This window comes from Brachycentrus maculatus, unplaced genomic scaffold (assembly GCF_059751285.1).
Source record: "Brachycentrus maculatus isolate JH-2025_06_01 unplaced genomic scaffold, ASM5975128v1 h1tg000116l, whole genome shotgun sequence".
NCBI classification, from domain to species: domain Eukaryota; kingdom Metazoa; phylum Arthropoda; class Insecta; order Trichoptera; family Brachycentridae; genus Brachycentrus; species Brachycentrus maculatus.
In genome coordinates this window covers 95,303-239,481 of record NW_028280869.1, presented here as the reverse complement: position 1 = coordinate 239,481, position 144,179 = coordinate 95,303, and the positions used below count along the sequence as shown (strand labels likewise).

At 35.1% G+C, this 144,179-nt stretch overlaps 1 protein-coding gene across 1 annotated transcript; it reads left to right on the top strand.

The window, feature by feature from the left end:
* Positions 1-60,339: 60,339 nt before the first annotated feature.
* Positions 60,340-129,131, top strand: Tis11 (Tis11 zinc finger protein). The gene is made up of 2 exons (XM_088259347.1): positions 60,340-60,907; positions 121,689-129,131. The coding sequence occupies exons 1-2, from the start codon at positions 60,848-60,850 to the stop codon at positions 122,304-122,306; spliced, it is 678 nt and encodes a 225-aa protein (XP_088115473.1). The 5' UTR covers positions 60,340-60,847; the 3' UTR covers positions 122,307-129,131.
* The last annotated feature ends 15,048 nt before the right edge of the window (positions 129,132-144,179 follow it).

Sequence of the window (144,179 nt, the reverse complement as noted above, 5' to 3'; positions counted from 1 at the left end):
CTCACCTTTACTTCTGACGTCTCACCTGGTCCAGTGTTGTTATGCTAATTTTAGAGAATTGTCATTTTAAAGTATTAATATCTGACATTGTTGTTACTGTTTTCCTGATATTTATATAAAAAAAACAAAAAGAAACGCCCCATACTTACTTATTTGCGCGCAAAAAAACAAATGTCAATATTAATTTCTGTATTATATTTGTCCGCCTCCGTGGTGTAATAGTCAGCACGCTCGGCTACCGTTCCGGAGGTCCCGGGTTCGATTCCCAGGGGTCAAATAAATATAAGTGATTTTTTAACTCTATTATTTATTTATTCAATATTACCCTGGACTGGTACTTGAAGCGGAGAGCTGATCACCTTTCCTTCATGTGTTAACTAACGATCAAGATAACACTGCGTTTATATGATGCAGTGCCCTATGCACCATCAGGGGCATGATGGTTGTGGTGATTTTCTTTCTTCAGCCCGAGGTCTCAACCGTTGAAATTCAGTTCACCGCAGGGGTAGGCAGAGAGAATAGAACGCCATATCACTCTGCATTTGCAAATGTTCTTCGCCTCTTCCACATTCATGCACCTCCTCATCCATACCTATTGATTACTTCGACTCCTGACCTGACCGCTTTCAAGTATTTGACATATCTAATCATTGCCAAGTTTTCCTCGTTCTTCCTCTGCTCCTTTATCCAACTATGTGTTGCATTATATGCTTACCTGACTACGCATACACAAAAATACGCTTGCCCAAGGATATGCGGAAAGGATATAACGCCAAACTATCAAAATATATGTGCATGCATTGGGATTTTGAAGAATGCCACACTCATAGTTATCTTCCTTGGTGATAAAAACTGTAAAGTAAATTATAAAATAAATCTGTATCGATAGTTAAAACGTGAAATTTATTAATGACGCAAAGAAAAATGTGAGATGTCCTAGTCTTGAAGTGTAGGTGTTATTTATCTCCTAAGGAAGTAATATTGGTATTAAGGATAAAGCGGATTCGAGTAGGCAAAAAAAGAAAAATGCAAACGATAGCCATCAATTCAAATTATAAAAACGTTATAAAACGATTTATTAAAAAAAATATATATCTTGACTATTGAATAATATTATACGAGTCAGTCAAATTCGAAAATCGATAAGTCCATAAAAATCTATTAGAAAAAATAGTCCATTTTTACACATATCGCTCACTCCTTTCAACAACGTCATAAATCAAAAAACTTAGTTTTTCAGGAGATCGTTTTTAAAGTTTAAAGCTATAATACTATGTAATAAAAAAAATATCAAGCCCCTTATTGAACTTTTTGCTGTACAAAATATCTTTTTAGGTAAAACCTAAAGGTTTTTTCTCCATTTGAAAAATGTTTAGTATATTTAAAAAAAAATAAAAAAATAAGTACCTAATACCTTTTATTCAAAATGCAAAAACAACACATTCTGCCCTGTAGCGGGTAAATATTAAGTTAAAAATATGCCGTTTTCGCTGGGGTATAGTAAATTTTCTGAGCATTCCGAAAACATGCCCAACTGAAAATTGACAAGCTTTGATATATGACGTTGTTGAAAGGAGTAAGCGATATGTAGTAAATATACTAATAGTCGATATACTTTTTATTCCGACAATTATTCTGACTTCAGACCTGACCACATTCAAGTATTTGAATTTCATAATCATGCTAAATTTTTATCGGTATTCCTCGATGTAAAATATAATAATAGTAAATGGGGAAATTTTGAAACAGGTAGATAATTTCGTATATTTTGGAAGTATGTTTTCTAGGGATGGAAAGAATAATAATCATATAGAAAGGGCAGTGACTGCTGGGAACAGAGTGAATGATTGACTGGAATAAGTTATAGCAAATAAAACCCTATTAGCGAAAGCTTAACTGGCTATTCACAATGCAGTCCTGGTTCCAACCTGGTAAATACTATTTCTATAAATCTATGTGTCCGCCTCCGTAGTGTAATGGTCAGCACGCTCGGCTACCGTTCTAGAGGTCCCGGGTTCGATTCCCAAGGGGGGTAAAATAAATATAAGTGATTTTTTCACTGTAATATTTATTCAATAATACCATGGACTGGTACATGAAGCGGAGGGCTGATCTGATCACCTTTCCTTCATGTGTAAACGATCAAGATAACACTGCGTTAATATGACACAGTGCCCAATGCACCATTGGGGTGCGGATAAGGGTTTTATTATTATTATATGAAAAATCTATTGTGACACGTGTTTCACTCACTACGTCTCTCAAGGACACAAATCTATACTTTAGACTTAGCTTCACATACGGTGTTTGAAAATGATGCGGAATGCATCGAAACTCGTGTCACAATAGATTTTAAGAAATAGTGGTAATTACCAAGCAAATCTGTAATTATTATTATTATTGCATATTTGCGATATGCATAAAGTTGTTTTTTCAAAACTACGGAAATGGAGGTGTTCGCTGTTGAAGTTAACCGATGTTTATAATAAATATTAATTATTTGTATGACCTAGACAACGGCTCTCATATAGATACCTACATATGTACTAGTTAGCACGAGTGCCTAGCGTATAAATAATGATTAATCTCTTTTAAACGAGACTTATTACTATCGATATTAATTATAAATTTAAATAAAATAACAAACCTTGGGCCATTGGTGAAATGCACTGATGAAAAAATCTTATACGTTGTTTATCGATTTTTTATAATATCATTATTTTAATAAAACTGCGTCGTGGATTGGTTCCGCTATATATTTCCTAAGTACAATTCAAGCTCTTTGCACTTACTAACCCGGAACACTTAAATAACGCTTGTTTTCTAGAACCAAGTCAAACTCATTTTAACATACATAATTAGCAAATCCAAAATCATGGTTTTTGAAAGAGATGAATGTAGATCTGAGTGTGAAATATTGGTAAATGGGGAGATTTTGGAACAGGTAGATGATTTCGTATATTTGGGTAGTATGTTTTCTAGGGATGGAAAGATTGATAAAGACATAGAAAGGAGAGTGAATGCTGGGAACAGAGTAAATGGTGCACTAAAATCAGTTTTAGCAAATAAAATCTATCAGCGAAAGCTAAACTGGCAGTACACAATGGAGTTCTGGTTCCAACCCTTATGTATGGAATCGAAGCATGGAGTTGGCAAAAGAAGGATGAAAGCAGACTGAATGCAGTCGAAATGCGATCCTTCAGACGAATGTGTGGCAAAACGATGTTTGATAGATGTTCGAATGATGAAATAAGGAAATAATGTAAGGCTGAGATAAGCATTATCGATAAAATGACAAAGAAAGATGTGTTGAGATGGTTTGGACATGTGGAACGTATGAGTGGAGAAAGAACGGTTAAACAAATTTATGAGGCGAATGTAGTTGGAAAAAGAAGCAGAGGACGACCGAAGAAAACTTGGTACAATCAGATATGTCAGATACTTGAAAGCAGCCGTGTCAAGAACAAGTATTTGGACACACTCAAAATGTTGCAGACATCTATTTAGTTTTTTTTCACATATATTCTATTTGACCAGTGAACGGGTTTCATGGTTATCGACATTATCAGATTTAATATCTCAACATAGTGACACGTGTATAGAGTGATCACCTAAACCAGCCTATGGTTTTAAGTCCTGTAAATACACAGACTTCAGAATTCTTCTTTTTGAGATGTACAAATGTAATTTTACTATTTCTATGGTGTATCAGGAAAATACGGCAAGTAGGTAATTAGTATGGTTTAGGCAAGTATCCATAGTGTGTCCGCCTCCATAGTGTAATGGTCAGCACGCTCGGCTACCATTCTGGAGGTCCCGGATTCGATTCCCAGGGGGGGTCAAATAAATATAAGTGATTTATTCAATATTACCCTGGACTGGCACCTGAAGCGGAGGGCTGGTCACCTTTCCTTCATGTGTTAACGACCAAGATAACACTGCGTTTATATGCAGTGCCCTATGCACCATTAGAGTGCGGATAAGGGTTTGAAGATGAAATAGGTAAGTATTAGCATTTTCATACTAAAGAGGCGATACCACAGATCATTGGTCGCATGTTTATTAATTGTGTTTGATTGTCCTTGGCAGTTGAGGTGTCGGTCGGTTCTTCCTGATCCTGATGCAAGTATAGAGGCGCAGGGTGAACGCTCGCGCCGCACAAAGCCTGGCGCGCGGCCAAGGTTAGCGAGCCGCCATGTGTGTACGAGCGTACGTACTGCGCACCGACTGCTGACTCCTGCGCTCCGGGTACATTCTAGATACGCGGACACTCACTGCACTGTGCAATTTGTCACGCAGATGAAGGAACTGGCATGCAAACGATGAAAGACTCAAAATCCGCGATGCATCACCAATTATCTGGGCGCCGCCTTCCCGGACTACTTGCCAAGAGTTGGAAAGATGCCGAATCCAGTAGCAGATCAACCATCATTTGGCCAACTTGTCCGAACAAAGAAAAAATGACGAATATAGAGGCAACCTAAATACAAAAGAATCTTCACATTTTTGACATATCGCTCACTCCTTTCAACAACGTCATATATATTTTTTAAAAAACTTGTTTTTTTTAGCAGATCGTTTTTAAAGTTTAAACATATAATAAAATGTATTAAAAATAAATCGTAGTCATACAGGAGAAAATGACTAAGTGCATATTTTACAAAAACATGATCATTGACTGTTTGATATCTTTCTAGCTTAAAATTGCCCTGAAAAAAATCCCAAAGGATTTTAAACTTGGAAGTATAGTATATTGACTGCATTAATATTTATTTTCTTACCAAGCGAAAGTGACTTAAATGGCCCTCCTGAACATTTTACGTTTTGTTAGTTGGTCATTTTCTCCTGTACGACTACGAAATATCAAACCACTTATTGAAAATTTTACTGTGCAACAGATCTTTTTAGGTAAAACCTAAATGTTTTTTTTTCATTTATTAAATATTTAGTATACTTAAAAAAATAATAAAATGAAAAAATGCCTTTTCTTCAAAATGCAAAAACAACACTTTCTGCCCTGTAGCGGGTAAATATTAAGTTTAAAATATGCCGCTTTTGTTGGGATATAGTACATTTTCTGGACATTCCGAAAATACGCAAAACTGAAAATTTACGATTTTTGATAAATGACGTTGTTGAAAAGAGTGAGCGATTGTATGCGCGTGTGAGGTTAATGGAAACATCCCTCTGCCTGGCCAACCTCAAGGTAGACGATCCCCGAGCAGTCCACCAAAGAGATGGATTGACAGCTGGGAATTGACATCGCAGGAGTCTAATCACTCTCTGACATAGTAGAGAAGGCCAAGAACAGCAAAAAAGACTCGACATGATTAAATCATGGTGAGATTTCTTGAATCGTCGGGTATGTATGAGGAGATGCATGAATGTAGAAGAGGCAAAGAATGTTTGCAAAGACAGAGTGATGTGGCGTTCGATTCTCTCTGCCTACCCCTGCGGGGAAGCGGCGTGATGGTTAGTTAGTTAGTTAGTTAGAGATTTCTTGAATGTTTTTTGTTTTTTTTTTAAATTTTATAAACTTTACTGTGAGATTACCAAAATGTTATCTTTAAAAAAATGTTATTAACTGTACGTATGCAGTGCATTGCAGATGAAAAAAAGGGTATTATAAATTTACATTTTAAGAGCTACTTTTCATATCGATTATTGGGTGGTCCAATTTAGTTGATTAGTTTAGGTTTACTTCAGTTAATTTAAATCGATATCGTCTGTAAAAATCACACATACATGTCCAACAAATTCTTTCTAGCGAATGTGTATCAAAATTTAATTATGTATAACATATGTATATGAATTTTCCTGTGTCGGTGGCCGAATGTACGTATACGAGTATTTATATACCTCAATTAATTGTGATTGGGAACAAAAAATTACCAATTACGTTTCAATCTTTCAAGACTATCACATGAAGAAAATGTTTATGGTTTATCATTCATCAACATATGGACGTATCATTATTTTTAGCTATATCTTGGTTCATAAGTAACTACCCAAACCAACTATGTCTTTGCTAACATTCTTCCCCTCTTTCACATTCATTCATCTTTGGATAACCACACCTAAATGAATGTACAATAGTTTAAAAAGAAGCAAAGGAAGACATAGAAAAACTTTTTTTGATCGGGTTCGTAAATACTTGAGATATCTATCAGCTAATTCGTCTGTAATGCACAGCTATTTCAAATACTATGGCTCCATATTGTGCGTTAATTTGCAGGTTTTTCTAACCTTGATGTAAAGTAGGAGACCAAGAAAACTTGGTATGATCAGGTAAGTCAAATTTTTTAAAGCGGCCGGGCACCTAATTCTAGTGATAATTTCTAAAATGATAAAGCTAAACGCATTTGAATTATGAAATTTTGTATCAATTGTTATTATTTTTGTTTATTGTTATTATTAAAAATAATACTTGACACTGGCAGAAACATCCTTTCACTGGGTGAATCTCAAAAAAAAGGAGTCTAAATAATCGGCGGGCATGTAAGAGAAGATGCATGTTTGTATGTTGAAAAGGCGAAGGATATTTGTAAAGATAGAGTAGTGTGGCGTTCTATTCTCTCTGCCTACCCCTATGGGGAAGCAGTGTATGGGTAAATAGTTAATTTATGATAATTTTAATGGTAGGACAGAATACATAATTCGAAGCAATCAGGAAATTGATTTAATTTCTTTGTTCCTTTGTCATAAATAATTTTGGTAAGACTGCGTATATTCTTGACACGTGTAACGACACGTTTGAAATATATAATATTATAAAAGGTACATAATTCTCCCTTTGCCCTTGCGTTATTCATAACTCACAAGATCGTGAAAACATTCGCAGTAAATATAATAATCAATAAATAAGATCGACGCTTCAAAACGAAATGGTGGTAAGCGAATACTTTCTTAAATATTTTTTTTGTTGATATTTCAACACAGATGAAGAAAAATATGAAAGACTAGGCATTTAAAGGACTTACGACCTGTTACACGCTGGTTTGAACGATCACTTTGTACACGTGTAACATTCACTGTAAATGTATGTAAGTGTATTTGACAGAACGTAAGCCCTGTAAATACCCAGATTTTAATATATTTCATTAATTCTTAACTTGTCACTTTGTGGTGATATCTATCCATTTTTCATTAATGTTTTACTTGGTAAAAATCACTATTTTAAAAATCTATCGTGACTTAAATACTCGTACCACCAAGAAATATGTAGCACTATCTCTTAAAATCTATCATAAAGTGTTTGAAAATGATGCGGAATGCATCGAAACACGTGTCATAATAGATTTTAAGAAATAGTGGTGTTTACGAAGTAAAACTTTAATTAATAATTTGATATTTTTCTTCATCTTTATCTTGTAATATCTTTACAAAATTTTGAGTGTGTCCAAATACATGTTCACAAAATCTGGATTATCTCCAATTACAGGAGTTATTTTCATATTATTTTTTGACATCTCATCAAAGATGAAGAAGAATATGGAAGTCTGGGGATTTACGGGGCTGACGACCGTCATAGGCTGGTTTAAGTGATCACTTTACACACGTGTAACATTCACCAATTCTACCCGTTATTGACAACCACTCTTGGAAGTTCTATATATATGAACCAATTTAGAAACCTTGTTCTTGAATCACTAGAACTTCACTAGAGACATCTATTGGTGAGATGTAAAGAAGCTTTTTACTAAGCAGAAACTCTAAAAAGTGTGTAAAGTGATCACTTAAACCAGCCTATGATGGTCGTAAATGCCCAGACTTCCATATTCTTCTTCATCTTCGATGAGATGTCAAAAAATAATTTGTAATATCTTGATGTAAATAACTCCTATGTGGAGGAAAATCTAAAATTTGTGAACAAAAATTTGGACACACGAAATATTATGAATACTTTCTTAGTTTATAAATATTATTTGTGAAAAATCACCATTATATTTTGTATATTCTGATAAATTTTAACATACATACTTCCTAAATAAATGAAATCATCTACATGTTCCATAATTGCTATCGGGGTAAATGGCGCTTATATAGTTTTCGGTTTTTAGTGTCGATATTATAATGAAGGCATGTGTGCGTATATTAGATATTCTCGTACGGGTGACGGAAATGGCCGGGCGGGGACGCGAACGCGGAAAACTCCACGAATAGTCGATCACCTTGAATGCTCAGCTCAAACGCTAACCACAAACGCTTACTAAGCGAACAGGACCTGCCTATACACTCGTAGCACGACGCACTACACACTGCGCTGCGCTGCCGCACAACACCTACTTCATTATGCTCAGCGATTTATATTTCCTCTGTTATAAATGACAAAACAACGGAGTGCTGGTTCCAACCCTAATGCATAGAAGTAAAGCATGTGGAGTTGGCAAAATGACGATGAAAGTAGACCGAATGCAGTCGAAATGCGATCTCTCAGACAAAAAGCTAAAATTAAAACAATTTTATCATTTTTTTTTAAATTCCTTATCCTTACACCCAATGATGCATAGGGCACTGCATCAGTATAAACGTAGTGTTATCTCGATCGTTAACACATGAAGGAAAGGTGATTAGCCCCCCGCTTTAGGTAACCAGTCCAAGGTAATGTTGAATAAATATTAGAGTGAAAAATCAGTTATATTTTTAATTTGACCCAACCCCTGGAAATCGGACCCGGGACCTCTAGAACGGTAGCCGAGCGTGCTGACCATTACACTGTGGAGGTGGACAAAGCGCCTTTTTTAAAAGCTAGAAATAACAAAAATCCACTGAATGATCTACGGTATAAACCCTGTACCTAATAAGCAAGGTAAGTAAAAAATGCAGCTCCCTTCTAAAAAACACTTTTTTTGTTTGTTTTTGTGTCGTGTTTTGAAAGTTTCATCTGGACGCGTGTTGAGAGTTTGAATTTCTATCAATTATGATAGTAGAAATAAAATGTGTACCGGTTGGAGGTAAATGCATAGGTCACAAAGTGGCCAGAATGAGATATGTCAATATCCCAGCCATCTACGTTTCTCTTACATACTTAAAATGTTGACGTAACTCATCTCGAGGAATGGAAACAGCCTCAACACGACTACCTGATTACGCCTTTTACAATACAATAAAGCTGCTACTCTGTTTCAATATAAAAATTTATAATTAAAATACAACTTTGTTTTTAAAATCACTATAAATATTTTATTATAACTTAATTATAATGTCTACCGGTTTCGAAGCTAACCGCTTCTTTATCAAGACTGATTAAGTCAACTTTACAAGTATTAATCAGTCTTGATGAAGAAGCGGTTAGTTTCAAAATCGGTAGACATTATAATTAAGTTACAATAAAATATTTAGAGTGATTTTAAAAACAAGGTTACCTTTTAATTATAAAATAGAAAATCACAAAGTTAGTGCTTCAAATATAATTTACATAAAAATTTATAACTATAAATGTAATATTACTGTATATGTTTAAATGTATATGTGTCTATATCTCAATATAGATGAAGAAGAATATATTATGCAAGTCTGGGTATGTACAGGGCTTACTACCTGTCATAGGTTGGTTAAAGCGTCAATGATATGTAAAAATAAACATGCATACGTTAATATACACACACACACACACACACACACACACACACACACACATACAGTAAACCACCGTATCTAGCTGACTAACTAAACTAAATACTACCCTTTTACACCGGGGTACTAGAAAATTTGGTGCTGGATTTACAAAATTGTATTTATTAAGATTGGCAGTGACAGGGATATTGAAAGCTTTTAAATGTAAATTCACAGTAAAATCGGGATACAATTTTTTTGTTTGTTTCACATCTTCAATAAATTTAACAACTAGTTAAAGAAATTGCTTTGCAAGAGATGGTCTGTCAGGAAGCCTAGATGCTTCTGTATCAGATCTGGGAATGCGGTGGGACAGCTTTCAATATCAATATCACTGGCACTTTAACCAGCCGATGACAGGTAGTAAGCCCTGTACATACCCAGTCTCGCAAAGCTTTATTCTTCTTCATCTAGGTTGAGATGTCAATATAATTATAATATTGATAACAAGAGGCAATGATGAAAACAAAATATAAATTATGTATTTAATAATCAAAAATAAATATGACATGATAAAAGCAATAATTTTATAATAAATTATTAACATAAAGAATACCATATAGGAAGTCAGTATTTTCTAGAACTTCCACTACCAATAAGAAGAAAGGATCCAAGTATTTATATGTACTTCAATTTGATACGATATAAACATTTAATCTTTTTGTATGAGGTGGTATTATTTTAAACGACCTCACAAAAAGAGCTGATGTTGTCAGTACCAGTTTTTATTCACATCCGAACGAAAGTAAAAGTCAGTTAGCTGATCTTTCTCTTTCAAGGAGGTTCTCAAATATTTAAATTAATAATAATTTGATTATTTACAAACTACCCATTCCTGAATCGTTCAGTTTCTTTCGTAATGTTGAAATAGGTTCGAATAAAAAGCTGTGATATTTTGGATATTAAAAGCATTGTTAACTTTGTGGTATGGTTACGTAACACTCTTCTTATCATTAATCGTTCATTTTGTGTAATACCACTTAAAAGTTTAAATTAAAAGTTTAAAATATGTTAAGTGGTATTGCACGAAGTTAACGATGAATGAAAGAGTGTTAATACTATATTTAGGAGGTAAAATGGCATATTGAAAAAATAAATTAAAAAGCCAGTATGTCCTCTATGTATTATTTATAAATTCTAGAGACAACTTAGCGCTTACGAAAAAAAACTGAAATTAACTGTGGCAAATTTAAAAATGCACTTATAATTCACTTTTTATACACTAACCACATAATTTTCAAATGTTGAAATCAAGTACTTATATAACAACTCCGTTGTGTACTGCCGGTTTGGCTTTTGTATATTTTAATTTGCTATAACTGATTTCAGTGCACCATTCACCCCGTTCCCTGCATTCACTCTCCTTTCAATATCATTATCAATCTTTCCATCCCTAGAAAACTAGAAATACGTATAGTACGCATATCCAAGAGCTAGTTTTTTTTTTATAAAGGAGGAAGTGTAGTGAAAAATAGTATATTACATGCAATTAAAATATATTTAAGTAAAAAAATATCGGGAAAGTGTTTTGTTTTATGCATTACATGTTAAATCAAACACAATTGTCACAAAAAATCAATTTTGTGACAATTGTTTCGCCTAGTTATGGAATAATATAAGTTTGAAAATGCCATAACTAGGCGACGCTATTGTCAAAAAATAGATTTTTATGTGTTTTTTAACAATAAAATACAACTTAGTAGACTCAAAAAATCAGTGTTTGATTAAACATTTAATACATAAATTAAAATGGAGTTCTACATTTTAAATGCCAAGCCTATAAATAAAGTGTTTGTCTTTAGAAGCTGTTTCTATTTTATTATATTATTTTAAGAAATTGAATGACTTTGTTTTTTGATCCGCTCATATTTTTATTAAAACCAACTAGTTTTGGCCTGTTGCCCTCTTCAGGGTTTGTTTTTATATATATTTGAAACAAAACATAAAGAGAGAAACGGGTTTTTGCCGAAACTAGTTGGTTTTTAATAAAAATGTGAGTGGAATAAAAAACAAAGTCATTTTATTTCTCCAAATAATATATCATATTAATGATATGTAGTATATAATAATATATATAATATACCATATAATAACAATGATCCACAAAGTTAATGCTTTAAATATTTTTTGAAAAGTTTCTATTGTCTTTGATCCATGACTGGCAGTTTTCCCTCAGCTGTTTTGAACAATAGCGAAACATGTTGAGAGCCGATGGCGCCAGCAGCTCGTTCACTTTCTTTTTCTTCCACCGGTTTTACTTTCTGCGTTCTGTGTATGTAATATTTACGCAACCGAGCAGCGCCTCTTCTCCTCTCCGTTCCGCCTCTCCGTGCCTACTCTTCGTATCCACTTCCTAACTCCGCTTCCTAGCCAGCCGACTACGAGACATTGGAAACAAATGTAGTCGCCTCCAAATTCGAGGCAACCCAGACGTCAAAAAAGGTGGTGTTTAAAAGTCGTTTATTCCATTTTTTTCTCAACTGAAAACAATCAAACAGAGAACTGTGGATTCCCAAGAGGGAGGCCTTTGTTCAATGCAAATAATATGGATCATAATATTGTATTTAGCTTTAAAACATTAATCCTCTCACAATTGCCATCTCAATAGATTCTTCCTTTCCCAGAAAATAAATATAAAAGTGTACGAACCTACATACCCCATTAAGTATCGTTGTCTCCCGTAAATCATTACTGCACATGTTAAAACTATTACCTACATAAATACCTAAAATTGTATGGCGATTAAAGGACCGTCAGTCCATTTAAACTTCACATTCGTTTGAAAATGCCATAACTAGGCAAAATAATTAAACTAGTCACAATATTCTTTTTTATGTGTTTTTTTAATAAATTACAACTTAGTAAACTCAAAAAAATCTCTGTCTGATTTAACAATTAATACATAAAATATTGTACAATATTATTTGAATTGAACAAAGGCTTGTCAAGGAACAATTTCAAGTAAGGTATTTTTATTTTATCGGAAATAGAAGAAAAAATATACTTATAGACGGCAAAATAATTTTTTTTCACCTATTCATCCTTTTAATAGGGTTTTTATTGAGATCTAAGGCGGTTTGTAAGGTATGAATAAAATATTGTACAAACATTTTCCTTTATGAATCGATTGGAGATTGCTGTGTTTGCTTTCAGAGCTTATAATTTCTCCCGGTCCAACGTCTAATGAACTTCATCAATAGATAACGCCGAGGAAATGGTAAAACATAATAAATAAATTATGATAAAAAACAATGTCGTTACAGTTAAAGTCAAAACATCTCGACATTTTTATAAAATTTTAATTATCTCGCAATCGACTCCTTGTCATGGAAAATTCGAAGCTCAGACGTCTTCTTTGTTATTGTTGTTTTTTCGATCTTTTTCTGTTGTTGTGTTTTTGGTTCTTATCTCATACCGTTACTCAGAGGTCACAGTCTAGGTTGGATGTTTCCTTTATTAGTCTTGCTTTTTACTGAGCATCGAGTCTTGATCATAGTCTAAAAAGTTCCTATCTGATTTCTTGTTTTTTTCGTTCAATTTTTCTTATTATATTTTTTGTTCTTGTCTCACACCGGTACTCAAAGGTCATGGTCCACTTTGGATATTTCCTTTATTCGTCTTTCTCATTACTGAGCGTCGTGGTCTTTTGATTAGCGTTTATAGAGTTCCTCTCTGGTTTCTTGTATTTTCGTTCAATTTTTGTTGTTATATTTTTAGTTCTTGTCTCATATCGTTTCTCAAAGGTAACAGTCTACGTTGGATGATTCCTTCATTCGTCTTGCTCATTACTGAGCTCCATGGTCTTTTGATCAGCTTCTACAGAGTTCCTGACTAGTTTCATCACCGTTCAATCCTGGGCATTGTTTAGAGCGATGTGCAATAAGGATTCGATTATATTTCAGACACAGTCGCTCAATCTGTTGGACGTGTTCTTAAAGAAGAAAATAAGAAGGCTTTGAATCTGTAATTTAATTCTAATTTAAATTTATATGAAAAGATGAGTCTTAGTTGGCATCGAAACTGGTTTGGATTCTGGATTATCCTCAAATGAGAAGGCAAACGGTTCCAGGCAAAGGTTAAAAGGGTCGCTTCTCAAACTTGGTACTAGGTTATCGTCAGAGTTCAGAGAGTTTTCCTCTACTTGACTCAGAAGCTGTACAACAAAAAGGTCTTTAACACACAAAGGTCCAATAGATATTTCGGGGCCATTTGGCGTAATAATTTAAACACTGTCCAGCACAATTTACTTTGAATTCGTTCAGGACACTTCAACCAAGGAACATCTCGGAGGTGTTGTGACATTTGATAGAATTTCGATACTGCTATGATGAGTCTAGCTGCTGCATTTGTTATATCGAGGAATAGCATTCATAATACGGATACTGGGACGATATTGTATCATACCAGTTTGTCATCGTCTATAAATTGGCTGTCCCAAGTTATTGAGTACAAATAAACCCTAAATTACTGGCATATTAATTACTATTAGACCCTCATATTTTGTACGCAATTGGTTGATGGAATAATAACAGTTCTCGACCCGCATGGGCAATGAATGTCATTATGGCGGCCCCCGATTACGCCTAGTCGTAAAAAAGTCGATAAGAATATTGTGAGGACAAACTCAAAACCATTAATATAAATAAACGAATATGAGTAAGATGGAAGATGCAAACAATATCCTTACGGCTCTGAAACACTTGAAATTATGATAATTTAATCTCAGCTAGGAGCCCTTGGACTAGAACCAGAGAAAATAGATAATAGATTTGTAAATAACTGTATGGTCAGCAACACAAATGTGCTACAAAGAGCAAGAGCAAGGGCAGTTAAAAGCAAGGATAAGTCTGGAAGATGTTCTATCTGGGCCATGTGCTTCGAGGAGGTATGTACGAGCTTTTGTACCTTATCATAAAGGCAAAATAGAAGGTCGACGAGGTGTGGGCAGAAGACAGATCTCCTGGCTTCGGAATAGACGAGATTGGACGGGGATCAGGCCCGTTTGGGGCTGGCCAAGACAAGGACAATTACTCTCAATTGATAGTCGAAGAAGAAAAAATATGAGCAGAGAAAGTTCGTGGAAAACTTAGCATGACCGAGCATGTCAAATACTTGAAAGTGGTCAGGACAGATGTCGGAATAATTGCCGGGTATGTATGAGGAGATGCATTATTAATGTGGAAGAGGCGAAGATTTTTTGCAAGGCCGATTAGTGTGGCGTTCTATTATCTCTGCGAGTAGCGGCGCGATGGTTGGTCATTTAAAAAAAAATATTTATAGTAATTGTCTGTTTAAAGGTTTTACTGATCTTGATGCGTCAGTATACGTAATAAAAAGTAAATAATGCAATATGTTAAGTGTGTAAATGAGTGACGAGGAGAGTGGTCCGTGGCGAAGAGAGGCGAGTGGAAGGAGGCGGAGGTAAGGTTATTCCGACAGTAAATACGAGTAAGTAGTTACATAATATTTCACTTTCTTTACATTCCGTACCAAGGCTAGAGAAAGCTGACATATTGCAGCATCACAACTTATGCTTTAGCTCTTCGTCACTGCTACGTACGAACCTTTCCACATATTCACACAAAAAGCGTCAAGTAAAATTATATGACAAAAAATATTACGCGGGTTCTCTTCGGGGGTAAGCAGAGAGGGTGGAACGCCACACTCATCTGCCCTACATACACTCCTAGCTTCCTTCACATCCATGCATATTAAATGGCCAAATCAAGATTTGTGACCAAAGATATGGACAAACTCAAAATATTGTTTAATTTTTGGAAGTTAAACTGTGTATAAAATGAAACTACAAATACATCAATCTCAATTTTATTTTCCTTCTAGTTTTTCCATCTAAGAAATGATGATTGTGATACACATTGTAACATATCGTGGGTGTACTGGCAAAAAACGTAAAACTAAAAAAATATGCAATTTTGACTTTAGGATGCAGTATAGTAAAGTTTTCAACGTTCTATGAACTGACAAATACACTAAGTAGTTTAAAAATTCATATTGATGTGGTTTTAAAAGTAAATTCAACTTTAAGTTTAAAAGCTTTAAATAACAGGGATTATTCGAACAGGTATTTTAGATTTAACGTTTTTTGCCAGTATACCCACGATATACAGTATATATACAGTATGTATATATACTGTAGTATGGCAAAGTATATATACAGTATGTATGTGTCCATTGTTCATTTTAGATACTCAGTTTTTTCTGAATCAAAATGATACTTTATTTTTTATGACTTACCGTTTATTGTTAGTATACTTCACGTGGCTATTATGTACCTATTATACTTATTGTAAATAATTATTGTATAGATTTGTGTATTTGGTTTGTTAGCACATGGTCATATGTTAACTATGAAAATAGAAATGTCAGGGAAAGAAAAGTATCTGAGTACAGAGCGGAAATCCGTGTCTGTCACAATACAGAGATTTGGACAGCTTGTTTCATATGGAATTTCCCAGTGAGGAGACTATTTTCACCCCACAGTTTTATAATCATCGCGATATGTGGTATCTTTAATATTGGAGATATTTGTACATACCATCTTTTGTTATTATTACCTACGCGAATTGAGATTGTTTCAGAAAAGATAAATTCTTGGAGGTTCTATATATATATATATGAACCAATTTTGAAACGTTGTTCTTGAATCATTAGAACTTCACTAGAGACATCTATTGGTGAGATGAAAAGAAGCTTTTTATTCAGCACAAACTCTTTTATTAGTATGTGAGATCCGAATCCTGGATTATAATCACATACATGAGAAACACCAGAATATTCTTCATCATCTTTTATGAGATGTCAAAAAATAATATGAAAATGACTCCTATAATTGGAGATAATCCAGATTTTGTGAACAAGTATTTGGACACACTCAAAATGTTGCAAGTAAAACTTAAATTAAAAATGGATAGGTATTACCACAACGTGACTAACGAATCACTTGATGAGACAGTCCTCACCAATTTTATATTTCGGTAGACTGGAGTCTTAAAGCGATAAAATATTCAGTGCTTGAAGTTGAATAAGCGTACAAAGGCAAGTATGATTCTTTTTTATTAGGCATTCGTATAGATTAATTGTTAATTTATTACTAACACTTTCTACTTACGTAATGGAGAACACACCAGCACAGCGAGCAAACAAAAAACTTCGGAATGCATCCATTAAAATTATCATCAACTTTCATTTTACAGTATTATTATACAATATCTCTAGGCTTTTTTACAGATAACAATATCGAACGACTTTTTATTAAACGTTTTATCTGTTCACAATAGTTATAGTACGCTTTCTGGTGGCCTATGAATTGTATGTGATCGATTTCTTTTTTGATTTTTATGGTGACGGTTTAAAAAGAAAATTAAACCACTCATTTATATTATTTTTTGACATCTCATCAAAGATAAAGAAGAATATGAAAGTCTGGGGATTTACATGGCTGACGACCGTTAAAGGCTGGTTTAAGTGATACACACGCGTAACATTCACCAATTCTACCCATTATTGACAACCACACTACTCAAATTCTTGGAAGTTTTATCAATTTTGAAAGATTGTTCTTGAATCACTAGAACTTTACTAGAGACTTCTATTGGTGAAATGAAAATAAGCTTTTTACTGAGCAGAAACTCTTTTATTAGTATGTGAGGTCCGAATCCTGGATTATAATCACATACATGGGAAACGCCAGAAAATATTATTTTCATTTTGATTATTTTAGCTTTGAATTTGACCAGTTAATTTATTTGCAACATTTTGAGTGTGTCCAAATACTTGTTCACAAATCTGGATTTTCTCCAATTATACGAGTTATTTTTCATGAAAAATAACTCCTGTGATTGGAAATAATCCAGATTTGTGAACGAGTATTTGGATACACTCAAAATGTTGCAAATGACTCATTTAGTTTGGAAATGTCGAATTTTTGAAAAAGAAAGATTGAAATTGGAAGCAATGTGTGAAAGAAGGTATGCAGTTGACAAAAATTAACGAGACAGTAGAGCATAAATATCTATCAAATTTTGTGGTGTCTTATTTAGAAAATATGACAAGACGTATAAGACAAATAAATTAGCTTTGTGACAAATCTTGTTTGATATAAGATATTGAATCCATTGCATCCATTCTAGTGTTTTTTAGGGATCAACCTTATTCATTTATTATTTACTATACACATTCATTATTATTTTTAACTAACTAAACTAACTAACCATCACGCCGCTTCCCAGGCAGAGAGAATAGAGCGCCACACCACTCTGTCCTTGCAAACATTCTTCGCCTCTTCCACGTTCATGCATCTCCTCATACATACCCGCCGATTGTTACGACTCCTAACCTGACCACTTTCAAGTATTTGGCATACCTGATCGTGCCATGTTTTTCTCGGTCTTCCTCTGCTTCTTTTCCCGCTAACATTCGCCTCATAAATTTGTTTTACCGTTCTTTCCTCACTCATTCGTTCTACATGTCCAAACCATCTCAACACACCTTTCTTAATTTTATCGATAATGCTTATCTCAGCTTTGCATATTATTTGCTTTGTTTATTATTTTTAAGATATATTAACTGAATATACTATTGTATAAAGCCTTGTACATAATAGACAAGGAGAATTTTCTTATGCAACTAATAAATATCGGAAAAAAAACATCACGTAGCATCAATAAAAATAGTTTTTGCACATGGTGCATTATTCCTTGAGCGTGTTGAAATGTGGGTGCACATTTCTGTGTATCATTCCTCTATTGCAATATCTGCTGCATTATAATTAAGAATTAAACACAATATTTACGTAATTTTTTACTGTACATAATGATTAGTGTACATTTAAAATAAACCAAGCGAGAGTCGAGATTAATAAGATATGAAAATAAAAATACTGCCAAATTATCTAAACAGGTTGCATAAGAAACTAATTTATGCAAATTAATCCATTAACGTATGGTTTTGTTGTTATTTTCTAATGCAACATTGTGGAAGTATTGCGTAGCGGTGCATACCTACTTACTTTTTACGTACATACGAATTTAATAAATAGTTTATGTAGGATAAGCCAGAGTATTGTCGGCAGCCTTAGTTATTGGCACCCCAGATTTAATTTTCTAGATAAATTACTATTAATTTTTAGTGGTAACAATGATTAAATGTTACAAATTAACACGTGGTTACAGCATTTACAACTGATATATGGCTCACTCCTTTCAAGAACGTCATAAATCAAAAATCGTCAATTTTCAGTTGTGCATGTTTTCGGAATACCCAGAAAATGTACTATATCCCGGCAAAAGCGGCATATTTTAAACTTAATATTTACCCGCTACAGGGCAGAAAATGTTGTTTTTGCATTTTGAAGAAAATGTATTGTTTAATTATTTTTATAGATAAACTAAATATTTTTCAAATTGAGAAAAAACCTTCAGGTTTTACCTAAAAAGATCTGTTGCACAGTAAAAAGTTCAATAAGTGGCTTGATATTTATTTTGAATACATTGTGTTATATTTTTAAACTTTAAAATCGTTCTCCTGAAAAATCAAGTATTTTGATTTATGACGCTCTTGAAAGGAGTGAGCGATATGAGGTATTTATTTTGTTGTTATTTGTTTACATTATACGCAGATTTAAAAAAAATTATAATATACTTTTGTTTGTAAAATAAAACCCAACATTGTTTTAAACCACTTGGTACTTTTTTCCAATCGGTTTGGAAACCACATTGCCATCCTCAGGGAAGGATATATACTATATGGTACATAGTACATATCCATCCCTTAAGATGACAAGGTACCAATAATAAAAGTGGTTAAAAACAATGTTGAGTTTTATCTTATAATGTTTATACAATATAAATCATGCCATAAGTATCAGCAAAAAACATCGGGTTTATTTTTTTGATATTTGTTAATATTAAAGGTTTTAAATCATTCTTTGTTGTCAGACATTTTAACAAAATGTTGGTAATGTAATTATAATAAATAAAAAAAACTCACCGAGATTTTCGTCTGCCGTTTTTGAGATGTGACCGTCTCTTCTTCAAGACAATCGCTGCACCAGAGTCCAAAAAACACTGTAATCCACAACCATAGAACTATTCACGCATTTCCACCTACAATATCAATATTTTATTTAGAAATAGTTTTTTTTAGTTGGGAAAAAGACCAAGGAAAATTTGGTATGATCAGGTACGAAAAATACTTGAAAGCGGCCGGGCCAGGAATCGAAACAATCAACGGGGATATATGAGGAGATGCATGAATGTGGAAGAGGCGAATAATGTTTGCAAAGGCAGAGTAGTAAGGAGTTCTATTCTTTCCACCTACCCCTGCGGGGAAGCGGCGTGATGGTTAGCTAGTAAGTTAGTTTAAAATGGTACAATTTCTCAATTCAATTCAATTCAACACCCGGAACTCTTTTAACTAATTACATATCAAGGATTATATGTTTCATTTTATTTTTATATTACTGTGTTCTTTTTTCATTAGCAGTGTATGTTACTGGCATATGAGTAAAGAATCGAAAGAGAAATAGAAAACCCTGAAAAGGATGACACTCAGGGTTGCATAAAATCTTGCCTTACTCGTAAAAGCTTGTGTATGTTGGACTTCATAGCCATTTATAGAAAATAGTGCCAATAGTGAAAATAGTTAGAAAATAATGTCAATTTCGTTTGAAAATGCCAAAACAAGACGAAACAATTGTCACAAAATTTATTTTTATGTGTTTTTTAACAATAAAATAGAATTTAGAAAACTCAAAAAATCAGTGTTTTATTTTAACATTTAATATATAAATTGAAATGGCGTTCTACAAATTAAACAGCAGATCTATAAATAAAATAGCAGGTGCCAATAACTATACTATTTACCCTACCTACATATATTCCTATATTAAACTGGTAAACTATGCATACTCTTTTAATTTTTTGATTCTTACTGACACGTTCTTCGATAGAAGTGACTGTTGCATTTGCCACGTCATAAGTTATAAGTTAAATTACTTTTGAATAATTATGATAATTTAATTATAGACTAAATAATTGAAATAATAAGAACATAAATGCTTATACTAGTTTTTAATTACATGGTAAAGAAATATTTTAATACATTATAATATATACAATAGTATATATATATATATATATATATATATATATATATATATATATATATATATATATATATATATATATATATATATATATATATATATATATATATATATATATATATATATATATATATATATATATATAAATATATACATATATATATATATATATATATATATATATATATATATATATATATATATATATATATATATATATATATATATATATATATATATATATATATATATATATATATATATATGTAAATATATGTATATATATATATATATATATATATATATATATATATATATATATATATATATATATATATATATATATATATATATATATATATTTATATTTGTCCGCCTCCGTAGTGTAATGGTCAGCACGCTCTGCTACCTTTCTGTAGGTCCCGGGTTCGATTCCCAAGGGGGGTAAAATAAATGTAAGTGATATTTTCACTGTTATATTTATTCAATATTACCCTGCACTGGTACCTGAAGCGGAGGGCTGATCACCTTTCCTTCATGCGTAAACGATCAAGATTACACTGCGTTTATATGACGCAGTGCCCTATGCACCGTTGGGGTGCGGATAGGGGTTTTATTATTTATTATTATTAGAATATATATAATAAAATAACAACTATGTAGTTTTTTCCGAATGATTTTGATTTGGAGAATATCCCTAGAAGTGGAAGACATAGTTAAGTGGTTGAAATTTCCCTGGCTACTGAAATTGAAAACAATCCAACTCATTCTATGGAAAAAAGCGAGCATGGATATTCAAGGTCAAGTGTTCAAAAAAGTTATGAAAAAATCAGCAGTGTGGAGACAGGGTAAATGGATAGATACCATATGCGCTAAGCGTCAAGCGCCTCGGTGACCGAGTGAACGCGCGCGAAGAGCTATTACGAATGCAATCAGAAATGTCTTTTTTAAATGATGTTATCACTTCTGGTGAAAATTGGGTGCTGTATTCTACACTACAACTAAAAAGACAATGGTTGTGTAAAGTTCAAATACCAACATCTACTTCTAAGACTGGTCTTACCAGAAAAAAGTGATTTTGTGTGTTTGGTAAGGAATAAATCATCATGAGGTCCTCAAACTTGAACAAGAAATTGATGTTCAACTTTATCGTGAACTATTCGACCGCTTGTCGGTCGAATTAAAAAGTAAAAAATATTTCTCTGGCGAATCGAAAAAAAAGTATATTTGTATATTATTTCGAGGAATAAAAATACTTTGTGTTCTGATCCACTCACATTTTCATTAACCAACTAGTTTCGGCAACAACCTGTTGCCCTCTTCAGGGTTACATTACTTTATCATTTATTCATTTACTCATTTATTACTCAGTAATAAATGAGAAAAATCATTTATTAATCTTCATCATTTATTCATTTACTCATTTATTACTCAGTAATAAATGTAACCCTGAAGAGGGCAACAGGTTGTTGCCGAAACTAGTTGGTTAATAAAAATGTGAGTGGATCAGAACACAAAGTATTTTTATTTCTCGAAATAATATATCAATATGATCCACAAAGTTAATGTTTTCAATATTCAAAACAAAGTATATTTGCCTCATTATAAGGCTCGCTCGCATACAGCAACATAAAAATAAATAGTCTCAAATGGATTTTTTTTAGACATTCATAATACTCTCTGGACATTGCTCCTTCGGACTGTCACTTTTTTTGTTGAATGTAACATTTCTAATAAGGAAAAAATTACATTACCAATGATAATGTGAAAAGGGGTATAACTGAATAATTCGAGTGAAAGTCCAAGATTTTTTTCGACAAATGCTTTGAAACGTTACTAGGAAGATGGAAGAAGTGGGAAAAGAAGCAGAGGAAGACCAAGAAAAACATGGCACGACCAGGTATGCCAAATACTTGAAAGTGGCCAGGTTAGGAGTCGTAACAATCGGCGGGTATGTATGAGGAGATGCATGAACGTGGAAGAGGCGAAGAATGTTTGCAAGGACAGAGTGGTGTGGCGCTCTATTCTCTCTGCCTACCCCTGCGGGGAAGCGGCGTGATGGTTAGTTAGTTAGTTTTATTTGGAAGAAGGTCACAGAGAATAAAGGAAAATATATATTGTAATATGACTTGTAAAATAAAAATATTAAGAATATTTGATTTTTCATATTAAAAACGACATTAATTCCGGGTACCCTAATATTTGTAAAAATAACTATTTTCTTCTTCTAACCCCTATCCGCACCCAATGGTGCATAAAGCACTGCATCGTATTGCTGCAGTGTTATCTCGACCGTTATGTACATGAAGGCAAGGCGATCACTCCTGCGCTTCAGGGACCAGTCCACGGTAAATCAAATAAATATCAGGGAGAAAAAACTGTATAAGTAGTTGTTATTTTACTACCTAAAAATATAACTCTGACAAACCCAGATTTGTGAACAAAGATATGGACACTTTTTAAAATATTGTGAGCTTGAGATTTAAGTTAATATGCCCTTGTAAAATATCCACGCTTAAATGTATTTAAACATCACTTCCTTTTAAATAACTAGACCATTGTTAAATGATAAACTTCCTAATCTGCCCCCATTCTGACGCGAATCCCCTTTCGGCATTTCCTGTTTGTTCTCCGCCAACCCTTTGGCAATCCGGCTGTTTACACTGAACACCCGGACAGGCCTACATATCTGTAAACTTCCCCTAGCGCCAACCTCCATAGGGGCGCGACATTTCATGGTGGTATTATTATTATGGGATCGTTACCATAAGTCAACCAGAGTTGTGTGTGAATAGATATACCCTAGTTACCTATACGCATTATAATAATTGGGGATCAGAACTCCGAACCCATCTCCTTCCTGCTAAATCTATTATTTTACACCATACCCTTTTTTTAATCTCTGAATGTTTTTAATGCTGCTGATTATGCTGACGACGCTGTTCTTCTTGCCGATAGCAAACGAAATCCTGCAAACGTTGCTAACAAAAGTGTATAAAGTGTGCAAGGAAAGTGATTTATTGATGAATGTTAGCAAATCTTTTTGATATTATATATATATATTTATATATATATATATATATATATATATATATATATATATATATATATATATATATATATATATATATATATATATATATATAATATCTATATATATATAAATATATATATATATATATATATATATATATATATATATATATATATATATATATATATATATATATATATATATATATTATATATATATATATATATATTTATAAACAGATATAAATATTAAAAGTGACTTTCTTACCTGAATGGTGTAATACACCAAATTTCGACACCTGTAAAGTATGTTGGACATCACAAGGCTAAAAACCACTGTCCGTCACAATAAATCGAAAAATTTCAAGAATATATTTTTAAAAAAAAACACAATTCCGATGCACTTTATCCGTGTTTAGATTATCAACTGTCAATGTGTGGATACAGAAGGAGAGAGCGAGAGAGGAATGTACATATAGACAACAATAATATATTTTAGGCACGTGTCTTTAAATTTCTATCAGCGGGATTACCAACATTAAAATAAGTGAATCACTCCTGTGATGAAATTTATTGCCACCTTACGAAACTGGCGTTTTTTGAGAAAGCTAATTTTTAAATGAAAATGATGAATATAATCAATTGTTAAAAAAACACAAATGTGATATAATATTTTATAAAACAGTACCTCTGGCTTTCTCCAGTAAGGAGTTATTTTTACATTTATGACATCTCAACATAGATGAAGAAGAATATACAATCTAGGTATTTACAGTGCTTATGACCTGTTATAGGCTGGTTGAGTGATCACTTTACACACGTGCAACAATCACCATTCTACGCCACGACAGCCATCTATGGTTTGATTGGCTCTAGTGAACTCATATGTACAGTGTCATGCGATTAATGATATATGTAGGAGTTCCAAAAATTTGACTAGTGTGGTTGCCAATCATGGATCATGGGGAGAATGGTGAATGCACTTGTGTAAAGTTATCACTTAACCAGCCTTTGATATGTCATAAGCCCTGTAAATACCCAGTTTCCATATTGTTCTTCATGTATAAAATATTAATAATAAAAAATACATTGTATCTCCCACAATTATAAACAAAAAATAATAAGTGTTAGTCCCTCTCCAAGAACAAGAGCTTAGTCTTTTTATTGGAGAGAACAGCGTATTAAATTTTAAGATCTAAAGAAGAAATGTCTAGAAAGTGATTTGATTTTTTTAAAACTCTTGAGACTATATTAAATAAAATAAAAATATTGTTTAAAAATCACAATATTATTAGTGATTTTAAAACATAGTAATATTTTAATTATAAAATGGAAAATCACAAAGTTAGTGCTTCAAATATAAATTATAAAATAAAAATACTATGTGATAAACATTTTGTGTAGTTTTAAGTGTGTGAATAGTGCTATGGTAGTAACAGGTAGTATTGTTTGCATGCTGTGGTAGTGATCGTCCTGATGAAGAGTTGGGTACGTCTCGAAACCGGTAGACATAAAAATCTCGGTTAGTTGTTATACACTAATATTACTAACATTAAAAAAAAATTAAGTAAAAATTACTAACCACAAAGTAAATGTTTTAAATGTTAATAATATAGATAATATACAAGTACTATCTGGAGATGTCAAAAATGTATTGTACTTTATTTAATTTTCAATAAATTGATTAATTTCGTTACCCCTATACAAATTCAATATGCCACACGCCTTTTTCAAGGGTGCGAATACAAACTGCTCACTAAAATTGTACAATGCGCAAATCGCGAAAGGGGGATTCGCTAAGGGATGGTGCTCAATTAGGCCGGGTTCGTGCTGTACCGTGCAATACGGGTCACGCGTCGGCCTGGGGTCGCGTGGTGTCGAGGGGGTCGCGTGACCCCTATGGAAACACTTGTGACGTAAGGGGATGGTTTACTAGTCAACCATAGGGTCTGTGGTCTGTACAAATAGGGCAATATTTCAATTTTAGAATACGGGCAAGATTGACGTTTTCTGGGAACTACCCATCTAGGAAATTATTTTATTTATAGTTTCGGCATTCACTTTGTGGTATGACATAATGAAATTTAAAAGAAAACACTCCCCAAGTGGTAAAAAAACAAGTTTTTTCTTTTTTTTATTTCCAAATTTATTAATTTTTAATTTAAGTTTTGCTTTGTAAATACAACTATTTAATTCTTCAATTTATTGAGACACGTTCAACCTACAAAGTCTCAAAGACACAACTCTAAAATTTAGTCTTAGCTTCACATCGGTGTTTGAAAATGATGCGGAATCCATCGAAACACATGTCACAATAGATTTTAAGAAATATTGGTATTTACCAAGTAAAACTTAAATTAAAAATGGATAAATTTTACAAAAAAATGACTGCCGAATCGATTAATGAAATTGGGAATATATTATTGAAAATGTACCGTAATATGAGTAATACATTGAAAGCTGTCCCAACCGCATTATAGGATCTGATCGGACCTTTTTGCTAGAAAAAAATGCTTTTCAAGAGCAAAGCATTTTCATTCACGTCTTTAAAATTATTGAAAATGTGAAACAAAATTGAATAACTTATTTATTTTTTTTACAAAAATGTTAATAATATTAGTATATAACCACTCACCGAGATTTTTATGTCAACCGGTTTCGAGACGTACCCGTCTCTTCGTCAGGACAATCACTACCACAGCATGCAAACAATACCACCCTTCACCACCATAGCACCATTTACACACTCAAAACTACACATAATGTCTAACACATGCTATTTTTGGTCGACCCGAAGACCAACATGTACTAAAGAGTTCAGCACAGACATGCAAGTGCATGTTTAACCTCGGCGCGTAACGCATATATTAACAATATTACTACGATTTTTGTAAAAAAAAATAAGTAAAAATGACTAACCACAAAGTAAATGCTTTAATATTTATAATATTGAGAATAAAATTGAATAAACTTAGTCAAACCTATTCTCTACATCAAAATTTTAAAATCTGGATTAAACCGATTCATTCATGTATTTATGGTAGGTACTCGTCAATATGAGTCCAGAGAAATCGGCTTGTGACGGAATAATGTAAAGTTTTGGGAAACTTAATGAATTATTGACAAGCGATAATGTCTTGTTGTTCTGTGTCTTGTTCATGTAATGCCAGTCTTGCACAACACCACTCGGGTTATCACATGTAACGAGATTGTGAGACGTCTCGTGTGCCATTTTTTTCGCATATTTTCGTAACTCAATTGAAATATTACCTATTACAGAAATTCATGACGAAACTTTAATTAAACTTTCATCCATTCCATGACCAATTCTGGTGCTTCCTGGTACCTGGATTTTTTTTAGATGGGAGTTGGATTTATTATTTACCTTGCTTATTTTATTATTACAAGGTTTAAAGATCATTAAGATGATTTTTGTTTCTTGTACCTAAAAAAACATTTATTTTATTATGTGTTGAGAACAGGAGGGATAACCTAGTGTGGGCCAATCAGGAACTTCTCAGCATTTGTTCTTTCCTGGGAGAAAACCACGTAAAACTCCTCAGGAGAAGCCAGACTGCTGACTGTCGTCAACAGGCCTTCCGTTCAACTAGAAGAGGATTCGGCTGTTTATGTCCTAGTTGGTTTATGGTGCTAATGTCCTTCACTATTTTTACCATGGCCTGGATGGTGATCTGTTCTCTCCAATTGGACCACACTTGTGCTTTCTTAAGAGTTTCTGGAAGTGGGAATCCTCAGCATCTTGTTGGGACTATTCTAGGCGTTCTATTTTTTCTACCTTACCAGTTACCATACCTCTTTTAACTGGGCATTCTACTATGATTTTCTGCTGTGCGTGTCATGTCAGGTCTCCCTGACGTCGACTATCACTTGAGAGTAGTTGTCCTTATCTTGGGCAGCTCTAAACAACGCCTCGACGGTCCTGATCCCCGTCCATCTCGTATGTTTATAAAGGTGGCGCGAAGCATGGAAAGGCGTATTTTTTAAGGAACTCAAAAATCACTCAGATAAAACGAATATTTCTTTGTGGCAATCAGTAATATTTTATAATATTTGATTATTTCAGCTTGAGGTGAGTAGGCCATTCTAAAGCCTAGCTTCTCGTACAGAAAATTCATTACAGATATGACGAAAAGAGCGGAGTGACCCGAAAAACTAACTAACCATCATGCCACTTCTCCGCAGGGGTAGGCAGATAAAATAGAACGCCACACCAATATGTCTTTGCAAAAAATCTTCGCCTCTTCCACATCATGCGTCTCCTCATACATACATGCCGAATATTTGAAATACTTGATCATGTCAAAAATACTTATTTTATATGCATATATATCACAAATATGTGATCATGTCAAAAATACTTATTTTATATGCATATATATCACAAATATGTGATCATGTCAAAAATACTTATTTTATATGCATATATATCACAAATATGTGATCATGTCAAAAATTCTTATTTTATATGCATATGTATCACAAATATGTGATCATGTCAAAAATACTTATTTTATATATATATCATATCTAAAATATATATCATAACTTCTTGAACAACTCCTATCATATTTTTACTTTATTTTTTCACAGCTATATCAATATACTCGTATTCTTGACGCCACTGTTGCAAATTCTCTAATCTTTTATGTTTTAAATTTGGATGAGTGTTCTTCCCTAAGCACATACAATCTGTATACACCGCGTACTTTATTATGATCACAATCTTCATCGATATGTATACAATGGCCGGCATAGACTTAATATTGGTGTCGCATATCACATATCACAATTGCTTCCACCGTCAAGCTGCTGCAACGTGACTCCGGCCGGCTCGTGTGTTTCATTGCACACCGCTTTGCTTTCAGCCATTACGTATTGTACTGTACGATCACGGAACGAAGCGAGCTTTAAAATATATAATGTCGTTTCATATTCACGTCTCACTGTCGCCATTTTATAAATTCGGTGATTATTGTAGCCTCCAAAATGATTGACGTCAGGATATACTTGTAAATGGCGAGAACCTGCTTCTTGAAAATACGTGACATCTTTAGTAATCTCATCTTTCTGACAAAAACGTCAATCTGCGTATGAGAATTGTGGTGTTTTGTTTGGTCGTTGGGTAGATGCTTGATTGTGAAGCTATCCCTGCGGGTTCGATTCCCGCCAATTACAAAATATATTCAAGAAATATTTGTTTTCAATTGGTCTGGGATGTTTGTAACTGTACGGAGTTAAATTGTGGACCCTCAAGATCAGCACTTTGAACCGATTATAGGCATTCAAAATTTGACTACAGCGCTGCAATGGCGGGAATCGAGCCCACGACGCCCAGTTTCGCAGTCGAGCGTCTACCCAACTACGCCACGGCACCTGTCAAGTGAATTGTTTGCTGACAAATGAAACACAGTTTCTTGCAGTTTCAGCATTCTCTGCATTTTTTGCCACATAACGAAAGCCACTTTTTTCTCGAGCTGAATAAAGAATGCCTTTGTTTTGAAAGTCAGTTCGGATTCAATTATTTTTCAAGGTAATGATTTTTGCTTTTGATTATTTACTATTAAACTAAAACATTTGTTGAATTGGGAATGATTCGACAGATTTTATGTATATAACAGTATCAATTCCTAATATTTTTTGGTCCATCGCTTCCTTGGTGCCTTTTATAAAGATTTCTACACACCTGTCACTTTTTTTGAGTCGGTGGCATTATCTAAAAACGGAAAAGTATTCAATAGGTCTGTCATACTGCCGTGCTTAGCACAGAGGTGGTAACTGACATTTTATGTTTGATGGATTTTGGTTTTTAAAATGGTTCGACCAGGAAATAGTATGGTACTCTGATTCAGAATAAAAAGTTAGATTTATAAATTGTAACAACAATGAATGCCCCATTTTTCCGGTCTGCTTAGAAGATTGAGGTTTTAGATGGTAGGAATGTGTGAGGAATTAACGCAAAACATATATAAGAGGCGAATGTAGTTGGAAACAAAAGCAGAGGAAGATCGAGAAAAACTTGGCATGTTCAAGTATTTAAAATATTTGAAAGTGGTCAGGTCAGGAGTCGGAATAATCGGTGGGTATGTATAAGAAGAACTGTGGAATTCGGAAGAGGCAAAGAATGTTTGCAAATAAATAGTGTGGTGTTTTTTTTATCTCTGCCTGCTTCTGCTGAGAAATGGAATGATGGTTATATCCCAGTCAAGGTTTTATCCTAGGGGCTAAATCCCCTAGAAATACTCATGATATGTTTTTTTATGGAAAAATGTTAGGTTTTTGAAAGTTTTTTGATGAACTTCTTGCACCATTTAAAAAAATCAAAGATTGGCTATTATGATAGCAACTGACATCGACCAGTTCTGTTGTCTCCATTCATATTTGCCTTTTTGGTTGCTAGGCCTGTTGTATCATACTTTTTCTTCTGTTGGTGTTCCTTTGGGTAATGAAGTAGTTAATTTTATGCTTTGGTGGTCTTAAAGTATGACTGATATGTCGCAACCAACTTTACTTGATGGCACGAGATTATACGTTTCTTGATGAGATACATTTCTTTATGCAATAGGATATCAGATACCCCTTCCGTGCTTAGCATGGCAGCATAGTCAATGGCGGAGTGACGTCATAGCTCGGCAGCCAATGGTAGATTCTGCATTAGCGTATCGACCAGTGAAAGTGATAAAAATAAAGATTGGACCAAAGAATTGCTTCCACAACAGATGACTCTCGCTCGGTCGTAAATACTATAAAGTCGTTTGGTTTCGCTAATGTCACGGTCAGGGAACACAATAGATCGGCCGCTTGCCGTAAGAAAACTTTGGTTTTTATATCTGCAGGCATATCGTGGCTTTTTAACATTTCGCTCACTCCTTTCAACAACGTCATATATCAAAAATCGAAAATTTTCAGTTGTGTATGTTTTCGGAATGCCCAGAAAATGTTCTATATTCCAGCAAAAGCGGCATATTTTTAACTTAATATTTACCCGTTACAGAGCAGAAAGTGTTGTTTGTGCATTATGAAGAAAAGGTATTGTTTAATTTTTTTTTTTAAATATACTAAATATTTTTCTAATGAAGCAATCTATTCAGGTTTTACCTAAAAAGATCTGATGCAGAGTAAAAAGTTCCATAAGTGGTTTGAAATTTATTTTTAGTACATTTAATTATATTTTTTAACTTTAAAAACGATCTCCCGAAAAATCTAGTTTTTTGATTTATGACGTTGTTGAAAGGTGTGAGCGAAATGTTAAAAAGCCAACTTCTGCGGGCTAAAGACTAAAGACAGATTTTTTAACTAGATATTAGTATATTATTAGATTAAAACCAATATTTTTAGCTTTTCCACTTTTTTATTTGACCAGCGACCGGGTTTCGTCGTTACCGACATCATCAGACTGGTCGGTAACGACGAAACCCGGTCGCTGGTCAAATAAAAAAGTGGAAAAGCTAAAAATATTGGTTTTAATCTAATAATAAATTAAAAATGCAATTCCATCACGAAGTGTCAGTGGATAATATAAATCTATTAGATATTAGTATTTTTTGTTTAGGACTATAAAATAATTTTTATGTAAGTAATAAGATATGGAATTGAATTACCTCTTAGAATCAACAACATTTTGAGTGTGTCCAAATACTTGTTCACTCCTCACTTCCTTCACATTCATACATCTAGTCATACTTGCCCTCCGATTACGTAGAGCTGATCTTCTTACATCATCTCACCAGAATTAAGCTATTTATTACATTACTCTCATTTACTTACATTACTTACTATATTTTTACTTAAATTTTTTTGTAATTTGAATTTTATTATGTGACACTATCTATGTATTTGTGAATTCATAAATTCATGCCTTTAGAGAGATAGCGAATGTTTTTGCCTAGAATTTTCACTTAAGAATTACAAGAAATTATAGTAACTTTAAATATAAAGAGTAAATCCACTCACGAGTAGGTATAGGCTACAAAACTTATAAAGTTGAAGCCTTCGTAGGACCATTATAAGCGGTGTTGCATAAGCCGTCGCTAGAGTCACTTGGACCTTAGGAAATTTAAAAAAAATGGACCTTAGGTAATTTTAAAAAGAATTTTTAAAAAATTAGGTTATTTAAAAAAAATATTGCAGCCCATCGCCCATTCAAGGCGAAATAAACATTATTATTATTATTTAATTTTGTTGTGATAATGTCTTTTTGGTGTAGTTTATGACGTGAATTTTAAGAAGCGAATTTGTAAAATAACAGAAGAGTGATTATGTAAATTCGGAGTGCAATGTGGTACGGCATGGTATTGTCAAAGGTGTCATGGCAGTTCGATGGGGTATTTACTCCAGTAATTGACGTAGAAAAACAACAACAAAAGTTTAAAACATTGACTTAAAAATCGAAAAATTATCTTATATAAGGTTAAAATTAAAAAGATATCTTATTAACTAATAATAAGTAACAATAAATAAGAATAATAAAAAAAAACAGTATTCTAAATATGATTACTAAATATAAGGACTGTAGAAAAACATTTCTAAGGGCCCAGTATTTGTTATGTCGTAATTTAATTTTTCTAAATCTAATTGACTTTTCTTAAAACACCGTTTTCATATTGAAAAAATGAGTTTTTCTTCGAAATAATTTCGTGGTTCAAAAGTGTTATTGAAAAGTAAGGAGATTATTTTATGCTTTGAATATTGAAAGCATTAACTTTGTGGATCATGTAATATATTATTTTGAGAAATAAAAAGACTTTGTTTTTTGATCCCGTCACATTTTTATTAACAACCGACTAGTTTCAGCAACAACCTGTTCCCCTCTTCAGGGTTTAATTTATGTTAAACCCTGAAGAGGGCAACAGGTTGTTGCCGAAACTATGTAGTTGGTCTTTTTATTTTCTAAATAAAAGATTATTTATTTTGTATTTTTATAAATGTATATTCTAAAAAACAACCAAAAAATATTCAATATATATTAAACCATGTCCGCTCCCTAGGTAGAGCATATGGAGTCCACAAACTGTCTCCATGCTTTTCTGTCGGCTGCCAGCTCCTTTGCATCCTCCCAAGTCAGATCCGTGTCCCGAAGTTCTGACGAGAACATATACTTATTCAATATTTAAAATACATTCTTTAAAAAACGTGTGACCTCTCCGGTGGTCGGCCGGTGATTGAATTATGAGTTTGCGTTGTATCCCTTTAAGCAATGTCTTAAAACTGGTGTCAGTACCTTCGAGAGATAAGCAGATGTGACTCTGTTTTATTTCGTAACGAGGAGTGAAATGAATGCAGACCACGAGTTGTCTTGCGGAATGATTGAAAATTAATCGGCCACACTATATGGAAATCTGGTGGCAGAGCGACAGAGGCTGGAGACGGCGTATGTGGCGCGTATTGTAGTGTAATCTCGCAAACATTCACTATACAGGCATCTTTAAATGTCACCGTATTTAGGTAAACGTGGTCATAACACTTACCATATATCGATACTCCGATAGCTATTCAGAAACCTGTACGATTATATTAAAAGTTAGTTTTTTTTTGGGATTAAAAATTATTGACAATATTCAGTTTTGCTATTAGTATTTTTATTTAATTTAATATGGTTGCAAAAGTTGTTTTTACAATTTTAATTAATTTTCTAGACATTTTTACTTTTACGATCTAAAAATTAATAACGCAGTTCTCTCCAATAAAGAGACTACATAAGCTCTTGTGCTTGGAGAGGGACTTACATTTATTATGTATTGTTTATGTTTGTTGGTAATCAAATTTATTTTTATTACATAAATCCCTCCCTTTTAACTTGACATTGGTAAAAACATTAAATTCTATATATATGTATATATATAAATAAATATATAATATATATATATATATATATATATATATTTTAAATCCCTCCCTTATCAATTTAAAATCGTTATTTCTGTAGTAAAATTGTTTTATTAATAATAATTTATTTTTAATTAATGTTTTCCTTAGTAATTATCACAATTCCTTAAAATCTACTGTGACACGTGTTCGATGCATTCCGCATCATTTTCAAACACCGTATGTGAAGGTAATTCCAAATTTTAGAGTTGGGTCCTTGGGACGTTGAAGGTTGAAGAGGGGGTACGAGCTGTTCCTTATTTTTTAAGTAAAACATTAATTAAAAATGGATAGATTTAAATTAAATTTTAGATAATTTAATTAAAAGCATACAGAACTACGTACATCATAAACTAGTGGCTTCTACAACAGTATACAAAATAACCATAATAATTCTGAATTGATGCCACATAAAATTGTAAAAATTGTTTCAATTTAATGCTAGACCCTTGCAGAGTCCTTGTGTAGCCCCAGGACTCCGCGAAGCACACTAGACTGACAGTACAGAAAACTGAAATGCATAGGTGATGAGTAATGAGTAGTGAAGATACACATAGAATTTGTACTATTTTTTAAGGCACGACGTGTGCCAAGCTTAGCTAATGGTGAAAGTAGACCGTCATCAAGTTATACTCTCTATGCCATCCACGACACCCTCCTGTGTAGTATGACACCTATATCGTCAAGTGTTACGTCTTGTGACCAATAACATGACTTGTGACATAACGTTACTATAGTAAGCAGTGCATACTAATGTATTTTAAAATCGCAGGTGTATGTATAATTGACAGCGAATATTAAAATAGGACGAGCCATTCTGATGGGCGCAGAAAAGAAAGCGGCAAAAAATATTCATTAATTGGTTCGGCAGTCACTTTATGATAATATTAATCCATTTTTAATTGTAATTTTACTTGGTAAAAACCACTATTTAAAAATAGTGGTATATACCAAATAAAACTTCAATTATAAAAAATATATACATTTGAAACAATCGTTTTTATTTATTGTTATTTTTGGTGTTATCCCTATTCGTTTTAAAATTTAAAAATGTCTTTTGTGACACGTGTTTCGATGCACTCAACACCATTGTTACGGTGTTTAACAATGATATTGATAGCATTGTAACACGTGTCACAATCTAGTATAACAATATGTGGAGTTATTAAAAAAATGGTCATTTCATAAATTAAGTGGTATCTGTAAAACCACTATAACTGACCATCCCTAAGTTTCTTTTCGCGGGTAGTCAGAGAGGATAAAACGCCAAATTACTCTGGTAGGTATGAGGAGATGCATACATGTGGGGGAGACTAAGAACGTTTACAGAGACAGAGTGGTGTGGCGTTATTTCCTCTCTGCCTACTCCTTGCGAAAGCGGTGTGATTATTAGTTAACTAGTTTTTTCTACAATAAGATTTTTCATAATGAATGTGTGCAAAATTAATGGCTTTGATATTGATTTATAATTTTTTGTTTAAATTTAACTCTTCAACGTTTGTCTATATGTATGAATATATATATATATATATATATATATATATATATATATATATATGTATATATATATATATTATATATATATATATATATATATATATTTATATATATATATATATATATATATATATATATATATATATATATATATATATATATATATATATATATATATATATATATATATATATATATATATATATATATATATATATGTTAGGTAGATGCTCTACTACGAAACTGGCGTTGCGGGTTCGATTCCCGCCGATTGCAAAAATAAATTCGTGAAATCAAGAAACATTTATTTTCAATTGGTCTGGTTGTTTGTGACGTATTTTTCACATCTACCTTTTCTTTACTAACTATCCTACATACAGACAAGCTTCTGAAAATATAAACACTCCCTCAACTGTTGTACTCGCAGTATACTTATGTATATTATATCGTATATAGTTTTGATGTAAAAAAGTATTTTTTAGATAAACGTTTATTTTCCTTCTATTCACTGATAAGCGCTTCTATAGCGGATGTGATAGGGGACATTATATAATATTATTATATTCGGTGAATACCTCCATTTTAAATTCTTATCTAGCTTGTGTTTACCCACAAAAATGGTTATTTACATTTACGTTTCACATTTCTGTTAGATATTGATGTTACAGTACTAATATTGTGCGTTTGACCTAAATTCTAACTACGCCCGCCTATCCAGAAAAAACGAAACGCATTTTATCCCGTTATTCAATAAAAATAATAATAATTATTATTGATTAGTACAACAGAATAACATGATGTAACACAATGAAAAATTATTACCATTACACAGAGAGGCGTCCTGTCCAGCATCTTGGCCATGCTCCAGCCCAAGAAGACCGAGAAGAAAGCGCAACAATACGGCGGCTCCACTTTCCTGCCTTCAGACTCAGCCGATTTTTATTATTACTATTATTTGTTAACTGAATGCAGTCGAAATGCGATCCCTCAGACGAATGTGTGGCAAAACGATGTTTGATAGATGTTCGAATGATGAAATAAGGAAAGAATGTAAGGCTGAGATAAGCATTATCGATAAAATTAAGAAAGGTGTGTTGAGATGGTTTGGACATGTGGAGCTTATGAGTGAAGAAAGAACGGTTAAACAAATTTATGAGGCGAATGTAGTCGGAAAAAGAAGCAGAGGACGACCGAGGAAAACTTGGCACAATCAGGTATGTCAAATACTTGAAAGCGGCCGGGTCAGGAGTCGTAATAATCGTCGGGTATGTATGAGGAGATGCATGAATGTAGAAGAGGCAAAGAATGTTTGCAAAGACAGAGTGGTGTGGCGTTCGATTCTCTCTGCCTACCCCTGCGGGGAAGCGGCGTGATGGTTAGTTAGTTAGTTAGTTATCTGTTGAAATGAATGAAGAAATGAATATATGGCTTAGTTAGGGATGATTGAAAAGGCCAAGAAAGGTTATTTTTAGGACATGTGGAGCGAATGGATGACTAGAGAATGACTAAGATATTAAATTTGCAAATGCTAATGGGAAACAAAACGAGACCTACAGTAAGAAACTTACAATAAGTAAGCGAGTGTTTTTATCAAGAATTTTCACTCATGAATTACATGAAATTATAATAACTTTAAAGGTAAAGAGTAAACTCAGTCGCAAGTAGGTAAAAGCTATAAAACTTATAAAGTTCTAAGTAGGGCCATGATAAGCTACTATTACTACTTATACTACTACTGCTACTGCCATCATGTCGTTTCCCAGCAGGGGTAGACAGAGAGGATGGAACGGCACACTCTTCTATCCTGACATACACTCCTCGAATCTTTCACATCCATATACATATCTAATAATACATGCCCTCCGATTACGCATACTTTTGACACCAACAGATTTTATGTTTTGATTGATCTGATCGTGCCGAGTCTTTTTCGGCCGTCCACGTTCTGTTTTCCCGCTCACATTCGCCACATATATTTTCTTAGTCATTCTCTAGCCATCCATTCGCTCCACATGTCCATACCACCTTAAGGCACTCTTATTAATCTTTTCAATTATTCCTTGTTCAGCCTTACAACCCTTCCTTATATCTTCGTTTTTAATTCTGTCATACTATAATTTTCCACACATTTGTCGCCATGACAAGCGGTGTTGCAGACGTTTGGTAATAAAAAACAAAACACCTCAGTGCTAAGTAGGGCAGTATTAAGTAGTATACGCATGTATCGTTGGTAGGACAGGAAATACCTAAAAGTGAATTAACAGTGTATTTTACGATGATTTCTATGTATTTATTGCACAGTTTACAGCCCTGAAACTCCATATTCCGAGCCTAGGTCAATAAATTGACAGTGTGAGTGTAATAATAATTTAGAAAGACGACCATAAAACACTTTACAGCTCACAACCCGAGGCGACCAAATGGACAGGCACTTAAATCTCTAAATATGACAATACCATGTGCACATACCCCATGCGGCCGAAGGGCTCATCGCAGGGGTGAGCAACCATTACTCGAAGCAAAAGTTTGTTTTACTTGTGGTGATTGGCAGGAAGAAAGAGAAGAAACTAGAATAGAGAGTGAATAATAATAATGCAAGGCTGACTAATCGGTTATTAAAAAAAATAAACACTTGAATATACCACTTATTGAGTTTTATTTTTATATACGACTTGGTACTTTCGAAAACTTAATATTTAAAAAAGAATATACCACGTAATGAGTTTCATTTTTATATACGACTAGTTTGTAACAAAATATTTAGGGGTATATATATTTGTTTTATACTGGGGGATGTTTTCCTCTATAGCCAGGAAGAAGATACACACACAACATATATGCAGCGGAGGGCTGCAGGGGGCTTGGAGGGGCTTATTAAATTAGACTTGGGCCGGCGAGCCCCTTGTTAAATTTAAAAAAAATCAATATTCTCTTATTAAATCAGTAATCTACTATAAAAAAGTCATTTTGTCACTTTGTCGTTTGATGTTCATTTTGAGTATTTTTTCTTATTTTTAATTATTATGTATTATGGATAGTCAAAACAAAACCAACCTAACCTCCCCCTCCCCCACCCGTTTCGCCCTTCACCTGCGAAGCCCTTGTTAAAATATTGGCAGCCCACCCCTGTATCCCCTGCACACACATATATATATATATATATATATATATATATATATATATATATATATATATATATATATATATATATATATATATATACATATATATTTATATATATATATATATATATATATATATATATATATATATATATATATATACATATATATATATATGTATATATATACATGCTGCCCAAGGAAATGACACGCGGAAATTATTCCAAATAACAAGGAAGATCTGCGGAAAGAATTCGGTAACCCCTGGAGCTGTGAAAAACACAAATGGAGTTACCGAATCTGACGCGGATCGTATAAAGGAAATATGGCGTGATCATTTCCACAGGGTCTTGAATCGCCCTCCTCCTCCAATCATCCTCGATATTCCCACGGAGGCTGCGTCAAGCATTCCGCGGGCGGTCGCCATACCTGATGGTCCACCGACACAGCCAGAAATTATAGCTGCCGTGTCGAAATTGAAAAATGGGACTGCCCCTGGTGTTGATGGTATCCACCCGGAATTCTTGAAATGCAGCGTTACTGGCATTATTGGCCCCTTACACCAATTAATGTCCAGTGTGTGGGAAGAAGAGCGATGCCCTAGAGACTGGGTAAATGGGGAGATTACCGTGTTACATAAGAAGGGTGATCCACTCAACTGTGACAACTACCGCGGCATTACGCTACTCAGCGTACCTGGGAAGGTGCTTGCCCACGTAATCTTGCAGAGAATCCGAGCCCCCATTATGCAGGTGCTCAGAGAAAACCAGGCAGGGTTTCTGCCTGGCAGGTCCTGTGCGGATCAAATCCATAATATTCGCCACATTCTACAGCAGAGCCAGGAATTTAACAGTTCTCTGGCGATGTGTTTTGTAGACTATGAGAAAGCGTTTGATAGTCCGCACAGGCCCACACTCTGGAAAGTACTGGAAGCTTATGGGGTGCCTGCGAAATTAGTGGAGCTAATTAAGTCCCTTCACCTCAATAGTGAATGCCGAATGAGAGTTGACGATGTTGTCACGGATTGGTTTGGGGTCTCTACCGGAGTCAGACAAGGCTGCGTCCTTGCACCGTTTCTCTTCATCATCCTCATGGATTTCATTCTTCGAAAGTCATTACCATCTGACCGAGGTATATCCATCTCCCCCTCCCGGAAACTCTGCGACCTAGAGTACGCAGATGATGCTGTTTTAATTGATGACTCCGTCGAGGGTCTTCAATTGATCGTCGACAGGGTAAATAGGTACTCTACGCACATGGGGCTTACAATAAATGTTGCAAAAACCCATGTGTTGTGCAACAGCTCATGCCTAGATGCCCAACAACCCTTGACGTTGAGTAACCAGCGCATCGAAAGGGTCGAGAGTTTCAAGTACTTGGGAGTGTACGCGACTGAAAATGGCAGCCTTCAAAAGGAACTGGGAGTGCGATTAGGACTCGCTGGGTCCGCATTCAACAGTATGAAGGCTGTCTGGAGATCGGATTTATACTCGGTGAAAACCAAATGCCGCCTATACAATGCCTGCATTGCTCCTGTTCTCTTATACGGCTGTGAAACATGGCACCTTACAAGGGCCCAAAGCAGCCGTGTACTAAGCTTTGAGAACAGGTGTTTGCGGAGAATCTTAGGCGTGCGGTGGTTTGACTTAGTGAGGAATGAAGAGATAAGGCGTAGGACGCAGCAAATCTTGGTCACAACTGTCGTCAAAAAAAGGCGATTCAGTTGGCTTGGCCACGTACTCCGCATGCCTCCTGAGAGCCTTAATCAAGCTTGCCTCTTTTACAAGGCATCAGGTTCGCGCCGCCCAGGACGACCATTGCTGACAATTCGTAGGCAGTTCTCGTCAGAACTTCGCGACGCGGATCTGACTTGGGAGGATGCAAGGGAGCTGGCAGCCGACAGAAAAGCCTGGAGACAGTTTGTGGACTCCATATGCTCCACCTAGGGAGCGGATATGGTTATTATTATTATTATTATATATATATATATATATATATATATATATATATATATATATATATATATATATATATATATATATATATATATATATATATATATATATATATATATATATATATATATATATATATATATATATATATATATATATATATATAATATATATGCGTTGCCCGTGAGCAAACGATTTACTACATCTGCCATGAAAAAAAATCCTGTTATCTGTGGACAAACATCGGTAGACCCAGGTAGATTGGGAGCCATCGCCAGACGTTAGTATCCCAAGACGTCACGAAGTTGTGGATAATGACGTCCCACATGAGGAGCCAATATTTACTCTTGATAACCATCCCAGAAACGTGCTCTCTTTTCTCGGAAACGGTTCGGGCTTGAAGCCCCATGGATAGTTTAAAAAAAATAACAATGGTTTTGCGACGAAAAGTAAAAAATGTCAAGCAGAGCAGATATAATACATTCGCCTTTGTTTTCAAATATGTAATTAAATTTTTAAGCTTAACGCAAATGAGATCTCTCTGCCTACCCCTGCGGCAAAGCGGCGCGATGGTTAGTTAATTCGTACCTCAAGACCCTCATGATGTTACCACGACATAACATCGCCATATATCGCATAAAAATAATAATAAATTCAGATTATTAAAAAGCGCCATTTTTGTAAAATACTACCTCAAGGGCGCTTATGACAATCTAACAACGTACTAGCAGTACACAGTGGAGTCTTGGTTCCATCCCTAATGTATGAAAGTGAAGCATAGAATTATGACAATAAGGTGACAATTTTAAACGGCCTTACCAAAGTAAATATTTAATTTAATTCTTTAATACGTGTTCGTGTAAGATGAAACTCAGAAATCATGCATAAAAATGTGTTCTTTATTATGCTCAAACTTTCACTAACTTCGTTTAAATACTCTGGTTAATATGTTAGTACGAGTGTAATGTCTGTACAGTTCTGAAAAATGTACTTAAAATTTAATCTTCACAGAAAAATGACTTTCATTTTTTGTATAATAGAGTTTTTCGTGGGCAAAAACTCTCTAGTTGTATTTAGAAAATTTATTTTATTGTGCATGTTTTCTGCAAAAAATCTAGGTACATTGTGTTGTATTTATTCCGCATAATTGAATTTTTATTCAAACAGAGTGTTGTACCTTTTTTTACCGTATTACAAAATTAAATTACTACATAATATCAAATCATAATTTAATAATATTCGCTTAAGCACGCTTGTCGTACTGGAGGTCCCAGGTTCGATTCCCAGGGGGGGGCGTATATATATATATATATATATATATATATATATATATATATATATATATATATATATATATATATATATATATAACTATGTACCTACCTATACATTTTATTAAGTACTTACATATAGTACCTACATAAAACAGATCTACCACCAGATGTCGCCTGCGTCGCACTGAATAAAACAAAAGACATCAAATAGAAAAAATATAATATCTTGAACTGTCAGAATCAGATAGATAGATAGAAAAATATTAAAAAGATAAATTAAGAATAAACTTTAATTACAAAGCAACACAATGTTTATTTTATTATTATACACCAACTTTACATATTATTTACACCCAATTTACAGAAGAAAATTATTACCACGTTATATATATATATATATATATATATATATATATATATATATATATATATATATATATATATATATATATATAACTGATTTTTTCACTTTAATATTTATTCAATACTACCCTCAACTGGTACCTGAAGTTGAGGACTTTCAACTATCTAAAAAACATGAAAGTGGTCAGATCAGGAGTCGGAATGATCGGCTGGCATGTATGAGGAGGTCGATCCATGAATGTGGAAGAGACGAATATTTTTTGAAAAAAAACACGGTTGTGCGGCATTGTAATTTCCTTGCCTGCCCTTGCGGAGAAGCGGTGTGATGATAAAATACTACCTCAATCTTCTTCCTTGCTCCATCCCATCTTATCATCTTTGTAGACTATTGGGGTTGGCTCTCCTCGACCTCAGGTTGTAGGTCCTTCTATCATGCTTTCAAATCATGTTGTCTTTCTGCAGCATCCATGGATTCTTTGGTCTTCCTCTAGATGTCTGTCGTGGAAGATCCATGGCGATCGCCTGGTTTACAATATGTTCAGGTTCTCTACGTCCTATGTGCCCATACCATCTCAATTGCCTTACCTTACTATTGATGTAGTTACTCCCAGGCTTCCACGAACTCGTGAACTCTTAATTTTGTCTCTAACTCTAAGGGACTCTCCAGCTGACCATCTAAATCTAAAGTTTAGATGGTTAGCTGGAATGTCTTCGACGAATTGATTAAATATCCGTATTATTGTCTAAAAATACTAAATATACTTTTATGTATTTTTGTGTGCAAAATAAAGCTTTGGCTGTAATGGGTACCAGAATACACATTAGCAGATCGCCACGATAATTAAATTTCCAGGTTTTGCATAAAGAAACCCACTAGACTCATTATCTACGTGGAGAAACTGGTTTTACTGCTTCATTTTCATACAAATGTGGATGTATTTTATATTAAAACTGCGAGTTGTACAATATGGCCAACGACTGCTGATACTTATAATTATTATCAATTCTTTATTTTCTCAACGTAAAATTTAAATATTACGATGACGTGAAATATAATATTGTGTGAGACTTGTTAATTTAAATATATATATATATATATATATATATGTATATATATATATATATATATATATATATATATATATATATATATATATATATATATATATATATATATATATATACATATATATATATATATATACATATATATAAATATATACGTATATATATATATATACATATATATATTTATATATATCTATATATATATATATATATATATATATATATATATATATATATATATATATATATATATATATATATATATATATATATATATATATATATATATATATATATATTTATATTTATATATATATATATATATATATATGTATATATATATATATATATATATATATATATATATATATATATATATATATATATATATATATATATATATATATATATAATTATTTTAACGCCTGTAAAAGAGCTCATTCGATTTTATTAATGAAATCACTAGTTTTGAGAAGTACAGATCAGCTGTCCAAATTAAAAACACAGTAAGGGACATTTTTTTGTAGTAATTTTGCATTTATGGACTAAGTAGACTCTAGTCCAAAAATGCAAAAAAACCTACTACAAAAAAATGTCCCTTACTGTGTTTTAAATTTGGACAGCCGAGATGTTCTCATGAACAGATGTAAATACAAGTTATATCGGAGTTTGTCATTGAATTTAGAAATTCCAACAAAAAAAATGTTCACTGTGCTGATTGCACTGGAGTTATTTTATTGTTTAGTAAACAAGTATTTACTGTATCCTGTTATAATAATCGACTTTAGATGCCACAAATTTATCATTTATTGATTCGGCATTCATTTTGTGGTTCTGATTTTAGTTTTTAAAGTACCTACTACTATTTCTTAAAATCTATTGTGACACGTTAAAATCTATTGTGACATTCAACATCAAACGGGTATTGATGCATCGAAACACGCGTGACAATAAATAGTGTCAATTTTGTTAATGTAAAAATGTAATAAGTAAAATACTCCTTCCTCCCTCTTATAGATCTTTGGACCGGTTTTAGAGTCTCGTCGTGGAGGAAAGTAAAATGAATTTGAAATAGTGCCATATACCAATACGGACCACACATAGCACTTGATGAGTCTCTGTCGATATTTCAAGTTCAGATTGTAATTGAAGAAGAGCATTCTCATTTTATTGTATTTTTTTAACCCTTATCCGCACCCCAATGGTGCACAGGGCACTGCATCATATAAACGCAGTGTTATCTTGATCGCTAACACATGAAGGAAAGTGATCAGCCCTCCGCTTCAGGTACCAGTCCAGGGTGAAAAAATCAGTTATATTTATTTGACCCCCCCCCTCTGGGAATCGAACCCGGCACCTCCAGAACGGTAGCCGAGCATGCTGACCATTACACTACGGAGGCGGAGAATTATTGTATACTGAATGTTTAAAATTGATTGAAGGCTTGCAGAATTGCATCACATGTCCGATGCCGGATAGAGTTGTAAGGAAAACGAAAACGAACGATCTAGAAATGATTCCGCCATTCTAGATGACGTGAATCGAGGAAGAAAGTAGCGAAGCCAACATACTCGCAAGTTACACGTATGAACGCGATCAAAATCACCTATACATCATACGTTATTATAACCGGACCGCGTAATTACAATGTACTCAGCGTGCATCGTTACGACATGACGCGGCGTAATAACTAATAACGAAAAACATTACCAAAACGCTTGAGCCACAATTTATTTAGTTTAAAGTAATAATTATTATTTAACTGTTTAAATATCGGTTTACTTACATACTTTCTTTGGACTAGACTGGTTGCCTACCGATACGGCGAATTGTCGATTTAATTTTCATGGCTGTGTTATTATATCTACATATCGCTCACTCCTTTCAAGAACGTCATAAATCAAAAATCGTCAATTTTGAGTTGTGCATGTTTTCGTAATGCCCAGAAAATGTACTATATCCCAGCAAAAGCGGCATATTTTTAACTTAATATTTACCCGCTACAGGGCAGAAAGTGTTATTTTTGCATTTTGAAGAAAAGGTATTGTTTAATTATTTTTTTAAATATGCTAAATATTTTTCGAATGGAGAAAAAATATTCAGGTTTTACCTCAAAAGATCTGTTGCACAGTAAAAAGTTAAATAAGTGGCTTGATATTTATTTTTAATACATTTTATTTTATGTTTGAACTTTAAAAACGTTCTCCTGAAAAATCAAGTTTTTTGATTTATGACGTTCTTGAAAGGAGTGAGCGATATTACATGCGTGTGTAGGTCTACTCACAACACTATTATGTGGCTGCAAAAGCTTATTTTTTTAACCAAATGAAAAATAGTCCAAACGTATCCTTGTCATATAAGTCGCATGTAAGTTTTACTTAGTAAATTCCACCATTATTGCACATACTTAAAATGTCGTAATTTATTTAATAAAATTTGATCATTATTTAGATAAAAATTAAATACTTTTATTAATTGATTCAGCAGTAACTTTGTGGAATATCTATCCATTTTTAATTAAAGTTTTACTTGGTAAATACCACTATTTCGGAAATAGTGGAGATTCGAAGTAAAATATAATAAAAATGAATAGAAATTAACATAATCACTTAATAAAATTGTTGAATAATTATCTAAATAATGAACAAATTTAATTAATAAATTACAATATTTTAGTGTGTCCAAATACTTGTACACAAATCTGGGTTTCTTCACTTATATAGTTCGGTTATTAACAATATTGAAGTCTTGATTATATTTCAGCCGTTTCCCAGTATATAGAATAATCCGGATAGGATCTTTCATACATTCAAATGAAAGGATGTCTGATTAATAAAAGCTTTTCTAATCCAACGATAGATAGCTCTAGAGAACTCACATGTACAGTGTCATGATATTAATGATATATGTAGGAGTTTAAAAAAATGGATTAAATAGTGTGGTCGTCAATTCATGGGTAGAAAGATGAATGTTGCACGTGTGTAAATTGATCACTTAACCAGCCTATGACAAGCCGATAAATTACACTGCACAGTAAAAAGAGCAAAGTAATATAACCTGAAGGAAGTAGTCTTTGAAATTCAAATTTAATTATAATTTTAATTAAATTGAAAGGAAACTTACTGGATATCCTCATCACAGGAACAAGACAGATCAACAGATCGAGTGTTTGATAATGTCTTAATAAGACGAAACGTGTCACAGATCATATATGTTAATAAAGTAGTAATCATTCAATCTAATAACCGTGTTTAATTTTTGATATATTACCCAACAATTCAATATGGAATTCTACCAACTGTCTGCAGTTACAATAAATCAACAGATCTATTAAGAGAGGAAGAAGAAGAGATTTAAAAAAGATAAGTCTTCAGTTGCGATCGAAACTGATGTAAACTTGAGACACTAACAGTAAAACTAACTAAAACAGGTATAATAATAGTATAAACTAAACAAGACTGAACATTTATTGTGCATAGAATTGCATGTTAATGGTCTTTTAATGACTTAATTCTATAATTCTATGGTAGGCAACCGATTTCTCGCTGTTTTCTTTTGCCAATTGACAAATATTGCAAATTAAACTGGATACACGTTATCAACGTGAATTTAATTGGCCGTGGAAACTCGAGAACCTTCCATGGACACTCTCTATTCTATATCAAGTGGCTTTTAAATCGAAAGGGGGAAAACGGAAAGCGATTGGAAGATGATAGTTCATAGAACAAAATAACAAGTAAGTATGTGTTTATTGTAACAGCAGACAGTTGAAGTCGTATTCAGACATTATCAAATACTTTGATTGTTTGATAATATCTTAATAAGACGAAACACGTCACATATTATCATATACATATATGTAAATAAAAGTAGAATTCAATCCAACACCCTTGTTTAAATTTGGATATATTACCCAAAAATTTAAAATTCCATTTTAATAAACCCTTATCCGCACCCAATGGTGCATAGGGCACTTCATCGTATAAACGCAGTATTATTTTGATCGCTAACACATGAAGAAAAGGTGATCAGCCCTCCGCTTCTGGTACCAGTCCATGGTAATATTCAATATATATTAGAGTGAAAAAATTACTTATATTTTTTGACCCCACTGGGGATCTAACCCGGGGCCTCCAGAACGGTAGCCGAGCGTACTGACCATCACTACGGAGGCGGACAATAAAAAAAAAAAATATATATATATATAATATATATATATATATATATATATATATATATATATATATGTATATATATATATATATATATATATATATATATATATATATATATATATATATATATATATATATATATATATATATATATATATATATATATATATATATATATATATATATATATATATATATATATATATATATAAATCAAATATTAACTGTTAGTTCGCGTGTCAGCTTTCCATTTATTGAAATCATTAATATCCAAAATCCGACAAGAGAAATTACAAATTGGAATACGTAATTCTACCGGAAGCTCGTGAATATCAATTATGATAATTTTATCAATCGCGTATCTATAATATTGCTTTATGATCAAATGACGAACCGCATGCATACATTCAATCAGAACACCTCCGCTGGCGATATTTAACCGAACGGTTGTTATGAGTGTAAGACAACTCCATGCAAAAATAATTATTATGCAAAACTAGTGAATGTGTGAAACACACGCTAAAAATGCATATTAAAAAATAAATATTTATCTCAGGAGTCGTAATAATCGTCGGGTATGTATGAGGAGATGCATGAATGTAGAAGAGGCAAAGAATGTTTGCAAAGACAGAGTGGTGTGGCGTTCGATTCTCTCTGCCTACCCCTGCGAGGAAGCGGCGTGATGGTTAGTTAGTTAGTTTTTATGAATCTCAGTTTGAGATGAAATATCTTTTTTTAAATAGATTTGGCGTTTGACTTGTAGAACTCCATTTTAATTTATGTATGAAATGTTAAATCAAATACTGATTTTTCGAGTCAGCTAAGTTGTATTTTATATTATTTCGAGAAATAAAAATACTTTGTGTTCTGATCCACTCACATTGTGAGTGGATCAGAACACAAAGTATTTTTATTTCTCGAAATAATATATCAAGATGATCCACAAAGTTAATGCTTTCAATATTCAAAACAAGTTGTATTTTATTATTTATTCATTGATTTGGCGTTTAATTTGACATTCGTTTGATAATGCCCTTACAACGCGAAACAATTGTCACAATATAAATTTTTATGTGTTTTTGTTAATAAAATACAACCTTAGTAGACTCAAAAAAAAAATGTGTTTGATTTAAAATTAATACATTGTATTTTATTGTTAAAAAACAGATAAAAATCAATTTTGTGACAGTTGTTTCACCTAGTTATGGCATTTTCAAACGAATGTTTTTTTAACAATAAAATACAACTTAGTTGACGCAAAAATCAGTGTTGATTTAACATTTAATACACAAATGAAATATAAATGGTTTTCATACGGAAAAATATGGTAAAAAGTCTGGTCAACCTAGGGCTTACGACCTGGCATTTGTCGGGTTGTGTTCCCGTGGTTAGTGTCGCGCACTCTTGAGTCAGAGTTTCTGGGCTCAAATCCACTCCACCATAATTTGATACCTATTTTTAATAATAGGACGCTTAGGCTTACAGAAATTATATGAAACTGAAGTATTTTGTAAATAAAAAAAAACATAATGCATTTTTATTTATTAAAATATTTTTTATTAGTTAATTTAAGTGATCTAAAGAAGGAAATAATGCAAGGCTGATATAAGCATAATCGATAAAATTCAAAAAGACGTGTTGCGATGGTTTAGACATGTGGAACGAGTTAGTAAGGAAAGAACGGAAAAACAAATTCATTAAGCGAATTTAGTTGGAATAAAAGAGCAGAGAAAGACCGAGAAAAACGTGGCATGATCAGGTATGTCAAATATTTTAAAGTGGTAATTATTTTTTGACATCTCATCAAAGATGAAGAAGAATATGGAAGTCTGGGCATTTACGGGGATGACGACCGTCATAGGCTGGTTTAAGTGATCACTTTACACACGTGTAACATTCGCCAATTCTACCCATTATTGACAACCACACTACTCAAACTCTTGGAAGTTCTATATAAGATATATATTTAAGTGGTAAGGTCAGAAGTCGAAATATATGTATTTACGAGGTGATGCATGAATGTGGAAGAGGCGAAGAAAGTTTGCAAAGACAGAGTGGTGTAGCGTTCTATTCTCCTGCGGGGAAGCGATGTGATGGTTAGTTAGTTTTAATCCAATAATGTTTTGTATTAATCAAGATAACATCTCATCAATTAAAAACAATGTATGTATGTATGTATGTAAGAAAGCTACGTGGGTATTTTATTAGTTGTTCGATTATTTTTCATATTTCAATTTGAATCAATCTTAACAATTTAACATAATTGATAAAAAAAAGGTACTGTTCTCGTATAATTTTACCAGTGGAACCAAAGAAAAAACAAGAATTTTTAATAAATGTGGTTATTATGCGGAACAAATAATTTGGGTTTATAATATTCACATTTAAAAATAATACATACATTTATTTCGTACGATACATTAACATACATGACCCTAGCCTTTCAAAGTTCATTGGCACAATATTTATATGGTCGTGATTACTGATCAATGAACATTGCCATTACCTTGAATGATAAATTACATACTTTATACACATATCATTACTGGCGCATTATTACTGAAATGGGTGAATGTTATACAAGTGTATAAAATGATCTTCGGCCAGCCGATGACTGGTCGCAAACTCTGTAAATGCTCACAACTACCATATCGATGTTTAAGCACACAAACGTACTAAATATAGAAATAGTATTTTCCTTACGTTTTTGCCAATTCTTCAAGTTTTTCGTTAAAAACATGTTTATTTTAAACATAGTTTTTAATTACATTAGGAATATTTGGCTTGGCTTGGCCATGTACTCCGCATGCCTCCTGAGAGCCTTAATCAAGCTTGACTCTTTTACAAGGCATCAGGTTCGCGCCGCCCAGGACGATCACTGCTGACAATTCGTCGGCAGTTCTCGTCAGAACTTCGGGACGCGGATCTGACTTGGGAGGATGCAAGGGAGCTGGCGGCCGACAGAAAAGCCTGGATACAGTTTGTGGACTCCATATGCTCAACCTAGGGAGCGGATATGGTTAATAATAAGGAATATTTTTATTGTCCTAATAAATGCGGTAAATTTGATTTTTTTATCTTAAAAAAATACGTTTTTCCGTTTAGATAATATCGATACTCGCTTCCAATCAATTGGTTCGGTTCTCTAAGAAATATATGACAATTTTTCTTATTCTAACTTTTTGTCTACACCCAGTGGTGCATAGGGCACTGCACCGTATATAGGGAGTGTTATATTGATCGTTAAATACACAAAGGATAGGTGATCAGCCCTGCGCTTCAAGTACCAAACCAGAGTATGTAATATTAAATTAATATAAGAGTGAAAAATCTCATATATTTATTTTGAATCCCCTGAGAATCGAACTCTGGATCTCTAAAACGGTAGCCAAACGCGCTAACTACTAAACTGCGGAGGCGAATGGAGGATATAATAAATAATGCACTGAAATACAGCGATTGCTTTATTAAGTAACGTCTTCTTCTTTTTTAGACTTCAGTACTAGTACCTATTGGATACAGACCATATATTCTGTAACCTATGATTTTTGTCGAATCCGTGCATTTGCGGAATCCATGCGTTTGTTAGTTCTGACATGTCAGTTCTTTGTAACATCCATACGTTTGCTAGTTTTTACATGTTAGTTCTTTACGTAATCCATGCGTTTGTTAGTTCTGACATGTTAGTTCTTTGCGGAATCCATGCGTTTATTAGTTCAACCATGTTAGTTCATAGTCTAATTAATGCATTTTTTAGTTTTTACATGTCGAATCCATACGTTTGTTACTTTTGACATGTTAGTTTATTGTGGAATCCATGAATTTGTCAGTTATTACATGTTAGTTCTTTGTCGAATCTATATATTTTCTAGTAGACGTTTGGAACTATAACATGGAATTCGCAAATGAAAATACAAACGGAGTTAATAGCTGTTAGAATGCGTTGGCTTAGACCTTATAACGATAAGCGTCCTTTCATATTCGGTTTCCTGTCGTTCATTCAAGTCATTGCATTGGTGCTCAAAGCAGTTCAAGGTACTGCGAGCATTTAATATTAACACCATATCTCAAATACGTCAATCTTCCTCCGCTTCGATTCTCTGGTGGTCCAGGCCTCACGCGCATATGGGAAGAATTGGTAAACAATGGTATTAATAACATCTCGTTGTTCATCTACCATATATCCACAAATTACTCACCTTCATATCACGTCGAGTTTCATGTTTACCGCTCGTCTGAACACGAAATACGTTTACATCGCGTCTATTCGCTTCCGTAACATGACCGATCAGTACCTACCTACTATCCACGCTACTTCAATCAATTCACCAGATAAAGACATTTGCTTTAAATAATTGGCTTGTTTAAAAATGAACATTAAACGATAGTTTTTTTATCTTTATGAATAAAATTATTTTTAAAATTTCAGTGAATGTGATGATTTTTATATTTACTTATTTATTTTTTTACAAAAATGTTAATAAAATTAGTATATAACCACTCACCGTGAGTGGTTATATACTAATTTTATTAATATTTTTGTAAAAAAATAAATAAGTAAAAATGACTAACCACAAAGTAAATGCTTTAAATATTAATAATATTGAGAATATTTTTATATTTATTTATTCTGCTTCATATGTATGGTTTACTAAAATTCATCCGGCTCGAAGAACCAATATTTCGACAAGTACGTCATATATAATAAAGAAATTTTTAGGAGATCGTTTAAAAGTTAAAAAATATAATAAAATGTATTAAAAATAAATATCAAGCCACTTATTGAACTTTTTACTGTGCGGGCATGTATGAGGAGATGCATGAACGTGGAAGAAGCGAAGAATGTTTGCAAACACAGGGTGGTGTGGCGTTCTATTCTCTCTGCCTACCCCGCGGATAATACCCCCTGTAGCGGGTAATAATAAATATAAATATAAGTTCAAAATAAACCGCTTTTGCTGGGATATAGTAAATTTTTTGGGCATTCCGAAAACGTGCACAACTGAAAATTGACGATTTTTTATATATGAGTGAGAGAAGTGTACTATGTATTGAAAAATGGCCAATAAAAAAATATTTAAAAAAATCATTTTTTCTACCAGTTGAATGAATTTCTATTTTTAATTTCAGCGAATGTGATGATTATAATATTTATTTATTCTGCTACATTAACCTTTTAAACGCGTTAACTTTGTTCCTAAGAGACGCCCGTGCGCGGCGGTATTTCGCCGTTTTTTAAATGATTACTTTTATCATGTATTTAGTTAAGAAACGATTTATTTTCCTAAACAAAAACGTTCAATGGGATTCATTGTGCCTTTTTGGTACTCTATAATACACGTGTGTCACATTATTCTTGAAATATATCGTAATATAAACAAATTAGATCGTAACATAAATAAATCAAAGCACGCATCGTGTGTCACTCTTACCCACTGGCGATGCGTAGCGTCGAGAGTGAGACAGATATAGGGCATGATTATGGCGCGGACTAATTACCGACCGCAAGAAAAATCAGGGATCTGTTGTTTTATTTATCCTTGTGATGTTACAAATTATTAGTCAGATATTTCAACAGATGTCATAAGACCGAGGATTGACGTATTATTTTATCCAAAGTTCCACACCATGAAAAAATCCCTCCAAGTTGAACTGAGGTTCGAAACTTGGAGCAAAGTGAAAACACAAACGCTTATGTCAGCCGCGTATGGGGCATGTCTTGTAAAAACACAAACGGTTATGCGAGCCGCGTGGATCCGGTTAAATGTGTTGTTTTTTTAAAGGTTCGAAGCACCTACATTTCATCCGCGACGACTGTGCATGAAACAAATCTCCATTAAAACACACAAAAAAACTTTATGTTTAAGGATAAATTGTTAGATTAGAAATATGAAAATATTTGTTCTACCGTTTCCAGACATTAATTCAATAAAAAAACACTAACGTTTTGCATATTGGAATATGTAATGAATTTCACTTAAACCTTCTGATATAAAATAATAAGATTTAAATTTTGTTTAGTTGGAACTGCATATTATATGATAAAATAACAATATGAGGTGAATATGGTTGGTAATAGAAGCAGCGGAAGACCGATGAAAACATGGCATGATCAAATACATATTTCAAATATTTGAAAATAGTCATGTTAAGGGTAGGAATAATCGGGGGGTATGTATGAAGAGATGCATGAATGTAAAAGAGGCGAAGGTTGATTGCAAAGGTAGAATGATGTGGCATTCTATTCTCTCTGCCTACTCCTGCGGCGCATCGACGTGATGTTTATTTAGTTTTATTTAATAGGTTTATATTATCCACTGACACTTCGTGATGGAATTGCATTTTTAATTTATTATTAGATTAAAACCAATATTTTTAGCTTTTCCACTTTTTTATTTGACCAGCGACCGGGTTTCGTCGTTACCGACACCAGTCTGATGATGTCGGTAACGACGAAACCCGGTCGCTGGTCAAATAAAAAAGTGGAAAAGCTAAAAATATTGGTTTTAATCCAATAATAAATTAGTTTTATTTAAATAACAACTGTATAGTTTTTTCACATTTATTTTATTTGACCAGTGACTGGGTTTCTTCGTTACCGACATCATCAGACTGGTGGGAGGATAGACAAAATTCGCTAGAAAAAATGTCATATGCACAACAAGGCAGGGGTTTAAAACCATGTTAAAAATTTAATTCTTCTGACAAAAGAATTTCAATTGAATGAATTTAAGTAGTGTATTATAATAATGATTACAATAATTGTTTACTTCTTAAATGTGTCCGTACACACCCAGGTGGTATTTGGAAAAGAAATCGCACAATACTAAAGGAAACCTTTATTGGCACCTCGAAATGCACTTCTCAAAAATAATTCAAAATATGCAAGTAGTGCAATTATCGTACGTGCAAAGAATACAAGTCTGAAATGAATATCGATAAAATTAAGAAAGGTGGCAGCAAAGGTTTAAGCATGTGGAGCGAACAAGGACAAAAGAACAGTAAAAAAGATTTACGATGCGAATGTTGTCTGATTTAGACGCAGGGAAAGGTCGATAAAAACATGGACATAAGCAGGAATGCCAAATACTTGAAAGTGGACAACGTTGGCAGTCGTTAAATCGTTTTGCGCAGATAGAATAGCAACTGTCTTCCTTATGAAGAATAAATAAAAAATTATATATTTTATTATTAGATTAAAACCAATATTTTTAGCTTTTCCACTTTTTTATTTGACCAGCGACCGGGTTTCGTCGTTACCGACATCATCAGACCAGTCTGATGATGTTGGTAACGACGAAACCCGGTCGCTGGTCAAATAAAAAAGTGGAAAAGCTAAAAATATTGGTTTTAATCTAATAATAAATTAAAAATGCAATTCCATCACGAAGTGTCAGTGGATAATATAAATCTAATAAAATATTTTTTTTGACATCTCATCAAAGATGAAAAAGAATATGGAAGCCTGAACACAAATTTGAGATGAAAAGGAGCTTCTTATTGAGCAGAAACTCTTTTATAAGTATGTGAGGTCTGAATCCTGGATTATAATCGCTTACATGAGAAACGCCAGATTATTTCATTTTCATTTTCATTATTTTAACTTATAATTTGACCAGTTAATGAATTTATTTATTGATGAGATGTCAAAAACAATTATGTGAAAAATCACTCCTATAATTTGAGATAATCCAGATTTGTGACAAATATATGGACACACTCAAAATGTTGTGATAATAAGTTAATTGCTTTGTTTATGCCATGTCCTTGTTTTCAGACATTGGCGTCCATCGTGGTATTTTTTGGCCAATAACTAGTCACTGAAAAACCTAAACATTAAGATCGGCAAAATTAAAATAAAAAAGCATGTGTGCAATCCATCATGATATAATATGGTATCGAATACAGAGCGGACACACAAAGTGAAAAAATTGACAACAATGAAGACTCTAAAATATCTGGCAAGAGTCTACGAGATAAAATAAGGAGTACCAGGGATAAGAGAAATATGCTAAATCGAAGATGTCGTTAGGTGGGGAAGGCACGAAGAAGACGATGGTATGCGCGTGTGAGTGTGGAGAGTGGAACCATCAAGATTCCCCCACATTACATTGCACGGCCAATCCTAAGGTAGATTAGCATATTTCTTACTTTTTTTACAGATATTTTATGTCCGAATTTCATATAAAGTTGCCAAAAAACATATTGCAATTATTTTTAGTAAACGTTTGGTGAATGTGATTTTTATAAAATGTGAGTTTTTCTTATCGTCGTACATTTTAAGTCCCGTATTAAGGTACAGTGAGACAAGTTTTGGTCCAGGGATATTTTTTTTAAATAGTAGTATAATCTACAATAGTTCTTCTTAGTTTTTTTGTTTACCTAATGTCCTTGGATCAAATCTTCATTGACACAACTCACAAGAGCCTTGAGCTTTTATAATAAGATTACTTCCTGAAATATTAAAAACCAGTTATATAAATTATTGTAGTAGGCATCTAATACACTTTTTAGAAGTGTTATAATGGTGTTCAAACTCCTATCCACCTGTCGGATAGTTCGCTGTTTTAATTTATGACATAATTTACTATTTTAAGAACTGCTTCCTTGTTAAAAAAAACACATTCTTAAATATAATAAAAGAATATATACAAAACGTATTATACGTAACTGAGGCAGTAATCAGACAATTTTCTTTGTTTCTAGACTATAGAGCAGGCTTGGCCAACCTAAATTGCACCCGGGCCTCATCGATGACCTAAAATTTTCCTAAGGGCCGCATACAGAAATTAATAATTAAAAAAAAATTGTTACAACGATTTTCATACTTACTGATTTTTTTGTAAGTATTATAAAAATTTTTAATGCAGAGGTAATGATAAAGTACAATCAGGGTAATTGTGAAAAATCATTACTACAACCAGATGTAAGAAGAAAACACGTGATCACTTTACGTGTGTAAAGTGATCACTTAAACCAGCCTACGACGGTCGTCAGCCCCGTAAATACCCAGAGTTCCATTTTCTTCTTCATCTTTGATTAGTTGTCAAAAAATAATAAAAAAACACGAATTGATCATAATTTTTATACTGCCTCTAATTTGACCAGTGTTATGAATAAAATAACTGGTCAAATTAAAGGCTGAATAAAAATTTAAAATCTGGTTTCCAGGTGTCTGTACGTAAAATAATCTAGTTAGGATCTCGCGTACATGTATGTAAATAAAAGCTACCTCGGTATTAAATTGTACCTAGTGACATCATAAGCAGTAGCGTTTCACTGAAATATGTCATTGTATCTAAATTTCTCTTAAACGGAGAAACAGCTGTCCCGAATTGAATGTAATTCGTGATGGTAATAAAGTAATCCCAGGTTGAGCGCTCAGTAAATACCACAAATCAGCAGGCGAGCGTGGAAATCGTGAAAGCGCTAACGGAAAGACGCTATCCGGAAAATTTCGCCGTCTGAATAATGTGAACCCAAGGAGAACCATCCATTTCTTAGCAAAACCATTTTATTATTTTTTGACATCTCATCAAAGATGAAGAAGAATATGGAAGTCTGGGCATTTACGGGGCTGACGACCGTCATAGGCTGGTTTAAGTGATCACTTTACACACGTGTAACATTCACCAATTCTACCCATTATTGACAACCACACTACTCAAATTCTTGGAAGCTCTATATATATGAACCAATTTTGAAACATTGTTCTTGAATCACTACAACTTCACAAGAGACATCTATGGGTGAGATCAAATATGAAAATACCTCCTGTAATTGGAGATAATCCAGAATTTATGAACAAGTATTTGGACACACTCAAAATGTTGTGAAAACTATTTTAAATTTGCTTGTGTGTATAACCATTCTTTGGACACGTTGCGCTCGGCAATGAGGGTTGACTAGAACGACTAATTCTAATCGGTAGCTTGGAAGGGAAGAGAGGGAGAGGAAGATCCCCACACTATGGGCCGATCAAGTTAAGGTAGCAGCAGGCACCTTGGTGGTTGGAGCGCTACGTGCAGCGCAGACAAGGGATAACTGAAGAAGAGTCATTGCTTCCACAAGGGTCACAACCTTCAGTAATAAGGAATAAGACGGAGAAGAAGAATATACCATATTTTCCTCTATTTTATTTTGCTTTTAGTTTTATTTTATTTGGGAATTCTACAGAACAGTAACATCAAGTCATTCGCATAAACGAATTTTTCAAAATAAATTTGCAGATACTTGTTCAATTCCCATTATAAAATCCCACATTTGTAAATTTGTGATTATACCTGGAAGAGGGACGGGAGGGATGAAAAGGGGAAAAGGGAAAGATCGAAGCTCAATTTTATGTTTAAAATATTTTAAAAACCTGTTAAATTTTTAGAATTCAATCGCTCTTATATTCACATGAATACCAACAATGCTTAAGTTTCGATTACGTGCAAATAAAACTTACTCTAGACTTCAAAACAAAGGTCATGACATGAGTGAGGTGCATCCGGAATGAATTGCATCTTTTAAACAAAATACCATAAAATCAACCAAAAAACATGCAAGGCCCTTGAATCTAAAGGCTATGTACACAAACGTACAGAGTTCCGTGATTTCCCATTTTTTATAATATAAAAAAACTACAATACTAAGATTATGAACTTGAAAACATAACTGACCTGAATAAAAAAAATATAAACTTGAATATACAGTGAAACCTCTCAAAACGAGCACCTGCCATAACGAGCAAAACAAACTGTGGAAAAAATGCTCACTTAACGAGCGACATTTCGCATAACGAGCGGAGGAAGCAGCAGAGCAACTATCTCAGGCGTAATAAGGGAAATGCTGATAGCATGTAAAACTGTTGCATCGTACGTTGAGAAGCATCACTATAGTAAAAAGGTGGCGATGCAATCTACTACATATTATAATATTATATGTAATTGATAATGGTTTCACCACATTTTCACCTAATTTTGAAACATTAAGGCAAAAACAAATGTCTAAAAAAATTATAAATTATTTATCATAAATTCAAAAATAATAAACTAAATACTTAATCCTTTTTTGTTTTATGGAAATCGAATTACATTCCTGGTTATAAAGCTTTTCGACAATTTATTAGTAAGTACGTAATTTTATTTGAACAAAAGTTTAAAAATGATTTTTTTCGACTTTTAACGCATAACCCTAATTTACATTGATTTATATGTTTTTTTTTTCGCTTAACGAGTGTTTCATGTAACGAGTAAGATTCTGGAACGAATTAATATCGCTATGAGAAGTTCCACTGTATAAGGAATTCTACAAATATGAATATAATTTTTTAATATGGATTTCTACAATCTGTGATAAAAATAATAGCATTTTATCGAAAATATATTTTCAATTAGATGACTATGTATATATTCTCAATATTATTAATATTTAAAGCATTTACTTTGTGGTCAGTCGTTTTTATTAATTTTTTTTACAAAAATGTCAGTCATATTAATATATAACAAGTCACCGAGATTTTTATGTCTACCGGTTTCGAGACGTACCCGTCTCTTCGTCAGGACAGTCACTACCACAGCATGCAAACAATACTATCCTTCACTACAATAGCCACAGGGAAGAAGTGTAGTAATTGTAAAAAAAAGACTATGTATGTTGAGATATCAAAATGTAAAAGAATTGAAAATTTTGCCTTTTATATGTTGTATAAATTAATATAAAAAATCTCAAGAAAATCATTACGAAAATCCCTAACGAAATGAGGAATATGCTTTGATTTGCGAGAAAAACGAACGATTCGCGAAGTCATCAAGTGTGGGTTATTAGTTGTTTCGACCCCGTGAATCAAAATCGCAAAACTTGCGTTACCGTGGAGTTAACGTACCCCGCCGATGCATTTCGTATATGAAGCGCTGAAAGAACGTGTACACATTGTTTTTATTTTTTACACATTGCATCATTATCGTTACCATGTGTAACGATAATGATGCAATACGTTGCCAACTAACTAAAATGCTATTTTTCGATAACCGAATTTTGCAATTAACTAAAAACCTAACAACCATCACGCCGCTTCTCTGCAGTTGTAAGCATAGAGGAAAAAACGCCACACCGATGTCTTTGCAAAAAAAAAACAAATCGCCTCTTCCAAATTCATGCATCTCCTCATACATACCCGCCGATTATTGTTAATCTTGCCTGACCACCTTCAAGCATTTAAAATACATGATCATGCCAAGTTATCTGCGGTCTTCCTCTGCTTCTATTTCCAACTACATTCGTTTCATAAATTTGTTTTACTGTTCTTTCTTCACTCGTTCGTTCCACATGCCCGAATCATCTCAAAACACCCCTTTCATATTACCTTTTCGGAATGACGAATTCGGAATATTTTCCCTTCATAAAATTTTTCCGTATGAGTCCGTTCATGTCTTCGGAAAGCGAGCAACATTGCCAAAAAACAAAACATCAAGAAAAACATACAATACGTCACTGTAGGGTCCCCAACAGCGCTGTGATTGGTTGAGAGCTGGTCCGGAGAGTCATTGTGATTACTTGTATCATGTACTGCGTTTATAGTCTGTCCTATCATTAACAGAAAAGAGACAATGAAAATAATATGAAAAATGTTTATTTTATATGTCTACAAGTTTAGTAGTTAGTTAAATTGTATGTAATATTATTTTTAAACATACATAAAAATAATGGTAATTGGTGGCATTTTTATAGAATATCGTATCATGAGCCAGCTCTGAGAATTGAACTTAGGATCAGATCATTGAAATTTAATAAAGTAGTACCATTTCTTTCGAAAGTAAATCTCTAAAGTATCTAAACCATCTAAAATTAATATTTCAATTGTTTTTTCAAGGTCCAGTATTCGTTAAGTCGCAACTTAAATTTCCGACCGAAATGCTCCGGTCACCTTAAAATTGATCACATTGTGTTTAATGGCACGTAATCAATACGACACTGCATTAATTTAATCTAGTGCCTCATAGACTATTTAATGCAGATAAGGAACAAAGAAGATGAATTTAACTGCTCACGAAACACATATTTAAAATTATGATTTAAAAAAAAAACATTTGGCGAATTGAAAATTTTATCAAGTAGATGTCTCAACTACTCGTTTTAATCAACAAAACGAAGTATACCAATTCCGAGTGTGGTGCACGAACCCTTCCGAACACGCCCGAGGCTGAAAACGAATCTCAATCGTTTTGGGACACAGATCGCCACAAGACTTCGCTCAGGCGTTCAGTTCGCGAGAGAGCGTGTTACGGAACGGTTGTGCGTTACAACAGCGCAATAAGCCAAAACAAACTAGATTTTTATCATTTAGAAAGCAGTTTATTTTTCCGTAGTATTTGTCACTCTAACGAGAGAGAATATTCAAATCGCTGTACTAGAAACGACTTGGCCGTAAATACGCGCGCTGACGAAAAGGAAAAAGTGTATTTTTCGAAAAAAAAAACAGTACATTTTGCCTTTCTAGTGATGTGATGTCCATAATGTGATTTCACCATACGAAAGAAAATTCGATTTGTTTCTGTGATTTTGGTAAGGCGACCAAAAACAAAAGGAAACTAAATTGTTATTTTTGTATGAATAAATCTGTGGTCGACAGTTTTAGCATCCTTACTTAAATATTATTTTTTTTTTAAAATAACTCGTGTTGGTTTCGTGCTTTAGTGCAAATTATTTATTTTATCTTCTGACAATTTGGAGCCGATATCAACCCGAAGCTGTCATGTCTACCGCAGTGATGCAGCAGTCGGCCCTCTACGATTTTGGTGAATTATTAATGATGGTAAATATACATTACATTTTAAAAACCAACCTGACGAACGTATCACTCGATACAATCGAGTAAAAAGATAATGTTGCAAATTATCGTCGCCCATGATGCCGGCAATTCGCGCACGTGGGGGATAATTTTTGTTTCCAAATATTGTTCAATACGCATTTGTAAACATGGAAAATTACCGAAGAATGTATTCAATGCATTGCTGACCACATAGACTTCGTAAATTTTAGTATTGTCGTTTTTATTTTCAATATTGTCGGATTTTAATCGGTCAATTTCAACTGTCAAGTCATTATGTTATGTTATTAATGCCTACAATATTTTATTTTGTTTTTTTACTTCCTTTTGCATTACAATCTTCAAAATATTATATATTTTCACTTTTGTGTTGCGAAAAATTTCAAATTTTACAACCGTTTTAGCGGCTCTCCGCCATTTGGTTCGAACTCGTGTAGGTGGCAGCACTGCCTGCGAAATAAAATACATACAATATCTGAATCCAACTACACTTGCTCGTTCGGAAGATTCAATTTTGATTCTTTTGTCAGCAGGTATAAGGACCCTTTTTCCTTGTTCATTTTACGAGTACGCGTTTTTTGCTGTCTTCGAAGGGTCTTGTTTATTATTGGGGCTCAGATTTTTTTATGGCATCCCTTTGTAATCTGGGATTCGTTCTTGCGTTTTGCGCTATATGCCGGGGAGATGTGATTTGTATAAATTTTATATAATAATATAAAAGATCGGTTATGTTATTGTTGTGTCGGGATATTGAAAACGTGCAGGTATATGAGTCAGGTGTTCTTTAAAATTACAACGGGTACCTACCTACCTTATACCTCAAACTTTAAGGGGAGCACAAAAGGTTTTTTTTTTCATTCAAAATATGTGTGTAGGTAAATTTAAATTGAACATTATCGTATGATAACATTCTATACACTATTATCATATATTTATATGAGATGATCAGTGTTTTCGAGCCATCTAAATTACACTTTCCTAATGACAATTTTAATGAATTTCGAGACGTTCTTCCTTTGCCCTCCTTATTATCGTCTTTTGTTAATTTATGTTTCTTTTTAAATGTCAATTTGTAATTTATGTTTTTTTTAAATGTTCAAGTACTATCTGCCCACTGATTGCAAACGGATATATATGGTATCAAACGTTTTGATCAATATCACTAGTCCGTCTTTGGTCGGTTGAAAGATATTGCTTTTTAGCAATAAGCCCGCCAATGTACTTTTTATTTTCTGTACATGAAGTTTAAAAAATAAATAAATTTCCAATAAACATTGACAATAATTTTACACATTCTGAGATATTTATGGAACGTAATTGTTTATTATTTTAGTATTACTATTATGAATTCTGCGAATTTATTAGTTGAATAAATAATTTAGTGGAGTTTAATTCTTTCTTTAAAGATATTATTAAAATCAAATGTATTTATTATATTTTGAGAATATATCGGCAGACAAAAAAATATATTCGTGTGGAATTTGAGTTGTTGCATAATTAGCATTAAAAACATTTTATTCTTTGTATAAATCATATTGTCAGTAAAATATCTTACGAATAATTGCAAACATATCATTTCATAATTTTTGGAGTTTTATATGACGCTCAAATATGTTTTTTTTAAATATATGTTTTTTTTTAAATATATTAATTTCGAGTTGTTTATCATTTTTAGCTTCGCTAGACAAAGTGTCTTTATAGCTTCTATTTTTGTAACATTGACTGAAAATCGAGTATGCATCAGAAAATTTTCGCATCTACTTTTTCGTGTGCATTTAATAGGTAGGCTCGGTATAAATAATAAAAAAATACGCTACCTAACGCTCTAATCGTATTTCATGAAGAAGATAAGATATCGGGCATTATTTATTATCTTTTTTATCATTCGTAAATGTTCCAAAAACGCAGTAGATTGTGTCTAATCACGCTGTATAATACTATTGATTTTATTATAGTAAAAAAATACAAAAAAGAAGAAAAAAAGTTTTATTAGTATGAAAGTTTTTTCAGATGTAAAAAATTAGGTTTATAAATCAATACATTAATCAAAATAATTTTTGTATTTTGAAATGTATTTTTTGTTTAAGTTTTGGTACTAACATTTATTGGTGGAACTTAATTATTTTTATTTGTTCCGTCGTTACCGACATGTATGTATGATGATCCCGTCCGATGGTGTCGGTAACGTCGAAGCCGGTCACTGATCAAAAAAAAATATATGTGGAGAAAACTATACATATAAGTATATTTGTTATTTATTGTTAGTTTCATTTACCATACTTAGGTGTTTTTTTTAACATTCACAGATGGTCTATTCTGTATTGAGTCATAAAAAAATAACCTTGTGATTTTATCTTTTAACATCCTTTATTTTTTACCGCGCTAGAAAAGAGCATTAATTGTATACATATTTTTTCTGAAGTATTATACATTTTTACCAACTGTTGCCTTATTTATTATTATTATCTGCAATAGGTTTTTTTTGTATTAATAAACATACATTTAACAACAAAAAAATGCTGTAATGAATACAGTCCATCATTGTTAATTATTATTAAATTTTGTAAGCCATACGTAACGTAATAGTATATGAAAGAAGTGAAAGTATAATCGTAACTTGTATTGCCCGTATATATTATATTATAACACACACATATCGCTAATTATTCAACTGCATAGCAAGTTCTTATGTTGCTCCTATGTGCAATGTAAATATGTATATGTATATTTAAATCATAATTATAATAACATTAAATACATAATATTTATAAACTTATTCAGTAGCGAATGGCGAATGTGTGACTGCGGCAAAACGATGTATGATTGATACAAGTTCGAATGGTGAAATAAGAAAGAATGCAACGATGTTCTCAATACAACTAATGCCTTTGCTTATGCGGGACCGATGGCGTGGAATGCTCTTCCACCAGTGGTTAGAAATAGACTAAAAACATTTGTTTGCTAAATTATTTCTACCATCTTCTCTTCCCCAATTCATTCACAGTGCAGCGCCCTTTAGGTAGTATTTTACGAAAATGGCAGCATAAAAATTATCCATTGTTTTTAATTATTATTTTTACTATAAACTAAAAAAGGTGTGTCGAGAAACGAATTTGTGAGGCGAATGTAATTGTTTATATAGAAGAAGAAGAAAACCGAGGAAAATTGGGCACGATCAAGTATGTATTTCAAATACTCTAAAGTGGTTAAGTCATGAGTCAGAAAAATCGACGGGTATGAATGATGAGATTCACGAATGTAGAAGAGGCGAAGATTGTTTGCAAAGACAGATTAATGTGGCGTTCTCTTCTCTGCCTAACCCTAGGGAGAAGCGGCATGATAGTTTTTTAGTTACCCGAATGTGAACGATATTCCGTAAACTTTTTTTACGCTTCGTTCGAATATATTTTTCTAGTTTAATGCCCCCAACATATATCCTTCTTCCGGTCAATTTCTCTTCCTGCTTCCTAGTCGGTGAAGACGGCAAAGAGCTCTCGGGAGGTCTGAGTAAAGCTGACATCGACAGAGGTCGCTTGCCTGGGGCCTCCTTCTATATCAATTCATATCATCTACATACTAACTAACCGACTAACAATCACGCCGCTTCTCCGTAGGGGTAGGCAGAGATAATAGAACGCCACACCAATCTGTTTTTGCACATAATCATCGCATCTTCCACATTCCATGCATCTTCTCATACATACACGCCGATTATTCCTATATTACTATATGGATGATGCAAATCGAAATATCGATTATTTGAATCATTCCATCACTACAAAGATAATAATACAATACGATACAGAATATTTTACTACTACTACTACCGTCACGCCGTTTCCCGCAGGGGTAGGCAGAGAGGATTGAACGCCACACTCTTCTGTCCTGACATACATACACTTCTAGCTTCCTTCACATCCGTACATCTAGTCATAAATGCCATCAGATTACGCAGACTTTTGAAACTGCCAGATTTTAGGTTCTGATTGATCTGACCGTGCCAAGTCTTATCAGAATATTTTATCTAATATTAAATAATATTAAAGTAAAAAAATACAGTAATCTTTATTTTAACCGCTTTGGGAATCGAACCCGGGACCTTCAACATGGTAGTCAATCAAATATAGTAACCAAGAGGCGTACAATAATTCATGACGTTTATCGTTTCCCATTATAAAATACGGCCTGCAGATGTTTTAAAAATAGCAATGCACATTCGTAACTATTTGCAAATGTAAAAATAACATTTAGCACGGAAGGAAGTTTTTTTTATATCGCGTGTTTCCGTTCCTCGATAATTCATAACTTCCATATTTCTTCTCTCGAGCTCGCTTCGTGGAAATAATGAATCGTACCGCGTATTATTCCATCGGTAGGTAGGTGCAAAAATTAACCACTCACGAATTATTAAAAGCCATTTCCTTTTGAGTCATCTACTGCTTCAAGGTCAGCCATTATAACCGAGATCCGCCTTGATTTGCGAGCTCCTCGTTTTCAGATTTGTTATTTTTAAATATTAACCTAAAAAACACGCGGTTTTGACGAGTTTTATTTATTTTAAGACTTATCATTGTTACGATAAAGATATTCACAACATTTTGAGTGTGTCCAAATACTTGTTCACAAATCTGGGTTTCCTCCACTTGGGAGTTATTTTTACATTCTTTGACATCTCAGCATAAATGAAGAAATATTAAGATATTGTTGTTCAAAATTTTGTGAATAAAAATAACTGGCGTTTCCCAGTATGTAAAAATAATCTGAGATTCGGATCTTGCATACATTCAAATAAAAAGAGTCTCTGCTAAATATAAGATTTCTTCATCCAAAATAGATAGCTGTTGTGAACTCACATGTACTTTTGTCATGGGATTAATCATATATCTAGGAATCACAAAAATTTGAGTTGTATAGTTTTCAATCATGGATAGAATGGAGAATGTTTCTCGTGTATAAATAAAGTGATCACTTAACCAGCCTGTGACAGGTTATAAGCCATGTAAATATTACCCATGCGTTTATTACTTATGCGACAACAAACCTAAAGCTAACAACGCAGCTAACTTCGTAAAACGTAACGCTATTTTTTATTCGTGCAATATTGAATGAGTTCTATCTGGTTATTTAATAATAAAAAAAAATCATACCTCCTTATTCATCGTCGCTTTAGTATACTCGTTTTTTCTTAAAATGCAATAATTAGTTAACAACGTAATTGACGTCATTTTTTGTTGTTGTTATTAATATGTTGTAACAAAAAACTAGAAACGAGTATTCGACTGATTTTTATTGACAAACTTAATAAACATATGGTTGTTTTTAAAGTTTATGCGCATTTTATTTTATTCAAACTTCATGTACAGAAAAGAAATAAGAACATTGGCGGGCTTATTTCTAAAAAGCAATATCTTCCAACCAACCAAAAACAGACTAGTGATATTGATCAAAACGTTTGATAACATATACTTATAGCTGTTTGCAATCAGAGGGTAGATAGTACTTGAACATTTAAAAAAATAAAAATGATTGCGGAAAACTTGTCGTCAACTGATCATGCCAAGTTTTCCTCGGTCGTCCTCTGCCCCCTTTTCCAACAACATGCGCCTCGTAAATGCGTTTTTTATCTGCCATAAGAGAAAACGAATGATATTTTACCGAATGTAAGTAATGTTAACGTAATCGTACACAACGTCGTTATAAAATTTTATTTCTGTGAGCCTTAGCGGCTCATTATTATAAATAGTTATCAAATTGTGGTAGACTGGGCTTGAACCTAGAAACTCTGACTCAAGAGTCCGCGACGATAACCACGAGACCACAACCCGACAGTTTAGAATCGCCCTTATCCGATTATTCATCAAACGCTTACGGCGTTTGTCCACTATACGGAATATTACCGTCCGGCACGTCAGTTAGCGTTTTAAAACGATGATTGGCTTGGATTGGCTTGTGCTTTTGTCCATCTTTCTTCGGATCGGTCCTCCTGATCGGTGCGTGATGACGGTGCTCGTAAATTCGATTACGCTAAACTGTCGTCGCTTTTATTTAAAAAAAAAACCGGACTGCCGGACGGTAAAATTCCGTGGAGTGCACAAGCTCACTTAGTCAGTTTATTTCTGCCAGTCGCTGAGACGCTAATAATTTATTTGTTTATTAAATCGTCACGTTTCATTCGCGTTATCATCCTTCCAGAAAACTGAATCATAAAACGAAATGGAGATAGAGATATATATATATATATATTATATATTATTGTTATCTCTTTCTTCTAGACTTTCCAGAATGTTTTTATCGTGTTTTCTTTTTATACTATTTTTAACACAGATACTTTATTTGCTCTTATACACATACATACGCGTACTGAAGATAATTATTTGTACAACTGCAGCATGATAAATTTATTGTAATGTTTGCTACGTAATTAAAAAAAATTCTTAGCATATTGTATAAAATAACAACTCGGCTAGCTTTGTTTACAATAACCAATAACGTCTATTCAATTATTTATTATTCACGACCATTTGCGTTCCAATTTAGAGTTCAAGTCGTAATATGCAAATGCGCTTGGCGCGAGATTGTGGTTTGTAATACCAAAAAAATAATCCATGTTACAGTGATTAAAGAAAACGCTTGTTTTTTACTTTTTCATTTTTCATTCAAACCCTTATACGCACCCCAATGGTGCATAGGGCACTGCATTATATAAAGACAGTGCAGTGTTATCTTGTTCGTTAACACGAAGGAAAGGTGATCAGCCCTCCGCTTCAGGTACCAGTCAAGGGTAATATTGAATAAATATTAGAGTGAAAAAAATCACTAATATTTATTTGCCCCCCCCTGGGAATCGAACCCGGGACCTCCAGAACGGTAGCCGAGAAAGCTGACCATTGCACTACGGAGGCAGACAAAACAGACGTTTTTTACTACTTGAGTTTTATTATAGACTACATGTTTCAGAAGTTAAACTTCCATCATTCAGGTCTTCCATCATTCATCATTCATTTGCAAATCACATAATAGATACTAATCACTCATTTCACTCTCATAAATTAAAATTATTACACCTTGTTCCATATAAAGGCCAAATTATGAATTATCTTGAAAATTTTGAAATCCAAAAAAACCTAAATTCTAATAATAATTTATTAAATAATTTATTGTTTCAAAATTCTTCACCTTTGCTTTCCATTTTTCCTTTGTTTTCAAACTCCGTCTCTTGACTAACCCCTTCCCCTTACTTTCCCCTCTCCTTATTTATAGAACAATTTTATATTTTATATTTTAGTTATTATACAGACCTGAATGATGGAAGTTTAACTTCTGAAACATGTAGTCTATAATAAAACTCAAGTGGTAAAAAACAAGTGTTTTCTTTAATCATTGTAACATGTAACCACAAAGTTAATGCCGAAACAATAAATAAAATATAATCCATGTTATTGTATTTGAAAAAATCACTTGTTATAATCAATCATGTAACACATTAAAAAAAATATATAAATTATTTTTTAACAACTTTTTTGTCCGCTTCCGTAGTGTAATGGTCAGCACGCTCGGCTACCGTTTTGGAGGTCCCGGGTTCGATTCCCAGGGAGTCAAATAATTATAAGTTTTTTTTTCACTGTAATATTTATTCAATATTACCTTGGACTGGTACCTGAAGCGGAGGGCTGATCACCTTTCCTTCATGTGTAAACAATCAAGATAACTCTGCGTTTATATGACGCAGTGCCCTATGCACCATTGGGGTGCGGATAAGGGTTTAATTATTATTATTATTCTTGATGGAACTGCATTTTATATTAAAATAAGTTGTTGTTTATTTTTTATTATTATTTTATAAATATAACGTAAAATTTGTGTAGTGTGTTTGTCAATCGTGGGTAGAATGCTAAATGATAAAATGTTACACGTGTATAAAGTGATAACTCAAACCAGCCTAAGACAGGTTGTTAGCTCTGTAATTACACAGATTTCTCTTCTCCATCTATGTTGAGCTGTCAAAATGTAAATATAACGTACAATAGTTACAAAGTATTAATTTATTTGGAAATAGGAGTAGAGGAAGATCTAGGAAATCTTGGCGAGATCAAGTATGTCAAATACTTGACATAAGTCGGAATAATTGGCGGGTTTGAGGAGATCCATGAGTGTGGAAGAGGCGAAGATTGTTTTTCAAAGACGTGGTGTGGCGTTTATTTTCTCTGCCTATCTCTACAGACAAGCGGCGTGATGGGTATTTCGATAGTTAGTTTAATATCCCTGTTTACTAACAAAGTAATACTGATAAATCATTGGTTTCAATGAAAGTCGTTAGAAATAATAAAAATTATTTTCTATATCTACACTACGTTAAAAGATTTTTTAATGTTATGTACGTATTTTTAATATTTGATTTATGACGTTCTTTCAAGAACGTCATAAATCAAAAAACTTGTTTTTCAGGAGAACGTTTTTAAAGTTTAAAAATATAATACAATGTATTAAAAATAAATATCAAGCCATTTACTGAACTTTTTACTGTGCAACAGATATTTTTAGGTAAACCTGAAGGTTAATAAATATTAAGTTTAAAATATGCCTCTTTTGCTGGGATATAGTACATTTTCTGGGCATTCCAAAAATATGCACAACTAAAAATTTACAATTTTTATTTATGACGTTCTTGAAAGGAGTGAGCGATTTATAACTGCAATAATTATGTATCTTATCAAGAACCTATTTATATACAGATAATTAAATCTGGTAGTAATTAAAAATAAAATCTTTTATAAAGTTTATATATTTTGGAGTTGGCCGATGTACAGTATAAGCCGACGATATTCATCTCACTCCTCTGGCATACAGAAAGAAATCCACCCCCCGACCGATATGGCCGCCCGAGCCGAACGCCGGCTCTTAATTGTAAACCAGTCTGGCCTTTTTTTATTGTGCTCCGAAACCGCAGTCACGGCCCTGCGGTCCGGCGAGCCCTCGCCCCGCCGACCCCCGACCTCATCCCTGCGGCGACCCTCGCCGACCCGCCCGGGCGACAGAAAGGAAGGAGAGATCGTGCGAAAATATCAAAACGATTCTGCGAAACCGCACATTGTTTCTCTGCGCTTCGTCCCTTTGTTACTCGGCCCTTGCCACCAACGTGTATTGTCCGATCTGCGAAACCAAGTCTTATATTGTTTCCAATCATTTATTATTATTATTTTATCGCATTCGTATAAGGTACTTAATTCGTTCTAGGAGCATAGTCGTTTAGCAAAAATTCATCATTTTCTTTTGGAAAACTCGCCTTCGTAAATACGTTGTTTTCGCAAGTTGGTAATGAATGACGCCACATAAACGATGGACTCATTTTAATATTGGTAACATTGCTAAATTATTGGCGGCTCTATTTGTTGATGTCTATGGTCCACCCTCCCACCCCCCCCTTCCCCCCCTTATATTTGTATAACACAAATGATAGTGTAGTGATAACCAAACAATCCACACTACTACTATTACAGCTTTTTAAACCATAGATAATAAACCATATGACGTCATAAAACGTTCGATGACGGAAATTTGATGTCGTATGCGAACGCACGTTTTTCGTTTTATTCAAATATCTTACGTTTAAACCTTCATATCTCCCTTAGTTCTCTATAGTTATCAATAATAATGTTATCGATAGTCTTGTGTTTTTTCATATAAATTTATTAGCCAATAATCACACATCGTGACAAAAATCTATTGTTTACTTCAACGACCTTCCTTAACCTTTCATTTCGGATGCGCGACGGTCGTTAGCGCACTCGCCGTAATCTAATTTGTCGGGCGCGAGTGTTAGCGCAATCGCGCTAATTTACCCCGATGCACACGTTCTTTGTTTCAGATGGCAAGTGCAAACTGAAATCGAGCAGATCGCAAGTAAACAGGAAACCTAAAGTCGGGCTTAATTGAATGAAAGCGTCAAATATCGTCGGATGGACGTGTTCTATGCAAACACGTTATGAAGGAGTTTTACTAGTCCGCCGAGAACCTATTGGAGGGGTGAATAACAATTGGCTCCCAGTTTTGTCAATTTCCACGTTGAAATAACAAAATACTCAATAACACGATCACTGCGCTCAACATATCGGAACAGTCACGAGATGCTGACAAAATAGCAATTTTCAAAACGCTAAAACTTTACTAAAAATATAAAATAATATGAATTTTCTTTGTCTTTAGATACTAGTACATACTGTTCTCTTTGTGTGTAGTATTCACGCCATGCTCATGTTTATACTCGGTTTGAGACAAACGAGTATAACCACGAGTCTTCGAGGAGACTAAAACCGAGTTTGCACTCGCAAATTATACATTCATGCGTGAAATGTAATTATTTATTTTAGTATTTTTTTATTCATTACACACTGACAAAATCTTGTTTCAAGACTATAAGGGTATACTTTCAACTACGCAATGACACTTATATGCTATTTGGAATTGTCTTCAGCCATAAACGACTAGCGCGTACCCAACGTATTAAATTGAATAATTACGGCGAACTTTAGTCTATAATTTACATCATCATGAGTTTTACGAGCTGCAAATAATCTTTAAAATGTTTTTAATGACAGCGTATAAGTTATACTATACGCTGTTATTAAAAACATTTGAAAGATTATTAGACTAAACCTACATTACTGCTTTTTTCTTCTTCCTACGTATTATTCCTTTTTCATTTCCTTTCCAATATATTATAGCAGTAGTGTTTCATTTTCGTATCCATTCAAATTGACTTCATTCCTAGAACAACTTGTCTTCTAATAATTGCCAATACAACCCCAGTTTTTTTGTTATTATTGAATCGTGTGTACCTACTCGTATTTCAAATACATATATGCGTCATCCAAATTGCTACCCGCATGTCGCAGGTCCACCATCCCTGATTTTGTATCTGGAGAAACTTGATCCCGGGGTAATTGCATTTCTCGGGAAGGCAACTTGCGCAGCGTACTGGCGTGATTGCCGGACCGGGTTCCGCCCGGAGATCTGGTCTGTTCCATCCCGGAACCGGTTCCCGTTTGGGAGCTGTCCAGTCCCGTGTAACAGGTAGCGGCTGCAGTAAAAATAAAGCAATTACCTCCCTGACCGGGGTTATTTATTATTCCTCCACAATGCTCCCGCACTCGCACTCGACCGGCCGCTTTTACTGCATATTGAATATCGCACGGAGAGCCACGCACACATGACCGTGTATCGCTCGTTTTACGATCCCTTTGTTTATCTTAAAGCACCTCTGCCAAATCCAGCTAGAGTCCCTTGCTGGAACTTATTTGGTTTGTAATATGTCGCTTTAAAACAGCGTATGTTGATACCAAATTGCCAATAAATGTGTCGATATACACACGTATTCATAAATCCACCCAAAATGAACCCAATTAGCGTAAGAAAACAGCCATCGATAAGTTTTGATGTATTTACCATATTTGTAACCCTTCTTCTCTCTCTCGTCTCTCTTTCAGGTATTTTCAAAATTTACAAATGTGGATTTTTTTATTGGAAAAGTCCTTACTGTGTAATACTCGTTTACGTGATTGACTCGATGCAATTGTTGTATAAAATTCCCAAATAAAATAAAAGAAAATAACTTTGTATGTATGGTATATGTAACTTTCGTACATCTACATTTCCAATCTCTAGGGTTTGAGTTAAATATAAAGTATGATCGAATTTGAGTTATGGTAAATAGTTATTGTAATACACACATACAGTCAGCCACTATTGGGATGTATATGTATGTAGTGTCACTTATTCTCCAGCGATTGAGAGGTTATACGACAACCACTTTTCACTTTAACGACGTTCATAAACGGCCATATTAAAAACGGCACACATGGCGGCAACGTGTTCTCGCTTGACGGGCGCTGGGCGCCTTCGGCTTTCCAGCAAATGGCGTGTGTTACCGAATCCCCGGCGATCTTGACCGAATTGCCAAATCAAACATGCCCGCTTCCTGTCGCCGGATCCGAAATATTAATCGGCGATCCCCGAGCGCCGAGGCGACAGGCGGAGAGTCAACAGCGGACAATGGCGGCGATCCGACACGCATCAGACAATGAGGTGTCCTCCGAGGAAATCAAAAGTTATATCTGGAGGCTAGGCCAGATAGCCCCGAGGCCTTTTCTTCGCGAGCGGTGAACAGTGTTATTATTCCCCGGTCAGGCTCTGCTGGTCGCATCGCCGAAGATTTACTTAACGCCTAGAATATTGTCAGCTCTTCCACGGTCCGCGACGCCTTTTTAAGATGCCTTTTTTCTTCCTCCATTTACCGAAGCGAGCGATAGCGGAACACGGTTTCGACTGTTGACGCTACGTGCTCTGTCACCACAAATTTCTGGCGTATTCCAACAGTGTAACGTCTTACAAACCATGTTATTATTATGTCTTTTTCTTGTGCCATCTCCTCGTGTGCTTAGCCAACAAATCAGTTTTTTTTTGGATTCCGTTGAATCTTACCCGTTTCGCTTATCTTCCTCTTCCTCTTCCGATGCGGTGTCTTCTTATACCCTTTCTTTATTTTTCCCCCCTGAATAGTGAATAGGTTTACTTTATATTTTCTTACGACGTTTTACTGCAATGGTTCGTCGATTTTTATTTGCGTCTAAATTTTGTAATACATTAAAATTATTGAATAAATATGACACCGCATCATGACGCATGAATCTTGTTGAAGGTTTGTGCTTTTCTGTCAAAAACACAAATCAATTTACATTTTATTAATGGTATAAAAGTACGCAAAAAATGTGTGATTTTGTCATTGGATCTATTATCCGTTATTTTCGTTTTTTATTCGCTTATGCCTGTCTTTGCACTGAACGTTTGGTAATAAAGAAATACCTAATGAAGCAAGAAATTAATTTGCTCTAGACATAATATTAAACGACCGCGGAAGTATTGTAAAAATACTGCGTTTTTTCTCTCCTTTATATGAGTATTTTGACGTAATCTCTAACAAGCTGTCTGCATACATGTATACCATACAAATAAAATACGTAATGCCCGAATCGCACATGTGCACGATCTCGTATTAATATTTCATTTAAACTTTAACCCGTTTCCGTCTGCGTTCATCCTTAATGAATAAAAATATTGACACGACTCGCACGTTTTTCCTATTTTTCTTTTTATTATTATTTTAAAACCATATATCCTGTTGGTTATTTAATCAGCTGAAGAATGATGCACTAATCACGAATTACTATTTTATAATCAATTATATTTTTTATCTGTTTCCATGCTTTATTTCATGTCCGGGTCACTGGTCGTATTCTTTGTTTTTTTTTTTTTTAAAATTACAACCTGGCAATATTCATTCTTGTACTATTATTTTTCCTGTAAAAAGAGACTATTAGTGTACCTTTGTGTATTGAATAACACGCGTTAAGAAATAGCGTTTCTTTAGCGATAAATAATTCTCGGCACGTTTCTTTAGCGTTGTATTTAAGGGCTTATTTCGCAAAACCGCAGCCATAATGTCTCTTTGTTCGAATTACGAAAGTCGGAACACCATTGGTGCGTGGACGTTACTTTTAAATCGTTCTAAAATGGCGGCATTTAAATATGCGTGTTCGTGAAAGACGGGAGAAATTGTCTTTTGTTTGCATCGTCCCAAAATACGGGGCTAGTTGTAATTTATTTTATATTCCTGAAATAAATTACAACAAACCCCGTATACTTATTTGGATGTATTTTTTCTCTCTTTTGAACGCGGTTAAATAAAGTAATTCCAATCTTTGTATTACTCTAATGACATTTTAACACATTTTATTGTTAATTATTTGCCAAATTAGTTTTTTTTCTGGAAGATGGGACGAGATGTAATGTGAGCGGAAGATCTGGAACGTCTTTTCCATTCAAAATATTTATTTCAAGTTATTTTTCGTGTTCAAAACATTCGACTTTGGTGTCAATATAACAACTCTCGAATGAAACAAACACCTTCTTGATTTCTTTTCTAGCTCATTGAAAGTAAAAGTTTTTTTTTCTGAACCATCTCTCCTTTTTTATAACCCTATACTCGCTTGTCTCAAAGAATTCAATACATAATACACATTATGTTCGTCTGTATATAATAAAATCTTGTCACTAATGCACTGGTACCCGAAGGCAAATCCTCAGGCGTTCGAGGCACGCGTCGAGCGTAAGAGATTCCATCGGAAAGTTTACATCTTTGGGGCCTGGTACTTTTTTTAGGGAGTATGGAAAAAATATTTTTTACTCGTTGTCTTCAATATATACGCGTCCTCATGCTGTGTTGTGTAGTTGTGGACGCTCGTTTATTGCGCGCATGCGTGGTCTCGTAACACACCAGTTAGGCTGGTTTTCGTCTTTGTCGAAGATGCTTTTCGAGACTCGTTATTTTTTGCATATTACCTGATTTTCGGTCCAACAACTTGTTTGGTCCAACTTCTCTCGTCGAACCATCTCGTTGGAAAATAACAAAAACAAATGGCTGCCGAGATAGATGATAACCGATTTATTGTAGTTGTGTTTTTATTTATCGCACTATGATCAATTCTATTGGTTTTTCACGATTTATTGTGAGGCAAATTGCGTGCTTCCTGGTAATTAAACGATGGTTCGTGTGTAAAGCAACCTTTTCTGCTATATTAATCTCGACTATTCTTCAAGAATAACAATCGATGATTGACGTCACAAAGGAATATCTGCAGCGGGTTACAATGTAAATAGATACGCCCAACCTGATTTCTTTCTTTTAAATATCGTGCTCTGAAAATAATGTACCCAATCTATATTTTTAATTATAGGTCTATTCTACGAGAGTAAAAGTGGTTAATGAAATATCTAAAAAACAACAGGATGACTTAAGAGAGTCATCCTTTTCTCATTGCGTCATGAATGTTCGTTATGTAAGCGTAGATATCGCGTGTATTTGACATTTTCATAGAGTAAAAAGAAATTTTTCGTGTAATATTTTCAGGAATTAAAAACAGTTTAATCAATATTAACTATATTCGCAGTCATAATAAAAGTGACGTTTTTTTTAAATAAGCGAAAACGTAGAGAAAGTGTAAAAAGTTTAGAGTTCGTTCTACTTGTAGGAAGCGCTAAAGTGGCAGTTGCCATTCCAGCTATTCCGGCAAGTCAATATGCGAGTCGAGCAATATATAAAAGACCATCAAACTGCTGATTATCCGCGATCTATTATAGGAATTAACCCAATGATCGACAGCAGTTCCCCATATGAACGCGTATTACAATTCCCGGATTCGCTCCTGAAAATTAGATGGGTAGGGGTGGTCGTGCAGAAAGTGCGCACGCGCTGAAGAGAGATAGAGAGTGAGAGAAAGGAAAGGGGAGTTCACAACGTAATAACATTGTAGAGATCCACGTAAATTGAAGCCGACTTCGGGTCGCCGACCTGGCGGCGGGCGACACCGACGCGGCCTGGCGGCAAGCACGAAACCCGAAACGACCGAAAACGAAAGTGGTCAGCAGCCGAGACTACGCTTCAGCCGTCTGTTCGGCGCTGGAGCCGGGAGTTGCTTCAGTGAGATAATCAAATGATGCATCACTTTTCTCACACCCTATGCTTTATATCGTGAATCAGAAAAAAAACATCTACTAACCATCACGCCGCTTCCCCTTAGGGATAGGCTTGATAAGATAGAGGGATTAGGACGCCACACCACTAGTATATTTGCAAATAATCTTCGCATCTTCCGAATTCACGCATCTCCTCATACATTGTTTTCATTGACCTTTTACGAGCGTCAATTTAAGATTGAAGGAGTAACCATCGAACAGTCAAAATGTTAAGGGCTATTAGCAATCGGGAGGAATGTTGGACATAAACTAAATAACCATCACGCCACTTCTGGTAGGGGTGGGCAGAGAGCATAGAACGCCACACCGATCTGGCTATGCAAACATTATTTGCGTCTTACACATTCACGCATCCCATCATACATACCCGCCGATTAATCCGACTCCTGGCCATACCACATTCAAGTATTTTACATACTTCATGCCATGAACTTTAGTTCTATAGCTTTAATCTGCACTTATTTTTAACTACAGTCATCTCGTTTAATATGTTTTACATAGTATAAATATATTATTTTTTGTTTTAATATCAACTGTTACATCTTATTCTAATACAACAAACGCGAAAAGGATGCTAATAATTTGTTGAAAACTTTGTATTTCTAATTCTTTCAACAATGAATTTTCCTAAGAACTTTAAGAGATAATCGTTAAAAAGGGACATCATATAACAATTAAAACGCTTTATTTAATTTTACGACTAGTTTCTACAATCAAAGATTTTTACATCGAAAATTGCAATAATTATGAACTTCATAAACTATAGAAAAGAAATCATCGCTATTTCTCTTGATTGGTCTCAGTAATGAACGCAGCTGCAGTCCGCTGATCAGTCCCGAGTCGGCTCGCGTGCGGGTCGGCCCAATGGAGCTAGAATAATCGTAATAACCAAGTTCGCTCTTCATTGTGGCGGAAAATGAAACGACTTCATTTTGAAAGTGCGGCGACAGGCCATACTAAGCGGAACGACCGATCGCCTTTGGAAAGAATGAACAAAAACACACTTTACGACATTACTGCAAAAGAAAATGCGGCACTTCTATCCATTGTAAAATAGAGATTTTGCAGTCCTTAGATTTCACATCATTTCGTAGTCCGGAGACGTTGATTAAGGAAAAGGAGACCATCGGGAATATATGTGAGATCGGAGGGGAAGATGGTATGACTGGACTCTTGCTGCATGTTCAGGAGAGTTCAGGATCGCGAGGGACGGAGAATCACTCACAAATCCTCGATGGCGTAAAATTGGCTAGCGATGAATATGGGGTTTTTGATATGTTTAATTCGACATTGTCAGCGCTGAGATCACTTACATTATTAATCGACATTGATATCGTAGTGTAAACCTCGTTTCTTACATTTTGTCTTTGGCTTGAGCTTTGATCTTTCCCCTTTTCCTCACTTCCGTCCCTCTTCCAGGTATTTTCACAAATGTGGAAATTACTCGTTTATGAAAATGACTTTATGTAACTCTTCTGTAAAATTCACAAATAAAATAATATAAAATGAAATTTTGACATCTCGAGATATGTAAATGAAGAAGAATATGGAAGTCAGCATTTACAGGGCTAACGACCGTCATAACGTTAACTCCCAAGCTGAGATAATCCAGATTTGTGAACAAGTATTCGGACACACTTAACATGTTGTAAATAAAATGAAATTGTTGCTTTAGGAGTGACTTGATGGCATGTCTATAGAGAATCAGGGATGTCGTTTACAATTTTTTTTATTAATCTTAGATCTTCTTACTTCAACAATGAATAACAACACAAAACGCAAAAATATGCCAATATCTCGTAATCGACAGATGCGGTCGGCTTGTGGTCGAGCTTACGCGGAATGAGATTTTCCTATTGAAATTGCAGAATCAGCTTAGTGCAGTTGAGCACTTGTAGCGTGACTCGGTGTCTAGTCGGCGGTGAGCGCGAGTGATGCCGTGTCGCCGGGCATTATCTGGTGCAAGAGTGGGTAATTGCACTCTGCGCGGCAATACGCAGCCTTACTGCCAACTTGACGAAATAATAGTGCCACTTTTTCCAGCGTTTCCACGGCGAAAAGGGAAATTTATCTCTTTCGAAACGTGTAGCACGGTTCCCACGCGTAACCGCGGCTCGGGACACGCCGTACGACAGCCGTAATCGCCCTACGCAATCTAGCGTGATGACGGAGAGTTGGCGTCTTGAACGACGCTAATATCCAATTGTATTTTCATTTTCTTCCATATGTACATACAACTTCCACGTGCAATGACAAAGAAAACATCGGAGGCGATGTGTATCTCAATGAAGAAATAAACTAGTAACATTTCTGATTATTGTATTTAGCATAATTTTCAGTATGACGTGTGCGGCCCAGCAATGTATTTCTTATCTTCTTCGTGTGCCTTGTTAGGTACTCCCAACGTTGGCGATCTCTATGGCAACGGGAACACCTCCTCCACTCCTCTCATCCCGGTCCAGTCGCGAATGTTGCAAACCCACAATGTTCGCTTTCTGCAATGTATTTGTCACCAATAAATTCGCGTATCATCCGCATAGCAGTGAGACCACAATACATATGATATTATTACGTTTTCTTCATCTTTACTATAGGAAAGGTACAAAAGAGGACCAAAGACGGAACCTTTTGTACGCCAGTAGGGACCGAATGATTAGGCGAATTAAAAGTTAAAGGTGCGTTTAAAATTATGACCAGATAATCACGTTCTCGGAGTTATGAAATGTCGTATGTTTTCCTCAAGTGTTATCTGAAAAGATTACGGATTTAAAAGCAGCGCTAATGACAAAAAAGTAAAAACAAGGTTGCCATCAGTTATTATGTCAGTGTTCTCATTACTCCCGTGTCTGTAGGAGAGTGAAATGGTTTGTATTACGAATGATTCGTGGTAGGTACTTATCAACAAATAAGTATTATATTATAACGTATGTGGGGAATAATTGCATTTAATTGTTTGGATACCACGGGGAGGTTGGAGATCGGGAGGTAGCTAGATAAATCATCCCTATCCAGCTGAGAATTTTTCGTAAGTGATGTAACGTAGCCTTTTTAACCGCCCGACGCATACGAACGTACGTGATACGCGCGGTTTTTCTTCACCATTCTGCGCTTACCCGTATGACCTACGCGCACGAGAAAAGATATATGTTCCAAAAATATTTAATGCGTACCGATGCACTGAATTTTTTTTGTCAGGTTTCATACCTGACAATATTTTGTGACAACAAACATTGTGATTTTTTGCCTGTTTATAAAAAATATTCCTGAAATAACCCGAGAGTAGGGTGGTTAAATAGCTTTTGGGACAATGCTGTTTTTACCCAGAGCAATTTCATTAACATATTTCTGCAAAAGCCATGTTAGCAATGTTTCTAAAACATTAATTATTTTTTTACCTTCTTTATCGATGTCCATTCGGAAAATTCCAGACTTTGTAAGAGATCATCAGATATTGTACATTTTTAGAGTAAAGAATTTGTTTTCCAGATATTTTTTATATATTTTTTTACGTTAGTAAATTCGGAAACAGTAGCTTTTGTGATTATTCATAATATGCAATTTAGTAATTTAGTATAGAAACAACGTGTTTGCTCTTTATCTGAGAAAAGCACGGTAGCGAAAACTTGCATTATATATTGTTACGTCTAAATGATATATTTTTTAATTGGTTATTCCATGCCATAGTAAAGTGATTTGGTTTTGTATGATTCATATAATTTATTATTGCTGCGAATAAAATATGAAGTAGGCAGAGGCGGGGAGATAATATAACAATATGGCTCTTCTGGGTCTGCGCACTGGACCGTTGCGCATTACATTATACCAAATGTCAGCCTAACCTGCCGACAAAATATTTATGAGAATAACAATTTGTTTATTTGCATTTTCAATCCTTTCCCAATGCTTTATTGAGAAAAATCTAATATTTTTTGGAAAAAAAATGTGTTTTTACTTTTATTTATTAGGTGTTGATGCTTAAATAATACAATGAATAACGATGAGCAAGCTGCCTTTAAGATCCAATCGCCTTTATTTCTGTACACATGCGTCCGCTACTCGCTTCTAATGAAATGGACATTTAACATAATAATAAATTTTAAGTCTTGTGCTCCAAAATACAATATGTATTAATTTACATATAAGCTTGTTGCTTTCTTATTAGTTACATGTATAAAAGCCGAACATAAGATGTGTGTTTGGCTGAATTCTCCCCTTTTTCGTTTTATATAAGGTATTTAATATCCTACGAATGTGGTTAAAAATAGCAGCTTAGAAAGGTCGAAGATTGTCAAATACACCAATTGGATAGGTCAGATGTCGGAGCAATTGGCGTGCTTGTATAGACATTTAATTTGAAAGAAGTGCAGCATGCCTTTTTTATTTATCACTATCATTATCATATCATTCACATCTTCATAAGCGCCTTTGAGGTAATATTTTACGAAAATAGCGCAATTAAAATTGACCAAAATGATCATTATTATGTCTGCCAATACAAATCAGTTTTTTTTTATCTATTTCTTCTTACCTTACCGTACTTTGGAGTCGTCTCTCACCTGATTCCCTTCGTTCCTTCAGCCAGCTCGTTAGCCTGCCCCTGTAACGCCCGGTGGTTACTCTGTCGTGACGCTGTTCCGAGTCACGATAGCCGGTGGATGTTCCGATGTACCGATGTACCCGGTGCCCGTATGAGCCATTATTCCGCTGGCTGTGCGCGGAGGAAAAAATAACAATTATGCAGCGACGGGCAATACTTAATACACCTATTAATAATTACGCCCAAGGCCGAATTCACAAAGAATACTCACCTACTCTGGGACGAGATCAAAAAGTCTGCGGGAAAATACATGCACAGCCTTCATAGTCCGTACACACTTACACACCATGAATCCTCGTGCTTTACGATGACTCGTTAACGTTGATTTTTATCCATTTTTCATACATTTTTTAACCTTTATCTGGCAAGGTTCTATTTTGTTTTATCATAACGCAATCGACTTTACAATTAGAGTAGAATTGGCTCAAAAATACAATACATATGTAATAATACATCGAATCATCGCCTTTTTCTGCAACAGTGATTAACTTTTGGGCACAACGAATAACTTTTGTGATACGTGTCACAATAGATTTTAAGAAATAGTGGTATTTACCAAGTAAAACTTAAATTAAAAATGGATAGATATTACCACAAAGTGTCTGCCGAATCAATCAATGAAAGATATATTGAGTTTGACGTACAACATTTTGAGTGTGTCCAAATACTTGTTCACAAAATCTGGATTATCTCCAATTACAGGAGTTATTTTCATATTATTTTTTGACATCTCATCAAAGATGAAGAAGAATATGGAAGTCTGGGCATTTACGGGGCTTACGACCGTCATAGGCTGGTTTGAGTGATCACTTTACACACGTGTAACATTCACCAATTTTCACCAAACAAGGTTTCTAAATTGGTTCATATATATAGAACTTCCAAGAATTTGAGTAGTGTGGTTGTCAATAATGGGTAGAATTGGTGAATGTTACACGTGTGTAAAGTGATCACTCAAACCAGCCTATGACGGTCGTAAGCCCCGTAAATGCCCAGACTTCCATATTCTTCTTCATCTTTGATGAGATGTCAAAAAAAAAAAAAAATAATAATATGAGTTTGACGTGTTGGATTTTTCAACTGCTTTCATAAATATATGATATGAAATTTTAATATCATGAAGAATAAAAAGACGTTATTATTTTCATGTCATCAAAATGGCACCACACATAGTGCAGTACAAAAAAAAGATTTATTAGGCTTTTATTTCCTGACCTCGGCTGTTAACGAGTATCAACACATTACCCAATTCACGTACTGGTGAATTATAACATTCTGGTTCGTGATTTCACAAAACTACGTGTTAAATCATTCGGGCTATCATTAAGTACGTGTTATTGCTTCTTTGTTATTCGTTCTGTCAATGCTTGAGATAATTCTTATTAATGTAATTTATACCGATAACTCTAGAACTGCACACCCACAGATGTGCCTTATTTCATATCCTGGAACATAGTTTCTGGTTTCAAGATTGTATGTAATCTGACGACATGTGTTTGCGGACATCATTTGATAAATTTAGTACTGTTTATCTTCTATGAATGCATCCATCTGAACTTCTGTATAATCTGATGCATTCATATCATTTTACAACATTTTGAGTGTGTCCAAATACTTGTTTTCAAGAACAGGGTTTCTAAATTGGCTCATAAATATAAAACTTATTTACAACCACACTACATAATGGGTAGAATTGGTGAATGTTACACGTGTGTAAAGTGATCACTTAAACCAGCCTATGATAGTCGTCAGCCCCGTAAATGCCCAGAATTGCCATATTCTTCTTCATTTTTGATGAGATGTCAAAAAATAACATTCATATCGTATTCCAATTTATTTATTAAAAAAAAAAAAACAAGCTAACCATTGCGCCGCTTCTCCGCAGGGGTATGCAGAGAGAATAGAAACTCACAACAATCTGTCTTTGCACACAATCTTCGCCTCTTCCTCATTCGTGCATCTCCTCACACACACACGACGATTATTTTGACTCATGACCCGACCACTTCAAGTATTTGAAATATTTGATGATACCTTTTCCTCGGTTTTCCTCTACATATATTACCAACCACATTCGCCTCGTAAATTATTTTATATTTATTTCATCGTATACATAATAACAAAATAGAAAAATGTGAGTTTTCCCGTGCCGAGGACAGAAGAAAATTGTTTACACAATCAAATAGGACGTGGTTGAATGATCCCATCTTTTTCAGATCTGCCCACTTCCATTATCCACTTATGAATAGAATTTTAATAATAATATTTATTTTTAATGACTTTATGGATAATGGAAGCAGATTTACGTCGGTGTCAGTAACCTCGAACCGTGTTGTTGTACTTAATTTATGAAATGATTATGGAAAACCTTCATTTAAATGCCAAAGCGCTCGGTTGTGTTCCAGCCCTTCATTGTTCGAGCGGCGTAAACCTTAACCTACAATAATAATCCGCTTCCAGTGCGAGTCGTATGTGTCGTCGGATTTTCGTAATATCATCTTTGCGTCTTTTGTGGCAACTTAGAGAGGTACTCGCAAGGTTAACCGGACAAATTCACGCTGTTTTGTCACAAACCTGATACTGGAATTGGGAAATACACACACAAGTGGTATCGTTACGCTCCCGCGTGGGTCGATACCAAACTAACTAAACATCACGCCGCTTCGCCGCAGGGGTAGGCAGAGAGAATAGAACGCCGCACCATCCTGTCTTTGCAAACATTCTTCGCCTCTTCCATATTAATGCATTTCCTCATACATACCCGCAGATTATTTCGACTCCTGACCCAGCGCCGCTTTCATACCTGATTGTGCCAAGTTTTCATCGGTCTTCCTCTGCTCCTTTTTCCAACTACATTTGCCTCGTAAATTTATTTAACCGTTTTTTCCTCGCTCATACGTTCGACATGTCCAAACCATTTCAACACACCTATCTTAATTTTGTCGATAATGCTTATCTCCGCCTTGCATTATTTCTTTATTTCACCATTCGAACTTCTATCAAATATCATTTTGCCGCACATTCGTCTGAGGGATCGCATTTCGACTGCATTCAGTCTTCTTTCATCTTTATTTTGTCGACTCCATGCCTCGCTTCCATACATAAGGGTAAGAACCAAGACTCCGTTGTGTACTGCCAGTTTAGCTTTCGCTGATAGGTTTTTTTTGCTATAACTGATTTCAGTGCACCATTCACTTTGTTCCCAGCATTCACTCTCCTTTCTATGTCTTCATCAATCTTTACATCCCTAGAAAACATACTACCCAAATACACGAAATCGTTGTGAAGTGCCAGTTTAGCTTTCGCGGATAGGTTTTTACCGTGTATGCTTGTGACACGTATCCAAGTATCGACCACAATTCTTGTGTAATTGTTTCCCTATGTGTCTGCCGCTGTCCCAGATAGCGTACTACGCTCGATCTAACCATGAACATGTACCCAATTTCAATAAAAATAAATTGACGTCAATTATCGCATGTATCGTCGAAGGCACCGCCGCTATGCATATTTTGTAATCTGACCTTGCGTGGTTTGTTTTGGCCAGAAAAGAGCCAAAAATATTCTTGGCAAACAACATTTTTCAAGATTTCAAAAAGGATATGTATTGTTTTTGGGTTTATATTGTACCTTAAATATTTAGTAGGATGCAGAAGAATAAAATATACATACTTATCAGTATATTTTGTTTTTCTAGTAAAGTAAGATAGTCACAACTGGTAAGTTTAGGTTAGGCTAGACTAGACTAGACTATAAGGCATATTGGTTTACTGCCTATATGGAATGCATTGGACGTTATATTGTATTTTATAAAAATAGTTAGAACTTTTAAGAATATATTCATATTAGTATTACATTTTTCAGTGTGAATATCTTTTATTCTCAATAACTAGCAAGTGCGTTAATCGTCAAGTTGCCAAGCCTGCGCGGCGCGCTGTCATCGTCTGTGCGCGCGATGTGTACTCAAGTTTTCAGACAACATTTTCAATACTTCTTTGAATCATGAGTTCTATTTTGAATATATTTTTTAAGATTCTTATTTTTTTATTAAATACAATATAACGTCCAATTTGGTTAGTAAAACGTTTATTCTGAAGTGAAAACCCTGTATATACCATATCGCTCACTCCTTTCAACAACGTCATATATAAAAAAAATCGTCAATTTTCAGTTGTGCATGTTTTCGGAATGCACAGAAAATGTACTATAATAACCCAGCAAAAGCGGCATATTTTAAACTTAATATTTACCCGCTACAGGGCAGAAAGTGTTGTTTTTGCATTTTGAAGAAAATGTATTGTTTAATTATTTTTTTAAAATAAACTAAATATTATTCAAATGGAGAAAAAACATTCAAGTTTTACCTAAAAAGATCTGTTGCACTTAAGAGATCTGATGCACAGTAAAAAGTTCAATAAGTGGCTTGATATTTATTTTTAATACATTTTGATATATTTTTCAACTTAAAAAACGATATCCTGAAAAATCAAGTTTTTTGATTTATGACGTTCTTGAAAGGAGTGAGCAAAATGTCAAATATTAAAAATACGTGCATTACATTAAAAAAATCTTTAAATGTAGTGTAGATATAGACTATAAATTTGATTATGAATGATCTCCTGAAAAATCAAGTTTTTTTTTAAATATATGACGTTGTTGAAAGGAGTGTGCGATATATACTCCATGGTTTGTTGTAAAATTCGGTTGACCATCAATGCTTGTCTCGTTGATGCTTTCAATTTTAAATTGGCATCTAAATTTTCTTGTCATGTGTCGCGATGAACACAAGCAAGGCTGCAACTCGCATGTTATAGTTCGTGCTTGGCATCAGCACCGACTGTTATCCTGTCTGTTCGCCTGGGAGACGATAAGACGGCAAGTTGGTGACAAAGCTCTAGGAAGCGAACACAAAACGCGGAACGTGATAAGAGGAACAGTCGTGTACGCGCCGACATGCACCCACAGGAACGATAACACTGCGACTTAATCCATCCACTCGTATTGTTGCCCGGTGATAACAAACAGCCATAACAACTCCTGACAATTTAAACTTAACGTTCTTTGTGTTCAAATGTACTAGCAATAAGTTTAAAATAATGTTACGTGTGAAAAGTGATGACTTAAACCAGCCTATGACGGTTCGTATACATATATATATATATATATATATATATATATATATATATATATATATATATATATATATATATATATGTATAAATAGCATTCACCAATTCTACCCATGATTGATTACTCAAATTCTTGGAAGCTCTATATATATGAAACAATTTTGAAACATTGTTCTTGAATCACTAAAACTTCACTAGAGACATCTATTGGTGAGATGAAAAGAAGGTTTTTATTGAGCAGAAACTCTTTTATTATTTTTCTATTTTAACCTGTTGCTGAGAACATTTGTATTTTTGACTCTAAACTGGTCGTGTTTACATTAATAAACTCAATATTAGAACTGTTAACTGTTCTAAAATCTCAGAATATATCTTGTTTTAAGAGTCCATGTACTAAAAGTGAAGCATGGGGTCAAATAAAATATGTTATTCCAAGAATAGTACCAATGTAATAGTGCTATTTGAGGTACAAATTATTTATGTCACAAAAATATTGAAGTGGAAAAATGTTATTTTATATTGCTGTCAAAAGCCTTACCGTGTATTATTTATTGCCTGTGGTATAATTTCCTTATAAAGGTTTAATAAGCCCCCGGATTAAGTCGTTGATTTACAGTGTTGTCACACTTGACGGAATCGCAATTCTTTTATACGGCACTCGGCCACTGTTTAAACCGTGAATTGTCATGTGCAGAAATTAAAATTGATCGCCATCTCACTGACCTCTGGCACCGATAAGAGCTCATTGACGTCATGGCCATCCGAGTGCTCCTAATGTCGTTACATAGGGTCGGGATCAGCCCGGGTCATCTGGGGTCCCGCTTTCCAAAATAACAACGCGCGGAAGATCGTCCAATTAGGAGACATATTGTTCTCGTTGCCGCTGATAACGGCGGAGAACACACGCAATCACTGATAAAGTTCATCCACAGTGAGAGAATTTATCGTTGCTTTTGCTACTCATTTCAAGCAGACTCCTGCATTACCTCCCAGACCAGGGATGGCGAATCTTTTTCGCAAGTGAGCAATTAAAAAAATATATGTAGCGGGTCACTTATGGTCCGAGTAATTAAAAGCAATACTACATAAAGGCTTACAAGTTTTGTAAACTTTGAAATTTACAAGCAAAATTTCAATGAATTCTCTTTAAAAAAAAATAATAATGATAATAATAATATAAACAACAACAGATTTCCCATTAGCCGATATTATCGTTTAATTCGAAGTCTATGATTGATTATTTGACAATATTTTTTATGCGAAAATCATAGGTAGCGGTGTTTAATCTTACACATTCAGCGATCATTTCTTGACTATGTTGATTTTGTAGTCGTGATTTAATAAAATTAATTAGTGAAAATAACAGCTCACATGCATATGTCGATCAGAAGATAGTCAAAAGCGCAGTAACTAATCTTAAAAAAAAAGTTTTTATTAAATAAAAGCTTTAAATAAAAGCCATCATATACAAAAGTTCAATCGGGTTACATAAGTTCTCACGCGTCCGTCGTTCGCCACCCCTGTTCTAGATTTTAAAAGAAGGCAATCATCAATCGTGTTTTCTTGGATGTCGTTCGCGATCTGCGTTTTTAGTTTTGTATATATTTACAAAACGTCGCATATTCTTAACGAGTTTGCATTTCCCACCTTAATTGGCGTACGGATAATATGATATTTTTATGAATTCTAGGAATTCGATGTTTGCCGGAGAATCCATTTCCTGGGTCGATGCAGCCACGCCCATGTTTTTGAAGCATCGACCCCGGCACGATTAGCAGTCGCCTAGAGCGAAATACATACACCGAGCGATCAAAAAACTCGTTTCCAGATTATAACTAAATCACGTAGAAACAGGAAGCTGTCTCGCGTTACAATCGAAGTATTTAATTAAATAAATCTATATAAGCCGATAGGTGTTCGGTCGTGTCGCGTGTTTGTTTATAATTGCGTATCAATGATGTAATATCGATCGCTGTGTAGTAATCGATTTTTTGCTCGGATAAGTCCGGCTATACTTTTGACGTTACCAGGGTCAGGGATTCTGCCATTCTGCCATTCGTAGGATGATCCCGTCTCGTTTGGACCGCCGCGATGACGAAACGAATGACAAGTTAGAAACACGCGAGTTTCTCCTCCGTACTCACACTTTTGGCCCTGATCATTCCGTCGAGTGACAAAGATCGGTGTGAAAAAATCCATCATCTCGCGGCCGAGGAGTGAATGACTGCTATTTAGAAAGTGGTCGCGGAGGAAAGTGATCTGCTGGTACTGCTTGGTACAGCTCCCGCCATCCGCCTTCAGCTGGTCTCCCTCTTCTCTCTAGAAGGTCGCGCGTGGCTACCGCGAGACGGAATGACTTCTACCGCATCTACATGCGACCCTTCGGGCACTGTTTGTAATGTAGATTCACCGTGTCCAATGGAATTGAGCATTCATTATCGCATTGTGTATTTTAAAATACGTAGTTTGTTTTGGTAATCCCGCGTGACATTGAAAGCTATATTTGTGTTAACAATAGCCGTCAGTACACGAATTTGCATCGCTAATTTGTACTATTTTTTTCGTTGGCGCGATAATAACAGTGTTTACACGCAATTATTTACGATGCTTCAAATCTAATATGCGCAATCACCGAACACCTTTTTTCCTCGATGAATGGCAATTACCTCTGTATAGTTATTTTCACCCTTGAAAATATACTCGTATAATGCATCCTGATTGATTTCTCGTTTCCATTTGTCCCGCTTATAAGTTTTTGAACACCTCAGTATGTATAAAAACTAACACCCATCACCCATCACCCATTCGCCACAAACAGAATCGTGACCGAACTCTCGACATGTGCCGTCGGCCAAGTTTGTAAAACTCGTTTTGGTGTTGTTTTGTCTACTTTAGGTTCGCATTTTGCGCGGCAAAATGTCGACGTTGAACCTCGGAAGTACAAACGCGATGACTTTGAAACGTGGATACTAAATATACGAAAAAAATCTCTAACTTTTCAATGGCATTGTTGCTTTGTTTAAAAAAGAAATCTCGTCATGTTGATGGCGTTCTTTCTGAATAATATAGCTTGGAAACTACACGTTATTGTAATACGCGTTTATGTTATTATTCCGTACCCGCAATCCGGACGCTTTGTAATAAAATTTATAAATTATTCATTTTCCTCAATTTAACTGTCGCGTGTTTCAATAATCCAGTGTTGTATATTTTGTGCAGCTCGCGTACTATACGCGCGCGCGCTCACGGTCCGTGGCGTCCCACATACTCGCTCTACCGGAGCCCTTCCTCGACCGACTCCACGATCAACAGATGACCCTTCACAGAACTGATTCACTCAAAACCGGCGGCAATTAAAGTCAATGACAGTACAATCTCTCGCTCGATAGCGTACTTACTAAATGACGGCCGAATAAAGCATCTCGATAAGATACGGAACCGTACATCTTGTTCGTAGTGACTCGGTACAGAAATTAAAATCTCGACAGGTTTTTAATCTACTCTATTGTTGTTCACGCGATAGGACTGCCGAAACAATCGAAGCGACACGTGTAAAGTGGTCGTTTTGCGCGGAATTAGGTTTCTTTAATGCGAGTCTCCGGAACATGTGGTCAGCGGTCACGGACGATCCTTTGTTAGTAAGCCTATGTGTTACGAATGGCCGCCATTTTGATCACGGCAATCGTGACCACTCGTCTTCCTAAAGTGTGCCCGACGGCCGGTGATATAACCGTGTGGGATTCGGATTAATCTTCGACTGTCAATGTCGAGGATAATTTTTCGTAGACGCTAATCTCGATCGACAGCCGTTTATCCCAGTCACGAACTGGCGCACTTGTTACTCGCTCCGGCGTATTGGTAATCGGCGATTTCGCGCCACTCTAACCTTGGATCCTTTCGAACGTTCCACCTGCTGCCCGACTCTTAATTTTATGCCGGCGTTAAAGGATTCGTCATTCTTCGGACTTTTTATTCCATATCCCACGATACGGGCGACTGCAAACTTTTTATTAATTAATTTTATGTTGTCTGTTGGAGTCGTTTGCAGATCTGTCAGGAAGCCTAGATGCTTCTGTATCAGATCTGGGCATGCGGTGGGACAGCTTTTAATATGTCCATTGGAGTGATTACTAAATTTGATTATAATACTCATGCTCTTGGATTGAAGCGACTATTTCTCTATCGCGAGCGCATTCTGAACGCAATTTATGTTTTCTATTTACCGCGGGTTGTGCAGTTTTCAATCTACGCCTAATGCAACATATAGCGACTGGTTATTTGAAAGAGCCTTTCGATTTCCTTCCGTTTTGCGTGGCTAACTGCTACTTATTCAATTATCTCCGATCGATCGGCGATGCATGCGAAGTGAAAATGGCTCGAACGCCTAATAATGAACTGGGTGCACTTAACTCTTCCCTCGGTGGGTTTGCTCTCGCCGTATCTAGTTTGGTACGGAGTTGCGAAGTTGGATTGTGCATTTGTTCGCGCTATCGGAGCTGGTGCAGCCTGTAAACTCGTTTGACTGAGAACTTTCCCTGTCAATACGTTCGCGCTCGATCGGCTAGAAGAGTAACTCTCCCTTCTGGGAGTATGATACAACAGCTCGCGCGAATGCCGTCCGACAAGCTGGAAGGTTGGAGCGAGCCTCGTTCACTTTTCGTATTCTTAAACCTATCTCGGTCGGATTTCTCTCCGCGTACGTTCTTTCGGCGTTATGCAACTCTCGCGAACGAGTTTGGATTCGTGTCTTTCCGAAGTGGTGGAGCGCCACTGGTGCGGTGCGGTGAGGTCACCTCTCGGGCGCCACACAATTTACGCGCTATTGTCTATGGGTAGCGATTAGCGTTTACAGCCGATGTCGGTTATCTGTCCCAAGATTTAATGCGCCAGAACGCGGTTACGGTACTTATTATAAATTATTACTCGCTTCTGTTTATGTACGTCAGCGTGTATTCAAAACACTTCCGAGAAAGGTAGAGAGAGTAGGATCCGAATCAAATTTGCCTTTGTGTTATAAATAACTAACTAACTAACCATCACGCCGCTTCCTCGCAGGGGTAGACAGACAGAATAGAACTCCATACCAGTTGGTATTTTCAAACATTCTTCGCCTCTTCAATATTCATGCATCTCGTCATACATACCCGCCGATTATTTCGACTCCCGACCCGGCCGCTTTAAAGTATTTGACATACCTGATTGTGCCAAGCTTTCTTCGGTTTCCTCCGCTTCTTTTTCCAATTACATTTGCCTCGTTAATTTTTTTAACCGTTCTTTCCTTACTCACACGCTCCACGTATCCAAACAATCCCAACACACCTTTATCAATTTTATCGATAATGCTTATCTCAGCGTTGTATTCTTTCCTTATTTCATCATTCGAACATCTGTCATACATCGTTTTACCGCACATTCGTCTGAGGGATTGCATTTCGACTGCATTCGGTCTGCTTTCATCCTTCTCTTGCCAACTCGTGTGTTATAAATAAACAGATATTAAATATTTTTCATAACAGCGGAGTAAAATGTTACCAGAGTTACGATGTTTTTTTGATAAAATTTATCTCGCAATAAACATTTATGCTATCTGTCCCGCTAGGCGAGAGATACTGAGCGATGTAAAATATAAATTATCCCCCGCGGCCCATAGATAAACGAAATCCTGATTGGGAAATTATCAAGTGACGATAGTGTTTTCCACCCACTCGTTTTTAATTCATAATACCCTATTCAATACGATTTCATTTTAAATGTGCTGTATCGTCCAATTAATGACATTTGTGTCTTTGCCGTTGAAATGCGCGTTCCGCCGGATGAATGTGTGGAAAAATCATTGTATGACACAATTATGATACAATTAAAAACGAAAATATTGGAAAGTAATGTAAGACTGAACGAGGGATAATTGAAAAGATTAAGAATAAGAGTTATATAAGGAGCGAATGTATAGTGAGAGAATGACTAAGAAAGTATATTCAGCGAATGCGATAGAACGAGGATGTCCTTAAAAGATACATTTCTCACAATCAGATCAATCAGAACCTAAAATTTGGTGGTGTCAAAAGTCCGCGTAATCGGGGGGCATGTATGACTAGGATGTATGGATGTGAAAGAAGAGTATGGCTTTCCATCCTCTCTGCCTACCCCTGCGGGGAAATGGCGTGATGGTAGTAGTTGTGGTAGTTGCAGCCATTTGAAACGATTTACAAGCAAGGAAACGGTCGACACGAACTAGTTGCCAGGAAGACGAGGGGCGTTGTGTTGTTTGACAATCTTGTCTACCGATTTCCAACGATTCCCGTTGACCTCTGCTGAATGACTACTAGGAAATGCGCGATTCGTGTCCGTTTATTCTTATGTTAATATCCCGATCACCTATGGCCGGCCGGGTTTACAATCCAATCAATTCAGCGGTCCCCGGATGTTTGCCGAAGGCATTGGTTGTGACCGGCAATGAACCGAGTATGGTAATCGGTCGGGCCGCCATGACCTTGTCGTTCGTCAACTGGAGCCGCCAGCTTTTTTACATTAATCATTTATTGTAGAATGTCGCACCGGCCTGCCTAATCCATTAAACATCATGTGGTTGGCATTCCCTCCACCTGTCATCGAAACCAAAACAGGGGCATGCGATTTGAATTTTTCGGTATTTACCAAACGTTCGGCACGCTAATTTTCAAGACTTCAAAATCATCATCAAATTGAAGTATAAAGAATCAAATACGCTTTTAATAATATTGTTAGTTTGGCTTCTAGTATTGTTATTCTATTCAAGGGCAAGTCACGCCTTCTAAGTTGAGTTTTAATCGAAATGACAGCTGTCAGGAATGTTGTTATCAGTTACATTTCCTCTTTTGATTTTGCGAGGCAATATTATTATATTTGCTACTTTAAATTAACAAAATTATGATTTGGCTAACTCCAGTCCGATTGAATTATTTATGGAAATGTGGTTTGTTATTTTTTTCGTATACGGGATGTGGGATGAGTCCAACTCGAAGGAGACTCTTGCGGTATCGGGTTTATGATGGGCCCGATACGCGTAACCGCTCCAGTTTGGTTATCGATTCATTTCGCAACGTTGGAAACCGACGACCCGACAAAACCCTTGGACTGGTACAAGGTCTTCCGTTTGTGCCAGTCATCGAATCCATCGAGGTTTTTTAATGTTCGCTAATAACCGTGATCGTGCCGGAGAAAAAATGGAACGACGTAAAAAGTGGCTTTTCAATATCCTGACATTCTGTTCTGATAACCGCCAATCGGAAATATTATATTTCCATACAATCGCTCGCTCGAACACTCGAGAAAGGTGCGCCGGCTAAATGAGCAAACAACAGCATTGTCATTATCCCACTCTGCTAATTTTGCATAGCCGGTATTAGAGGTTTTCGTACTGGAGAATGTTTCTGGTGCAATTATCCGAGCCCACGCACGATGCCTTGAAAGTTGATGCGATCACCGTTCGGTCGTACGCCGGGACAGAATACCCTTCACCGTGTCTTACTGCTATTACGATTAAACTTCACTATCGTATAGTTTTTGCGTGGAGAAATTAAAATAATGCTATAAATCAGTACTGCCCAAAAGCGCTTCTCGCATCCATATTGAATTTAACGCGGCCACTAATACTAGCTATTATTTCGATACATCACCCAACACGAGACTAATATTTACGCGTCGTTAAAAAGTCGCCAATTCCGTCGTAATTTTTTTAATTCATCGTTCCGCCGTCGCCGTAGTATATGCCCCAGAAATTATAATGATTTTTCAACCAATCGTGAAGCGCGATTCCTTTTCAGAGTTTATTTATTCTTCTGACTAGGGGGCACGGATCAACGTCAGCGCCTCTGGCGGAGCTGACCCACATGACTGGGGACCAAATGAGATAATGAACGAGAGATGCGGGTCATCTCGATCCAATAACTGAGAGCGATTCTTTGTGCTTTGTATGTGGCGTCGAGATAGCGTGATTGGTCACATCTGACGCTCGCTAGTGAATCTTTTATATGGCTCTGCGATCATCTGGCGAATATGCTGGTGTTTTTGTAGCCTCTTCGAGAGTGCGAATGATTTCGCTCTCGTGCCTGAGGAGCGAGCTAGGGCCAGCGAGTCGTGCGGCGCGAGCTAGCCTCGGTACCTCGGTACAGCATTCAGCCGACGAGAGCGTTCCGGCGTGGCTGGTTTGCCGGTTTCACTTTCACTGTTTTCTGTTGCGTAAACTTCTTCCTCTCCCTTCTTCCGCTCCTCCCGCGGAAGCATACCGGCTGATATAGTCTAGATGGGTGCCTCGGATTAAATATCGTGGCGATGATTTCGCGTCCGAGTGTGTACATCACGCTGGCTGGAAATTGGAAAAGTGTGCGGTCAGGAAATCGCTACCAAATACCGCATTCCTTCTAGGCCCATTTGATTTACATTTGTGACGCGACTGAATTGATTGACTGCTTTAAAAAATGTTACTTAACAACTTCACTTCACTTAACGCTCCATTTGCAATGAATATTCTCGTCCGAATAACAATAAACACGCGATGCACTCGATTGTCACACGCCATATCTGAGTGTGCAAGTTGCACGGTTATATCACAAGCGTCATAATTGTGTTCGTGTTGGTAATTGATTGAAATAATGTATTTAAATTTCGTGTAACAGAATCCTAAATATGTTAAACTTCCGTATATGTTAGTTCGCTTATCCGTTTTAATAAATATTTCCCGAATACAATGCACATCATAAGAAGAGAGAATTTTTAATTTTTTATGTTGGTCGTATGATAGAAGATACGCTTCTTTTGATAAGAATTCAACCACAATTGACTGTTATCGTGCGAAAACCGACACCCATTTCCTCGAGACAGCCTTAGCCGATAAGGCGATTGTCTATATGGTATATATATAAAAAAGCCGCAGCTTCTGATTAAATCGTATCAGCACACTTTCCTTTGCTGGCATTTTTTAGAGACTACTTATAGTCAAGATTGAGTCATCACCCATTGTGGTTTAGTTGTTTTTCTTCACATTAACGAACGTATTGTTGTCATTAAGGCGGTAGAAATTGCGATCATTATTTCGCCATGAAATTAACGTTGTTTTAATTAACATCGTTATTAAACGTGAGTTAACTTTGGTCGATCGTTGGTTGTATGTAGACTAGACGGAAGCGCAGTACTATGGTTCGTTGAATCTTAGGGTGGTCTGTACGTTGAAACCCGACTGAATCGAATGGCAAGATTGCCTGATGGATGCTCGCAATGCAGTTTCTAGAACCCCTTGTATTAATGCTCTTTAATTTTGGGTATGAATTTTACACAAACCACATTATAAGGGTAGTCACCTAGTTTAATTTTTTTAACGGTCGTTTTTCATGTCAATAAATGACACTGAAAAGACCTTTTGCGAAATCGGTTTTAAGCATCTTGTTGTAGTATTTTGCGCCCTTGAGAAAGTATTTTATGAAAATGGCGATGAATGAAAATAAACTATTTTGCATAATTTTTTTGACATCATAACATAAATGGAGAAGAATATCGAAGTCTGGGCATTTACAGGGATGCAACCGTCACAGGCTGGTTTAAGTGATCACTTTACACATGTGTTATATTCTCCAATTCTACCCATGATTGACAACCACACGTCTAGATATATCGATACACAGCTCTTGAACTCGGCAGACATCACGAGACATCTCGGCTGTCCAAACCCAAAACACAGTAGGGACATTTTTTTTGTAGTACTTTTTTTGTTGTTGCGTTTTTGGACTAAAAAACGTGCTACAAAAAAAATGTCTCTTACTGTGTTTTAAGTTTTGACAGCCGATCTATGGTGAGATGAATAATAGGTATAGGAATCTTGAACTATAACATTTTAAGGCTTCGCTGTTCGAGTGCGCGCAAATGATTCATGGATTCTTCTAGCTACCAAGCCAGCACATAGTACCGCGTGATCAGCTGCCTTCGTTGTGTGCGCACCCTCATCTGTCTTCTCCTCTGCACATACGCGTCCAGTGCGTGCTTCTCCTCGCTTCCTCGACCCGGAGTCCGCCCCCTGTGCGTCACATCCTGTGAGGATTCACCGTCCAGAACGGCTGCAAGCATCGCGCTGTTTTTCCCTCGATGTTCCACTGCCTTATAAAGGCCAAACGTTTAGGCTCAGCATTTACGTATGTTTCATTAACATGAACAATGGTTCTTCATAAAATGTTCTTGGGTGAAAAGTCATCACGAAATAAAAGGGGTTGTATGAGAGTACCAACACAGGTGTTCAGAGATGTTCCCGATGGTTTGTGTTTAGCAAAGGTCGCCCCTTTTCTCATTTGACCTTGCGCGTTGCATTTCAATCTGCATCGTTTCCGTAAACAGCTTATTCCACTGACACCTTGAGTCTTTTCCGTTTTTTTTATTGTATTTTTATCCGACCCCTTCTTGTGATCAGAGCCCTGATAGTTTGATATGAAATGATTTCCTTAGTTGATTCACTCACTTGGCAGTCACTTGAACAATGGTAATACCTATACATTTTAAATTTTAGTTTTACTTGGTAAATATCACGGTATTCGAAAATGATGCGGAATGCATCGAAACACGTGTCACAATAGATTTCAAGAAATAGTGGGGTTCACCAAGTAAAACTTAAATTAAAAATTATATGAAATGAGTAGAGATTACAATGTTTATAAAAACATGGCGTTTTATAGCTTTATCTGAAATGTTTTTAGTTTCCCTTTCGTTAATCGATTTTCTATACCAGCTTTCCGTGTTTTTCTATTACTGCTTTTTTATATGAATTATGCGTTCATTAGTAAATAATTACATACATACGCGTTCTCCTAGTACTTTCACCGTTAAAAGTTATACTCGATATACCATAAGTGATTATTTCTGAGAAAACGTAGGACGTGCCCCTCGCCGTGATGTCTAAAATTATCCTTTCTAACGCCATCATCTCGGTATTATTATTCATAATCGACACTTATATTTATCGCACTTTTTCTCCGAATTGTGTGTTTATTGTTTCCATTGCGAACGTGACTTGATTTATCGGCGCGATCGGGCGTGAAAATGTGAAGGATAGGTTTGTTTTTATTTAGTATTTTATCCGATAGCAACAGTATTTTCGATTAAAGATATATCGAATTGTGTTATTTTTTTAACGATACCAGACACCAACAGTGTCGGTTAACACTGATAACATTCATCAGAGCTATACAGGCAAAATTTACTACAATGGAACCCCGGAAATCTGAATAAACATAATTGGGACTAGTTCATAAAAGTTAGGATTAGCCGAGAAATTTGTATCTTTTAGTGTTTTTTCTCATTCATTAGGCTCTATTGTTAATGGAGTACTATATGACGTTGTGTCTTTTAGGGTATTTATACATTATTTGCAACTTTTTACATTTCTATATAATATTACAGTACTTGAGTAGCAATACAGGTATAGTACTGTATACTTTATTAACTTTTGAATAATTTTTAATAAAAATTGGGTTATGTGAATACTTAATAGTTTTATGTTATAATTAATGTTTTTAATCTTACATGTGGTTTTTTAAAAATATTTTTCGTTGAAATTCGGTCTGGTTTGGATTTCCGGAGTTCCTCCACTGTATCTCACATTGGACTAGTCGTCTTCGAGTCACCCGTTTCTTTTAAATTTCGTTTTTTGTACGCCTGTATATAGATTTCCGTATAATTGTAAAGTTTTCTACTATAGCCTTGCAGATTTTCAGGCAGTCGTTGAATTTCTTGTTATTTTTTATTAGTTCGTTCATTGCAAGCTTCCTCAATTCACATTAATGTTAAAAACCTTGAAATCTGCGAAATTGGGCAACATGTCGCATCGTGCAATACGACTTCAGTGCAAGATATGATGAATATTCTTCTGCACAAGGTTCACTCGGGAAAAAAGACTGGACAGTATTGTTCACGCGTAAACAAACCATTCAAGGGCAAGGTAGCGACAATTTTTTTTGTATTCCGAGGCCTGACTTTCCATCTGCGAAAGACGGTGTTTCCCCTCTTCGTAATGGGATATTTTCCCAGTATTGGGTCTATTCTATAAAAGTGGTTGAAGATTATTTTTATCATATCGATAAATAGTTTAGAAAAAACATCTATTGTGTCTTAAAATTTCGCAATTTATAGGTATCGGCGTGTTTGACATTTCAGAAAGTAATACTTATAATAATAAAACCCTAATCCGCGCCCAATGGTGCATAGGGCACTGCGTCATATAAACGCAGTGTTATCTTGATCGTTTACACATGAAGGAAAGGTGATCAGCCCTCTGCTTCAGGTACCAGTCCAGGGTAATATTGAATAAATATTACAGTGAAAAAAATCACTTGTATTTATTTTACCCCCCTTGGGAATCGAATCCGGGACCTCCAGAACGGTAGCCGAGCGTGCTGACCATTACACTACGGAGGCGGACTTAACTAATATTAGTCATAAATCGAAGAAAGTTTTTTGTTGTTGTTGCTTTCGTAACAAAAACCCAACTGTCAATTTGACGTTTCTTGAAGGAATTAAAGTAGAACACATACAATAATTATAGTGTATGTAGTGTAGTTGGATATTTCGTTAAACGTAACGAAACGGGGTGTAGTTACATTGATTTTAAGCACATTGAAAACAACGGCCGTAATTTACTAGAAAAAATAGTTTTAACTGTGTAAAGGTGCGGGGAAGCGGTGAGGATCGGTTTATTGAATCTCATTATTTTTGCATTAACTTTTCTTTACAAGGTCAAATTTTTACAGGGTTTTAGAATACGGATTGCAAGTCGAAACGAAGACAGCACAGAGTATGATAGTTGTACATTCCTGAATGCGTTATACGACGTGCCCGATTGTCGGTTTGATTGTCCGCGCGTTTTATTACTCCAACAGTGCTAACTCAACGCACTCGATGACCGAACAGACGAGAGAAGAAAGCCGAAGCCACATCACTTTCTTATATAATAAAAACTTATACGACCCGGAGGCATCCGCGCTAGTTGACGTAATAAAACCCACAGCTCTGTTATTGCTACGACCATTCGGGTTTCAGAATTTAATATGTACACTTTTTTATACTAATTGCTCGGAGGCGTATTGATAGCGTCTAGTGAGTTCCGAGAATCGAGTTTTTAGACTTAAATTAAATCATCTTTATCGAGTCGTGATTCGCGGGTCTAGAGCGCGCCGAGAGTGGGCTTGGTATATGTACAAGTAATATTTAAATGTTTTTGTTTAATCAATTGATACATTGACGGGTTTATTACTGAGGAGCCAATGTCTTCTGGCCAATCAAAACTGGTAGTCCTACGATAATAGAATGGCCAGGTTTGTACCCCGATACAACCATTTGTTGGGTTTTGGAATGGTTGCCGTCACGGTAGATGTTTAAATTGTAAATTTTAGAAAAAAACCTGAGACAAGAGCAAAGTTTTCTTCTTCCTTCTTCTAACCCTTATCCGCACCCAATGGTGCATAGGCCACTGCATCGTATTGACGCAGTGTTATCTTGATCGTCAACAATTAAGGCAAGGTGATCACTCTTACGCTTCAGTGACCAGTCCAGGGAAATATTAAATAAATGTTAGAGTGTAGCATCACCAATATTTATTTACACCCCCCCCGGGAATCGAACCCGGGACCTTCAGCACGGTAGCTTAACACCCTAACCATTACACCACGGAGGCGGACAGGCGGCATAGTTTTAGCACACTGAAAATCGTATTGAAATTGATAAAATGTTATATTTAAAGACGAATTAAGACATTGAGGTGCTGGTATGCAATAAATCGTGGATCTCAACAAAAATAGAAACAGAAATGGAGGAACTTATAGGAGTCGAATGCGCGATCGGGAATCAATGATGTAGTGTTGTACGCCATCATGCTTCGACAAGCCACAAAGTATGTGTTAACAGCCGAATTGGCGGTTAAGCCGATAATCAATTTGGTTTACCGCACAAAGTGCGTAGGCGGCGCAAGATGTCATGATAGAACGCGTGGAACGGCAGCCTCTCTCCTGATCTCCTAGTCTCCTGGTGCGATTCTTAAATCCTTCCGTTAATGTTAATAATATACATACTACATACTTCTTATTGGCGTAGGCCATGTGGTATGTTTTTAAGGGGGATTTACCTGCTGCGATGTCGATTCCCAGCTGTTAATCCATCTCTTTGGTGGTCTGCCAGGGAGTTATCTACCCTGGGATTGGGTCTGGTTTCATTTTCTCAACATGCGCATATCATTGTCTTATTTGTCGCCTTCCCCACCTAACGACATCTTCGATCTTGCACACTACCAAATATGCTCCTTAGAATCTTTATTTCTGACATTCTTAGCTCGTTTGTTGTTACTGCGGTGTCCACTCTGCATTCGATCCCGTATGTCATGATATACATACTTACATACACAAAAAAAAAACGTCGGGTCCTCCATGGCTGTATCCTATGGTCACCTAACTGAAACTGATAATTTCTCAATTAAACTTATGTGTTATAATAAAAGGATTTGAACATGGCGACTAAACATTTGATTAATCGACGACTATTTATAAAAATCGTATTTTTTTTAGTGAAAAATAACAATATATTTCCGATTGCCCCCCATAAACAGTGTGTCACTTATTTGTTTGGTAGATCAACGGACAAATTTAACATTAATGGTGCGTTCTGAATAGCCTCTACGGCGGGCCACAAACATGCCAGCTTAATGTGAATACATTACCGCACTGAAAGGTCAATCGGGTTGACTTTGGCCATCCTGTCACACTCCAACGTACCGATCTTGATTCTATTATAGGGCAGATATCCCGCGTCTTGTTTATGCGACCGAAATTCTATATATTCGGCTGAATCTATTTAGTTAATCTCCCATTTCAAATTCGTGTTTTTGAATATTTCATATTTACATATATCAAGAAATTCAATAGTCACCAAAAGCGCCAACCTGTTCTGTGATCATATAAATTTTTGTTTTATTTTAAAAACAAGTTTTACGTAAATAACTCAAAGGCTTTTGCAGCAAACAATATGAGTTTTCCTCTCTGGGAACGAATCGACTAAATTATTTATGTTTTATTCTCTGTTTTCTTATTTTTCTTCTTCTCTAGCCTCTTTTTGGGGTCTTCCGACGCTTCTTTTGCTCTCCTAAGGTCTAGAGTCTATCGCAACAATTTTGGATTCCTGTGTTGCAATATGTCTCGTTTATTGCCACTCGAGTCTTGCCACACGATCCATGATATCTTCTATTTTGGTTCCGTTCCTGATTTCTTCATTTATTTTATCCTCTTTCCTTTACTTTATCCTTATTCTCTATATCCGTATATTTCTGTTACTAGCAATTCGGACAGGTTCTCGGGATGAATTGTGTACGAAGAGCCATCTTCTACCGCATTACGATTAATAGTTTCTATTGGCCTGATATGGTGGCACGATTTCCACCGACAAAAAGTCGAATAATCCTTATTTAGACTTTGCACGTTGTGTTAATTCCTTCTAGTACTGGCCGCATGGTGTTTTTTAATCGCGTTATAGAATTGTCGATTTTTTGCCACGTCCGACGTCTCAAGGTCAGTAGACATGATTTAATTAACATCACTTGGATCTTCAATGTGGTCAATCTTTATTTAAAGCGTTGGATTAATATTCGAGACACTCATTCTTAGTATCTTTCCACTGTACACTCGAAAGGCATAAATATGCAACGAACTTTTTTGTTGTCTTTTTTTATTGGTTTCTAAGAACATGCTAATTTTTTCAACGGTTGCATCCGTTCAATTTTCAAAATAATTTTTTCTGTATAAACTGATTAGCATGTTTTTTAAAACGCATTACCGAATATTCGTTTAAAAATGCATTTACAAACGTATCATGATATACTATCGTAATTGATACTAATTATTGTTTTTTGTCAATTATCATATATCTGTTTATCGCGCCCATTTTATATCGATCATGACAAATATGTATGTAATATTATCGAAAAAATATATCTGATGATTCATTTTAAATATATTTACGCGCATTTGCACGTTTAACATAAGCTAGTAGGAGCGGAGCATCTACTAGCTCATTTTAACCGTAAAATATATTTATTAACTCCTAGATATATGATCAACCTCATGACACAGTACATACGAGTTCACGACAACCATCTATATTGGAGTGATAAAACTTTTATTTGGCAGAAACCCATTATTTGTATGTAAGATCACAGATTTGTACATTTGGACACACTCAAAATGTTATGAACTTATTTTTATATTTAAAAAAATGTTAAAGTAACGGTTTTTCTCATCTCCACTTATTTGTTGTTAATCAATTTACAATTCGACAAATTTGTTATCTGGTGCAGTGATTAGCACGTCACGCACTATCCCAATAAGTTTCAGGTTCGAATCCCGAATACGAAACAGTAAAATAGCTAAAAGAAAAACAACTTTTTTCTGGAATGTTCTGTATGCTAGTTACTCACATTGAGCTATTTCTAGTTCGTTTTTGCTTGTCTCCCGTTCCGTGGAATGAATGAGTTTCATCTCAATAATTACATTCCGAGAAATATGAACTAGTAGATTTTTTTCTATGAATATCTTTCCTCGTTCAAAAAATAATAACATTTTTATCATTCAACTTCCTTAATTAAATATTACGAGTCGTGACACAACGATATTTATTTTCAAATGATAAATGATGTGATATAATAAATATGAATTAACCCTCTATCATCCGAGTCTAAAATCAGTTTACTTTGGAAAATAAAATACTTATGTGTTCTGTTTTTTTGTCTTAAAATAAAAGCTAATCTCTTTTGTATATAAGTAGTTTTGTGTCAAAAAGAAAAGTTACATTTTTGCACGTTTTTTATTTGTTTGTTGATAAGTGTGAATCTATATCAACTCATCTAAACCAGTCAATTTGATCATTTAATATTTTATAAAGTAATACTAATCAGTAATTATGCTTTGAACAGCTAAATTTACTGACTAAGTACAATGCAATACTGTTCGTTCAAAATGGCTCTTGTTGACAAATGATTCACATCGACATTTTATTCAGCGCTTCTCGTTTTAATACTTAGGCGGCCATTGTTAGTGGTGAGTCGATTGCGTCATAGGTCGTAAGTCGCCACATGGCGCCATGGCCACATGCGCCACAGATACTTGGCTGCACGGCCACGGATGCCACAGTCGCTTGGCTAAACGGCCACGCCAGTCACGTGGTGATACGGCTACAGGCGCCATAGTCACTTGGCCACAAGACCATAGATTTTATAAAGGAGGAAAACTTTTACAACCGAATTTTTCTGAATATTTAAATGTCACGTTTTTTTAGACATTGTAAACAATCTTCCCATGATTTCTTTATCCAGCCTTATAGTAAAATGTCATAGGAACAATGCCGTGACGTAATTTTGTTCCTGCTACTAGCGCTACAGGAATATTCCATGTAAAGTAGCTTAGGCCACAGGAAATTGGCCAAGTTCCCATATTAATTTTCATAATTAAATAAATTATTTAATAATGTATAATTATTAAAAATATCCGTTAAAAATAATAGTAACTCGTATCAGTCATCCGCACTTTATTCACGCAATAAAAAATGAGATAAAAAGTACATAATATGTGTGTTATCTCACGTTCACACTTTGTTATCACCATTTGTTATGGTCCTTTTCCTGATTTTTATAGCCGTTTTTTTCTCGTTTTTTTCTGATAGCCCGACGTGCCCGACTTTTACGTAATAAAATTCCTTGGACTCTTCGACCCAATTGTCCACAATCCATATTCATATTTGGCGATGTTTTTTGACCCGATGTTATTTAGCCAATTTCCATAATTGTCGCATTGCTTAAATTGTCTTTGAATAAACAACTAGCGCGTTGCAACAATGCATGCCCATTTCGAATGATTCACCGCGCGATTATCGATGTATTCGTAACAAGTATTCAGTATTCAATAATATTATACGTTCGTCGCCAGTGCGATGTATTTTTTCCTGAACTATTTGAACGCCGTATTTGTTTTAAAAATCAACATTGTATTAGATGATTTAGTCACTCTATGTTGCGTTACTGAAATATTAATTGAATTAACAACACATCTTTAATGAAATAAACCATCGAAGCCACATTTTTTCGAAAGTGTTTTTTATTTAAGTATGTTTTTTGTTATTCCTAATTATTAATCTCTAAAATTTTAAAAATGTACATTAGTCCATTCAAATTTTGCTCATATGACCCTGGCTGGAAACGATAACGTGTTAAGTACATACGTTAACGTTAACATACGTTACTTCTGGGCTTTTATTTTTAACAAATTTGGCATTTTGTAACAAGGCATCGAGATAGGAAGTTAATGATACTCATTGACAAACTACCTTTATGCCGTTTATCTGCAGGGGTATTCAGAGAGGATGGAACGCCGCACTCGTCTGTTCTGATATATACTAGCTTCCTTATCAACCGTACATCTAGTCATACATGCTCTCAGGTTACGTGGATTTTTAAAACGACCAGATTTAAGGCTTTGATTTTTTTTAAATGTTTAATTTACCTACATTACGTAGTTAAAGCGTTATCTTTTCATTCTGATTCCACTTCAAGAAATTGTTTCCATAGTAATATTAGAACATTGGGGAATTTATACTAGAGCAATTTTCGTAAAATACAACTCAAAAGCACTCCAATTAAACTGTAAAATAAAAAAAAAATCTGAACAAAATAAAGTTTTTATTTAATATATGCAATAAATTAGTTAATCAAATCCCTCTCACTCTTTCTGACTTCTGGTGTAGCAAGACAAAACATGTAATCGTGTTGCGGTGCTTTTTTGGCCACGCTCGTTACTTTCCCTGTGTAGTAAAAATACTACTTTACATACACATGTAATGCAGCGGTGACCTAGGAAGCTAGGCGCGCGCATTCCTCCGGACGGAAGTCGGCCTATCAATTTGAAAGTAAACATCGCCCCGATCGTCTGTCTCTGGTCTATTTGTGTTGCGCCCACGAGACTACCCTACCGGAACTCGTTTGTGCACTTCCCGATTTAGATCCGTGCACTTGCCGCGCATTTTATAAATTCCCCTTTTATAACCCGACCATGTGCACCGAGGTTAATTGTTTCTATCTGACATTCGAATTAGTATCAGTATTACTCGGTTACCCGATAGCTTTTAGTAACTCCGTAGTCAATGCCATTAGCCTAGCGCCTAGCACATGGGTCGGCAAACTTATTAACCTAAGAGCGTAATATGCACATTACAACGATATTTTTTTTCTCGAGAACCAAATATGTTTGCAATTCTCCAGTACATTACAATCTATACAGTATGCAATCATATATTGTATTACCTTTTTTTTTTTTAGATGGGAATTGCATTTATTATTTACCTTGCTTATTATGTACAAGGTTTATAGATCATTTAGTGGATTTTTTTCTTCTAGCTAATTAAATATGTTTTTATTTGAATCTGTGTTGGGAACAGGAGGGATCATCTAGTGTGGGTCAAATAGGAACTTCTCTGCATTTGCTCATTGCTGGGAGAAAACCACGTAAAACTCCTCAGGAGAAGGCGGACTGTTGACTGTCATCAGCAGACCTTCCGTTCCACTAGAAGAGGGTTCGGCATTTTGTGTCCTTAAACTATCAGGAAAGGGCTGTTTTAAGGGTTTTTCCGGAAATTATTCGAATTTTTCTCACCGTAAAAACCATCCTTGAACTCCAACGAACATTTAAAAAAAAATTTGGCCAAATTGGTCCAGGCGTTGTTGAGTTATGCGCTTACCAACACATTTTGCGATTCATTTTTATATTATAGATTATAATTTTAAACTTTTATTAAATTGCGGGTACAGTCAATAAAACATGATTTTACACTTAATAAGGATTTTTTTCATTGATAAAAAAATCAGTTGAAAGTAAGGTATCCATAAGAACACTACTTATGTATTGCGAATATTGTCCTTGCATCTCCTTTGAAACATTGATGAAGTCAGGTTTGTATGTCGTTATTTTTAGCACGTTACCAGGTTCTCATCAATAAGACGATTTCTTCAAAAATATTGTTCGCATGAACACGTAGTGTCGAAGAGTCTTCCCGCGGATATTTGTGCAGGAGTCAAAGAGCCGCATGCGGCTCCCGAGTCACACTTTGCCGACCCATGGTCAATAATACCACTAGCCCGGCAAGTAAAATATTGTTGAACTGCGAGGGCAGTTTTTTCGCTCTTTAGGTACACTGTTGAAAGGCGATCGCTTAAATTTACGACGTTCTCTAGAAATATTTGTCTCGTAGTATGCCGTTGTTTTTTTCTTTCTCTCCGTATAAATAACAAAAGAACTCTCCTCCATTAGGAGTGTCTCGACGGCGTGACATATTCACCACTTTAAGTGGCGTGAAAACGTCAATTTGAGTGTTTTGCTTGTTGCGCCCCGCAGGTGAGTTTTTCTTCCGTTTCGCGTACAAAGGAGATGAGAATATTGTGTTTTTGACATCACGTAACAATGCCGGCAATTTGTTGAAAAGATCATCGCACCCAGTCGCCGTTTAGTTATTTGTTTATTATGCAAATATCGCCAGCAATTCCGATGTTCCGTCCATTTGTTACGCAGCTTCTTAGTTCGACTCCGATACATCGTGTAGCTTCGTTGTTATTTACTCTTCACTCTCGGTTGGCTTTTGTTACGCTGTATAACGTCTCGTAATATAATCCCTGTCGGCTCACCGGGACAATTGACATCTTAGCGCTTCCCGAGTAAAACAAACTCTAAACATAGATCCTATATTAAATTGGTTAACGATGAATATGGGATGTTCTACTCGTCAACGCTGAAATCGCCTACATTGTAACTCGACATTTATATCGTGGTGGTGTCCTTAGTTTCGTACAATTTGTATTTGACTCGAGCTTTGATCTCTCTCTTTTCCCCTTTTCCTTCCTTCCGTCCCTCTTCCTGGTATTTTTTGCAAATAACCAGGTAACTTCTAGTGGAACGGAAGGTCTATTGACGACAGTCAACAGCCCGGCTTCTCCTGATGAGTATTACGTGGTGTCCTCCCAGCTATTAGCAAATGCCGAGAAGTTTGTGATTGGCCCACACTAGCCATTGTCCCTCCTGTTCCCAAAACAGAATTAAATAAAACTTAATTTTTAAGTTAAGAAAAAACAAAAATCCACTTAATGATTTATAAATCTTGTACATAAGCAAGGTAAATAATAAATGCAACTAACATCTTTAAATTCCTAAATAAAATAGCATTTTGCAAGTGCCGACAGCCGCGTTTCGAAGGCGCTTCGGCGTCTGCTTTACGCGATTACTCCTCCGGGTGTTAGTGAGCACACATCGCGGTACATATTAATTAGCAACGCGAGAACCCAGTTGGTCACCGATGCGTTGAGCGGCCGACTGATCACCAGTTGCCCAGTTGCCCAACGAGACGAGCGCTCCGGGAGCGCCTGGCACAGATTACCGCCAGCGGAGAAATCGCCCACTATTACAATCGACCACTATTACAATTATTACAGTAATACTTTTACGATAATTAAATAACACCATACATCGCCAATTACAATACAGAATCGCTCTTCAGATGGAAACATAATGTTGCACGGCGAATTACGCTCCACAAGTGGAACTAGTAGCGATTACCGACCGTAATGTGTTACATTCGGCCAGTTTCACTTTTCCAGCGGCTTATTGCGTTACGGCTTGATGTAACACATTAATCTCGATCGATTTTATAATATCGAGTGCTCGTTCCATATACGAACCAGTTTCCCTATTTTTACTATCGTAATTTAACAAAAATTGTAAGAATTTTTTGTCCACAGCGAGTGTTTTTGCCTAGAATTTTCACTCATGAATTACATGAAATTATAGTAACTTTAAACATAAAAGAGTAAATCCACTCACGAGTAAGCATAGGCTATGAAACTTAAGAAGTTGAAGCCTGAGTAGGGTCATGATAAGCGAAGTTGCATAAACCGTAGCTAGATTTCAGCGTCACTTGAATGTTTGTCCACTAGTACTGCGATAAACCTTTCCGAATAAACGGTCTGATTGTATCTACGAACGCGTAAATTATCGCCGTCATATGTTGAAATAATGAGGAGATGCATGAACATTGAAGAGGCGAAGAATGTTTGCCAAAAAAAAATGTGTGTGCAAACAACACATGTGGAGAGAACACCCAACACATGTGGCGTTCTATTCTCTCTGCCTCATAATTCATAATTCTCTGTTACATAATTTGTGATTCCCTTTAATTTTTCATGTTTAACTTAAAAAATTTCTGGCATAAACTAATAATTCTTTTCTTTTTTGTTACAGGTACGTCCGCAGCACCAAAAAACTTTCCTCCAAATGACTCGAGAATGGTGAAGTAATTTTTCTATAACACGTATCTTTTTCACAAATCTTTGGGGCCCCCTCAATAAATGCATTTCAATGATCCGAAACGCAGGTAGCCGGAGGGTGTAAATCCGTCCCCTCATGAGTTATTCATGCGTCTTAATACCTGTCTAGTTTCGAATTGATCTTTTAATCTCCAGGGACCCTTTGTTGCTCGCATCCCCGTGCAAGTACATTGCGAGATTAGTGCTCCTATACCTGCAGGAACGAATTTTCTTTGTGACGAATTGGCGCCTTCGCCATCGAGTCTTGTTGCCTCGGGCCAATTGGGTCTCGACACTAGCTTTGAAACAAAGAAAAATATAATTTTTTGACAACATAGACGAAGAAGAACATGCCTCGTCTCGCGTACTTCTAATTAAGTTAAACAATGATAATGAGCTCCGCTTATTGAACGGTCTGTGAAGGTTTATAAATGTCAAACACCAAACAACCAAAATGTTTTTTTGTTGCTGTTGACATCTCGGCATAGATGAAGAAAAATATGGAAGTCTGGGTATTTACGGGGCTTAAGACCATCATAGGCTGGTTCGAGTGATCGCTTTACACACTTGTAACATTCACCAATTCTACCCATGATTGACAACCACACTCTTCAAATTCTCGGAACTCCTATATACGAGAATAATGATTAATCGCGGTACACAGTTCTTGAACTCGGTAGACTTCGCGAGAGACATCTATGGCGGGACGAGGCAAGCTTTTTATCAAGCAGAATCTTGGAATACAAAGGAAAATACCCAAAGTTGATCAGTCTCCGAGCTGCGGTAATTGTGCAGATTTCGACCCTGAACTCCCGCGTTTCCTCGTATTATTTTACTAAAACTGCGGACACAGGCTACACCTCCATTTCACTAATGTCACATTGTTCATCTGCCCGTGCGTTGTCGGACAGCGATCGATGACATTCTGCGTTAGCGTTTGAATAATGATAGTTTTTTTTCTGCCATTAGCATAAATGAATTTTAACGAGCGATTCGAGAAATTTGTCACGTATCTCCGTGTCTCCTTGGCCACGGTTGTTTGTTTTCAACGAACAGGACGTTGTTAAATGCCTTTCTGTGTGGATCGATAAAATGATAATTTAGTCTCCTCGCGCCTCGCTGTAGATACTATTTATTATTGCCGCCAGCGCGTGTGAAGCAGGCAAACATAACAAACGTAAATATTTTTTAGATGCGTTGTTATTCCTCGGACGAATAACACATTCCTTACATCGGAGTTACTTAATCCGTTCTAATGCGCTGGACAACTTGTTACGATATTTTCTGGTAGATTTTTTCTCGCTCGATCGTATCTCTACGGTAACGTGTATGGCGCATTGCTAACCGGTTGTGTAGTGTGTGTACAAATTAATTGTTTCCTATTCGTGTTTAGCGACAGATCGGGTATGCTCATTTTATCAACGAGTCATTAATTATTCGAATATCAAATAAGGATATAAAACGCGTAAATTATTTTAAGCCTTCTGCGTCATGATTTAATTTTTAATTGTTTTATTATTTTAGGATAAATACACTTGTCGCTCTCAATTTCCGTGATATGTTTATTACTTTACGCGAGAAACCAAGTCAGTTTTACCTAGGAGGTATGAATAGCATACATTATTCGAGGAAAGAATGAATCGGGTTACGCCGCCCACTCTCCACAACTTGATTCCCATTTTTGATAATGGGCTGCTTAGGCCTAAAAACATAATGTGAAATTGAAATATTTAGGTATATAATGAGTAATGGTCAGCACGCTCGGCTACCGTTCTGGAGGTCCCGGGTTGGATTCCCAAGGGGGGTAAAAATAAATATAAATAATTTTTTCACTGTAATAGTTATTCCATATTACCATGGACTGGTACCTAAAGCGGAGGGCTGATCACCTTTCCTTCATGTGTAAAACGATCATGATAACACTGCGTTTATAAGACACAGTGCCCTATGCACCATTGGGGTGCGGATAAGGGTTTTATTATTAATGAAAACACAAATATTTATCTCTTTTCTAACTAACTAACTAACCATCACGCCGCTTCCCCGCAGGGTATTATCCTTTGTGCTTTATTATAATTATATTTTTTTTAAATTTTATTTGGACAGCCAGATAAAAGATTACACCAAAACATTCATTAGAAAAGATCGTATTACACATTTTAAAAAAAATGTTCCCAAAGAAAAACAAGTATTTTGAGTCGCGCTTTTTTCGCTGTTGAACCATGTATGCGAATTTGACATGAAGATAATTGCGAATTCTCAAATATTCACGATAAATATTGTAAAATCGAATGTGCAAATACGTTCAATGTTTGCCAATTGGATATGACTAGCGAAGTGTCAACATTCGGCCGTAATGCGATGGATACAACGAACGGGTCGAACAAGGATATCTCGAAGCGTCGATTATTCATAAAACCATATATCGCGTCTCGTGATACTCAAATATTTATAAACCGAAGCAATTTTGAACAACATATTTTAAAAAAAAAAACTTTTCTGGGATGCCATATGAAACCACGCACTAGTTGAACGACATGCAAAATTAAACGCGGATTTACATATTTACAAAGTAACGAGAGACTAAGGCATTAGTATTTATACAAGCATCACAGACAAAGGAACTTTTGCAATAAAGATCTATTGTATAGCTTTTTCCTTTTATATTTAATATATAAACACTCTCTTGAGTAGTGTGATTGTCAATCATGGGTAGCATGGTGAATGTATCACGTGTCATAAGCCCCGTAAATACCCAGACCTCCATATTCTTCTTCATCTATGTTGAGATGTCAAAATAGAAGACTACATGTTTAATGAGGATAATAATGACTTTAAGAGAGCATATCGTAACATCAATTTCATTAAAAGCTCAACTCTTACCGTTTTCTTTTGGTAATGACTTATTTTTTTAAATGTTTTTTTTCGTCGAAAAGAGTAAAGTTGTTGATACTAATGTCAAATCCAAGCTAACTTTGCGAAGCGTTTTCATAATATTCTAAGTACGTACTAAGTTCTCAAAAATTACCTTATCATTTCGCTCACTCCTTTCAAGAACGTCATAAATAAAAAACTCGATTTTTCAAGAGAACGTTTTTAAAGTTTAAAAATATAATACAATGTATTAATAATAAATACCAATCCACTTATTGAACTCTTTACTGTGCAACAGATCTTTTTAGGTAAAACCTGAAGGTTTTTTCTCCACTTGAAAAATATTTAGTATATTTAAAAAAATAATTAAACAATACCTTTTCTTCAAAATGCAAAAACAACACTTTCTGCCCTGTAGCGAGTAAATATAAAGTTAAAAATATGCCTTTTTTGCTGGGATATAGTACATTTTCTGGACATTCCGAAAACATGCACAACTGAAAATTGACGATTTTTGATTTATGACGTTCTTGAAAGGAGTGAGCGATTTGTTATAAGTCATCATGTCCAAAATGAACGCATACGCTTCATAAATTCGATACAAATAAATTCCTGTAGATTGTTGCGCACCCTTAAATCGGAATATCCAATCCCCGGCTCGGCCTTGACTCCCGGCGAGCTGTTGCTCCGTGATTGCCTTCACAGCCGAGCGCCTCCCATTGGACGAGGGTGTCCCCCGCCCCGTGACGTGGCGGGCAGGGGCTGGTAGGGGCGGGCAGGGGATCCCTTCCCGCCGAGCGGACCCCGACGATATTTCACTGTCAGGAGGCTATTCGTCTTTCCTCGATCCAACCAGAGATGCCCACCAAATCTCCCTGTATTAATCGGGACAATATATGGTATTGTTGGGTAATACAGTGAAACCTCTATCTATTGTTTTTAAAGGGACCTATAGAAATAAACTATGAATGCGGGAAAACAATGAATACGGGATAAAGAAGTCAATACACAAGGATATACGATCTAGTAAAGATACCTACAATTGCATAACCATTGGTAGGTTGAAATTTTAAGAATACAAGTTTTACAATCGGCAGGTATGTATGAGGAGATGTTGGAACGTGGAAGAGGCGAAGAATGTTTGCAAAGACAGAGTGGTGTGGCGTTCTATTCTTTCTGCCTACCCCTGCGGGGAAGCGGACGTGATGGTTAGTTATTCAGTTATAAAAAAATATTATTTTATAATTATTGTTTTTAGTCTGCAATAATTTATTCGAGATTTATGCAATCCAATCTCCACTCCACCCATAAATTCACGTATCACTACATTTAAATCACCCCTCTTCTGTTTTTTTTGTTGTTGCTCGAGTAATTCAATCGGCAATTCGATGAAAAAAGCCTTCGGTTGGCAGTTGTTATTAAAGTTGTTTATCTCTCTGATGTCCGACCATTACAGACCAGTTTTTTTTCTATCCGACAACGCAGACAACGCCGGAGATTAATAGAGCCGGGAGGAGCAGAGGTCAGGCGTCTGCCTTAACCAGCCAGTTAAACCTCCCGTCGAATCATATCTGGACCATGTTGTGCAGAAACCACCTGACCCACAAATTGGCAAGCTGAGATGACTGCGTTTGAATGCTTTCAGAATTAGAAGAAATATAACGTCCATTTAATAAAATGCTAGAAGTTTTAATATCACCATAAAGAAGCATTGTTATAAATGAAGACGCCTGAAAAAGACACGTTTGTCGCGATCAGATCAATCAGAACCTAAAATCTGGTGGTGTCAAAAGTCTACGTAATCAGAGGGCATGTATGACTAGACGTATGGATACTCCCAGAAGGTGAAGCTCCTACCACCAAGACAGGTCGTGAGTTACATGACTCGTGTAGGTCTTGGCAGTGAGCTGTAATACAGAGGGAGGTCACAATAGACCGAATATGGTCGCAGTGACATAAGGGATGCAAGATCCCTTGACCCAAAAAAAATGTCAGGATAGAAGAGTGTGGCGTTTCATCCTTTCTGCCTACCTCTGCGGGGAAACGGCGTGATAGTAGTAATAGTAGTAGAGATGATTGCATTTGATGTTGCACATCAGAATTTAAAAATATATATATATATATATATATATATATATATATATATATATATATATATATATATATATATATATATATATATATATATATATATATATATATATATATATATATATATATATATATAACGTCACTATGTTAAATAGTAGATGTTAATTTCGTTTTAATATTAAAGTGTCTTAACTTGATATGAAACATGTAGCAATCATGAAAAAATTGTGGATTGTGGGTTGGATGGTATCTGCGTAACATGGTCATTCGTATTATATTATAAATAACCGACCGTTTTGCACGGCCATGCGCCAAGTGAAGTGAAAACGAACGTGTTTTGCGCAGCAATCTGCACTCCACCACTCCGCAGGACATGGCTGTTAGCCAATAACTTTCCATTAAAAGTGGTAATCGATTCGTTTTCGTAATACGCACCATTAAACGCGTCCGGTTCTTTTTATTTGGTCGAAAATTACACTCTGACAAGATTGGTAATAATTCAATCGGATCGTCTTCCCGCTGAACGCCTTTTTTGTTGTCATTATTTTTTTTAAATACTTCTTAGACTCTAGGCCACGAATGAGCAATAACGCCGGTTCTGTCGTTAGCGTTAGAGCGCTTGTGCACTACAGTGATTGGCTGGTTTGAGTGATTACTTTACACACATTTTGAGTGTGTCCAAATACTTGTTCACAAAATCTGGATTATCTCCAATTACGGGAGTTATTTTCATATTATTTTTTAACGTCTCATCAAAGATGAAGAAGAATATGGAAGTCTGGGCATTTTTCATTTTAAATTATCTGGTCAAATTATAAGCTTAAATAATAAAAATTAAAATGGTATTTTCTGGCGTTTCTCATGTGTGTGATTATAATCCAGGATTCGGACCTCACATACTAATATAAGAGTTTCTGCTTAATAAAAAGCTTCTTTACATCTCACCAATAGATGTCTCTAGTGAAGTTCTGGTGATTCAAGAACAAGGTTTCTAAATTGGTTCATATATATAGAACTTCCAAGAATTTGAGTAGTGTGGTTGTAAATAATGGGTAGAATTGGTGAATGTTACACGTGTGTAAAGTGATCACTTAAACCAGCCTATGACGGTCGTCAGCCCCGTAAATGCCCAGACTTCCATATTCTTCTTCATCTTTGATGAGATGTTAAAAAATAATACTTTACACACGTGTAACATTCACCAATTCTACCCATTGATGTCGAAGAATAATGTGAAAAATAGCTCCTATAATTGGAGATAATCCAGAGTTGTGAACAAGTATTTGGACACACTCAAAATGTTAAAATGTAAATTTAATTATATCAGTTATTTTTACACACCGAAAACGTTGTGATCTATTTATGTACTGCGTAATACCCACCATTCTATTCATGATTGACAACCATATTACTTACGATTTTCAATTTATATGCAGCTTATAATTTGACCAGTTATTATAACACACCCAAAATGTTGTGAATGTAGACTTCCGCCTGTAGGGATAGTTCGATAAGTATCGTTTAATTCCCCTCGGATTGAGCTGGAAAGTTCTCTTAGATGATTATTAATTGTTCAGTTTGTCGGTGAGACCCCTAGCGCAGCGGCCCCGCCCGGGCGTTTGATTGTGTCGTGCTCGTCCGTAATTCCCATTACCCGCTCGGATGGGCAGACAGTCAGACAAGAGACAAGAATGTCCACCGAGTGAGTACCCGCGCTACCGCCTTGCCAGAGAGACGTTCTTCCTTCCTGTCGGCATCCACACATCACGATGCAGCGAGGGGTCGAATTAACGGTGGATACGTACTATTACGAACATGTGTTTTTCCATAAACAAATCTGTCTGGCCGTCTCGATTGTCACTCGTAGGCGGAATAAATTGGACGTAATTGTTTTCTTACGTTTATTTTAACAAACAACGTTGATTCCCTTTCTGGATTTGTAGACACGTGTGTGTCGTACACATTCTGTTCTACGCCATTGTCTCCTTCTATTGAGGAAGTCACAGTTTAACTTGTTAACGTGTCCCTTCTTATCATAATTTCTTTCTATCTCTCATCATTTCCAAATCGTTTGATTCCGTCCCGTAAAATTACTTCGGAGAAACGTCTGTATGCTGCTTCTCCGTCGAACTTCAGTCGCTTAATTTTTCTTGCTTTATTACCAATAGCTAGCTGCCTTTCAGATACCATCTTCATCCCTTTCATTGTCACGATGTTTTATCATTACCAATATTCCTCCCGATTCTTACAAGTTTTTGTTTGGTTTTAATACGCTCTTTATGTGCACAAATATTTAAATGGAAAATACATTTTAAAATGTTTGTTTTCATTTTTTGTTTTTTTTTGTTTACCTTTCAAAATTTATAATTATCTTCAAATTCCGTCCTTGGATTATATTTTAACGATTCAACTACAATAACTATTTTTATGATTGTTTTTATTTATATCAAACAGTATTAAAACTGAAAAATTCCATCGTTCATGATAATCTGGTTTTTTTAACTATATTTTTTTCGTAATTGCATTTCTCTTTTTTTTTTAAATCCCCATAATTCACAGTAAAGCGCCCTCTGAGGTAGTATTCTGCGAAAATGGCGCTACATAAAATATACAAAATTATTAGTTTTCGCGATTTCAACTATTTTCTTTAAACTTTCACATCTGGCTAATTCGAAAACAATAGATAATATTTCGAATTGTATTGTTTTAGATTTGGTCGGCAAATTTCGTAATCTCCGCGCTCTGGAACACTTCCTGGTGCAATTCGATGCGTGCGATTTAATCGATTACTGGTCATTTCGGATCGGCCTTTGCCATTCTTACTCTTGGAGTAGTGACAAAACTGATATCCGATTCTTCTCGCTTTTAATTTGATTTGGACGATTGTAATTTATTTTGAGGTTAATCTCGGCGACAGCCACGAGTTTCGGCGATGGGGGATTCTAAATTGTTCCAAATTTTGCATATCTTTTCAATGCTTAACTATTTAATTTTTCACATTTTGACATCTTATCATAGATGAAGAAGAATATAGAAGTATTTATGTAACTGGTAAACGCCTGAAAAATGTTTTTAAATTTTTTATGTAGCTTATAATTTGACCTTTTATTAAAATTTACAACATTTTGTGTGTTAAATACTTGTTCACAAAACTGGGGTTTCTCCACTTGGGAGTTATTTTTACATTTTGATATCTCAACATGAATGCAAAAGAATATGGGTTTATTCTGGGTATTTAAAGGTATTGAAAATTTGATCAGTGTTGTTGTCAATCATGGGTAGGATGGTGAATGTTGCACGTATGGAAAGTGATTATTTAACCAACCTATGACAGATAATAAGCCCTGTAAAAATACCTAGTCAATTCTCCTTGGTCTTCTATAGGAGCTGATGCTGGCTATCTTGACGGCTTCTCAACTGCATTCAACCCACGAGGTTATTGTTCTAGAACTTACTAGCTATTTCCATTTTCGTTCGTATTTTGTTTGCCGGTTAACCTTTTATCAATTCGCCAAAATACGTTGTTGAATTGATTGTGTTTATTGCCTTGTAGGGTTTATTTATGGCTTTGTTATTTTTCACCCGCTGCCGGCGCAGCACGTATAGTTCGCGGAATTAGCTACTGATCGCCAATTACTTGCTATTCTGCGCTACGGTCGCCATACAAGTTGAGCTCAGCCGAGGAATACTAAGGTTCGTCTGAGATACGACTGGCGGTCATATAAAAAACTTTTTTTTTAAATTTTCGTATACAATTGAAATATTTATACAAATGACCTTACTTCCTCTGGCTTCGCAGTGAATTGTATGCATTTTTGGGTTGTAGTAAAATAATATTAACTACTAAATTTGGTTAATTTATATAGCGTCATAATTAATAGGCAGTTAGTATTTCATTTCTGAAATACTAACTGCCTCAAGGGCGCTTTACTGTTATTGAATTGGGAAAAAAGAGATAGTGGAAATCATTTAGCAAACAAATGCGTTTTTAGTTTTTTTTCTTAAGATCATTTCACTATTTCTAACTACTGGTGGAAGAGCGTTCCACGCCATCAGCCCGCAACCGCAAAGACACACTCGTCAAATTTTGAAGCAGATGAATAATAGTGTCGGGTTGTGGTCCCGTGGTTAGTGTCGCGGACTCTTAAGTCAGAGTTTCTCGGTTCGAACCCACTCTACCACAATTTGATACCTATTTCTAATAATGTGTCGTGTAAGCTCACAGAAATAGTATAAAATTGAAATATTTGTGTAAATAATAAAAACACAAATATTCCTCTTTTAATTAAAAAAAAATAATAACTCGTAATTTTTGTGTCGGTTAGAAACATTTTCGAAACATGTTTGTTTCATTCTTGCGACACGCTCAAGAAAAATTACTCGCATTATCATAAAAATAGTCTTCACTTCAGAGTTTTCTCGAGTTGAACCATCAATAATTATTAGTCTCTCAAGATGCTCTTTTAAGTGGACGATTATTTCTTCTGGTGACTAATAGAGAATAATGACATTCTCTTTCTCGAAAATCATCATCTGTTTTCTCCATTTATTCCGATAATTTATCTTCGTCAAACGGTCCCCGTTACCGGTCCGCTGTTAAAAGCAGTTTCGATAAATCCTTTTCATTTCGGTAGCTTGTTAATTCACGTTTTACGATTTCTGTTTCACTTTTGAGAGAGTACGGTCAATATAACGACCAGTTTTGAAATATGCTTTTTCAGTGGGTTCGCATATTTACCCAAGGCTTGGTCATTAGAACACAGAGATATCAAACTGTGTGCCGAAGGGGGCACTCGTGGAGTCAACGAATAGGGTAAACAAACATCGGCTTGATGAATTTTATTCGCCAAAGTTCTGGAATAATATGTTTAAATAATGCTTGTATTGTCGTCTAATCGTCGTCCAACATAAACATATAAAATTACATACGAGTAATTCCACGTAGTCACCGATGAATCATACCACGAACTTACCGGACGAATTATTTATTCATACCTTCAATATCAAGATTTTTTTGAACATAATATTTGTTTTGCATATATGTATGTGCAAAGGCTGTGTACATTAGCGGGCTTGTTGCTTATAACCACCCAAATGTATACTGCATAAAGTAGTCGAGGTTAGCGCCTTTTAGAGCTGTTTTTTTTAGTAGGCAGATAGTAATTATAATACAAGTACTCGTATATGACTGCAGATAGGAGATAAAAATTGATTACAGAAAGTAGGATAAATAATAGCAAAGCAGTGGAGAGGGAGGGAGAGGAATCCAAGGAAAGCAACAGTTGGGGTCCCAGTTGTGGTTTCTTGAAGGTGGTCAGAGAGGGTGCTGAAAAGGTAATTCAGCCCATACTCCGGCAGCTTGGACACAAGGAATTACTAGAAAATGGTGCGTTTTATCGAGGAATGGATCGTGGTCTTCCTGTGGAGTGATAGTGAGAGAAGATCATGACAGAAAAGCACATGAAGCTCTCAACCAGGTACTACAAGATATGGATTACGATGAAATTATGGAAGATTCTACTTTTGATTAGCGTATGATAGGTGTATAAATGAAGAAGCACTGATATAACGCAAGATCATCAACATTGTCGATAAAATTAAGAAAGGCGTCTTAAAGAAAGTAACCGGTCTAATCGTGAAAGAACAGATGTATGATTTTAATCATTTTTAAACGCAGAGTTGAATTGACGGACGTGCGCCTAATGCTTCAAGATGAACAGGTCGAGAGTTCAGCAGTCGGAACCGTCAGCCTGTATAATCTGTACGCAACAATGTAGCAAATAAATTTTCTACCATACCTTTTGGGGAAACTTCGTGACGGTCAAGTTGGCTCTTTACCGACGTTACGAAGGAAGATCTTGTCATTATATAAGTCGAGCAGGATGATCACTTACCAGCACGCGTGGGAGCCGAACACGCTCGCATCGGGTGTGTGCATGTACGTATATTCGTGGGGTGTGATTCCGCAATTAGCATAACCAGTTGCTGCCCTCCCTCGGCCCAGCCCGTGAACCGTGGACAAAGTTCGTGTACCCGGACGGGAATTGTACACCACAACCACAAAATGCGTCCACACGCATTGAATGGTATAGTTCTGCGTCAATAGATGTCAAATCAAACGCGCGTACGAGTATGGGATTGTTTATATCAAAGGTCGGCAAAGTGTGGCTCGGGAGCTGCATACGGCCCTTTGACCTTTTGAGTGCGGGTCCGGCACAAATATCCCCGGGAAAGCTCTTTGACTCGTGCCAACAATCTTTTCCAAGCATGAACCTTATTAAAAGCAAACTGAGACATCGTATTACTGACGAGAACCTGGAAACGTGCTAAAAATAACGACATACTAACCCGACTTGAAACTTTCAAAGGAGATGCAAGGACATTCGCAATAAGTATGTAGTGTTCTTATGGACACCTTACATTCGAAAGTTTTTTTTTATCAATGTATAAAATCCTTATTAAGAGTGAACTCTGGTTTTATTGGGTGAGCCCGTAATTTATTAAAAGTCTAAAATTATATTAACAGATAAAGCTCTCGAGAAAAAAAAAAAGAATCGTTGTTTTGTGCATATTTGTCTCTTTGGTTTTAATAATAGTAATAAGTTTCCCGACCACTGGTTTATATGATGATCTGCTATGCCTATTGTATTTCTGATGTTTGATTGATCTTTGTCTTCCCTCGGTGGAACTCAGTTTTGTGTTTCATTTGAATCTATTTCTTCAATTGACAAAATGAAAATACCAAAAAGCAATATTTGAACAATGACACAGAATGAGAAGCACACGCCAGGTTATAAATATTTAATCAGCCGGTTGGCCGATGCCCTACCGGTGTGCGATGTGCCTCGAATCATTGTCGCAATGATACGTAGCATAGAAAGTTCCAGTTCTTTAGACGGTTTGCGGCGCCAAGAATGTTGGAGCCAAAAAAAATGGGTAAATTCTCTTCCCGCATCACTCCGGTCTTAATACCTTCGTTGCAACATAAGTTCGCGATCAAATGTCATCTATATACTATTTTTATATTTCGGCGCCTTGAAAATCCAGGATTATTTCAATTAAATTTTTTTGAGGAATGAAGCTGTAATGATTTTTCGCCTTGTTTATCCCCATCCGTTTAGAGGAATTGGACTGATGGAGCAAGGTATTTTTTTTATTTCGTTCGGAGACAAAGGCGTGTCGTACATAGTTTTATTTCCTATAGTTTCGTTGGTAGAAAGAAATCTAAAAAGTATCTACTTAAGATAATAAATAACATTTGCATATCCATGTTGATTACCGATTACTTTCTATTGATGTACAAATACGTCTGTTTTATGATTTTTTGTGATGTGTTTCCGAATTGCCCAGCACCCACACTCGCCGCTTCGTTACTTTCTCTCAAATGTGTACATACTGCACGGTAAAATGTGTTTTTTCACATCATAACCAAATTGGTTCACTTCCAAAAGGAAGTGTTTGTTAGTCTAAAATATCGCGACTTTCTACCGCACTGTCTATTATTTATTTGTGACCTTTGAGAATATTTAATTTGCGTCGCTATAATTTCGTTTAGCTTGAATTTTCACCTTGCGTTTTTCGGATTGGCGTATGTGTATTTATCGGTTCGCCAGGAGGCGACGCGACCGATCGTAAAATTATAGCCGCGTTAAACGGCTCGATAGTAATGGAGACGAGAAATTTAAAGCGAACGTCGACAGTCATTGTTGCACATGCCATCGGAAGTAATGCGTAATCCGAACGCTGATTATGTCAATCACGGCAGTTTCTCCGCGTAATTCGTCCATTGTGTGGATGGAGCGGCGCGCTGCACGCACCACTCCCCGCCGGCTCGAGCAGGGTCCATCCCGCGACTCTCCATTGCATTGTTCTCCTCTCCTCGGTCCCCGTCCTCTCCGCGGAGACAATTGTCCGATTGTCTTCGGATTTGTGATCGAATACGGTTTTAGAAAGTTCCACTTACGTTTCGCTATTATTGTGTCACACGCGACGACACTTTACTCGGTGTCGTTAAACGTTCTATTCGGAGGAGGAAAATATTCGAATATATCGTAGTTTCCGTATTACGAGGCTTATTCTAATAGAATCGTTCGTTTTCAGAACCAAGGAGCGGACCAAAACCAGCACGCGGTCCTGTCGCGGGCGTGCTCGCTGGGGGGCAACGCGCCCGCGATGGCGTCCGCCGCCAACCTGCAGCAGGCGCTGAAGGCGGCCGCTGTGGTGATCCAGCACCGGCGTCTGGAGCGCGCGGTCTCGGAGCCGGCGCAGCTGCAGCCGCAGCAGCAGCCGCCCAACGCGTCGCGCTACAAGACGGAGCTGTGCCGCCCGTTCGAGGAGGCCGGCTCGTGCAAGTACGGCGACAAGTGCCAGTTCGCGCACGGCGAGCGCGAGCTGCGCAACCTGCAGCGCCACCCCAAGTACAAGACGGAGCTGTGCCGCACGTACCACTCCACGGGCCTGTGTCCGTACGGGCCGCGCTGCCACTTCGTGCACAACGCGGACGAGGCGCGCTCGCGGCCATCGCTGCCGCCCACGCCGTCCGGCTCCGGCTCCTCGCTGTCGCGCAGCCCCGCCGACTCGGTGGCCTCCTTCTTCCCCTGCAGCCCGCCGCTCTCCCCGCGCACGTCCCCCGAGCCCGCACCGGAGGAGGTGCGCCTGCCCGTCTTCAACCGCCTGGCCGGCACCATCCTGGCCTTCGGGGACATGGCCCTGGCTTGAGCGGCCGAGCGGCCCGCGACGCGTTGATTCCACTCGCCCTCGCCCTCGCCCTCGACACCCGCCGCTCGTGATCGCTCCTATGTGATAAACCGCTGCCGGCCGGGAGCCGGTCCGGCTCTCGAGGCAGATTCTTTTGTAATTATTTTTTTATTGAACATTCGCTGTTGTTTTGCAAAGTTAGACTATTTATTGAACGTAATTGTGATTGGCGAAATAAACTGTCGATATAAATAAGGTCCTCGGGTTTGAGAAGCGAACGGCGCGGCGTCCCCGGATCGACTCTCGGGACGGTCCGCCGCGGGAGCGCCTCGGGCCCTAGTCCCGCCCGAACACGCGGCGATGTGTCCGCCGATATAACCGCGACCGAACGGTAAACGTTTCCTTGTACATATTTTGACGTTTTTACCAAAAACACGATGAAAGTTCCTCACCACTGACGCGATTAAACTTTACGAGATTCGTTGATTTGTCGAATTTTAATTTAATACTTTAGTTTAGATTTAGGTGCAAACAAAATCGGAGATTTACTTTATTTAGCAAATCCGCGATCGCGGACGTTTTGCACTACTTAACTGCGACCTCTCATCTCTGCCGAACCTCCGTCTCGACCCTTCTCATCGCCGGAGCCCTTCGCTTCTCAAACCTCGCGACGTGTAATAATAATGTGGTGCCTTCGGCCGAGGTTTAGCTGTGTCTGAAGAAAAATCTTTGCATATGAAATCAACGCATTCGCTGTGGACCGCTCGCTCCGCAGCGGCCGGGGAGTCGCGACCCCCATCCGGGGCTTCGCGCCCGCCCCGGCCCGCTGCGGCGTGACGCGAACATTCATTTTGTTAATAGATCATTCACATTTTTTTATATTTACAGATATGTGGTATTTATGTTATTTGAAGAATTGTTTTTTTTTCATCATTTTTAATTATTAATTTTGCATTACGCGATACTGTCCTTTGTGACACGACCCTTAGGTTAAATAATTTATGATTTTTAATTTTAATGAAAATAATGTTACTATAACTTTACTCAATGAACGGACTATACCGTGCCTTTAAGAAAACCTGATGCCTTATATAATAATAATTTTAGAAACGTAAAAAATCTTTTTTCTGTAATTATTACGTTTATCATTGAATCTTGCTATAACTATAAAAAAACTGTACATTGCTTTTGAGTGTTTTCGTTTATTTTTAACTTTCTGTCAAATTTTATCATTCTGACAGACTAGAGTTTTTTTTAATTTAATCTTTATAAAAAATATATATATATTTAAAAAAAATGTAACCAATGTGCAAATACAATAATTTTGTATGTCTTCCAATGAATAAAGTCTATTTTATGAAATTTTCGAAATGCACAGAAATAATGTTACGTTATATCTATTTTTATATAAAACATAGAAATCTATCTAAAAATTATGAACATACGATCCCAAATCTTCCATTTTTTTAATGCAGTCGCGAGCGACGTTTCTCGGTCGGAATTGCAACCAGTAGCCGGCAACTTAAGGTAGCCCAGTCGTCAGACAGACAACACATCTAGCCACGACATTGTAAACAGCAGTCGAGGTAACCCGCTCCTCATTCCTGTCGCCCGGGTATCCGTCTGGCATAACCGAGTGATCGTACGCATAATACACGCACTGGCGGTACATAACGGACCGCTAGACCCAACATAGATACGCTACACTTGCCAAAAGAAAAGACGAAAGCAGAGTGAATACCGTCTTAGAAAAATCGATGTATGACAGAATTAAATATAAAGACTTAAGAAAGGAATGTAAGGCTGAGTAAGAAATAACTGAAAATATTTAAAAGGGGTTTTTGATGTGTTTTCGATACGTGGAGCGAATGGATGACGAGAGTGTATTTGGCTAATTGTAATGGGAGAACAAAACGGGACTTGGCACGACCAAATTGCTCAGATCTTGACATCGGGTCTCGTCAAATGTCAATGTGGTAGTCTATGGGTAAATTGGGTATATTTTGGAGTGAACATGATCATCTCATTTCGTGTATTTAGGAAGTGTGTCTTCTAGGGATGAAAAGGTTGATAACGGTATAGAAAGAAGAGTGAATGATGTACTGAAATCATTTATAGTAAATTAAAGATGTGTGGAGAGACGAGTGTGGCGTTCCATCCTCTCGGCGCTCGTGTATTATGCATAGCTTCACTCATATCAAACCCTTTGCAATCTAGAACACGCCTCCTTCAAAGTGCTAACTTACAACTTACACATGTTAATCCTGCACAAAACTTTTTTTTCTGTATTATTATATATTTTAACTTTTCTTTAATTCGAGTGATCTCAAACCGACCGCGTTGCGTGTTTAAATGTAACCTAACTTTATATTATTTCAATAAATAATATTCAATAATAATAATAATAATAATATGCAAAACTTTTCCGTGACGTTTAGTTATTGCGTTTAAACAAAAAAATACATTGTCGGTCGATGCTTGACGCGTTGAAGATGCTAGGCAGATGAAAAGGTCCTTCTTGAAATTGAATCTATGCTAAGAGTTCTGTCCCAAAACGAAATCGAGTAACTGAAATTTTTTTAAAATTGTACTCGCATATATTCACGTGGTGTTGCAGTTGAATCACACACTGACTGTTCCAAATAAGCCACATTTTCAACATTGTTTTCTTTCTATTTTTGTTCGTCTTAGTAGCGAAGTGGTTAGCGCGTTTGACTCCTGTGCAAGTTGCCCCGGGTGGGTTTGATTCTCAGCAGAGCATAAATAAGCGAATAAATTTGAATATCATCCTGGACTGGTACCTAAGGCGCGAGACTGATCGCCTTGCCTGTAATAAACTATTGAGCACCGCTTCAATAAGACGCAGTGCCCTATGCACCATTGGGCGCGAAGATCATATATTTTTAAAAATATTTAATGAAATATTCTATTGCCAAATCACTGCTATATCTTCAGTTATTTTCGTATAAAATCATGCCTTTTTATATCAATACATTTATATTATTTCATTTTTGGTTCTCATGTTAGATACGTTACTTGGTTTTGTATTAAGACAGCCGATTACAGTCTCGTGTTTCTATCGCTACATAGGATTTTTTTATCATCTTAAAAATACCCCATTTCATCTAGAAAATATGGTAATATTTTGCATCTAGAACAGGTTTTTTATTCTTCATATTCAAATTTTATAGTTATTTTACGACTGGACATGATCGTCTCAAAAGTTTCTGCGCTCAGCGCGTTCAAGGTGTTAAAACAAAACCTACATAGAAGCCTTAAAAAAAACAGATTAAAAATAGCGTTTCAAATTTCTCATCAACAAACTATTGTTTGTTGTTTAGCTTTTATCCGCACCCAGATGGTGCATATGGCATCACATCAGTTCTGGATCAAATATTAAATCAAGCCGACCTGATTGGACCTGTGCAACAGATTTGCGAACATATTTGCATTTTAAGTTACTGCACCATTTGGGCTAAAAATGTCAACAGAAATCGAGAAAAAATATCTGAAAAATAATTTACGTCATTTGAAACGCAAAGACTTTTGAGACAACCTGATATCGATACACTAGTACAATAAGGAGTCAACTCAATAAATATTATTTTCAGATAAGAGTATATTAAAAATATTTTAAAATCAATTAAGTATTGTAAAAAAATACTTCCACAATTTTTCCCCGAGTTTTCTTATAAGAAAAATGTGTATTTTAATTATTTTTTTTTGAATTTTCTATATTTTTTTGGAACCAAACCGATTGTTTTTTTGCTACAGAAATATCTTCACTAGCGTTTAATTAAAATATGAGAAAAGTGATTAGTTGACATACTTTTTTTATGGTACAATTTTTTATGCTCAACTATTTCTAGTATTCTCCATCATTAGCAATATTTCATGTTATAGAAAGCAAATAGCAGACTATTGAAAGTTAGTCAAAATGTGTGAAATTTATAATTGTTTCCTTATTTAACTCGTGTACTGATATCGACTGCCAGGAAAATACCGTAAACGCCACTTGGGCAAAGAAAATTTTGTTTTAGTTAATTTACTCAGTGTAAAATACATATGTTCTGAAAAACACCATAGTGACATTTTTTCCAGATCATGTGTGTATTAAAAAAAAATTACTAAAATAAAATTATGTTAGCCTAACGAAAAAGTGTAGAAACAGACCAGCGGATTTAATCAGTTGGTGTTAGCTGTGGCATTGTGCAGTTCCAATACGATTTTTTTCTTAAATGATCTGTTCATATACAATATATTGATCTAGTGATCGGAATCTTATTTTGAGCGAATCTTTCACAAACGCCGACCCGTTCACTGGCTCGCTGACTCACATATTCATCGATTCGCTGATATGGAAAACGTAAGATTTATAGATAGCAATAAATTGATACGATATATCATGGTGACCTATTTGTTTTCGTTAGTTGTCCGTTGATAACGATGATACGTTCGTATTGAAACTGCAGATTGTCCGACAGACCGCTGTAAGCCGATGATCTGTTTCCATACTAAGGCATATCCTGACTGTAGTTTTGAACGCAAAAAATTCTAGGCGCGGTAGACGCATAGGACGTTTTAAGATTTATATCAAATTGACGCTTAAACAATTAATTATTTATTTAAATTATTACTTTCGCGCAATTATTTATGTTCTCGTTTTTTTAGGGTGTGTTTGAAACTTGTTCGCGATATTCCTCGTTGTACATACTGAATATTCACTTGGCATCTCGCGTCTAGTTACTCCAGTCGGCTCGCCCGACACCCTGTACATTTGCCGGATTCGAACCGAGACAGTCCGAATTCGGCGGAACTTGTAACCGACGCGCGCTTCGCTTCGGTCGACGCGCGCCTTTACTAAAAATGTATGTCCGAGTGATCCTTAAATTATATATTTTTGTTATTTGGAATTGTTATATCGATAAAGTAGAAGACGAGCGCCGGAGCGAGAGGCTCGCTAGGCGAGGGGGTTATTTAATTTATTACACTTATTTATTTATTTATTTATTATATTTTCCCAGTTTTGTAATGATTTTAATTTACTCTAAGTCATCGGCGGATTGTTCCGACAGCGGGCGGATTTATGTAGTCTTTCTTCCTAGAATATATCGATTAGTTACTGATAACATTTCAATCGCTGACATTTGGTACTATTACTGATAAGATAAATATACTCGCTTAGCAACCGATGAGTTACATTTCGGGGAGATAGATTTATACAAATTGGCGGTATGAAGATGTTGAAGAGCCATGCGAACGCCATCCGACGAATTGGCATTTCGGATGCACCTACAATTATTATACATTTTACATATTGACAAACCTCGATAACATAGTGAATGACTAATGTGTAATGATATAAGTTTCTTCTTCAAAATGGACGTTACGTTGTATTTTATAAAAAAAGTTGGAATTTAAAAAAAATATATTCAAATGATTGAAAATCTGTCTGAAAACTTCAGCACACATCGCGCGCACATACTAAGACAGCGCGCCGCGCAGGCTTGCCAAGTTGACGACTAACGCACATGCTAGTCTTAAGAATAAAATATGTGGGCAGGTATTCACACTGACATGTATGCTGTATAAAACTAATATAAATACATTTAAAAAAATTCCAGCTTATAATAAATAAATAATATAACTTCCAATTCCTTTTGTAAAACGTCCAATTTGATGTGATAAACTTGTATATCTTTAGTCTTCTTTCATATGACGAATCGCTTCAAGATTGAAATCTGTAAGACCACGATTAACCCTCAGTCAGTAAGGGAGTACACTCATTTTACTTAACCTTTCCGTTTTTTTTAAATTATATAATCATTGTAAGTGCATTGGAAATGTACGCATGGTCACCATCGTCGCACCATTGATTGTTTTCGCCACCATTAGATTCTCTAATCTGCATTTAAACGAAGAATTAACTTTTTTCAGTGCAAAGCCTTTGAATTATATTATTTATTATTTAAATCGTGTAAATTATGATTAATTTATTGTGAAATATGAGCCCCTCGCGTGACGAGTCCTCGCACTTCTCGTTACGATCCATTGAATGTGTTTAATGAAAAAGTATATCCTCCGACATTTGGGCCGCTACAACGTGCCAGTGTTATCGAAGACCTTTTTGCTTAAAACCCTATTTATAATAATTTTAGTTAAAACATGTAAATAATGTGAGAAATCCGATTGTGTGGGAATTTAATGAACGATGTTTGTTAATATTAATTTTTTTTTTCTTATGTTTTATCACGCAAGTTTTTGTACTTCAAATAAATTTATGAAAACGATTTTCTTTTATATTCAGATTAAATTATGGCCACCCGAGAGGGCGATTTCAGTTTATTTCTTACAAAATAAAAACAAAAATGGACAACAATCAAATTCATACTCATATCAGACAATGTAAAAAAAAGATATATTTTGTATCTATAAATAAAATTTACTGAATTTTATTTTAAGGATGTATCTTCTTATTAATTTATTTTTTTATTTATGCTATATGATTTTTTTTCGCAAACGAGAGTCAGTTTTTCTCCTGAAATCTTTTCATTTTACGTTCTATGGGACCAATTATTTTAATACATATGGAATAATTCTTTATTTTGTTTATTTTATATCCTGTAAGCAATACATGCGTATATCTTCTGGTTGGTAACACACATTACATATATCGTCAGTCATTTTTTGTATTTTAGGTTATGAAAATATTATTTTATACTATTTAATTTTTTTAATTAATTTTTTTACTTTTAAGTCATATAGTAATGATTTTTTGATAATTCCGGTATCTCATGTTTTTTTTATGAATTTCCTGGAATAAAAGATAAATGTGTATAATTTAAACCTTGTTTTTTTTTGGTGAATCCTTGAAATGTTTTTTAATTTTTTTTTATTTCTAGCGTGGAAAATTTATTGATTCGGCGGTCACTTTGTGGTTATAAATATCAATTTTTTATTTAAATTTCATTTTGTGAGTACAACATTTTTTCTAAAGTCTGTTATGACACGTGTTTCGATCCATTCCGCATTATTTTCTAACACCAAAATTAAAAATAAATACAAATAAGAAACAGCTCCTACTCCCTCTTCATCCTTCAACGTCCCAAGGACACAACTCTAAAATTTAGACTAAGCTTCACATACGGTGTATGCAAATGATGCGGAATTCATCAAAACACGTGTCACAATAAATTTTAAGAAATAGTGGTACTTTAAAAGTGAAACAAAAATTATAAATGGAATTTTTGTATCAAAACATTGCTTCTTTCTTGAATTTTTCGAAATTAAAGCAATAAAGCATTTGAGTAAGCAGGATAAGCTATGCTTCTTGCAAAAGTCTATTAGTAATCCATCAGAGTTTCTTGGGACGATCCCACTCCGCTACAATTTGATTCCTATTTTTAAAAAGAAGCCGCACAGGCTGACTGGAAAGTAGTATTGGATTAAAATATTTGTGTATCATAAAAATACTAATATTTTTCTGTCATTCAAAAATGTATTTTGTGGCGATTGGATCATCTGTTCTGGAGTCTATGGAAAAGAGTAAGTAATATACACAAACAGTATCTAAACTACACCAGCTTGTACAAGCATGGACAACACATTGTATATGTGTTAAATCTTGGAAAATGAAATTAGGTGAGTATTAATAAAACAGTAAAAACGAATTAAACAGTAAAATACAAATATGAAAAAAGTAATTTGACCAGATAATTTATTTACAACATTTTGAGTGTGTCCAAATACTTGTTCACAAAATCTGGATTATCTCCAATCACAGGAGTTATTTTCATATTATTTTTTGACATCTCATCAAGCAGATTTATAATACATAGTTTTCACAACATTTTGAGTATATCCATATACTTGTTCTTAAATTCTGGATTATCTCCAATTACAGGAGTTATTTTCATATTTGATCTCACCAATAGATGTCCCTTGTGAAGTTCTAGTGATTCAAGAACAATGTTTCAAAATTGGTTCATATATATAGAGCTTCAAAGAATTTGAGTAGTGTGGTTGTCAATAATGGGTAGAATTGGTGAATGTTACACGTGTGTAAAGTGATCACTTAAACCAGCCTATGACGGTCGTCAGCCCCGTAAATGCCCAGACTTCCATATTCTTCTTCATCTTTGATGAGATGTGAAAAAATAATATGAAAATAACTCCTGTGATTGGAGATAATCCAGATTTTGTGAACAAGTATTTGGACACACTCAAAATGTTGTAAATGAAAAAAGTAGTTAACAGTAAAAAAATAAGGAAATTAACGAACAGGTGTAATGAAAGAAAGAGTAAAAAAGAAAAGGAAATGTTACAAATAAGAGCATACTCTTACATACTTTCAAATAAAAAATCAATTAGTTTTTTTTTCAAGAAATTTTTCATTGACCGGAGTACTCATCAAACAAATGCTAATAAGTTCCTCTTGCAAACCGTCAAGGTACTCCCCTTTCTCTTCATACCATTTTCCAAAAAGCAGTTATGGCCTTCACCCTAAGCTCCTTCACTTACGCCAACCGTATCCTATCAAGTCACGATTCGCATGAAGCGCATAACCAATAGACTTACCATTACATAACATTTATGATGATAAGTTGGTAGAAGAGTACAGTCAGTGAATGGTCATCAGCGGTCTTCCGAGGTTCCGGAATCCTCGGGGTTGGAAGAAGAGACACGATGAGTAAATATTCTCAGGCATTCACAGGACCAAGTCCATCTTCAGCTTTCAACTGCTGGAGGCGCGTTGCAAGAGCCTGAGTGAGGACCTATCCGACATCGGATCCGCGGTAGTTCATAAGGAACTGTCACGAGAGGTAGTATCATACATGATAAAAATAGTTAAGGACATTGGTACCTTAATCCAAGCTAGCACACAAAATGCCGAACCCTCTTCTAGTGGAACTGAAACTCTGTTGACGGCAATCAGCAGTCCGACTTCTCCTGAGGATGTTTACGTGGTTTCCTCCCAGCAATAAGCAAATGGTGAGAAGTCCCTGGTCGACCCACACTAGATTATCCCTCCTGTTTTCAATACAGATTAAAATAAAATATCTTTTAGTTAGATGAAACAAAAATGCACTTAATGATCTACAAACCTTATACATAATAAGTAAGGTGAATAATAAAAAATCACATTAAAAAACTTGTCCGTCTTCTCCTTCTAAGGACTTTCCATATGAGAGACTACTGCTTTCTTCGTTTCTAGTTAGTCGTCCCTCAAAATAACTGGGACACTTTTAATCGTTAGGTTCTGATATATGTATGTATTACGGATTATATCAAGAAGACCTTTTGAGGGTCAAATTGAAAGATTATTTTGAACGATCACATCGTTCGAGGGCTTTATTGAGAACCAAGGCAGTTAGATGGTACACAAATATAAATATGTGTGGCTCAAAAGTCAATTAGTGTAAGTCCATATTACATATTTGGAAAATATTCAATAACTCCACATATTGTGCAAAATGAAACTATGTTTGTATTTATATATGCCATATTTGTGGGTATGAAGGTTGCGTCGAAAACAACTGATGACAATAATAATAATATATGTATCAGGCAATTTTGGGTGCCTAGCCAAAAAAAATTATATACATAAATATTGACATTTCAACATAAATGAAGAAAAATGGATGTCTGGATAATTACAGGGTTAACAGTAGCGTCATAGGCTGGTTTTAGTGATTTTACATGCGTAACATTTACCATTTTACCCATAATCGACACTAATTTCGGAAATTACATAAAAATAATATTTAACTAACTAACACACCATCACGCCGCTTCCCCGCAGGGGTAGGCAGAGAGAATCGAACGCCACACCACTCTGTCCTTGCAAGCATTCTTCGCGTCTTCTGTGCCCTTCTACATACATGCATCTCCTCATACATACCCGACGATTATTACGACTCCTGACCCGGCCGCTTTCAGGTATTTGACATACCTGACTGTGCCAGGTTTTCCTCGGTCTTCCTCTGCTTCTTTTTCCATATATATATATATATATATATATATATATATATATATATATATATATATATATATATATATATATACATATATATATATATACATATATATATATATATATATATATATATATATATATATATATATATATATATATATATATGCCCAAAAGCCCAAAAGCCCAAAAGCCCAGCTTGCATAACAACTCCAAATAAAAATGACTTAATCTAGACCAAATGATTAAAAATACATAATTAATGTATGACTGTTTTTAAATTATCGCGCGCTTATATGATTATTAAACACTATGCATGCCATTATATGGTGATGGTGGAAGATATTTTATTATAGTGAACATTTTCTTTATTTCAAGGTGATGGCTGTACCTTACAAAAGTTACATGTATGCATATTTTTACAATGATTACAATACATTGTTTACATTTATAATACTTTCTGAGTTCTTACTATACTGGGAATGATATAAGGTGAAGAAATTATAGGTACATCATGTATTCACGAATGTGAAAAATAATGGACTTGCCTTACTCGTAAACCCTAGGCACGCCACTGATATATATATATATATATATATATATATATATATATATATATATATATATATATATATATATATATATAACGTGGTAATATTTTTCTTTTGTAAATTGCGTGTAAATAATATGTAAAGTGGGTGTATAATAATAAAATAAACAATGTGTTGCTTTGTAATTAAAGTTTATTCTTAATTTATCTTTATAATAATTTTTATATCTATCTATCTGATTCTGACAGTTAATAATATTATCGGAAGTCTTTTGTTTTATTCTGAGCGACGCATGCGGCATCTGGTGGTAGAACTGTTTTATGTAGGTACTTTTTGTAAGTACTTAATAAAATGTATAGGTAGGTACCTAGTTATTTTATTACATCTCCCCCCTTGGGGATGAAAATTCATAGTAAAATTTTCACTCGTCCTCCGGATCATCTTCTTGTAGTGAAGGGACTGGTATAAGTTTAGTGATATGATAAAGTTTTTTTTTTTTTTTTCTTTCTTTCTTTTTTTTCCTTCTTTTTTTTTTTTTTTTTTTCTTTCTTTCTTTTTTTTTCGTTCTTTTTTCTTTCTTTCTTTTTTTTTGTATTTTTTTTTCTTGACCCTTTTAAAGTAGACACAGTTTTTTTCAATCCATTTGTTTTTTTCTTTTGAATTCCTTCATTTTTATTCAGATCTCTTAAAGTATCTTCTAATATAACCAAATGTACAACTTTTAATTGTTCATCTGCATTTTCATTCGATTCTAAAACTGGATTCCTGCTTAGACAATCTACTTCTAAATTCTTCTTTCCTGGAGAATATTTTATTTTATCTTTCGTAGAAGTTTTTTCTACTTTATTTTTATTTTCATTTTTCAAGCACTGTTTCTGTGTTATTTGTATGTCTTCATTTTTATTCTGATCTTTTGAAATATCTTCTAATTTAACCAAATTTACAACTTTTAATTGTTCATTTGCATTTTCCTTCGATTCTAATACTGGATTCCTGCCCACACAATCTGCTTCGAAATTCTTCTTTTCTGGAGTATATTTTATTTTATATTTTGTAGAAATTTTTTCCACATTATTTTTATTTTCATTCTTCAAGCACTGTTTCTGTGTAATTTGTAAATCTTCATTTTTATTATTAATCTTATCATCCTCCTTTGTTTTAAACCAGCACGTTGCTTCAGAGTGATATCGAGTTCCCTTATTTAAATTTTCACAAATCTTACATGGACTTTTATCTTTAATTTTATCACTAGTTCTTAGATTTCCACGTCTTCTTTGATTATCTTTTAATCGTTTTCTTTGATCATCTTCTAATTTTTCTCTCTCACTCCGAACATATTGTAGTAATTGTTTTAATACATCTAATGTTTCATAATCCATTTCCATATTAACAAAATTGTCGTTTTATAACGTGGTAATATTTTTCTTTTGTAAATTGCGTGTAAATAATATGTAAAGTGGGTGTATAATAATAAAATAAACAATGTGTTGCTTTGTAATTAAAGTTTATTCTTAATTTATCTTTATAATAATTTTTATATCTATCTATCTGATTCTGACAGTTAATAATATTATCGGAAGTCTTTTGTTTTATTCTGAGCGACGCATGCGGCATCTGGTGGTAGAACTGTTTTATGTAGGTACTTTTTGTAAGTACTTAATAAAATGTATAGGTAGGTACCTAGTTATTTTATTACATATATATATATATATATATATATATATATATATATATATATATTATCTTTTAATTGACACCTTCTTTCCATCCGAGTTCTCAGCGTCATTTATGCTTGAGTTGTTTTTTTTTTTATCAGAGACATTCTTCAAATGTACATATAAAGTGATCACTTAATCCAGCCCATGGACACGTCGTAAGCCCAGTAAATATTCATGACTTCTATATTCTTCTTCATCTATGTTGAGATGTTAATAAACATTTAGTTACAGTCTTGTAATGCCTGTTAGGTTCTTTATGGGTTTGCACCGATCGACCCACGATGCTCCCATATATGAAGTGGGCCCATAAGGTCGGCAGACTAGGAAATCGTTTATCTCGAGTGCGCGTTTCGTTAAATGTCTAAATAAAAGGCCAGAAGTAAAGTGACGAAGAAGGCAGCTAGCTGGCCCTGGGTGCAGTCAGTGACTGCAGGCAGCGGGCACCTACCGCCGTGCCCTTACTGCTAACTTAACGCTACCGACCTACAGTCAAGTACACTGCGAGGAACCTTCAGATAAGAGAGATATCGTCTGAAAAAAATAGCAAAAGGAGTAAACATTTACTTCATATCAAATTATTACAAATATACATACTCGTACATTATTTTAGACATCTTAACATAGATGTAGAATAAAATTAAGGTCTAGCGAAAAGAATGAAGCATATTTACAACATTTTGATGCTGTCCAAATACTTGTTCATAAATCTGAATCATCTCCAACTAGGAGCTATTTTATGTATTAATTTTTCTTGTATTAATCTAACTTTTTTTTTGTATTAATCTAACACAGATTTTTTCAGTCTACTAAGTTGTATTTTAAAAATATTGTGACAATTGTTTAGCCTAGTTATGGCGTTTTCAAACGAATGATTTAAAAATGAATAGATGAATTAAAATGGAGTTCTACAAATTAATTTTATTTATTTTTTAACCTTTTTTTTGACATCTCAATTTAGATGTAGAAGAATATGGAAGTCTGGCCATTTACAGGTCTTACGATCGTTGTAGGTTGGTTTAAGTGATCACTTTACACTGTAGCATTTAGTCACCAATCAATGCCCTGTAAATGCCAAGACTTCCATATCTCTGTTGACATGTCAAAAATAATGAAAAAACAACTCCTAATTGGTGATTATTCAGATTTGTGAACAAGAATTTAGACACTCAAAATGTTGTAAATGTGCATACATTATATATAATGGGTGATTCATTTTTTCGATAGAATTTTATTTTCTTCTTCATCTATGTTGAGATGTCTAAAATTACACTTTAGACATTGACAAGAGTCTTCGAAATAGAATAAAAAACGCCAGGATCAGGGAAATATGCGAGATCGAAGATCGAAGTCGTTAGGTGGGGAAGGCAACGAAGGAGACAATGGTATGCGCTTGTGAGGATAATGGAACTACCCAGACTCCCTCACATCGCACTCTACGGCCAACCCCATGGTTGACGACTCCCGGGCAGACCACCAAAGAGATGGGTCGATAGCTGGGAATCGACATCGCAGGAGGCTAATCCCTCTTAAAAACAGGCCACAAGGCCTACAACAAGATGAAGAAGAAGAAGAAGAAGACATTGACAATTGACTTGACACTTGAGTCGTGTTAAGCCGTCATGGTAATTTTATTCACTATTGTTTGACATGTCTTCATGGAAAGATAACGTTTACAGATCGTTCATCTCGTTAAATTTGAATCCAGTTACTACCCTTTTTGGTCGTTTGCTTATCTCTGCACACCCTTGTGGCGATGTGGCGTGTTGATGGCAACGTAACTAGTAACATTGATAAAGCAAATAAATACTTCAGTGCAAACAAACTAACATATCAGAACGTTTTTTTCAGAATCAAATATTGAAATAAAGTATCTTCTAGTGACCCAATTGATAAACGCAATCTCAATAACGACATTAATTTAGATAATTCATGTAAAACACATATTTTTCCGATAACCGCGACATGTACATATACATATTCACGTATACAGATTTCGTTTCAAATATTATACCTAAAGATGATTGAAATCTTTATAAAATTAATGAACTTTGTTTTCATCAGTTTTTTTTATTAATACAATTTACCCTACCGGTTTCGACAAGAACCTTGTCATCATCAGGGTTTATTTTAATTCAAAAACATTAAAATACTCATTTAAAAAAAAAAATATCTTGTATTAATAAAAAAAAGTGGTGAAAACAAAGTTAATTAGTTTTATAAAGTTTATAAAATGTGCCACAAAGTATCTGCGGAAAACATTCAAGATATGATTGAAAAGTTTATTGGTAAAATAAAACAAGGTTGGGAAATTCAAAATTAATGTAAATTACATCTCAACACAGGGTAAGGAAGGATATGGAAGTCTGGATAATTTACAGGTAATGTAATAGACCGGTTTAAGTGACCACTTTTTATACAGTGTAACATTCACCATTCCATTCATGATTGACAAACATACCACTAAAATTTTTGGAACTCCTGAATATATAATTAATCCCATGGCACTGTACATATCGCTCACTCCTTTCAATAACGTTATATTTCAAAAATCGTCAATTTTCATTTGTGCATGTTTTCGGAATGCCCAGAAAATGTACTATATCCCAGCAAAAGCGGCATATTTCAAACTTAATATTTCCCCGCTATAGGGCAGAAAATGTTGTTTTTACAATTTGAAGAAAAGGTATTGTTTAATTTTTTTTTTTAAATATGATAAATATTTTTCAAATGGAGAAAAAACCTTCAGGTGTTACCTTAAAAGATCTGTTGGGCAGTAAAAAGTTCAATAAGTGGCTTGGTATTTATTTTTAATACATTTCATTGTATTCTTAAACTTTAAAAACGATTTCCTGAAAAATCAAGTTTTTTGATATATGCCGTTGTTCAAAGGAGTGAGCGATATACGAGTAGATGGTTTATTTTACCAAGTTTTATTTAGCCCCTTTTAAATATATGTAAGATCCTTAACGAACTATTTTATTTTTATTATTATTAAATGCAGTAGCATGCACAGATAATTTATTAAAGTAGGTAGTATAGTAAGCTAGGTACTACTTACTAGGGTAGGCAGTAGAGGTAGGTAGTAAGGTAGCTAGGTATTACTTAGTAAGGTAGGGTAGGTACTGGTTTCGTTTTTATGCCATGCGGGTGAGTTAGGATAGGCACTGTTTTTCTGCCAATATGGAATGCACGCCTCTGATAAATGTATATACATACATACATACGCAATGATCAATAAAAATTGACACTTAATTTGAAATACCAAACGGCTTTATCAAAATATTGAGTTACGCTTTTCTTCACATCCGTATGTCCGAAAAATATTCGGTCTTACGACTTCAAAACATCGTAACATTACTCCTTGAACCAGTCGTGTCCACAAACATAAATGACACGATATAACGGCCACAATACAAGCCTTAATGAACGCGGGGCGATATTGTTCCTCACTCGGCGAGTCGGCATCGCGTTGCGAGCTCTTTCTTAATGGCGTTATTACGGAACGCTGCATCAAGCTGCTTCTTGTTTCATCATCAACAAGCCGAGATGGCGACAGACGATCGCCTTAATGAATTCGAATAATGTCAACTGCCACCGAGACTTTTCTACCAAATTACGAAAATATTCACGAATGCGTTCATCAAATCTGTGTGCGCAATTCTGGGTTTTGTCCTCTTAGTAGTTAAGGAAGCAAAAATGGAGTGGTGTGGCGTTCTATTTTCTTTGCTTACCAATACGGCGTAACGGTGTGATGGTATGATGACAGGGGCGGGGTCAAATAAATACAAGTGATTTATTCACTCGAATATTTATTCAATATTACCTTGGACTGGTACCGGAAGCGGGGGCTGATCACCTTTCCTTCATGTGTTAACGATCAAGATAACTCTGCGTTTATATGATGCAGTGACATATGCACCATCGGGTGCGGATAAGGGTTTGAATGAAATGAATAAGTGCTAGTTATGAGCGTGTATATCCTAGATCTTTAATTGAAAAAAAGAAAACTACTATGGGAAATCATCCATTTAAAAATGTTCACAATTTCCAAGTGCATTTTTCACTTGGTTTACGTCGACTTAACGTTGGTCGTAGTGTGTCGTTCTCGTATTCGCTTGTGTTAACATGCAAGGCGATGTAAGTATTATTGTTTTGTGGGCATGTACGGGTATTGTTCAACTGATGTGAGAACATTATTCTTATATTAGACATGGAAGTACACTGGACTCTCTTTTTACACGCTAAATACGTTCCATGCAATTCATGAACATAAAAAAAGATGTTATTTATATTCAAAGCATTTACTTTGTGGTCAAACATTTTAATTGATATTAGTAATGTTAGTAAATAACCACTCACCGACTACTTCTGTCTACCGGTTTCGAGACGTACCCGTCTCTTCGTCAGGACATACACTACAATTTAACAATCATGCGAACAACACTACACCACACCCACTTAGTACTATTCACATACACTATCACTACACATGCAAAACATGCAGAGCGAGTTGTTAGTCCCATTAGGGTTGTTAGGGACTAACAACTTAACCCATTAGTTGTTAGGGACTAACAACTCGCTCTGCATGTTTTGCATGTGTAGTGATAGTGTATGTGAATAGTACTAAGTGGGTGTGGTGTAGTGTTGTTCGCATGATTGTTAAATTGTAGTGTATGTCCTGACGAAGAGACGGGTACGTCTCGAAACCGGTAGACAGAAGTAGTCGGTGAGTGGTTATTTACTAACATTACTAATATCAATTAAAAAAAGATGTTTTAACCACTCAACAGTTGAATTTTGGCGAGAAAATTCATCACTACACAAAATCGTCATCATCAAGTCGATAGAAGACTACCCGAATACCGCTCGGATTATTAAATAAAAATAATTACATCATATTTTGTATATTTAACCCTCAGTAGTGAGGAGTAAGACGGAGAAGAATAAAATATAGGAACATTCGTCTTCATATAGCAAGAGATATGGCATCGTCAGTGGCGTGCACGTAGAATTAATTAGAGTAGGCAGTAGAGGTAGGTACTAAGGTAAGCTGGGTACTACTTACTAGGGTAGGCAGTAGAGGTAGGTAGTAAGGTAAGCTGGTACTACTTAGTAAGGTAGGGTAGGTACTGGTTGCGTTTTTGTATATCACGCGGGTAAGTTAGGATATGCGCTGCTTTCCGCCTATATGGAAGAAACGCCCCTGGGCATCGTGCTATTTCGAAACCGCGTGAAACGAGATTCAAGTGTAATGGTAGTCATAACGTCTCGGTGTAAACGACCCCCCTTATCGGCAGGTCTCATTGAACTCACGATAAGGAATCCCGATGCTTTGCAGTGCCGAGGTACCTACTTAAGCCTCTTGTGGCTTTCGGTTTACAAGTACATGTGGGCTGTATTTATTATATATTTTAATTTTTCCGGTTGAGGTATTACTTGTTGGTGGATAGCACGATTCCTTTGTTTCAGTTTAAGGGGATACATATACGAAATGTGAAATTTACGTGAATGCAACGGTGATGTTCAGTGAAATATAACCTTTATGTAAAGTGAATGCACCTCTAATGTAACCGTTATGTAATGTGAATGTATCTCTAATGTTACCTGAATGTAATGTGAATGCATCTCTATAATAACCGTTATATAATGTGAATGTATCTGTAATGTAACCTGAATGTAATGTGAATGTATCTCTAATCCAACCTGAATGTAATGTGAATGTATCTCTAATGTAACTGTAATGTAATGTGAATATATCTGTAATGTTACCTTAGTGTAATATGAATGCATATCTAATGTAACCTGAATGTAATGTGAAGGCATCTCTAACGTAACCTTGATGTAATGTGAATATATATCTAATATAACATGAATGTGATGTAAATGCATCTCTAATGTAACCTTAATGTAATGTAAATGCATATCTAATGTAACCTTAATGTAATGTAAACGCATATCTAATGTAACCTTAATGTAATGCGAATGCATATCTAATGTAACCTTAATGTAATGTGAATGTATCTCTTATATAACCTGAAGGTAATGTAAATGTATTTCTAATGTAACCTTAATGTAATGTGAATGTATCGCTAATGTAACTTAAGATTTTGTAAATGCATTGAGAATGTAACCAAAATGCATCGCATTAGCAAATTATATAAATAATTGTAATGTTATGTGAATGCATCACTAATGTAAACTTAATGTGATGTGAATACACTTCTTATGTAATTTCAATGATTTGTGAGAACTTCAACGAGCCGATTATATTCTGTTTTTAATTTTCGTTCCTTACTTTTTTGACAAAAAAGGGGATACGAATGTATTAAAAAAGTCCGGATAAAACTGAAGACGTATGCATTCGTAACACAATTAAAAGACTTGAATAAGATCATCTGTTTATGAGAACATCTGTAGTTCTCGAAACTAGTCGTGTTTACATTCAAAAACTCTAAAAGTGGTCCAAATATCTTTTTCTTCTTGGATACATCCCAGCTTATTGTCCTTGTAGACTGCTGGGGTCAGCTCGCCTGGTCCTCAGGTTATATGTCCTTCTGTCCTGGACAACGAACACCCGTGAATTCCTTCGTCTTCCTTTAGATAACTTTCGAGGATGATCCATTTCTATTGCCTGGTTAACTACATGTTCGGGTTCTCTGCATCCTGTATGCCCATACCATCTCAATTGTCTTTACTGTACCTTCCTATTAATGTCTGAGACGCTCAGAATTCCACGAAGTGGTCCAAATATACAAGCATTTTATTTTTATGTTTAAATCATCATTTATTCCATTAGGTTAATGCTAAATCAATCAATAATTCTAGAATAAACACATTAAACACTATCTACGGATATCTCCAAAGCCTTTTTTACAGGATTTATATACTATTTTATCTTATCATATCGTATCTTAATTACGATGAGTAATATCAATCATTCGATACGGATTATTATGTTTTGTTTATATAGCTCACAGAGAGAGAGAGAGAGAGAAAATTACATGGACTATTTTTTTTAATTACCTAATGTCCAAGTGACTTTGAAATCTAGCTAAGGCTTATGCAACACCGCTTATCATGACCCTACTCATGCTTCAGCTTTTCAAGTTTTATAGCCTATGAGTGTATGGATTTCGTGATTTTGTGGATTTGCTCTTTATGTTTAAAGTTACTATAATTTCATGTCATTAATGACTGAAAATTCTAGGCAAAAACAGTCGCTACCTCGCTCGAGGCATGAGTTTATACAGTTCATTGATTCTAAGTTAGCAGTGAAGTTACTTAGGTGTATGATTTTACTTATGTACTAGGTATATGTGTACATTTATATATATATATATATATATATATATATATATATATATATATATATATATATATATATATACACATATGTATATATACATATATACATATGTATATATACATATATACATATGTATATATATATATATATATATATATATATATATATATATATATATATATATCATTGGAGAGGTCACACGTCTGTTCACGCCCGATTAAAAAAAAATTGATATTGGATATTTTTTAGCATAAATCGTGGGTGTACTGACAAAAAACGGTAACTCGAAACTATGCAATTTTGACTTAATGATACATATTATAAAGTTTTTAACGTTCTATAAACTGGCAAAATGCACAAAATAATTTGAAATATCACATCGCTCACTCCTTTCAACAACGCCATAAATCAAAAAACTTGATTTTTCAGGAGATTGTTTTTAAAGTTTAAAAATATAATGGAATGTATTGAAAATAAATATCAAGCCAATTATTTAACTTTTTGCTGTGCAACATATCTTTTTAGATAAAACCTAAAGATTTTTTCTCCATTTGAAAAATATTTAGTATATTTAAAAAAATAATTAAACAATACCTTTTCTTCAAAATGCAAAAACAACACTTTCTGCCCTGTAGTGGGTAAATATTATGTTGAAAATATGCCGCTTTTGCTGGGACATTGACGATTTTTGATATATGACGTTGTTGAAAGAAGTGAGCGATATGTATGTGGTTTTAAAAGTAAATTTAACTTGAAGTTTAAAAGAGGGTATTTATTTAGGCTAAAAAGCTTTAAATAATAGGGATTATTCTAACAGGGTTTTAGAATTAACGTTTTTTGCCAGTATACCCACGATATACATAAAATATTTTCATATATTTTTTTTAACTCCTTACATTTCAATTACCCTTTTCTTTTCAAAACCATGTAATACCTCCACAATAAAAAATACAATCAACTCAATCTTTTGCACAGATGCAGCTTCTGACAACTTTTTGAAACGCCTACTTATTGTTGATTTTATCATTTAAAATATTAAGATTAGTTATCATCGGCTTACTTAGTGTGTTTGAATAAACCAACAAAATCGTACGATTTGTTTTACTATCTCACCAGACTTATGAATTGGGTCTATTCTCTAACATTCCTCAAAGATTATATTCAGCAAAAAAATACAAATTTTATAAAATTAATTAACTATGTTTTCACCACTTTTTTTATTAATACAATTTAACATACCAGTTTCGACAAAAACCTTGTCATCATCAGGGTTTATTTTAATTAAAAAACATTAAAATACTTTCAAATCTCAAAAACTCTCTAAAATCTCTAAAATCCTAATTTAGGATTTTTACGGAGTGTGTGGAAGTTTTTGGTAAGAGTATTTTAATGTTTTTGAATTAAAATAAACCCTGATGATTACAAGCTTTTTGTCGAAACCGATAGGTTAAATTGTTTTTTTTTTTAAAGTGGTGAAAACAAAGTTAATTAATTTTATAAAGTTTATGAAATGTGCCACAAAGTATCTGCGGAAAACATTCAAGAAAAATACAAATTTGTTAACTCACTCGCTCAGTATTTCTTTTAAAATTTAAATTGGTATGTTTTATAAATTTTTATACAGTAAAACGATATTTTTCAATTCGATACTGGCCAGGAATGGAAAAAGTTAAATAAACAACAATAACGTGTACCGATATACTATGTATATAAATAATAGTTTAAACGTAAATGTTAATTTGTTCAAAATTTCCAATATCCTCAAGTTATTAACCGATTGCTATGAAGTCTTGACACAACTTGCAATTATTAGGTACTTGTGAGTTTTGTGTGTGACAAGTAAAACTTATTTGTGACAAAAAAAATGTTTTTGTGAAAAACAGATTTTTTTAAATTCCCCGTAGTGCACAAGCGCCCAAAGGCTGTATTATTTACTAGTTAAAAATTATTTTAAAACGTATGATACGGAGATAGTCCGCCTCCGTAGTGTAATAGTCAGCACGCTCGGCTACCGTTCCGGAGGTCCCGGGCTTGATTCCCAGAGGGGGGTCTAATAAATATAAGTGATTTTTTCATTTTGATATTTATTCAACATTACCCTAGACTGGTACCTGAAGTGAAGGGCTGATCACCTTTCCTTCGTGTGTTAACGATCAAGATAACACTGCGTTTATATGATGCAGTGCCCTATGCACCATTGGGGTGCGGATAAGGGTTTGAACATGATACAGGGTGTGGGTCAGAATATATTTTTATATGAACATGCATAATGAAGCACACTTTACCAAGATTTGAGAATACGGCTATCTGTCTGTCGTATATTTGATTGTTATAATATTGTTATTA

Bases quoted from the DNA above. Each gene is read 5' to 3' on its own strand.
- Tis11 (XM_088259347.1), top strand. From the start codon at position 60,848: ATGTCTACCGCAGTGATGCAGCAGTCGGCCCTCTACGATTTTGGTGAA. The intron at 60,908-121,688 runs GTAAATATACAT...GTTCGTTTTCAG, and splicing joins TTGGTGAATTATTAATGATG to AACCAAGGAGCGGACCAAAA.